At 49.8% G+C, this 139,910-nt stretch overlaps 2 protein-coding genes across 9 annotated transcripts; one reads left to right on the forward strand and one right to left on the reverse strand.

Moving 5' to 3' along the window:
- Positions 1 to 20,468: 20,468 nt before the first annotated feature.
- VDR (vitamin D receptor) lies at positions 20,469 to 77,222 on the reverse strand. Of its 3 annotated transcripts, none has more exons than XM_007072940.3 (9): positions 77,165 to 77,222; positions 53,151 to 53,298; positions 42,397 to 42,527; positions 34,334 to 34,518; positions 33,943 to 34,063; positions 30,981 to 31,152; positions 24,912 to 25,063; positions 24,578 to 24,694; positions 20,469 to 23,267 (listed from the first exon to the last, which is right to left on the reverse strand). In XM_007072940.3, exons 2-9 carry the CDS (start codon positions 53,285 to 53,287, stop codon positions 23,008 to 23,010), a joined length of 1,275 nt encoding a protein of 424 aa, XP_007073002.1. In that variant the 5' UTR covers positions 53,288 to 53,298; positions 77,165 to 77,222; the 3' UTR covers positions 20,469 to 23,007. The 3 variants fall into 3 exon arrangements, with proteins under 3 accessions (XP_007073002.1, XP_015394826.1, XP_042848101.1); XM_015539340.2 differs by having other exon boundaries at positions 77,154 to 77,215; XM_042992167.1 differs by lacking the exon at positions 77,165 to 77,222 and adding an exon at positions 56,331 to 56,544.
- Positions 77,223 to 124,292: 47,070 nt separating this feature from the next.
- Positions 124,293 to 129,666, forward strand: TMEM106C (transmembrane protein 106C). 6 transcript variants are annotated; one of them, XM_042992169.1, is made up of 8 exons: positions 124,293 to 124,359; positions 124,938 to 125,156; positions 126,039 to 126,102; positions 126,593 to 126,752; positions 126,844 to 126,984; positions 127,438 to 127,487; positions 127,946 to 127,999; positions 128,933 to 129,666. In XM_042992169.1, exons 2-8 carry the CDS (start codon positions 124,973 to 124,975, stop codon positions 129,027 to 129,029), a joined length of 750 nt encoding a protein of 249 aa, XP_042848103.1. In that variant the 5' UTR covers positions 124,293 to 124,359; positions 124,938 to 124,972; the 3' UTR covers positions 129,030 to 129,666. The 6 variants fall into 6 exon arrangements, with proteins under 6 accessions (XP_042848103.1, XP_042848107.1, XP_042848104.1 ...); XM_042992173.1 differs by having other exon boundaries at positions 124,299 to 124,359; positions 124,945 to 125,156; XM_042992170.1 differs by having other exon boundaries at positions 124,348 to 124,433.
- Positions 129,667 to 139,910: the final 10,244 nt, after the last annotated feature.

Genomic DNA, 139,910 nt, shown 5'->3' on the forward strand with positions numbered 1-139,910 from the left:
CACAGAGACAGTGGGACGCTCGTGGACTCCCAAGTCCCGGGCAAGGAATCCCAGACGGACACCCCCCCCCCCCCGTCCCCCATACCCCTCCCCAACACGACTTGCCTGAGGAAAGTTCCAGGATCTGATTTGAATCACTGCCCAGCCCTCCCCCTCGCGCCCCCCCGCCCCCCACGCCTGCTGAGGGGAACAGAAGGGTCCAGCCTGTTCCTATTAAAAGAAAAAGGGGTTGGGGGTGGTGCTGATTTTGAAAGTTTTCTTTTTTTAAAGAAATTTCTCAAGGGATTTCCTTCCCTCCTCTCCTCTTCCTCTCTTCCTCCCATTCCTCTCCCCCCACAACCCTCCCCCCTTCTTTCCCCCTCCCGGTCCCTATGAGTCAAACTTCAGCAATGTGCCCAGTGTCTCCCAGTGCATTACAGCGGATCACAGAAATGTTCCAGTCTGTGAGTCGGAATGCAGCCGCCTCCAGCCCTCCCTCAGCTAATAAACTCAGCTCGGGGCCAGCTTTGCGCAGCAAGTCTCTGCGCCCCCCCCTTCCCCCCCCCCCCAACTCTTAACAGGACCAGAAGGTCAGACTCGGGGGTCAGGGGCTGAGGACCTCTCCATTGTGCTTCCTGGCCTAGCCTATCCACCCTGTGGCCTCTGGCAATCTGCTGGGTGGGAGACAGAGCCAATGGCTCTGGGACAGGGAGAGGTCCACCACCCACAACACTAGACTCTCCTGTAGTGTGAGGCTTCACCTCTGGAAGGCAGGATGCAGCTTCCCTCTGACTTCCTACCCATCCTACCTCCCTCTATCCGAGGAACCCCAAGAGTCTCATGACTCTACAGAAGGAGAAACGTCTGTAGAAGAGGCGGCACCATGCCACATAGGAAGCAAGACTCCACAGTGGCCTAGGAGGGCCTGGTCATGGCCCGGTCCAACTTCTGACCACAGACCCCTGTTTGCGTGAGCCCAGCTCCAGCCTCAGCACTTGTTGCTACCTGGAGTTTTTAGCAGCTGCCTTCCTGCTTCGGTTGCTTTCCTTGTCTCACGGCTCACTCGGCAGCAGATCCAACCTCTCGGCTCATGTTAACTTACCCTCACATACTCCTTGCCTGACATCCAAGCCCTCCTACAGCATGGCAACACGCTGTGCACATTCTGTCTCTCTCTGTCTCTCTCACCCTGCCTCCCTCTCTTCACTTCTGTAAAGAAGTAAAATGAACTTTTTTAAAGTTCATTTGAGAGAGAACACGTGCCTGTGTGTGCATGCGAGGTGGGGTGGAGGGGACAGAGGAAGAGGGAGAAAGAGAATTCCAAGTAGGACCCTAGCTGTCAGCGCAGAGCCCAACTTGAACTCACGGACCGGGAGATAATGACCTGAGCCGGAATCGAGCAAGGGTCAGGTGCTTAAGCGACTGAGCCACCCAGGTGCCCCATCCCTTTCTTCATTTTTTTTCTCGCTATTTTGCCCAGTGCCTCCTGGTACTTAGTAGTCAGTAATGTTAGTTGTTATTTCTCTTATTATTTCAGCTAAACTGGGCTGCTGCCTGCTCCCCATCATGCCCTCGTGCCTTCCTACTCCCTTACTTTGGCCCATCATGTTTCCTCTAAAAGTGATGCTCTCCCAGTCCCTTGCTGCTCCTGTTGAAATCTTTCCCATCCTCAAGGTCTATACCACCATCTCTAGAAGGCTTTCCCGGATTCACGTAGCCAGAGGAATTCTTCTCCTCCTTTAAAGGACCCCACCCCCACACCACCAACAGTCTTGCTCTGTACACTGACCTTCATCCACGTGTCTCAACTCTCTTCCTTCCCAAGAATGTTCAAGAGTGGACATTCCCTGAGCCCAGCTACTGCCTTTAGTCATGGGTGCATTTCTTTTAGTATCTTGCTAAGCGCCTTGCTCGGAATTCAAGCTCCCTATGAGTTATTTGTTGAATTGAGACAGATGTTCATGACCTTCAAGGACCATCCCCCTAGCCGGACACCTTTTTTTCCCATGACTGCCATGCTGACTCTGCAAGACACATGTTCTACCTCAGGTGCATTCTTCCCAGCTTTCACCTCTAACCAGATGACTCTCCTTCCAGATCTTTCCTCTGTGCCCACGGCTTCCAGAAAAATTGCTCGGTTACTTCAGACTCCCAGCCTCTCCCCCCCACCTCACCAACTCTCTCTTTTAGCCCCACAATGCCCCCCACCTTAATGCCCCTGCCAGGACTCCTGTAGTTATTTCTGGACTGAAATCGGGCCCTTGTTTGCTCATTTCTACCATGTGCATCATTCATGTATTTGTTCGTGAGCCTCCTTTTTCTTTTTGACCTAATCACTGAGTTCTCAGAGAGTTGAGCAAAAAGGGTATCTCCCCCTGCCTCTGTCTGTCCCCCAAGTGTCCAGCACCTTCCTACACACACCAGGACTCTCTGTCCCCAAAGTAGGGCCAGGAAGACAGCATGTGAGACCTGCCTCAGGGAAGCTGGACTGTGTCCCTCCTTCACCGGCCAGCTTACTTCTCACTCCATCGCCACCCTCCCACCCAAGGCAGGATCTTAAGCCAGTTTCTAAGTCACATGCCCCTTGCTAGGATATGTTAGGGAGCCTCCAGGGGTCCTGAGAGGCACGAGGCAGAAAAGCGTAAGTTACCACTCTCTCTCTACCGTGGTTGCCATGGGAAGTTTCTCTGCTACGCTCTTGAGTCAGGCCTCTCCCAGGCTGCTCAGCCAAACACCTAGCAGAAGAGATTAGCCCCATAGGACCTGCCTTAGTTCCCCTGAGTCTTCCCAGAGTCTCTGGCCAGTACAAAGCCTGAGGACACACCCCTTCTGCTTCTCTTCGGGCTTCTGGGCCTACTTGACCTTCTCTTTCTCCTCTCCTTCCCTTACTTGGCTACCTTTGACTGACTATATTCCATGTAGCAGCCCTATGCTTCCCTCTTTGGCAAACATTAGATCATTTATCCTTAATAATCCTTGTTATGCTCATGATTAAGTATGGCCCACAAAGGTTAAGAAATCTGACCAAAGTTACCCAACTGGTAAGTGATGGGGCCATTCATTCATTCAACAAATATCATTGGGTGCCCCTGTTGTGCCAGGATTCAAAGCTCCAGTCATCTGGTCTAAACCTCAGGGCTCTGAGACCACTCCTGTCCCAGCCTTCTAGATGCGGTAGCCAAAGCCACGATCCCTCCCTAACCCAGACTTCCCACACACTCCCCACAAAGCCAATCAGAAAGTGCTCATTCCCCAAGGCCTTGGTGAAATCTCAGAGGACAGCCATTTCATTGGACTGGGTTGGGCCTTGCATTCCAGTTTCCGAACCTGGGATCAAATGTCAATTCACGGGGTTTGGGATTTGCAGATTGATGGGGGAGGTAGGTCTCCAACTCCAAAGAAAGGGTTTCAGGGGACCAGATATAACAAGTGGAAGGCAAGAAGGCAGGAAGGACGGAGGGAAGATAATTAGGATTTGAGCGTCTCCTTTAGCAGAGTGTGCTATTCAAGGCCCTTTCACTCATATCTCATTATTGCCCACATTGTTGGACTGAGCAAACTTAAGCTCAGAAAGACAAAATGATTTGCCTAAGTCCACAAAGCCAGTAAGTGACTTAATCCTGAATGTCTGATTCAGAGCCTATGCAGTCTCTGTGGCAGGTCAGAACAATGGAGGAGCTACTGCCAGATCTCCTGCCCCAGTGTAAACCTGGTTACCTGAGGACTCAGCTGACCTACGGGGGACATTCTAGATGCTAAACGTACCTCCTCCTGGCCCCAGCCAAGCGGTCCCATGCCTGGTTCCCACTGTCTCTGTTGGCATCGCACAGGCAGGATTAGAGGGGCTACGTAAGTATTCGAGGTAGGATTGGGGGTATGTGGGGCTTTAGGGTGCAGCCAGCCAGACCCCCACGTGGGATTTCCGGATGCGAGAGAAGAGGTGATACATCCTCCTGGGCCAGAATGAGGTGGATAGATAAGTCAAGAAGAGGCTGGGGCATGGTTACAAGCCCAGATGGCTCAGATGATGCTGGGTACTAAGGCAGGTGGAGAGAACTAAGCAAGTCCCTTACCCTGGCCCCTGCCTCCCTCCAGTGTCAACAAAGGTGATGTGGTTTCCCCTGTGGTCTGTTGCCCTAGACACCTGCAGTTCTTAGTATACGTATATGTGTCTATGTGCCAACAGCGACATGGGGGGACATAAGGAGAAAGCGGTGGGACAGGATGGGGAGGGGCAGGAAGCCAAAGACTGGGTCTCCTTAACACCAAGATAAAGAAAGCGGAATGAATGCAGAAGATGGCAGAGGTCCCCCCTTGACTACTCTGGGTCCCCAACCGGGAATATCAGGAGAATCAGGGCTCTGGGCTGGAAGTCAGGGGACTTGAGTTCTAGACCCCGTTCTGCCATTCACTTCCTGGGTCACACCTTTCTCAGTGCCAGATTTCTGCTGTGTAAAATAGCAGTATCTCCGCAGGGCTGATTCTGAGAGCAAGTGAAGTACTTATTCAAACATTTGTACCACTGTGAGTTTTAGAATTATTGTCCTGATAGCATAAGAAATATTACAGTTGCCCCTGGGTACACAACACACACACACACACACACACACACACACACACACACACCACAGTGGAGATAAAGAACGTTAAAGGCAAAAACAAAAACTCAGCCTCTGTCCTCATATTGATCACAATGTGTCGAGGAAACAAAACAAACCTAAAATCCTTGAAAGCTTCTTGTGAAGCCAACTATTTTTAAAATCTCACTGTCTGTGTGATCTTGGCCAAGTCACAACCTCTCTGGGCTTCAGTTTTCTCATCTATCCAATGAGGGGAGCCGGTTTAGGTCACATCTATTTATTTTTCTGAGTCGAAAGCAGTTTTCTAATCCTGTTACTCCAAGCGTCAGTGAGTACGCAGCAAAGAGGAAAGACCCGAGCAGATCACGGCCCGAATGAAGTAGGGAATTTTGAGCTGGGTTTTGGAGGAGCCCAGAGATGTGAATCAGTGTGGGGTTAGGGGGGTGACATTCCAGGTAGGGTGAATGGCGTGCGCAGGGCGAGGCGAGGAAGCAGGGGGGTGGCAAACAGATTAGCGAGGCTCAGGAATGAGGTTGGTAAGGACTGAAGGAATCTGGAGAGGAAGTCAGGACCTGAGGAGGAGAAGGGGCAGTCACCGGGCTGAGGCAGCTGAGATGAGAAAGTGGGGGAGGAATATGGGTGGGAAGACACTCTCTCAGCCCCAGAGGTGGGTGCCAAAGCCCATCCAGCCAAACTCCACCCAGGAGAGAAGGAAAGAGAGGTTCCCTTGCCAAGAGGCCCCACCCACCCTTCCCTCCTCTCCCAGCCCCACTCCCAGCCTTGAGGTAAGCCAGGGCCCCCTGAAGCCAGAACCTCCATTAGTGATGGGAACAAGCAGATGGGGGCACTGCCTCGTCCCCCCATGGCAATAATACCAGCAACAAAATAGCAATTATAGCAATGAGGATCCTGATGAGACCCACTCCCCACCACCTGCCCTCTGACAAACCCCTCAAACCTCTTGGTATGACTCTTCCGTTGACTAGGATCTTTGCTCCTTATAAGATTTATAAGATTATCTGGTCTATAGGATGCCCCCCAAAGCTGACATTATAACAAAATCACTTAGAAGAATCTGTGAAAAGCAGATCTCTGGGCCCCCTCACGGACTCAATCAGACTCTTTGGGGCGGGGGTGCTCAGTAATCTATGGCTCCCCAAGTAGTTCTAAGATATGGTCAGGTTTAGGATGCTCTATCGAATCCACACCACTCCTTTTACAGATAAGGGAACTGAGGACCCAAGGGGGAAATAATTTGCCAGAGATGACACGGTTAATCAGTGACGGGAACAGGCAGAGAATTCAGGTGTCCCAGCTTCTAGATCAGTGCTTCTTCTAACAGCCCACATTGCCCAGGCCCGGAGATGCCTGTGCCAACAGAGATTATGGTCAGGGAGGCAGCCACTGGGCCATACTCTAATCATGAGCAAGAAGAAATTCGTCTGAGTTGCATAATGCCTTTCTGCAGCCAGCTCACAATTACTCGCTCCAGTGGGCCCCCGCAGGGATGCTGTGGTCCACCCACTGGTGAGCTTGGGGCTTTGGCCTTGCCACATGCCCCCAGCTGGACCTTCTGTAGCCCCAGTGGCTGTGCTGGCTGGAGGGCAGGGTCGACTTTTACAAGTCTTAATGGTTCTTTTTTGGAAGCACTTATCGCTGGCACCGGAATCTCTAGGAAGACCTTAAGGACGTCCTGGCCTAGGGACATATACCAATCTTCCCTAGAGGTGTCTTTCAGGATTTAGACTGCGTCCCTGTGGGCCAGGGGTGTAGAGGCAGGAAAGGAGCGAGGAGCTGGGGTGAGGCTAGCTAGTCAGGATGTGAATGGAGTGTCCTTGCTAGGACCTTGAAGTACCCCACTGACATATGACCACCACTACCCTCTTTTTCACCCAGCATAATTTCATATATATTGAGCATCTTCTCTGTGCCAGGTTATTGGGCACAGAGGCCAAAGGAGCCACAATCGCCATCACTGAGGAATTCTGCGTCTCCTGGAGAGCAGAATATGGCTGGTGAAAAGAGCCCGGAGTGGAGAAAACTGGCTGACCATCAAGGGTCTCTGACACCCATGTGGTCAAGGACGTGCTGGGGTCTGAGTCCCAGAAGTTCCATGTTAGAAGGGTGCTGATGGATCACGGGGTCCCGGTGGGCTAGGGCAGTGGCCTTGCTCTGACCTGCTGCCCTCTGTGCCTAAAGCAGTGATTCTAGAAGTCTCTGTCTCCCTCACATCCCTTACTCTAGCTCTTCCAGAGTGGCTAGGGGTGGGAGGGCACAGGAGGCAGAGAAGACACCCCTCTCCACTTGGGCAGATCCTGAGGCTGGGCTCCACGCTCCTCTACACTGAACTTTCAAGGAAACATTTAAAAACCTGTAAAGGAACAGCTAAAGAGAGGGCATGTTGTGTTGTGGTTCAAGAAGCAAGAGTTTGGGGTCAGGCTGCTTGGGCGGGAGTTCGTTGCTGGCCCACTGCACGACCTTAGAGATGTTATTTGACCCCTGGGATGCTTATGTCCTCATCCTCAGACAGGGGTCCAAAGTGCCTGCCCCATTAGGGTTGCCATGAGGACCGACTGGATGGCCGGTGAAGAGCTTCATTAAGAGTCTGCCCACATGGGGCTCTGTTCGGGTAGAGCTCAACGCGGACCTTAGTAATAAAGGACAGGGTCCTGTCCCTCCGGCCCTCTCAGTCACAGTTTTCCCCTACAAACTCAGTCTTAAAATAAATACTGCCCTAATTTATGCAAAGAAATCCAGATAGTCTAGCCCAAGCTGACCCTTCTGGAATGTACGGAGTAGCTTGGCAGGGCTGTGGGAATGGGGAGAATATGTGGAACCTTTCCTGACCCTCCCGAGATACAGGTGTTGGCTCCGCGGCGGCTCACTTGGGGGAAGTCTGGACTGTGCTGCGGAGAATGCCCGAACGCACTGCAGAAAGGGCCTTGCCGCCTCTCTCGATTCCTGGCACTGTGCATCTGGAGCAATCTGCACATCTGGCTGCATCCCTGGGGCAATGTTCACAGCTGCTGACATTTGAGGGAGGAGAGATGCAGCTCCTCAGCCAGGGCCTAGGGGGCTATAAATAACTAGCTAAGAAGACCAGGGGGATGAGGTTGACCTTGGGGGGGGGGGTTGCGGGAGCGGCTGGCGACTTCCCCCACCCCTTTGGGTCCAGAGCCAGGCTTTTAGCAAAACAGGAAGAGGCAGCAGCAGCTGCTGGGAAAGTAGGAGTGGCTTCCCTTCCCCCACTTGCCTGGGGCCTTCGGATCCCAGCCAGGACCTGGGAGAGGTGGAGCCATCCAGGAGGGGGGAGGGAAGGGCATACCCACGCAGACTGAGGCCCCGCTCCCAGTGCCCTCCTATGGCTCAGCTGGGGCACAGGCAAGGGAGACTGAGACAGACAAGAGCAGCCCAGGGGGCAATGTCCACCACCCCGGCCCCCTCCTGTTCCCTTTCTGTTCCCCTATCAGTGGGACAACAGGAAGGACAGGCATTAGGAACTGAGCTTAAAATATGTATGCGGGGCAGGCAGTGTATCTAGAGGCCCAGTGTTATGTCAAGCCCACCTTCCTCTCTCATCCCCTCCCAGACCACATTTGGGCTGAGCCTAAGCCCAAGTGGGTGGGAAAGAAGACTCTAAACTGGAGGAAGGATGCCTCTGGGCTGCTAGAGGGGTCCGGGGCCTGGCCCCAGTGGAATGATGGAGAACTTCTCCATGAACTGTTGGGGTGAGGTGATCCAAAGTGCAGGGGTGGCTCTGGGTGACTGTTTTCCTGGAGTAACGGGGCATCCAAAAGGGTGTACTCTAGAGAGCCAAGGCCTAGGTCAGAGGGCCTCATGAAGTCCAGGATTAAAGAAGTTATCCCAGAAATGTTGCTTTGCTTTGCCTTGCCTGAGGGAGACTGGCCACTGAGAGTCTGTCCTTGGGCGCTTGACCGGTTGATGACATCTGTTTGGAACTTTGGCTGGCCCACATCTCCAGTGGGGTCCGTGTCAGAATCTGTCATGACCTACCATTGCCTCTCAGCCTGGAGCCCCTTGCTTTTCCTGCTGGAACAGTCTAGACCAGCATCATCCAATAGACACAGAATGTGAGCCACGTGTGTAACTTTAAATTTTCTAACCACCACCACCACCAAGTAAAAATAAATAGATGAAGTCAATTTTAATACTATATTTATTTAACCTTATATATGTGAAATATATATATATCATTTCAGCATGTAATTGAAACAAGAAATTGTTAATGAGCTATTTTGCATCCTTTCTGCATACTAAGTCTTTGGAATCCAATGTGTATTTTACACGTGCAAGTAGTACATTTCAGTTCTGACGGGCCACGTTTCAAGTGCTCCATGGCCCATGTGGCTGGCAGCGGCTGCTATAGTGCACAGAAGAGGTCTAGATGGCTGGTAGCTGAGTTTCTTCTTCAGCCCTTCTAGTCCCTTGCTGGGGAAAGGGCCCCAGAAGTGGAGGAGGGGGCCAGTGAGGTCCATGTAAAGGGTTAATTTGTCCTATGAGGGAGGCCCCCCACTTTGATTTTCAAGCATCCACCGCTAGACCTGGAACCAAGTCCTAACATTTAGGCAAGCAGGGAAACTGAGTCACAGAGGAGCCTCTTTCTAGACAGCCAATCTTCTCCTCCTCTTCCTAGACCTCTTGCTCTAAGCCGCAGGTTGGTAGAAACCTATTTCCTCTTCAGGTGTGCTAGCCTCCTACCCTCCTCTCTCCCCTTCCGAACACAACCCCAAACCCAAAGCAATTCAGTCGGCAAAGTTAGGGAACATGGAAGGGGACGTGAATCTGGAGGAAATACAGAGTCAAGCTGTGGATGTGTGGTGTGTAGAGGCCGGTGGGACACTCAGGGATGTTGGATGGACAGTTGTTGTCTGAGAGGGGAGGGCAAAATAAAGATCTGGGATCACCAGTGAGAGCTGGAGTTGTAGGTAGGAGTGGATGAGATCATCAGAGCAGAGAAAAGAGGGGGGAAAGGGGACGGGAACCGGAAAGATGGCTAAATACAGAAACTTGAGAGAACAAAGGTTTTGGGTGGGCAGGGGGGTGGCAGCCAGGGGAGGAGGCTGAGAGGGAGCAGTCAGAGATTTAAATGAAGCAAGAGGAAGTGCCATGTCAGAATCCAGAGTGGAAGAGAAGGTTGAGGAGAGATCAGCACTCAATTGCAACTGATGATGCTTTAAAGCTGTTCTTACACAAAGAGCTCACACAAATTGCTAATGAACACGAAAACAGTGGTAGACTCAAGTTCAAAGCAAAGCAAAGGCTCTTCAGGGAAAGAGGAAATACAGCTAGTAGGCGAGGTAGGGGAATGTTCAGCTTAATTGTCATCAAAGTAATGCCAATTAAAATAAGATGAAGGCTGGGGCGCCTGGGTGGCTCAGTCGGTTGAGCATCTGACTCTTGGTTTCAGCTCAGGTTTTGATCCCATGGTCATGGGATTGAGCCCCCGCATCGGGCTCTGTGCTGAGCGTGAAGCCTGCTTAAGATCCTCTCTCTCTGCCCTCCTCCCCCCCACTCTCTCTCTCTCTCTTTATTTTTTTTTAACTTTTAATGTTTATTTATTTTTGAGAGAGAGAGACAGAGAATTAGTGTAAGCAGGGGAGGGGCAGAGAGAGAGGAAGACACAGAATCCAAAGCAGGCTCCAGGCTCTGAGCTGTCAGCAAAGAGCCCGACGCGGGGCTCGAACTCATGGACCGCAAGATCACGACCTGAGCTGAAGTCAGACGCTTAACCGACTGAGCCACCCAGGCGCCCCTCTCGCTCTCTCTTTAAAACAAACAAAAAATAAAATAAGATGAAGGTAGACACTGTTTTCAAACATTAGTGAGAGTGTGGTGACATTGACATGTTTTGAAATCATGACTTTCACCCTTTTGAAATCAATTTGGCAATATATAGTAAGAGCTATATACCTTTGCTCAATTATGCCACCCAATGTACCCTAAACTAGATTTCCACAGCCAGAATTCAGGAGGGGGTGTGGAATAATGATGCTCACCACCGCACTCTGTAGAAGATGGAAAGTTCAAAACAACTTGAACACCTACAACTGGAAAGTTGTGAGGCAAATTATATTTCCACTTAATAGAAAATTATGAAGCTGTTAAAAAGATGTTTATGAACGCAATAGAGCAGCACAGGAGAATAGCGATTTGTTTATGCACTGTGGTGGCAACTGTATTAAAAAACAAAACAACCCACCAGGGACATAAAGACAAAGATCAAGAGGAAATACCCAGTAGGCGCTGATTATGTAGGGGAGTGAGTACACATGTTTTTCCGGTCATTTACTGATCGTCAACACGGTGGGGACGGAGAGTGGGGATGAAGGTTGATCCTAAGCCTGGACTGGGCGACCAGGAGGGCCGTGGCAAGGAGGTCACGGATCCGTTCAGGCAGCGGGGTTATTTATGGCGCTCTGTGCACGTGCCAGGTGCTGTCCGCTACGTTCGCACAGCACTCTTCCCATGGGCGAAGCTCGGATCCCCTGTCTGGGTTCCAAGCTCCCGGAGCTTCACCGGCCCCTGGGCTGCTGAAGGGGCCTCGTCCTGGGCGTGGAGGGGCAGACCCCGGAGGACAGGACCCAGAGAAGTCCAGCGAGGGCCCTGGGGAAAGGGAGCAGAGTGTGGGGGTAGCGGTGGCCCCGGGGAGGTTAGGGGAGGGTTGGGGGATCACCAAGTTGCTTAGGGGATGGGAGGACCGCTCTGCTCTGGGGGAGGAGTTGGTGGGCTGTGGTTGCCACCTACCCGCTTCATGTCTCCTCGAAGGTGACAGGAGATGGGAGTGGGCCACCACCTTCACAGCCCCCACAGGAACTCTACCTGGGCCCCACCTACAGGCACCATCCGGCCCGGGCAGCCCGCTGTTCCTCCCCCTCGGCTATCTTAATACATCGGCACACTGGGGCCTTGAAATAACACATCTTTATTTATGCCCTCATTTCCACATAATTTGCCTATGATTCACTTGTTGTCGAGAGGCATTAAAACCTCTGTCCCCAGCTCCCAGGCACCTACCAGTCCCTGCCCCACTGCCCCGGTGCCCCACTGCTCCCTCCCACTATGACTTACCTGCTCTCCCCAAGCCCCCACCCCAGCTGCTCCCTACTTGGCCTTTGTTGGGGGGGGTATGTGGGAGGCAGGGGCTGGGGCTGAGAATGGCCCAGATGGAACCTGCCCCGTGTCCCCAGCCCAGAACCTGGCCCCAGGGAAGCCCTGCTGGGAAGGCCCCGTGGTGTTAGGACGGACGAGAGGTGACCTCTCACAAACAGGAAGGCCTGGAAAAGGGAAGAAGTTTCTCTGGCTTAAAAGCTGTAGAACCCCCAGCCCCAGAGGCAGCCCCTTTCTGCGACCCCCCCACTCCACCCCCTCACTTCCTCAGGCTGGATTTTCCTCATACCTCAAGGCTGAGTCCCTGCCCCCCACTCTGTTTCCTTCAGGGCACAGGGGTATAGAGTTTCCACCGTGTGTGTGTGTGTGTGTGTGTGTGTGTGTGTGATTGAGAGAGAGAGAGAGAGAGAGAAGGAGGGAGACAGAGGGAGAGAGAGAATGTGGAGAGTGTATTAGGGGATAGAAAGAGTTGTCTTCTTCTCACACCCTCATTACCCAGTAGGGCCATAAAGCTTTGATGCCCCCACCCCAGAATCTAGGTGAGTCAGGAGCTACGATGTGGGGGAGGCAGGGGAGGAAGAGGTGGAGGAAGAGAGCAAGGGGCAAGGAGGGGGCTACTGGAAGCCGAGTAGGGGTGAGGGGAGCTGCTGTGGTTGGGTTATCTGATGTGAGGAGCCAGGTGTGCTCTGGGGGTGGGGGAAGAGCAGCCGAGAGAGGCAGAAACTGCCAACGCAGCCTGGAGACACAGAGAGGCAGGGACAAGAAAGACAGAGCAGCCCTGAATCAAGAGGAGGACCCGAGGGAGACTTTAGATCTTTCCCCATGTGGGGGGGGCAGGGGCAGTCCCTGGGACATCTGCCCCCCCCCCCGCTCCCTAGCTCCCAGAGAACATGCAGCCTCCTGTCAACACCGCGTGATAGAGGTGGGGGTTGCCAGGGAGTGTGTGGAGTGGGGACAAGTGTCCAGCCCTTATCCCGGAATCAGAGCAGTTGGAGACAGTTGAGGGTCTATAATCTCGGTTGGGGGTTGATGGGTGGAGGAGGCTTTGCAGGAGGAGATAATGGGGTGGAGCAGAGCCCTGGTCTGGAACAGGGTGCCCTCGAGCCAGGCATGGTCAACCGGCTCTCGTGCATCAGCTCCTCCTGCCTTGGGGGAAGGGGGGGGCTCCGCTCAAGCAAAAGCTGCCCTGCCAGCAGGTGCTACAGCCAGGGGGGGAGAGCAGGGCGGGAGCACCGCTGGAGTGCCAGCCCGGTCCTTGGCAGGCCCACCTGTGAGTTCCAACTTCGGCCTCCTACAGCCATGACTTGGCCACGGATGCGCGGTGAGGGGAGGGTGCTCCTTCCAAGGAAGAGGATAGCACCAGGCACTATTCTAAATGCTATGTATTCATTCACTCGGGCTTCATAGCACCTACGCGGTTAGTATCACTATTATCTTTGCTTACAGAAGAGGGTGCTCTGCTTCACTAGCTTGGCTGCTTCCCTGCAGCCAGGAAGGCAGGAGAGGGGCCGGGAAAGCCCCCTGAGCTCCCTGTATCTATGCTGCCCCCTTAGCCTAATACTGTGCTGGTTTGGGGTAGGAGGACCTGGGTATGCATTTGCTCAAAGAATGAACCAACAGGCCAGCACGGGTCCCCTCCAAAGGCCACAGGTATCCTGCCTTTCCTCCCGTCCACTCCCCTGCCACCTGGAGGCCTGCCTGTACACAGGGCAGAAGGCAGGGAGCCCCTGGGGTGGGTCCTATCAGAGAGGAAGTGGGGCTGGCTTCTCTCCTATCCCCTTTATCACTTCTCCCCATCCCCACTCTACCCACGGCTGGCTGTTCCACATTCCCCTCCCTGCAGCCCTCGCCCCAAGGCTCCAGGGTGGGAGAGGGGAAGAAATTTAAATCCGAGGGACTGGGGGTGGGGCTGGGGGTAGCTGGAGGAAACTGAGGCGACACTCTCGGAAGGGGTTTCCCTGGCACTCTGAACCTGGTGCTCACGGTCCTCCGCACCCAGGCCGGGCTGACCTGGGCTGCCAAACCTTTCCTGATGGGCTACTTGAGCTGCCCGGCCCATCCTGCCCGTCGAATGGGCGAAGGGAGCCGGGCACAGACACAGAAGGGCAGCCCTCTCCTGACCCTCCTGCTGCCGCAGGTGTCCACAGGCATGGGCAGGATTTTCAATTAGGTGGGGTTGGAGCAGAGTGGCCCGGGCCTTTCTAGGTGTCCTGTAGGATTCTGTGTGCAGGTGAAAAGGGCAGTGGGGTGGCCTCATGAAGCCAAATGAGGAATGTGGGACGGGGCTACTCGTGACTTCTCCACTCTCCACTGAGGTGTGGGTGCCGAAGGAGAATTCTGCCCACTGCCTCCAGCCTCCCTCTCCTCAGAAGCAGCACCTGGGAGATGAGGCCTTTCTGCCTTGAGCCCAGCTCAGACGGAATTTGCAGAACAGACCAGCTGGGAATTTGATATGTGATCCACCTCTGCATTCTCGATATCAGATACCCCGGGATCTCCGATCCAGGGCTCAGATCAGGTATGTTCAGGCTTGGGTGATAACGTTGGGTCCCAAAGAGGGGTGGACTGTGGAAGCACTGACGAGTTCCCCCAATTCCTGCGGGTGCCTGAGCCTTTCCAACCACTCCCGTCTCCCGAGACACAATCTCTCCTTGTCTGCCCCCTCCCCTCGCTCCCGTGAGCAACTGAACCGAAGTGTTCCTGGTCAGCGAGCTAACGTTCACCGCAGCAGGGCGGAGTCTTTGGCCCTGCCTTGGTCAATTCGGCACACTTAGGTCCGCCGACCTAAGTTTTGGAAGCTATAAGGCCAGGGGAGATGGTCGGAATATTGAATGACAAAATGAGGATTCAAAGGACTTGAGCAGGCTAAGATGTGGGATAAATCAAGTCACATACCTATGGATAGAGGCAAGTATGAAGTTCTGCATTTTGGTTCAAAAACAAACTGTCCACACACAGAATGAGGGGGACGTGGCAGAGGCTTTAGGGAGAGGTGGTTAGTGAGCGTATGGGTTCTGAAGCCACAGGGACTTAACTTCTCAGTTTCCAAAGTTCAAGGGAAGGTGTTTAAATTTGCATAAGTCTGTTTGCATTTCATTTTCCAGCAGGGACCCGAGCAGAATTTTTTTCACTTGACGTCTGTTGTGAAGATCAGATCTTTTAGATGCTAACAGAAGGTGGGCAGCACCTTGCCTCGGATGCATTCGTTCATGTGTCCATTTATTTGGCTGCATTTTTGGAATCCCTCCCTTATTCTAGCCTGGTAGGGAGCCCCAAAGGCAAAACAGAAATTTAAAACCCACTACAAGAAACACTTCATTCTACAAAGCGGGGGTGGGAGGAGGTGCACCCTTCTACCCTCTGGGAAAAGAGGGTAAAACAGCATGGTGAAGTTCCAGGAAGAACGTGTGAAAGACGTGAAGCCTGAGCTGGCAACGGAAGAAGTGGTAGGAATTTGCTCAGATGAGAAAACTGGGGGGATAAACAATGAGAGGAGGGCATGGAGGGCATAGAAGAATGTACAGTGAGGGTCTCAAAGTATAGTTTGGGGATCCCTGTGTGCCGCTGAGCCCCATTTAGGGGCTTTGCGAGGTCAAAACTGCTTTCATAATAATACTAAGGCATTGTCTGCCTTGTTACTCTCATTCTTTCACTGGGTACACAGGAATTTTCTAGAGGTTCCATGATGTGTGATATCCTAACAGATGGAATGCAGAACCAGGTATGAGAATCTAGCTGCCTCCTATTGAGCCAGACATTAAAGAGATTTGCAAACCTGTAAAACAATACCTTCTCGCCACTAAATTTGTTTTCCTTTGGAAAAAGTTTATTATTTCATTTCATTTCATTTCATTTCATTTCATTTCATTTCATTTCATTTCATTTTTTAAGTAGGCTTCACGCCCAGCGCGGGGGAGCCCGACACGGAGCTTGAACTCACGACCCTGAGATCAAGACCTGAGCTGAGATGAAGAGTCGGACACTTAACCAGCCGAGCCACCCAGGCATCCATGGAAAAAGTTTATTTTTAATAAAAAAATGTATTGTTTATGTTAACTTACATTCATTATTGTTATTTAACATTTTTAAAAATTTAATACATAGTTTAAAATTTTCTCAGTTTAAATTTCCAACATGGCAAATATTGATAGGTATAACCCACATAAACAGAAGTTCCCTGGGGGTCCTCTTTTTTTTTTTTAATATTTACTAATTTTGGGAGAGCACAAGCCGGGAAGGGGCAGAGAGAGGGGGACATAGGATTCGAAGCAGGTTCTGTGCTGTGCTGAGAGGCTGACAGCAGCGAACCTTATGTGGGGCTCAAACTCATGAACCACGAGATCGTGTCCTGAGCCGAAGTCAGACACTCAACCGATTGAGCCACCCAGGTGCCCCAGGGTCTTTATTTTTAATAGGGTAAGGGGGTCCTAAGACCAAGACGTTGAGAGCCACTGGCGGGGAGGCAGACCACCGAGGCACATGGTCAGAGAGCTGCAAGTGGTCGGACCCAGTAGGAGCTTGAGTTTCAACATCTGGCCGGTGACACATGGGAGGCAGACAGGCTGGATCACCGTGGGCTTTGGACCTTGCCAAAGGAGCAAGTGTCTAGCGGATACTGGTAAAGAAAGACCATAATGGAAAGAAGTTGGGGACAGTATAACTAGAGTTCCATGAGTTTCAGATTTACGTGCCTATCTTCCCGTCTCTTCCCCACACTTTTCTCTCCAACACGACTGTGTAGGTAGGGGCTAGCTTTGGCTTATTAAGTTGCACACCCGCCCTCTGGTGGCCAGATGGTGGTGATGCCTTCCCCTGGCTCTAACAGCTATTTGAGGAGCAGGTGTCCACAAGTCCAGAGGCTGAGATATGGAGGAGAGGTCAGAGAGTCCCTCTGGATGAGTGGCCAGAGGGTGGGAGCAATGTCAGCTCCTAATGAAAACTTATCTGACCATCCCTCCGCTCTGCAAAGTAGTAATGATGCTGCCCGGCATTTCTGAGTCACGGCTGCATCCAGGTAGTGTGATAAGCTTTTTACCCAGATCATATCGCAACAACAAACCTAGAAGTAGACACCGTTTTGTTGCCCTTCTATAGAGGAAGATTCTGAAGCTCAAAACCATTAAGGAACTTGCCCAAGTTCCCACAGGTAGCAGGTGGCAGAGCCGGGACAGGGACCCAGCAGTTCATGACATCGAATGTTCTGCTTGACATCTCCTTGGTGGCTTCTGCTTGTGCCGCTGGGGGATGGTCTGTTTGTAGGTCTGTCTTCTCTGATTGGACTGTACCTCTCGTGGGGGCAATGACTGTCATTCGTCTCTGTATCCCCAGCATTGAGCTCAGTGCTTGTGCTTGAAAGCACTAAAGGGGACTGCACAACCAGGCTGGATCTCAGAGGGAACCTGGAGCCAGCATCGAGCGTGTCCAGAGGACATAAGAGCTCAACCTTGGGGGGGCTCTTGGCTAAGGTGTGTCAGATTCTCCCCTGGCTGTGACTCCAGAGGCAGTCTGGGAAGCCAGACAGCAGGTCCCTGGTCCGTCCTGCTTAGTTCCTGGCATGAGGAGATGTAAACAGCACCAGGTGCCTCCAGCAGCAGGGAGCCAGAGCCTTGCTGGATCTCAGCCACCTTCACAGAGATAAAGGCCAGAGCAGGAGATAGAGGGAGGAGCAGTGGGGGGGGGGGGGGGGCGGGTTGTGGAGGAGAAGCCAAGCAAGTGGCTCAAACCTGTCCCTGTAGGGCAGTAGCGCCACCTAGTGGTGAAGATCAAGATGATTTGGGAGAAAGCACTAGATTGTTTCTAGCTGGGGAGAGGCTGGGGACACCCTCCTCCCGGAGGGACCTCAGGGACTATCAGAGAGCCAAAAGGCAGGGCCTTTAAGCCTTCTGCCCCCCTCCTCCCACCCCCCACTCCGAGGCAGAGCAGCCCGCTCTAAAAGGCCCTGCCTGGTTGTACAAAACGTGAAGAACCCCCCCCCCCCCCCCCCCCCCCCCCGTCCTACCTGCCCTTGGCTGAAAAAAGCCACCTAGCTCAAGGTCCCGTTAAGGTCACGCTCCCTTCCTGGAGACCGCCTGCATCCAATGACTACCTAATGCAAGAATACGAGAGCCGGCTTCCTCACCCCAACTTGGGGCAACGTGAAGGGTCGTCCCAGTTTCAGAACTCCCCATAAGGGTCAGTTGAGGCCGTGACTGAGACCGCGGGAGCCGGACTTCTCCCTCTCCCCGATCCTGTGGGCTTCCCTGCCGCCAAAGCCGGCGACCCTGAGGCCGCTCTTCAGGAAAGTCCCTGTACTTCGCCCCGCATTGCAGGGTCCGCTTCCCCTGGAACCTGACCAGTCGCACTCTCACATATCCTGTAAGATGTGTCTGAATACGGAGATTCAAAGCAGTTGTCTAGAGCAGTGACCCCCCACCGGCCACTGCCCCACATTCCCCCCCGGGGTTCTCGGTCACTTGGAGCACAGGCTCCTCCGGGAGCCTCCCAGGCTCCTTGCCTGTACCCGGCACCAATCCCCGAGAGGGCATCGGCAGAATGAGGCATCCCCTTGGCCACGCTGGGAGGTGGGCCCCAAGCTGCAGAGAAACTCCAAGGCACCCTGGCACATGAAGCAGGAGCCACCGACTGGTAGGTTCTGTCTGCCAGTCCAGAGGGGCCCCGTTTGCTTGCACCCCCCGGGGCCGAAGGAATCAATATTTCCCGGCACACCCGGCCTATTTATGCCACGTAAAGCTCTGAGCTCTCGACCCCGTGGCCTGTGAGTGTTTTCCCTTTGTGTCTTTTTTAAGGGGCAGACCTGTTCACAGCAGTCCGGTTACAGCCTTGCTCGATGTCAAGGGAAGCTTCTGTATAATGCTGTGATTTAGAAGCCTATCACCCACGGCTGGTACCAGACGGGAATGCCCTGCACAGACGAGCACTTGTGCAATGGGTTTTTGTGCCACGAGGGAAGCGTCCTGAATCTGCACTGTCCATTCCCGCAGCCCTGGGGCTATGGAGCGCTGGAAACGCGGCCAGCGCAACGGAAGAGCTAAACGTCTGCTTTTATTTTACTTTTTCATGAATTGTAATTTAAACAGTCACCTCTGGTGACGTTACTGAAGAGCACAGGTATAGAACCAAAGCTTGCACTGTGAGAACTTAAAATCGCTCTATCGTAACCGTAAGGTCTGAGGGAGGCACAGACTCCGAAGCAGGCTCCAGGCTCCGAGCTGTCAGCACGGACCCCGACGTGGGGCTCGATCCCACAAACTGTGAGATCATGACCTGAGCTGAAGTCAGACGCGTAACGGACTGAGCCACCCAGGCGCCCCTTCTCTTCACACTTCTCCAGCCAGAGGACGCCCTCGTATGTAGCTGGCAATTTCCTTCTCTAAGCCCGTTCGTCTTTCATGACAAAACAGCCTTCAAGCTCGATCCCTAATTCTTCTCCTACTATCCCATCTCATGGCGACACACTTTAGCCTTTCACTTGACGTCTTGTCAGATACTTCTGAAAAATTAAAGTGAATCACATCTACAGGTCCCCAGACTAGCAGACTTATCCTGAAATAAACACACGGATTGAGCACAATTTCCCCACTCACAGATCACAGCGCTGTGTCTTTGGTCGGTTATTTTTGCTTGCTGTGTTTGGGGGGTGCTGCCTGTATCATAAACCTCACTTCCTTGGGGAGTGGAGCGGGGTGCATGGGCTCCTCCAGGTCTCCTGGAAGTCCTGTGTAGGCACAGGACTCATTTGCAATTCCCCAAGTCACCGGCACCGCATGTCGAACGCGAGGCACATTTTTGTCAACAGTGGTTTTCACTCTTGAGGCTCTCAGGTTAGTGCCACACTTGTTCGGACCCAACGCACGTGACCACGTGCTCTCTGCGAGCGGAGCGCTGTTTGACCCACCGCCGCCCATTTCCCCTTGTCAGGACCTACTTGGGGAGTGGGAACCTCCCTTACATCCTCTCTAGTAGAGAGCTGGCAAGACTGTCTGTCATTTGTCGGGCTCCTCGACTCAGTGGGAAGCAGAATAGGGCAGCAGTTAGTTAATGGCTTCTGGAGCCAGCTGCCAAGGGTTCAGATCCCATCTCTGTCACTTACATCAGTGTGGATTTGGGCAGTTACCCCCTCTGTCAGATGGGGGTCGCAGTAACCCACCTCCTCCAGGGTCTGTGGAAGGATAAAGCAAGTTGGTTTGCATAAGGCATTTATTTACAGTGGTTCTTGCCATAAAGTAAGTGGTATGTGAAGTATAAGCCAATTGCGTTCCCATAAGCAAAGCGCTCTTCATTGGTTTATTTGACAAATTTCTGGCAAATTGTTACTGTCTTGGAAATCACTCAAGAGACACTCGTTAAAGTCTTCTTTTGCTCCTTTATTCCTTGCACCAGATCTGTCTTACATTCCAAGCTTCTCTGTTGGCCTCCCCTGGATTCTCCAACTTGCTTCTCGTTAGCCAGCAGGACTTTCCCATGTCCCAGGATCTTGTCTTTGGCATTCTGGTGCACACTTACCAGCATTTCCAATAATATACGTTAAAGGTTTTAGACTTAGAAATGTCTGCCTTCATTCTCATATTCTAAAACAATAGGTGATAATATTTTCTCCCAGTTCAGTCCTGTGAAACCTCACTTTTCCTCCAGTCTTTTCCTCCCCTACTCCTAGACTTCCCTTTGGTAGTGAGCTGGTGCTGTGGGCCCCAGAGCTGAGCAGCTGGTGTTCCCAGGGTGGCCGGTCGGGTGCCCTGGAGAAGGCAGGGGGAGAGGGGGAACTGGGAAAGTAGAGACATTACAAACACAAATGCATTTTATTGATAAGGCAACAGCATGATACAGAGCTGAGGCAGAGACCCCGTTCCGCCAGGGCCAAGTTAGGGGTGGGGGGGGGGTCTGATTCACATTGAGACACAGGCTGAGGTGTCCCTCCTCCTCTTCCTCCTGATGGGTCAGGAGGGTGACAACTCAAGGAAGGAAGGCAGGGGTCCAGGATCTAGGTTTGCTGTCTAAAATCCAGACCTTCCCCTAAGGGACCAGGTTAGCCTTCAGGGGCCCGAGCTTGAGCGTGGTTTGTGAATAGAGCACTGGTCTGGGGGTTCACAGTCCAGGCCAGCTCTGGACCCCTCCTAACTAACTGTCTGAGCTTGGCCAGCCACACTTCCTTCTAAACGTCCATTTTCCTTAGCAAGGGAGTTGAACTAGTGTAGCGATTTTTAAACCTTTTTTCCCACCGACTAGCCAGTGAGACCAAAGTCTTCTGCAGAATCCAACCAGGCTCTCGCCCTAATTTGTAAAAGAACAGCAAGGACAATACCAATAACTGGCGTATGGAATTTTTACAGAGTAAGTGTTTCTCCCAGAAATATCTCCTCATCAGTGGTGTCTATTACCTGCTACATTCGAATGTAGTACAAAACGGAGTCTGATTCTGGAAACGACTCACGGCTGATGAATGTCAGACTTGGCCATGCAGATGGTATTGTGCGGTAAGAAACGTGGCTCTCAGATGCTTCCCCACTGGAAGAAACACTGGGCCCGGTGGACACGGATGGTGCTCACAGTGTGAGTCTGATTGCTCCCGGGGCTTTGGGAGAACAGAGGAGGGTGGAGGCAGCATCGACTGACAGGGACTACCCACCCCCCCACCATTGAGATCTTGAATGCGGCTGTGCTCCCCAAACTCAAGCAGCGATCCGAGGGACCCTCTCTGACTCCCGGAAGAGCCCCGTCTGCAGTGGTCCCACACACCTATGACTCACGTACCCGGGGACCCCACCCCAGAGTAAACAGAACAAGAGCTCCCACCTCCTGGGCTGGGCTAGCTCTGGAAGGGAAAATGGAGTCGGAAGTTAGGTCCCCCCCCCACCCCTTCCAGATTTGGGGGTGGTGGTGGAGTGAGAATAAGAAGGGAACCAGCCCCACGTGACTCCACCCCTAGGTCCTCCCTCTGCCTAGTCCCCAGCAGCCAGCCCGCTCTCCCTCCTCCCACAACGAGGTGTTGGAGCACTAGCTCCTGGGTCTCTGGGGGATGGCAGTCTGGGAACTACGCCCAGATGGGCGGGGGGAGAGCATGGCCTGGGCTGTCAAGGTCTGTCTGAGGGTTCTTCTCTTCCATCCTACCCTACCAAGTGGAAAAGAGGTAGCCTGCTGGCACGCAGAGGGGCACTGCTTCTCCAGACCATGAAGTGTTTGGGAAGGTGCTCCCATCTCTGCATCACACTTGACCATCCTCGGGTGAGGCTCCTCCAGCACCCATGGCCACCAGTTCTCTCTCTCCTGGGTGGGAGGTAAGGCACTGGCAGGGCGAGGGTGAGGACGCTGCTAGGCACTTCTCTGCAACCTGGGGGCAACTCAGTCTTGCCACGTGGATCGTTGGAAGGAAAGCTCTCAGCTCAACCAACCTGTTAGATCCAGGTCAAGGAGCCGTGGGCTTGGAGACCAGACAGCTGTGGCCACCACCCACCACCCTCCTGTGAGGCTGGGTTTGCCTGTCCCCTACCTCCTAGGCCCTGCCCTGCTCTCTTCTCTCCTTGGGCCTCTCAGCAGGTGGGCTCTGGGCTAGCGGCCCCTGCCAGGAGGAGAAAGCCCATCTTACCATAGCGACTTCCAGGGAGACTGTTACCATAGCAATGAGATGAAGGTGGGCATTGAAGTGTCGGGCAAGTGCCCTTTGGCCAACAGAGAGGGGTGGGGGTTGTGACCTCTGTCACCTTGTTTTTGGTCATCCTTGGCAGTGAGTCTCCTGGACAGGCCAGGGTGGGAAGGCAAAGGGAGGAGCCCCGCCGGTGGCACACTGCCTGGGACAAGACAGCACAGACCGGCAGTAGGCTGAGATGGGGGTGGGGGTGGTGGCTAGTCATGTACCATGGGCGGGGCAGGGGGAAGGAGATCCCCACTAGGCTCTGGACATGGGGGCCTGGAGTGGGGGGAGGTACAGGTATCTCTGTCCCTGAGGAATGGGTGCGTTGCTCCTGCCCGACTGTCCCCTCGGCATCGGCCAAGCAGTCACTTTTGGAGCGGTAGGGGCATCCCTGGGCAAGGTCCCACCTTCGGCCTCTGCCCTCTGCCCCCATTTGAGTTTCTTTGTCAAATAAACAGCAACTCCTCACGACTGAGGTCCCAAGGGCTTGGGGGCAGCCTGTGGTCGGCAGGAAAGGGAGACCTGGTGTTAGGTTGGGCAGGAGATGGGAGCGGCTAGGGAGAGAGGGGCAGTAGGGGAGGAGGGGCTGAACTCCAGATGGGGTGGGAAGGGCTGCCGGGCAGCAGCCTGCCCCAGGCCAGGGCACAGGGCCCCAGAGGAGCAGCACCACCCGGGTGCCCCTGCCAGCCGCCCTGGTCAGGAAATCTCGTTGCCAAACACCTCCAGCACCAGCGGTGTGAGCTTCATGCTGCACTCAGGCTGGAAGGAGAGGCAGCGGTACTGCTTGGAGTGCTCCTCATTGAGGCTACGCAGGTCGGCTAGCTTCTGGATCATCTTGGCGTAGAGCAGGTGGCTGCCAGGGGGTGGGTGGCGGCAGTGGATGTAGGTCTGCAATGTGTTGGACAGGCGGTCCTGGATGGCCTCAACCAGCGCAGCATCCTGCACGCCGGGACGGTCTGTGAGTACAGGGAGACAGGGGGAGAAGGCATGGGAGCTCTGAGCCAGGTCCTGTAATATTCAGTCTCTCCAGTACCCCTATGTCCAGACCAACGCCCAAGCTTAGCATCCTCCTAGGTCACCCCTGTATGGCTGCTGACCTGTGGCACCATCATCCTCCCTAAAGCCTCTCAACCACTTCCTGTTGCATTTAGGATCAAGTCCTAGGTCCCACCTGGCCCTGTCTTCAGCTCAACTCTCTCCCTCCATCTCTATGCTCCATCTTTCCATCAGTACCCTGATGTGTCAAGCTCTCTGGCCTCCAGACCTCACATTTGTGTTCCCTCTGCATGGAACTTAGCTCTTGTATCTTTGACTCTTACTGATTTTTCAGGTCTTCCTCAAGAAGGCCATTCCTGATGACCCCCTACCTCCATGGCCCAGACTAAATCAAGTTCTCTCCTTCTATTATACCCTGCTATAGTATCACTTCTTTATTTTTAAAACTTTCATCACATTAAAATTAGTCATTGAATAGTAATTGCTTGATGTCTCCTCCTACACTTTGTGGAAAAGAAGTCTGTGTCCTGTTGGCTGCTGAATCCCTATGCCCAGCACAATGCCTGGTACTTAGCAGGTGCTCAATAAATCATTGCTGAGTGTATGAATGAATGAATGAATGAACAAGTGAATGAATGCTCCATGGGCAGGGGGAGGGTAACCCATGTCCATGGGTCCCCAGCCCATCCCTGATCAGAGGCCACTTTCTTGTTCCCTCAGCATAGTCCAGACTGAGGCAGCCTGGCCTCATCACCAATATAACATCCCCAGGACCATGACTCCCTCTTCCTCAACCTCTCTCTCTCCACCAAACCCAATAGACAGAAGAGCTCAAGGGCCACAGCACACTGCCTCCAAAATCAGTCAGGCAAGCTTTCTGGGCAGAATCACCTATAGGTCCCAAGTTTTTGTACCCAACCCCACAGGGGACCTCAGGTAGGTCTGCAAAGTTCAGTCCAATTCACACAAGAGCAGAACCTGCATATTGAGAATATCCAGACCTGTCTGTGACCTGAGAAAACCCATTTATCTCGTTCCTCAGAGTTCCACCTATGAATCACCTATGGTCTCAGGGTCCAGGGCAGTGAAGGACCCCTCAATATACACACATCATATGGGCTGTGCAAACCCAGCAAAGTGGGCGCTTCCTCGTCTGTCTCTCCTTCTGCTCACTCCTCCCTCCAGACTGCCCTGCTGGCCGTCAGGAGGGCTCAGTGCCTTCTATTCCCCCTTCCCAGGTCACCAAGTTCCCCACTGTTGGGCCCCATACCTGGGGAGACAATGCAGATGGCCATGAGCAGGACATGCTCCTCCTCATGCAAGTTCAGCTTCTTCAGCCCCACCTGGAACTTGACGAGGGGCTCAATCAGCTCCAGGCTGTGTCCGGCTAGGAGAGAGATGGCCAGATGCTGTGAGCAGAGCTGAGGAGCCACACACCCAAACCACCCCACCCCGCCCCCAACCTAGACGGGGCCTGTGTCTCACCCTTGTCTCCCCATTGCTGTCTAGCGCCCTCCCATGTGCCTGATCAGGGCTCATGACCCCAGGAAGGGTGGAGCCAGAGTCTGGGCGCTGGAGAGGGTGGAGGTGGAGCCCGAATGTACCTTTGGTCACATCACTGATGCGGTACTTATAGTCCTGGCTGCCACAGGTCCAGGACATGTCGTCCATGAGGAAGGATTGGTTAGAGCGCAACATGATGACCTCAATGGCACTTGACTTCAGCAGCACAATCTGGTCCTCAGAAGTGAGATCTCTGCCAGGGAGGGCAGGGAGGAGTCAGGTTACTGGTCAAGGACTTCAAGTCAGGCAAATCAGTGTATGTTTTGACAGGTGCCTGCCAGGTGACCCGCATGTGCCCTGGGTCCTCCATTGAGGAGCTGGTGGCCTGACTGGAAAGGATAAAACTGTCTCTTGAGGGAGAACAACTCAAGCCTGTGTTTGTGCACCAATGCTGAAGGTAAATTAGCTCAGCATCTAAGGCAGGAGAACCCAGGGGCGTGCCAGTGCCTCCCAGGCCTAAGCAGCCAGAGCTATTAGGGAAGACGAGCCTGAGGAAGCTGTGAGGGTTAGAGCGTGAATGCGGACGTCTGCAGGAGGTGTGGCCATGGTCATCTTCAACGCCCCTCATGTCCTCTGGTCCTTCTCAAAAGTACAGCTCAGCCAACTCTGTCTCCAGGACATCTCTTGAGCCTTTGACCTCCTTCCCACTACCATCAGGACTGCTCTGGTTCAGAGCTCCCTCATCTTTTTCAGTTGCCTCTTATTAGAACTCTGGAATCAAGTCTCTCTCTTCCGTGTTTCTTATTGCTGCTTCAGAGAGACGTCGCCTGTGTGCGGAGGAACCTTACTGCTTCTCGACCCCCTCAGGATCAAGCCCATACGCCATCACTTGGCTCCAACCCGTCTTTCCAGTACCCCTCCCTTCACAAACTCCAACCCTCCACTCTAGCAACTTCAGACTATTCCACGTTCAATGTTGTGTGTTCTCACACCACCTTGCCTTTGGGCGTGGGACAGCTCCAGCCAAGAACGCATTTCTTTTACTGCTCCACCTTACCGTCCTGATTCTGAACCCAGTGAGGTCTCCCTCAGTGCCCTCCACCCCCTGGTTACCTTCAGAAGTATTAGTGCCATTTCTTCACAGCCTGTGGCTTATGCTCCTACTTTGCTCTTTCCACCTCACCCCTTCTCTTCATATGCTTGTGTGTGGCTCTCACCGCAAGCTACTTAAGGGCCAGCACCACTTCCCAATCACCTTAGAGTTGCCCACACAATGATTATTGAACTCTGAGCACAACGAGAAGGTCACATCTTTACGTGCTGATGAGTCAAGAGGCCAATGACTGGTTCCACTATTCTGAGTCACGAGCTGGGCTTGCCTGAACAATGACAAGGAAAAAGCAGCACCCGCAAACCAACTTGCTTCCAGTTTTCCCTCCTTTTCTCTTCCTGACTGTGTATTTCCACCCAGCTATCTTGTGGGAGGGCAGTCATCCTCTCCATGGCCACACTTTGGTATGTGGAAAGGTGGGAAGCAGATGTCAACATGTGACAGATGGTGGTGAGGATGGCCGCAAAGGGTCTGCATTGAAAAAGAAGTCTCAAAGTGCTAGAGTTGGAAGGCACTTCATGGAGGCTACGCGCTCCAATTCCTTCTTCCGCATTCCTAACAGATGCAGGATCCTTCCAGGGTCAGGAAGCTCACGGTCTCTGGATACAGCCATAGGGTTGTTAGCTCCTGGGTTAATGGCTTCTTCTTCTATGGGCTACACCCACAGGAGGACACCCTCATCCATCGCTTGTACTTCTGTCCTCTCAAGGAACACAGCACCAGACTTCTCCATTGGGCGTGGGGCATCCTTTAACTATTGAAAGTTACCCTGGGCCCCTGTGTCTTCTCCAGGACAGACAGCCACAATGACATGGGGTCTAGGCATCTCACCATCCTTGTCACTTTTCCCTCGATGCTCAACTCACATTTTGAAAATATAAACTAATGTCCCATTTTGGTTTTAACTCATTAGACAATAAAAGATGCTCATTATTAAATCTTTGGAAAATACAGGAAAAATATCAAAGTGAGTAAAAATTGCTATATAACCACAATGACCCTTTTGGTGTATTTCCTTCCTATCTTTTTTTTTTAATGCAGATACGTCTTTTTATTTTTATTTTTAAAATTTTTATTTACATATTTTAAGAGAGAAATAAATAGCATGCACAAGCTGGGGAGGGGCAGAGAGAGAGTGAGAGAGAATCCCAAGCAGGCACAGATCCCGACTCAGGGCTCAATCCCACCAACTGTGAGATCATGACCCGAGTGGAAATCAAGAGTCAGACGCTTAACTGACTGAGCCACCCACGTGCCCCTGAAATCTCTTTTTAAAACATGCTTGAGTTCATAGTAGTTCTGTGTCCCACTTCCTACACCATGAGCATTTCTGTAGCCCGGTTCATAATGAGTTGCATAAGATTGTATTTTATCAACATACTGCGGTTTATGTAATCAGTCTCCTATCCACCTATTTTTTGGACATTTTTGTTGCTTCTAATTTTTGCTATTTTTAGTAATTCCATGAGGCATATTTTTTGTACATAACCTTTAGTTCAATGGCCCACTTGAAATGGATGGCCGGAAGTGAACAAACATCCCACGTGAGCCTTGCCAGAGAGAGTTCAGTGGCACCCTGCCAATTGTGATCCAGGCACGCTGCTTCTATGAAAGCAAACCTAGAACGACCTCAAATTACAGCCCAGAAATCCAGGGACTTTTTAAGTGCAATTCACGGCCAGAAGTGGGGATGGTGGTGGGCAGGGTACAGGTGGAAATAAAGGGGATATCAGCAAGAGATCTCGTTCCTGCTGACAGGCACCAGCTCAGGCTCTGTGTCTCCTCTCTCTGACCTGTGTCATATTTATACCCGGGTCAGTTTTCACACCAGTAACTGGCTGCTTCTGGGCATCTGCAAGGTGCTCTGGAGACCCACTGTCTCGTCCCCCCACCCCAGCAGAGCCCGGCCCCTCCCCGCTTGCATTCCCACAGTATCTCCAGCAGGCCTCTCTTGGTTCTTATCTCTTTATAGCAGTTGTCTCAGTGTATATCTCTTCCATCAGACACTGAACCCTGGAGGCCAGGAACTATGTCCTAGTCAACTTGTAGCCTTCACAGGAAGAAAGCTATTTGTTACAGAAATGAACAAGGAATACAGAACAGAAGGCATAGGAAGAGGGATGCACTATGACCCCAGGCCTTTGACCCAGGAAGGATCCCCTTGGGAATAGAAATGGCAGTGAGGTCAAAGGCCTCACTTTTGCCCAGAAGGCTGGGCCCCAGTTGGTTTGGCCTAGTCCCTCTTATACCTCTTGGCAATGAAACCTGGGGGTCCTCGGTTCTCAGATCCAAGATGGCTCCCGGCCATTTGGATGCCACTCCTGATGCCACTTCCTCCATGCCTTACTTTTGAAGTGCTGAGGGGGGGAGATTTGTGGGGTGCAGACTGAGAGGTTGAGGGAGGGGAGGTGGGAAGCAGGAGCAGGCCCAAGGCCATATCACCGTGCAGTTCACACCCTACACACTCATTTAGTCCCGCCCCACTCTGGTCCCAAGTATGCGCTGGAGTCTCAGCCTCTCCCCTCCATCCCCCTGCACTCACCCACACAGAAGTCTCATTCTGCCCTCCCCACACCCTCCACCCCTGACTACAGGCAACAGGATCAAAGCCAGGATGCAGCCACTGTTCTCTCACTTCTCGGGAAGCCAGCAGAGCTGGAGACCCACCTGGGTCCCACCAAAGCCTGGGAGTATCCACATCAGTGTCCTTTCCCCTCACCCTCAGAGCTCTTGCCAAGGCCGGCTCCGTTTTTACTGGAACACCTTCCATTCTGAGATTTCTTTTTATTTTTTTAACTTCATTTATTTTGAGAGGGGGAGGGAGAGCCAGACAGAGACAGAGAGCGAGAGAATCCCAAACGGGCTCCATGATCTCAGCACACAGCCCAACTCGGGGCTTGAACTCAGATGCCATGAGATCATGACCTGAGCGGAAATCAAGAATCGGACGCTCAACCACCTGGGCCACCCAGGTGCTCCTCATGCTGAGATTTCTTAAGTCAGGCTGAAGAGAGAAGCCAACCCAAGCATGTGCAGGATCAATGTAACTGATTTTGGATCAATAGCTGGATTGATTCAGTGTCTGCTCCTCTATACCTTACTGTGGCCATGAATGCAGGGCTAGACTAGGGAACTCTGGAAATGAGCCTGGATATGGAAGGACGGGGAAGACTTCAACTCATTCTTGGAGAGAGACACCAAGGGGCGGCGGGTCATGCTATTTGTGTCAGGGTGTATGTGGCAAGGGTAAGGGATGGGGGCCAAGGGCATGGGAGAAAAATGGGGGCTTGGGTTGCTTACTTCAGGGGGCTGCCTTGGGGTCACCTGGTTCAACAGATGGCTTTTTTTTAGGACAGTTTCCGCATGTGTGCAATCCCAGCCACCACTCAGAATCAGCAAACGTGAGCATCTGGACAGAGCTTCAGGGGCGCTCTCCCCCAGCTCCCCACCAGCCCAGGAAAGAGGAGCACTGCACACACAGCTCCCTGGAACTAGGGTGGAAGCCGGGTGCTACCGTGTATCCATCGGCACCTTGAAGTGTTTTTGTCTCTAGCTGTTTACACAAAACAAGACTCTGGAACCGAGAGAGTTTGCAAACACTATCTTGAAGAGTGTAGGAGGGAGCTGGAACTCGCGGGAAGTGGAATGTGTTGTCAGTTCCAAGGAAAGGCTCTGGAGGGTAGATCCCAGGCCCAGTGCACCACTCAGCTCACAGGTGACACTCCGCAGCTCATTCCTGCCGGATGCCACGGTGACCCTGGATTCTTTGGCAACCGAAACGTGCAACGCAGTAAGAGCGTCTCAAGGGTGTCTCATTGCAGTAAGGGCGTTTCATGCTTTTCTCTTCTTTACAATTGTCACGTTCATTCCCAGGGGAAGAGCATAGGAGGGCCCCTGGTATCTGAGTTGCTGACAGGCATAAAATAACATAGAGCTAGCCGTCTCAGGGCAGGTACACACTGGGCAGAACTGCGTTTGGCTCTGTGAGTTGTCACCATCTAGCTGGCGATGCAGTCATTTAGACAGTAGCCGATGGCACCCTTGCATGGCAGAGAGATTCCCAAAACAATAAATAGCATGTCACATTAATTTCCATCCAGAGCTGGCCAATGTCAGGTCTTTCTAGGCTCCCAGAATTCCAGCAACGAATCTGAGCATCGGCCTCTAGAAAGCATCCGAGGCCCCTTCTGCTGCAATTGCAATTATTGTTCCCGAAATTGATGGTTTATAGTGCACGTTAGTGATTTCTTTCTTTCTCTCCACTACACTGTGTACGTATTGCATGGCAATGCTCCAAATGATATAAATCATATGTCAGTATAGATATAACTAGCTCCCCACATTCTACTGAAAGTGTCAATGCTCTATTATTTTAAGAATATTTAACACTGCACGGCCATTTAAATATATGTGCCATCATTACCAAAACAATAAAACAGGTGAGTGAATGAAATTTGTAGCAGTGAATCCATAACAGAGGATCTTTACTCCAGTAGAACTCCTCATACCTATCTGTTTTGGCAAAAGGTCTCAGTACGGTTAGGAAAAGGGCTTTTCATGGAAATTGGGGTGAAGGAGGCCCCGGTTACGTGTGCCAGGAAAACTGTCTCCCTCTGGGATTTGAAATTACTTCACAAGTCTCCTTGCCCAACCCTTTCTCCTCTCTATCACTTCATTTGGGTGTCAGCATTGGGTGTGAGAGATTAATGGAGGTTTAATTTAAAGGATTAACATGAGGGTTAGACCCAAGCCAGCTGGAGGGGACGTGGCAGTGAACTTGGAATTCTAGACCTTGGCTCTGACACATACTGACTCTAACACTAGAAAATGATCCTGGCTGGCCACTGACCCTCTCTGGGCTTTTGTTCTGTCATCCAGAAACTGTGGGAGTATGGATAGCTCTCCAGTGCTGGCCTGCTGAGTGATGCTGGATGGGCTGTACTTCCCAGAGATCCTGCTGTAGGAGGTCTGGGGTAGGGTCTGAGTCTCTATTCTGGGAAGCAGTGGATTGACCTCCAGGCCTTCTTCTAGCTCAGTCTAGGATTCTGACTCTTCTTACCTGAACCCGGGAATCATCTTGGCAAAGCCGATGACCTTTTGGATGCTGTAACTGACCAGGTCAGCCAGATGGGGCAGCATCGAGAGCTGGGACAGGTCCAGGGTCACAGAAGGGTCATCTGAATCTTCTTCCCTCGGATCCAGATTGGAGAAGCTGGTCGGCTCCATCACATCTGAGGAAGGATGAGGAAAGAGAAAGAACTTCTTGAGGATACGTGAGCCAGACACTCTCCTTCTTGGCTCCGTGAGGACCTCCTGTGCCCTAGCAGCAGGTCTGGTCAGGAATCCCATAGTGACTGCCTCTCTCCAAGGTCACTGGCCAGGAATCCCACAGCGACTGCCTCTCTCCAAGGTCACTCTTCAGTCCAGGCTTCCCTCTAGGATTCCCCAGGAATCCTAGAAACTTTGAAAAGAAACTTGAAAGAAAACTTTCAAGCAGAGCAAGGCAGTGAAATCAAAGATCAAAGATGCCCCAAGAAATGAGACTTCCTTGAGCCACGATGTTACAGACCATGTGTTTCTAATGACCAAATCAAACATGAATTTGGAACCAATGAACTTATGGAAAAGATCGTTCTAAGTTGTAGACCTCGCTAGTGATTCAAGATCTACAACTTAGAACGTCTACACTTTTCCTCAATAAACTAGAAACAAATATGTTTGGTGCCAGTGTTTGTAAAGGTGCAGGGAATTAGGCAACCCTTGTGACACGGGGTGCTAAAGGAAGCATAAATTCATGCAAGTAATCTAGAGCGCTATTGAAGACAGCAGGCGTCTGCAACCTACAATTATGTATGCCTTTTGACCAGTAATTTCACTTCCATAAATTCATCATAAGGAAAAAAGTCTGGAATAAATGCAAATCTTCAGCTACAAGCATATGATTATCTTAATGAAACACTGGGACACAATCTAGACCAGATATGTTATTGTATATTCATACCCCAGAATACTAATCAGCTTTAAACATAATATAAAGGTATATTGAATAACAGGAAAATATGATATACTGTTAAGAGAAAAAAGCAAGCTACGTATATTGTGTCCAGCATAATCCCACTGTGTAAATATACATATGCATTTAAATTTTTAAAAAGATGGGAAAGAGACATATTACAGTGTTAACGGTGACTACCCTTGGGTAGTAGGCTTAAAGATTTTACATATAAATATATATATATTTATTGTGTATATATATATATATATATATATATATATATACATATATATAATTTAGTTTATATTTTCTGAATGTCCCTAATGAACATGTATTACGTTTGCTTTAAAAATGTTAACTAGTTTGGGGCACCTGGGTGGCTCAGCTGGTTAAGCATCTGACTTCAACTCAGGTCATGATCTCGCGATTCGTGAGTTTGAGCCCCATGTAGGGCTCTGTGCTGACAGCTCAGAGCCTGGAGCCTGCTTCAGATTCTGTGTCTTTCTCTCTCTCTCTCTGCCCCTCCCCTGCTCATGCTCTGTCTGTCTCTCAAAAATGAAGTAAATATTTTAAAAAAGTTAAAAACGTTAACTAGTTTGAATTATTTATTTATTGATTTATTTATTTAATTTTTTTATTAAGTAATCTCTATGGCCAACATGGGGCTCAAACTCATGACCCCAAGATCAAGAGTCACACACTCCTCCAACTAAGCCAGCCAGGCAACCCTTTAAATAAACACATGCTATACTGAACATACCATTGGTGGGGGTGAGCACCGCAAATCAATTAACCTTTGAGGGGATCAAAACTCCTAAATAGTATGGAATTATTCAAAGCTGGATGTATAACATGCAGACTGATCCTCATTGGTGCAAAATACGCCATTAAGTGACAAGAGCAGCTAAGTGGGTAGAGAAAATTAACACACGGGAGGAACCCCTACAAGACAAGGGGTTCATAGGGTCAGTCAGTCCGTGAAATGGCCACTGCTTTTCTTTAGTCCCTCACCACCTCCCTCCTGTCACTCCTGGGTGGGTAGACACAATGGTCTGGCTCCATGGCTATCCTCGTCCAGCTGCACTGAGACCCCTCCCAATGCTTTTGGATCTGGGCACAGAAGCACCATATCTGAGGGTTCTAGTTCCCCAGAGGGAAGGGGCTTTCCCATCCCTGTCCTTTTGCAGGACTCACACAGAGGGCAGAAGGGTTGGGTGAGAGGCAGAGGGATGAAGGATGGGGAGGGGAGGGGCAGGACGATAAGGAAGAAGGTAGAAAAGGACCATAAGAGGAAAAGCAAGCAAGTGCTGGAGGTGACAGGTCCTCCAGCGCCTTGGTGGTTCCCACAGAGCTCCGGGGGGGGGGGGTGCGGGGGGGGGAGGGGAGGCTATGCTCGGACCCACATGTTCTTCCCCTGGAGTACCACCCTCCAGGGCTCTGAGGACTATACTGTCTCGTATATTTGGAAATTGCTAAGAGGGTCGATCTTGGAAGCTCTCGCCACAAGGGAAAGAAAACTTTGTAACTCTGTGAGGTGATGCAGAGGACCTAAACTTATTGCGGTAATCATTTTGCCACACCTCCAGGTATCCAATCATTACGTTGCATTCCTGAAACGAATATAACGGTACATGGCAATTATATCTCAACTAAACTGGAAAAAAACAAAAAACAAAAACAGAACCCCCGAGAGGCCCAGGCTCAAAATACCATTTAAAGGAACCAGGTTAGCCCCAGGGACGGAGGCAGGGGCAGAAGCCTTGTTTGGAGGAAAGAACAGGGACTCTGCAGACAGACCCCGGCTTGGCCTCCCCCCAGCACCGGCCCTCGGGCTAGTTAGCCTTCTTCTGTTTAAGAAAAAAAGAAAAAGAAAAACCCCAAAACGAAGCAGGGTGGGGGTTGTTCGGAGGACACTGGCACACAGCTACCCTGCCATCCGCAGCCAAGGGCAGATGGGCTGCGGGAGCTCTGGGCCCTCCTCCCACGCTGGGCTCCCTGGGCTCCCTGGGGGCGGCAGTGGGCTCACCGAGCGAGGCCGCGTAGTGATCTGAGCAGGTGGAAGACGAGTCCCCGGAGAGGCTGGGCGTGTGTCTGGAGGAGGGCCTTGAGGGACGGCCGCCTCCGCATGCATCCCCACGAACCGGAGGCTGGAAGGGAAGGACGGGGGATCAGAGACTCACATTTGGGGGCCACTTTCCCACCTTGCCCCTGATCTCTGGCAGGAGGGGCTCTGAGGAAGGCTGACGGGAGGGGGAGGCCTCCCCGGTGCCAGAGGGACGGAGCACCCCCCCCCCCCCCCCCGCTGCCCCGGTATGGATGCCCGTGGTCCTCCGCGCCCACTCCCCACGCCCCGGCTCCCCCTGTGGCTCTTCACCACCGCAGCTCATCCTTCCCGGCCAGCCGGCGAGCACGCGTACCCGGAACTGGGTAAAGTCGGCATAGGTGGGGTCGTAGGTCTTGTGATGGGCATCCAGCAGGATGGCGATGATGCGCTGCTGTTCCTCCGAGAGCTTGGGCCGCAGACTGTCCTTCAAGGCTTCCTCCTCCTTCCGTTTCAGGATCATCTCCCGCTTCCGCTGCACCTCTTCGTCCGTCAGGATGACTGGGGGGGGGGGGTCAGGAAGAGGGATGTGAAAGCTTCCTCCAGGTACTAACGGCACAAGAGGGGAGGGGCTGCTCCCCTCACCCTTGGAGCTCACAGGGCGGGCGTGCTTCCTGCCACAGGTCCACCCCATGGATGGAAAACTGGGTTTCCCATGGTGAAAAGGCAGGTGCATGAGAGAGGAGGAGAAAGGATTTGAGAGGTGGGATGCTCAGGCATTATTAGCGAGTCCGGGTTCTCAGGAACGAGTGATACGATTCTGGGCAAACCGTGTGAACTCTCTGGGCTTTCCTCTCATTAATCAAACCAAGAAGTTTGTTCCATCATAACTCTTCTAAGGTCCCTTTGTTGCTCCTGCCTCCGAAAAGTGTGTGTATGTGGGGTGGCAGAGTGGTGGCAGTGATAACTCCTGCCTTGAAGGATGGGCTGTTTTGAGAACTGAATGCATGCCTAGCACAGAGCGGCTGCTCATTCCGGTCTCTTCTCCCCCCACCTTCATTGCGCATGATCTCGAGGGAGACATTGGGGGAGGAAGGGTGAGAGGCACTGTGTGGCCAGTCCCAGTGTTGGAAGCTGGGAGATGCTGAAAGGCCCCTCTTTGGAGCCATTCCCACACCCAAGTTTCCAGGCATGGGACTCGGGATCTGATCTACTCTGACCAACTTAGAAAGACTTTGCTCTTCGGTTCCCGCAAAACAACCCCTCCTCCGGCCTGTCTAGTCTTGAAACTTCTGCCCAAGGAAGTTTTCCAGGCCTCTAGAAGTCCCAAAGATAACACCGTGAAGCTCTGATTTGCAGTTCTCTCCAGCTGCTAGTGAGGGTGTCTGACAAGGGGGAGACCCCACCATCAGGCTGTGCAGGGGCCCCAGGGCCGTGCCCACCTCGCCGCGCTGGGCAGCTGCCTGGGAGGGCAGGGCTGGGAGCAGGGACGCCTGGCACAGCAGCCGGGCAAACAGACCTCCCGGCCGGGGCTTGCAGAGTGCTGGCGGCGGGAGTGGGCACTGGGGCCCTCGGCCTGTAGCTACTTGCTCTGTGCTGGTGTCGCCAGCGCTTCTGCCCACAGACCTGGGGAGTTTCACAACAGCAGGGAAAGGAAGTAGAACCCCAGGGTGGGTGGGTTCTGGGCTTTAAGAAAGGCCCACTGGCCCGGCCCCCTCAGGTGGGGGGAGAATGCACGAAGCTGGTGGGAGGGGAGGGAGAGCCTGGGGGGGGGGGGTTGGGCACCCAGAGCCTCGGGCACGGCAGGAAAGGAAGCCTGTGGCAAAGGATGTTGAGTTCCCTCCACAGCTGAGGTAAGCCATACTAAGAGGACCGCAGGAGGCCACGCCCAGGTTATTGACTCACCTGCCCAAAGAGCTGCCAGGCCTCCTCCCACAGAGGGTGTCTGCTCAGACTCCAAGAGGTCAAGTGGGGTGAAAGGGGAAGGAGCAGGGAGCATTCCATTCAAGACAAGGTGCAAGGCCCTAGCCTCGGGAATCCAAGATTAGGTGTCTGGTCTTTCCTGCTCCCCTGAGGGTGGGTGCTCTGCCTGTCACACCAGACACCCCAGAACGTGTTTCTCAGCCTGACTAGGCTTTGATATCCCCTTGCGATTCTATGACATCCCTCTCCCGCTCAGAAACCTTTTCTGGGTCCTTCCTGCTTACCACGGTCCAAATTAAAGTCAAGATTCTCCATGCTTTTACGTCTTCCTAACTTTGCAGTGTCACTTCCCAGGGCCTCTGGACACACAGCTTGTGCTCTGGTCACGTCAAGATTGCTGACCTGTGAACATGACCCGCTCGCTCTTGCCACCTCATTTCCACTTACGCTGGATGCCTGTCCAGCTGGGTCTTCTCTCCCCTGTAGCGGTGCAAGCTCTGTCTATTCTTCAGCCCCCAGTTTACAGTCCTCTTTTACCACGAAGCCTTTCTGGATTGCCCTGATCTGCACTGTGCATTCATTGCTCATTTCTGGGGCGTGTCTACTGTCTCCCACACACACTGGCACCAAAGTATCTTCCACTCTGTAATATTTATGATTAGTACAGGCTCCAGTAAATGCCTGCGCAGATAGAACCTAAGATGTTCAAGATCTCTTTCACTAGGGGCACCTGGGTGGCTCAGCCAGTTGGATGTCTGACTCTTTTTTTATTTTTTAACTTTTTTTAACTTTTTTTTTTTTTTTGAGACAGAGAGAGACAGAGCATGAACGGGGGAGGGGCAGAGAGAGAGGGAGACACAGAATCGGAAGCAGGCTCCAGGCTCTGAGCCATCAGCCCAGAGCCCGACGCAGGGCTCGAACTCACGGACCGCGAGATCGTGACCTGAGCTGAAGTTGGACGCTTAACCGACTGAGCCCCCCAGGCACCCCTGATGTCTGACTCTTGATCTCACTCAGGTCATGGTCTCACGGTTCCCAAGTCAGGCTCCATGCCAATAGCTGGGGACCGCTTGGGATTCTCTCTCTCCTGCTCTCTCTGCACCACCTCTCTCTCTCTCTCTCTCTCAAAATAAATAAATAAACTTAAAACATAAAGATATCTTTCACTAGAACCATAGGATACCTAAGGGGGTGGCGAACATCTTACACTTCCTGTGGTTTCTGCATAAAGGCTAGCCCAGCGAGGCTTCCTGGCCATGGTGTTGACTCCATAGTCTGAAAGATTGCACACCCAACACATCTATGCTGATTGTACCTACTATGTGCTAGTCATTGTCCTTTGCTCAGGAAATGATAGTGAGACGTGCACCAGCACTGCATGTACCTTAAAATGGCAGGATGGCACACATTGAATGCCAGTCCACTAGATAACTGAGCCCAGCTTGCCTTTTTAATTTCAATAATTGTGACTGAAACATTTTCAAGACAGAATACCTTGTAACAGAACACCCGTAACATCATATTACCTTTTCTTGATGATTCAGAAGCATCATCATTCGGAACAATTACTGGACTTTGCAGGAACAAGGTTATAACCTCAGAATTGTATAGGGCTGTGTCCGTGCACTATATGACTTAGCCTGCTATGATTTGGAGTTCTTTTTCTTTTTTAATTGAAAAAAAAAAGTTTTTTTAATGTTTATTTATTTTTGAGAGAGAGACAGAGACAGAGTACGAGTCGGGGGAGGGGTGCAGAGAGAGAGGGAGACACAGAATCCAAAGCAGGCTCCAGGCTCTGAGTTGTCAACACAGAGCCCAACATGGGGCTTGAACCCACGGACCATGAGATCATGACCTGAGCTGAAGTTGGACACTTAGCCAACTGAGTCACTCAGGTGCACCAAGGAGCTCTTTTTTTTTTTAATGTTTATTTATTTGAGAGAGAGAGAGAGAGAGAGTGCGTAGGGGAGGGGCAGAGAGACGGGGGACAGAGGATCCAAAGTGGACTCTGAGCTGACAGCAGAGAACCCGATGCAGGGCTCGAACCCACAGACTGCAAGGTCATGACCTGAGCTGAAGTTGGATGCTTAACTGACTGAGCTACCCAGGCACCCCTGATGTGGCGTTCCTGTGCTACCTCACATAGCTTTCAGTCACCCCCTCTCTGGTAAGCTCTGTGTTGTCCCTTTGTATCAGTGCCTGCCTTTCTTCCCATAAACAGCTAACTTCTAGTCTGTTGGGGAGCTGGAAATCCTGGTAATCAAGTTTTATGAAGAAAAAAAAAACAGTGGTAATAAAAATGGATTAAAAATATAGAACTTTTTATGTGCTGGACACCGTTCTAAATGTTTCTTAAACATTAGCGCATATATTTAGTGCTCATAAAAACCTCTTAAGGCAGGTGCTATTATCCCCAGTTTGCAGATGAGGGAATGGAGGCCCAGAGGCTATGTACCTTGTTCAAAGTCATACAGCTAACACATGGTGAAGCCGGTATTCGGGCCTGGGCAATAAGGCTCTAGAATCCGTAACTGTAACCACTACTCCCTACCGCCTGTGATTACAATTGGCTCTGCTTGCTCAGTGGGACTCTTGTCCTCAGCTGTGGAACACACAGAGTGTTCCAATCCATCTGAAGAGCATGGAAAAGTAAATAAAGTAGCAAAGTTTGTAAATGATTTACTTTCAAAGGACAAAGTTAAGAAGATCCAAGGTTAACCTTATGCCATTGTTCTTCTCAATCACTGTATCAAATAGCTACTGCCTTCCTGTGTGCAGTGCTAACGAAGGAAATGCTGAGACCTGCCATTTTCTAACGGGGGCTGCCAATCCCCGAGCCTCCCTCCAGGCAAAACTGTCTGGAGACCGGGTAAGTCACAAGTGTCTCACATGTGCAGAGGCGCATTGTGATTTATCAAATAGGTCATTGTTTAAAGGGGTTGCTAATTTCACAGGGAATGGTGCGTTTTTTAAAAATCACTTTCTCAAGAAATTGCTACCGAAAATGCCGTGACCATGATGTAGGAGGACCCACGTTTTGGAGTTGAAAGCCTTTGACCTAGAATAAGAGCGAACAGGTTCTGAAAGAACATTTGATGGGCTCTCCAGTGAATAAAGCACATGAGCTGTGTTTATAGATTTTGTGAAACCCATATGGCTCCTCTGTAGCTTTTCTGCCTTCCGTCTAGGTTGCCTGCTGAGTCCTAAAATGGTTTTGCGCACGGTGCTCCCATGCAGGACGTTCCCTGTTTCATGAAGTCTAGAACTGCATTTGGAAGTCAAGCTCTGGAAGCGTGATCAAGTGAATGACACGGACAATAGCAGATTTGGGAGATCTTTCTGATCTATAGACCCGTGGGAGATACAGAGGTACAAATGAGCATAATGGGGAGCTAATGTATTCAACACGTATTTATTGAGTACCTATGCTGTGCCAGGAGCTGTGCTAACTCTGGGTAGAAGAGACATACATCTGTAAAAACATGGAACAAACTAACATATAGGTGTTTCCACGCAGGATAGGTCAACCAGAAGTAAGAATTCAACCATGGAATTTCTTGGGCTCCAAGGAATAAAGTCAACTAGGACTTGAAGAAAGAGAAAGGGAGCCTTCGGTGGGAACAGTCTCTTATGCCCATCCCTTTGGGCACCTGGAAGGTGCCTGGAAATGCACAGTGGGGGAGCTCTGGCCCACTGGGGGTACCTGACGGGCTACGCCAGGGTGGAGCCCACTCACCTGGCCCTTGGAAGCAAACAGACCTAGGTCAGAATGCCCATACCACACCATCTTATTAGCTTAAAAGCATGAAATTTTAATTCCTCTGCGCTTCCCCATCTATGAAAAAAACAACAGAAGTATGTACATCTTTAGGGATTCTTATGAGAATTTAACCAGAAACAGCATGTATCTTGCACTCAGTAGGACTTCCCACACCCAGCCCCTTCCCCTTCCTGAGCTGCCTTTAGGGAAGGGCCCCCTCTCTGCCCCTGCCAGAAGGGAGCCTGTGTTTGCAGCTCCCTTCGTAGCGAGCCCGCCCGGAGGTGTCCGGGGGTTTTACAAATGTTGATACAAAATTGTCTCTGGGAGGCTGAGCCTTAAGGCAATCACCAGCCCAGGTGATAAATGAGCGGCTCTCCTAGGTTTCTGAGTTGGGAGCTCTAGGCTCAGACACTCTGACAGACTTCTTTAAGCTGGGCTAGATTGACGCAGAGAACTACAGCTCTTCCTGAAGGACCCTCCCTTAGAGCAGCGGCAAGAACGTGCCTAGTGCTAGCTCAAACTTTCCATGTAACAGGAGCTCTGGGGCCCAGACTCCAAGAGCTCAGCTCTACCAGCCCACACCTCACTCACTAGAGCTCCCTGCACGGGCATCCTGAGATTGGGGGACACAGGGCTGCCCTGGGCATACAGCAAGGTAGGGGTGTGGGCCTACAGTGGATATACAGCAGCGTGAGGACCCAGGACTGTCCTGAGCATATAGCAAGATGGGAGCACAGGGTTGCACACAGTAGGGCAAGGACACAAGTGCCCTGGGCATAGAGCAGGGCAGGGGTGTGGGATTACTGTGGATATATAACAGGGTGGGGACAGGGCTCTGTTGGGGAAGACCGAGGTTGTGTTTGGGGTGGCTGAAGGGCAAAGCTGTTGGGAGTTGAGGGGTGGGCATCCATTTGTGGATTGCGGCCCCCCCCCACCACACGGTGTTCTTGGGGGGAGGCACTTGGACGCACCCAAGACCTGTTCATCACCATGGATGCAGAGCTCTCTTTGCGGACCAGGAGGGATCTAGAAGCAGACATGGAGACTCGCGTTCTGACTCCAGTCCTGGTAGTTTTACTTTTCTGGGTCTCAGATGATTTCCAAGTGTTCGCCCTATTCTAAGTGGATGCAACACCTCCTTCCTCCTGAGACCTAGGAGAGGGGCTTCTGGAACAGCAGTGAGGCTGGCACCGACCAGACGTTCTGGGGCAGAGCCTTACTGAATCCCAGACGTGTAACCATGGTGGTTCTTGGTTGGCAAAAGCCTGAGACCCAGGCTCCCTGCCCTGTGGAGGATGTGTGCTCCTTGGGGGCAGGAGCAGGGGCTCTAAGAACCGCATCTGGTTTGTGTCCACCCTCGTGCCTCGCACAGAGGAGGCCACACTAAGCCAGTGTGTGAGAAGCCCCATGAGGCACTCAGCCTTGGCCTGCTCTGCTCCAGGATAAACACGGGAGTCGGGTGGGGCAGGGGACTGGGCTAGGAGAGATCAGCATGTCCAGGCCTGCCCGCTCCCGTGGGGGCGAGGAGGAACAACAGCCTGGAAACTTCTTCCAGAACTGTCAGTGTTGACTGGGGAGCCGGGATCAGGAGTGGAGGGCTGTGATCCCCAGGCCCAAGGAGGAGGCTCCAGGTGAGGGCCTTCATGCTGTCTCTGTTCCCCAACAACAGAGAAGGGTTTTTTTCCCATCAAGGAAGAAACTTTCCATCCCCTAAGCCCTATCCCGTGACTCTTCCCTTGTTCCGGACACATCTTCCCTGTACCTGCCTCCCTCGCCCCCCAAAACGATAGCCCCATAGCCAGGAGGGCCTCCCGGGGTGCCTGCATCTGAGCACCCCTCCTTAGCCTCCCCAGGCCCACAGGTTAGCAGGGCATAAGCCTTGTCCCGGGGCCAAGGAGGGGATCAGCGTGCAGACTGCAGACAGGCAGGGCTGAATGTGCAGGGGGCACCCATGCCCAGGCTGGCCCAGTGCCCTGGTCTCCAGGCCGGGGAGGGCCAGGCTAGCCCCTCCCAGGGTCTGCTGAATTTAATGGCTACTCTGGTTACCAAATAACTGGTACCACAGCTCAGAAACAAAGTCCAGGGGCTGTTTTTAATCGAGGGTTAGAACAAACGAATTTGCTGTTGGTCCTCTCCTCCAACCCCAGAGCTGGACGAGAAGTCCTAGGACCGCTCCTCTCTCTCTATCTGGATCCAGAGGGTCATCCTAGAGTCCGGTGCTTCCCCTCACAGACTCTTTCCCCCTGGTCTCCTCTGGGCTCCAGCCAGCAGATCCGCCCAGGGACCAGAGTGGCAGGAAGGCTGCAGAGGCAGAGGGGGGACAGACCCCAGATGCCAACTGGGCTCTCAATATTCTCCCCACCACTCCTGTCCCTCCCCAAGCTCAGCAGCTCGCTCTCCCAAAGTCCAAAGAACCCTGGGTCATTGAGCAGGTTGGTGAGCATAATGATGTACTCTTGGAGGAGGACTGCTCTGGGCTCAGGAAGGCAGTGCCCTGCGCTGCCCTCCTCACAGGCCTCACTCTGGAGGGGCTGTCCCAGGCCTCTGAGACGCATATACAGACCCTAGAGAGGCTCGCAGTACCCTCTTGGTGCCTGGACCCTGTTGTTTTGGCCTCAGGGCCCCAGCTCCACATGCAGGGTGCCAGCAGCCCCAGGGGAAGGACCGCACACCTCTCGGGCCAAACCTGCGTGAACAGCAGCACGAAACCTTCCCCTTCTAGTGCTGACCCCCCGCCCTGGCCCCCGAGCACTCACACTCCTTCATCATGCCGATGTCCACACAGCGCTTGAGCCGGCACGCCTGGCAGTGGCGGCGATTGTCCTTGGTGATGCGGCAGTCGCCGTTAAAGGGGCAGGTGAACAGCGCCTTCCGCTTCATGCTTCGCCTGCCGAGGGAGAGAGCACCTGCCACCTCTGTGCCACCCACCTTCCAGCCTCGGCCCTGGCTGCCAGCAGGGACCGTGACCACCCAGACCTGCCAGCAAGACCCCTGGGATCTCCGCGTCTCCCACAGAGAGTTTGGGGCCCGGCCCCGGCCGCTCTCAGTGACCACCGCTCCCTCCCCCCACACTCCAGGCTCCTCCTCCTTCTGTCATTGCCTACTCTGCTCCCATCATCGCTTTCATTTATTTATTTACTATTTGAAAGGATTTATTTATTTATTTATTTATTATTACTATGATTGCTTTTTTTAAAAAGTAGGCTCTACCCCCAGGGCTTGAACTCATGATCCAGAAATCAAGATCTGCCCACTTTACCCACTGAGCCAGCATAGCGCCCCTGATTTACTTTGATGGCACTCTACTTCTCACTCTATTGTTATTATTATTATTATTATTATTTATTATTATTATCATTACTACACAGGAAATACATGAATGAATTAGCCTAGTGAAATTTTTAAAAATACTGGGGAATCTGGGTGGCTCAGTCAATTAAGCGTGGGACTTCAGCCCAGGTCACAATCTCCAAGTTCCTGAGTTCAAGCACCCCCAACAGCCCCTTGGGCTCTGTGCTGAGAGCCCAGAGCCTGGAGGCTGCTTTAGATTCTGTATCTCCATCTCTCTCTGCCCCTTCCCTGCTGGAGCTCTGTCTCTGTCTTTCTCAAAAATAAATAAAGAAACATTTTTTTTTACTAAAGAAACAAAAATCCTGAAATCTGTAGAGCAGCCCTCACTGCTTTTAGTGAGCCATTATGAGAGGTGAGGGCGCTCGTGGCCGCTTTAAGTCATCTAGAGCCTGGAGGTCTGTGATTAGAGCGTCCCTGGTCCAGGAACAGACATGCGCATGGGTGCGTGGAGAAGGGAGGAAGGGCCCGAACCATAGCTTTAGGCATCCAGGTAACATGTCCAGAGAGAAAAGGCCAGATGAGCGGGTGGGAGCCCTGAGGTCTGGCCTTGGCTTTCCAAAAGGCAGAGGAAGCAAGGATTCTTCAAGGACAGAAAACTACCAAAGGTTCTTAGCTAGGAAGCTGGTCTCCTCGGCCGCTGGTATTCTATGTAAAATTGTGTGTGTGTGTGTGTGTGTGTGTGCGCGCGCGCGCGCCTAAGCGTGCATGTGCAAGCTTGAGGGCTCATTTTCCTTAATCTGGCTTTCTCCCCTGCTGCCAGCCACACCACATGGGATTTGGGGAGGCTGCATCATCCGTGTCCTACAGGTTCCTCGTGCTCTTCCCAGCCCTAGCAGGGGCAGGCCCCACTTGTTTGCCCCAGGACGGGTGACAGGAGTTAGTTGGGGCGGGATGGTGGCAGAATCACTTTCTTTGTGAGCAGCAGCACCTTCCAAGGAGCTGTGGCGATAGATGCTCAAGCCTTGGAAGCAAAGGCCCGGGTCCAACCGTTTCTCTCTCTTAGAGAGGTGCTGGCCACACACTAGTTTTATTTCTTGGTGAAAAATGGCTCACTGTTCACATTCACTAGAAGACATACGGAGTTTAAGACAAACATACTCGTTGGCAGATAATGGACAGATGGTTAGGGGACCCAAGAGACTCCTGGTGGACCTCCTCATTTCATAGATGGGACCACCGAGGGGAAGAAACTTTTCAGTGAGGTGATTTAGCAAGAAGTGAAGGCTCCCTGGTTGGCTGTTAGAGATGTGAGGCTCAGCTTTAGCTTCGTGTACAACCCCTCTCATCTCTAGAAACAAGGTGCTCAGTGAGGTGGAGCCCACAGGCAAAGAGCTCCAGGCGGCTGGCTCTTGAGAACTCAAGGCCAACGATGACCCAATAGCCCACGAGGTAGCTGCTTTTGGTTTTGGACCTTGGCTGCCCGTACCCTCCTGTTATGCCTCTTCTGACCCAAGGGGACCCCAGTAGACAGGGCTACACAGGGAGGTGGAGAAACATGAGGCTATGGGGGTCAAGTCCAGACCACTAAAGGCCACATCCACCCCTGCAGTGACTACCCAGGCAGGGACTGTCCTTTAGGCTTTTGCCTGCCTTTAAGAAGGGCTTTAGAAAGCCCTTCTCCTTGAGCCTCCATCCATCTATTGTAGTTCTCCAGAGGGATAAGCAAATATGGAGGTACCCTGGCTACCCTGAAAAGAGATACTGCTGTCACCACCGGATGTGAGATGGATTCACTCCTTTACTCCTCCCCCTCTTTCCCACTCGTGGCTCCTGTGGCTCTGCCTATTACCACAAAGGCTCAGGCCCCAGAATGCCTGTAATTCTCTAAACTTATTCAAGGGCCAGAAGTTTCTAATTCAGAGTAAACTCTCATTTCCTTTTTTTTTTACAACCAGGCATTTTGCCCAGAAGTGGAGGGTCTGCTTTTTCCTTCCACCCACTGTCTTGTCTGGCTCAGAGCTCTTCCTGTTCATTCTCCAGGGTTTGGGGCACCAGGAGGAGCCTACATGTGGCACCTCCAGACACATAAGCCAAAGCCTCCCACCAGCCCTGTGCTGGGGGCTGAGAGCTCCCTGAGGCCCCCCACGAGAGGCAGCCTCACATCCCTCGGAGGCCTGTCCCTCCTTCCTCAGGCTCTAGTGCACCTGCCTCTGACTCTCACTGGTGGGCACCTCCCCCACCTGCAAGGTCGCTCAGAAAGAGATGTGGACCATGACCATCTTTCTTTTATCTTCCTCATTGTAAATCTGAAGCCCCCCCCTCCCCCCCGCCAGGCTTCCACACACAGAGGACTTGGAGATAGCCACTCAGCCCAGCATTGCCTGACAACAGGAGTGGACTCTAAACAAGGCTGGGTTGGAATCCAAAAAAAAAAAAAAAAAAAAAGCAGATCTGGCTTAAAAGAAAACACTGGGGAGGGAGGACCCAGTATCCTTGCTTCCAGCTTTGTCTCTGTAGTAGGAAGTACTCTCATGAGTACTGAGAAACAAAGCAGGAGGAGGAGGAGGGAGAAATGGAGAAGAAGGAGGAAAAGGAGGGGGAGGAGAGGAAGGCAGGAAGGCAGGAGGGAGGGAAGGAAGGAAGAAAATGTTAAAAGCCTTCTGGCCAGGCACATTATCTCCCAGTAAGGCTCAGATCTGGCGTAAGAATGTCACTTGTGGGAGCACCTGGGTGGCTCAGTCAGTGAAGCATATGACTTCGGCTCAGGTCATGATCTCACAGTTCGTGAGTTCGAGCCCCGCGTCAGGCTCTGTGTTGACAGCTCAGAGCCCGGAGCTTGCTTCAGATTCTGTGTCTCCCTCTCTCTCTGTTTCTCTCTCTGTCTCTCAAAAATAAACATAAAAAAATGAAAAGAATGCCACTTGTGCTTTTCACCCTTTGCCACACTTTGTCCCAAAGCCCACCAACTTTGCTGCGTGTCTGCACATTAGTTGAACAACGCAGAAAGGAGCCCATAAATTCATGCAGCTCTTAAATTATTAGTATGCAAAATTATAGTAAGCAGCTCTGCCCTGGCTTCTCTAAAGACAGAATCAGAGGCAGGACCCTGGAATTGTAGCCAGGAAGATGAAGGTTAGCCATCGCAGAGAACACAGTCACACTCTGGAGCGTGGGTCGGTGTTCAGGAGATGGAAACTCCCTCACCGCCTCCGACGGCCGGACCCAGGTCCTCTTCTGAAATGGCTTTCAGGTACGCCCAGTCCAGCCCAGTTGCCGGGCTGCAGGTCCTGCGAGCTTGAGACCCGGTTCTTCCCCGATCCCCTGCCTTCTAAGGGCACTTCCACACATGTGGCTGTCATCTAGCCTCTGCCCACAAGGAGTCAGAGCAGCCAGATTGGCCAGCCGTGGCTCTGTGCTTTGTCCTAAAGATCCACGCCCTGCCCTGTCTTCCTCCCAGTGCTAATTGCTTGTGAGCTGGTTCAGTTTTGAGAAACAAGAGCTTCGAGTTTCTGTGGGAGCCCATGGCCTTAGCTCCTCTCTAAGCCTGGACCCTGTCATCCTCTGGATGGTTGGCAATTATACCCCAGCTCAGGAAGGAGGGGTACGGGTGGTGCAGCCAGGCTAAATATAGACACAGTTTCTAGAAAGTCAGGGGTGAGAGAGGACATTGACCAATTCATCAAAACATGACAGGCAATTCACAGAAGCCTGAAGTGCCTGAGGCCAGCGTCTCGGGCTTGGGACAGTAGGGTCCTTCTCGGGTAGGTGGCCCTATCACCAGAGACACACCTTGTGAAACCCAAGCCCGGGGCCAAGTACCAGCTCTGGGCTCTGTCTCCACCGCAACGTTGAGTGCCACAGAAATCTCGGAGCCTGGAGCCTGTGTCTCCCTCTCTTTCTGCCCTCCCTTGCTTGTACTCTCTCTCTCTCTCTCAAAAATAAATAAAACATTAAAAAAATTTTTTTTAAAAAGAGAGAGAACTGGTCCAAGGGCGCCTGGGTGGCTGAGTCGGTCCAACACCTGACTCTTGATTTCGGCTCGGGTCACGATCTCGCGGTTCGTGAGTTCGAGCCCCGACTTGGGCTCCTTCCGCACTGACAGTGCACAGAGTCTGCCTGGGATTCTCTCTCTTCCTCACTCTCCCTGCCCCTCCCCCACTCATGCTCCATCTCTCTCCAATACATTTTTTAAAAAAAGAGAGAGAACTGGTCCATCACATCATAGTATATCCATGCAAGATGACGGGGCTGTGGAAAGGACAGAGGAAGAACGTGGAAACGGGAACCAGCTTGAAGAAATGCTCTGTGGTAGATAAAAGCAAGGTGCGGGAGGGTGAGTGTAGTATATACTCCTATCTCCCCGTGCACGTGCGTGCCTGTGCACACACACATAAACCCGCACACGTGCTTTCATATAAAGAGTCTGGCAGCGAACACAGCGAGCTGGTGACAGCGACAGCTTCTGGAGGAGGTAGGGGCACAGGAACTGGGTAGGGAAGGAGACTTGCTTTTCACTTATATGCCCTTCCGGACCATTTGCTCTGGAAATGGGAGCTGCTTCTTTTGAAACCATTTGCTGCTGCTTCTTTTGAGCCGCGCACAGGAGTTATTTACACACACATTCCAGGTTCTGTGAGAGAGGAGAGGAAAGGGCTGTCTGTTCTCAGAAGCAACACACTACAAAAGGACGATGATAATAGCCTCCGCTTCCCGAGAGCCTTCGATGCATATTATCTTTGCATATTATCTCCTTTGCATATTATCTCCAAGGCTATCAACGACCTTTCAGGATGGGCATTATCCCTATTTTACAGGTGATACGAAAAGGACTGGAGGGTTAAATCACTTGCTTCACATCACACGGCTAATAAGTGTGAAAGCAGGATCCGAATCAAGATCTGTTTGATTCCAAAGCTTCCAGTATTCTTACATAACATCGTCCTCCTTATGAATATACCGTACCTCAATGCAAGCCAGAGTAGCCATCAAAACGTGCCCCCTAGGGGCGCCTGGGTGGCTCGGTCGGTTGAGCGTCCGACTTCAGCTCAGGTCATGATCTCACGGTCCGTGAGTTCGAGCCCCACGTCGGGCTCTGTGCTGACCGCTCAGAGCCTGGAGCCTGTTTCAGATTCTGTGTCTCCCTCTCTCTCTGCCCCTCCCCTGTTCATGCTCTGTCTCTCTCTGTCTCAAAAATAAATAAATGTTAGAAAAAAAAAAAAAAAAAAAACGTGCCCCATAAAGTCCAGGAACGTGCAGCAGAGGCCCTTTGGGGGTCTCCTCTGGCACAAAGCCATTGGGAGAGACACAGTCCCTGAGAGGGGTGGTTTGGAAATGAGGGGTAACCACTGGTGGTCCTCTCCACTGGCCCTATACTGCCATAGCACAGGGACGACCCCCGCGTGTGCCGAGAGTGACTTCCTGCCAATGAGCCTTGATGAGAGAGCTGAGTTCCCCCCCAAAACGTAAGATCTTCTTCACATGCCTGCAGCTGCCTTTCTTGACAACTCCAGTGACATTCCCTCTGAAATAATCCGGCCTCCTCTACCCAAGCTTCCAAAACTACTCTTGACCCATCTGCGGACAACCTTCCTCGTTCTCTTTCAGTCACAGTCTCGAGCAGCCATGGAACAGCTTCCAGCTGCCAAGCTGAACTGGACAAAGTTTTCTCCGGCAGCCCCGACGTCGTGGGGACTCATTTACTGGCGCTCATAGAACGCCCTGCTCCTCTCTCCTCTCTGTTTACTCCAGTGCTCGTAAGCCCTTTGAGTTTTAAGTCGTTGGCCATCCACCTCGTTTCTCTGCTCCCCTTCACATCACAGCTCTTGCAGTATCAGCTGGGTGGACTTCCCGAAAGCCAGAACATTCCTCGTGTTCCCGGATCCTCACCGGCCTGCCTTTTGCCCCCTGCACTCCACAGGACTCATAATTAACAAGGTCCCTGAGCACCCTGAGGCCCGCAAACAAGAAGGCATTTCTCCACTCTGTGTTTGTTAGCTTGGCACTTGCAATGCACGCCTTCACAGTGTCTGGATTAAGGAGGCATCAACAAGGAGGAAGAAGACAAGAGGAAGAGGCAGTGATCTGTTTCTCAACCCTGCATTCCAAGACCACCTTTTTTATTCCACCTTTTTTATCTGTATTCTTTTTTCCCCTTATTTTATTTTATTGTGTTTTGAGACAGAGAAAGAGAAAGCGAGCATAAGCAAGGGAGGGGCAGAGAGACAGAATCTCAAGCAGGCTCCCCGCCCAGCACAAAACCTGACATGGGGCTCGATCTCACTGCTGCCAGATCATGACCTGAGCCGAAATCAAGAGTCGGAAGCTTAACTGACTGAGTCACCCAGGCACCCCCCAGGACCACCTCTTAAACTTCACCATACTCTTAATTCTCTTCTTCAAAGAGGTCCCTCTGATTTTCTTCTGTCCTTTATACCTTTTCCTTTATTTTATATTAGAGTCTGAACTAAGCCACTCATGACCAGAGATTCATTCACATCCACAGATCATCCAATATATATATATCCTTTGTAGTAGGACCTATGTATTTTTCCCCTCTGGCCCTTACTTATGCTCTGGCTGTTAACAGAGCCAAGACATATAGCCTTTTACAAGCCTACCCATGCCATTTTATTCACACTGGACATATCATTTTTCCCCCCAGGATGTCCATGTATTCCAGAGGAACATGAAGCAGAAACAGCATGAAATAACTTGTAGGACAAATTGGCCAACAGTGGTCTCTAATGGTCTCTATGGTCTGACCATAGATCAATAGAACTGTGGTCACTGTCCAACCTTCATAATCCCATTTTGGTTTGATTATGAATTTTGGACCTGCTGGGATGACCACAATGAGCTCCTATGGTAGGTTAGTTTGACTATCTTGGAAGTCAAACCAAAGACTGAATGGTCAGACTGGTCCCCAGGGCTTGGTAAATAGCCAGTGACTCAGCACGAAAGGGATCCTCTTTCCTTGAGAACACCATGAAAGGGTTGAGTGAACTCCCCGAGAGCAAGGACTTGGTTGCACTTATCTTTGTGCTCCTAAGGATGTGGAACCTGACACAGAGAAGGTACCCCCCCCTCCCCACCGCCAATGTAGACCTTTCTTCCTGGGATCAGGATTTCACAAACAGACATAAGTGGCAAGGGAGTTCTATCTGAAATAGACTAAAAATAGAAAAATACCAAATAGAATTTGGATGAAGTAAAGGAGAAGCAAGGGGAAGGGGGAGAAAAGAGGAGCAATTATGTATATTTAATTGATTTTTCTTTTTGGCAACAGTTATGTTCTGTGAGGGCACCATGAGCACTGAATTAACACATACTGAACCACTGTTCCCAGGGTTAGCTTCCTGGAAGCCTCTGGTCATAACATTTTCATCAATCAATCAATACATAACCTTGTTTCACATGTGCTATTTAAAGGGACCTTACTTAATATATATTGTTGATTCATTAAAACTGAACTCAGCCAACAGCACTATAGCTCATGTCTGAATGAAGCTTCTTGAACACTTGTTTTCTTTATAAGGCACATCGAAGCTTTCTTGTGCTTAGTTAGGACCACTTAATGGCACTTCAGCACTATGTTTGGGGCCATCCTAAACAGTGGAATCACCATCAAATAGCACAAAAATGCAAAAACTGTGGTACTAAGCAGCCCACAAAAAGGACACTTGTTTGTAGCATGAGAGCTGAAACAAGAAGGCAGGATGTCACCTTGTTCCACCTTGGCTGGGAATGTGTGCGTCGTGGGTCTTGATGTTTTCACCACTCTGACACCACCATGACCACAAAATTCTGCAAGTATTGATGTGGGGACTACAAGGAAGTTTTAACAAGTGGCCAAGTTTGTGAATACAGAATCTACAAATAATGAAGATTGACTGTGTGTGTGTGTGTGTGTGTGTGTGTGTGTGGTGGGTAGGTGGGGGGTGGGTGGGTGTGTATTTTTATCAAACAAAATCAAGACAAACAACAAGAGGTGTTGGCTCCTCAGAAAGTGCATCCTGGCCCAGTCATCACGGCAGGGACAGTAAAGACACAAGGCAGACAAGGACAGGGGAACAGGACAAAAGCAGAATGCTGCCCGTAATACCAGCACTTCCACACAGGGGTTGTTGGAAAGAGGGGCTCAGGGTGGGTGACATACAAATGTACCATCCCTGTCCATTTTGCCATTTCCCACACCTAGCCCTGGGCTCCCTCCACCCAGATGCCTACCTATCATGGTCCTGCCTCAAGGAGCAGTGGTGTGTCTGAGGGGAGGAAGCACAGGTGCATGGGAGTTGGAGCCACTCTGGCAAGGAATTGACCCCCAATAGGCAGCCACCTAAGAGTCCCATCTCCCAGAGCTGAATCCCAGGGATAGGTGACCTAGAAAGAGAGGGGGTTGGGGACAGGGATCTAGGAATTAACCAAACAGCCCCAAGAGCTGTTGGAGACCTTTGGGTTGCAGATGGGTGACGTATGACCTTTGGTCAGAGTCCCCATATTGCCAGCTCTTAGCCCAGTGCCTTGATAACAGATGCTCATTAAAATCCATTGAGTGAGTGTGTCAAAGAAAAAAAAACAAAAGGAAGGTGTGTGGCTGGAGAGACGTTTGTTTATTTCATGAGGGCAGCGTTCCATGAAGGATGTAAGTATTGACCCATCAGGTTCCAAAATAACATATCATACTTTATGTTTTTTAAAGTACTTTTGTATATGTCATCGAATCAATCCCCAGACTAACACTATATACAAGAGGAGTCAGATGACAAAGTCAGGTGCGTGGTTGAGGTAACTGAAACAGAGAAGTCAAAAGATCTGAGCAAGGACGGGCAACCGCATGGCCACCGCTATAGCTCACACACTTCTAGCTGCTTTTATGGTAGGAAGCAGCCCTGATGTGCGCACACACCCTCCTTCCCCATTATTACTTCAAAGGCCGTGGCAGGAAAGGGTCCAGGTGGGGCTCTGGAAGGCCCACCCTGCAGGAAGTGCAGAGGAATGAGCCGCATGGCAGCAGAGTCTGCAGCCAGCGATGCTGCTGGTCTGGTTCCCCAAGCTGGGGAGCAGCCTGCCAGGAAGCCAAGTGGGCAACCTGCGCCAGGCCAAACAGTCAATTAGCACCCACAGAAACCCCGCTGCCCAGCGACTGCTCAAGGCAGGGAAACTCCAGGCCAGCTGGTTCCCAGGACAGGGGGCAGGTGAGTTGGGAGCTGTGTTCACAGATGGCCCACGAGTCCTTGTCCTCGGTAGGGGGAGGAGGGGGCAGGGCAGGTATCTCACAATGTCCCAGGCTCTGATTCACTCTGCCCTCAGAAGCCAGTGGGTGGGCCCTTCAGTTCAGACAACCAGGCCGACCTCTGCCTTCTTGTTCTGGACCTGATTCACTCTTTCCTCTCTTGCTGGCCTTTTCTTTACTCACCTCCAATTAAGACTCTTATACAGAAGCTCTTTTTTTTCATGTTTTCTTCCAGGCTTCTCTCCTGCTTGCTCTCTCTCCAATATATGCCCAATGCTCATTCCTCATGTTTCTCAGTCCTATACTGCGATTCATCACCTTCCCATCCTTCCCTCCTGCCTTTGGATGGGAACACCCTTCATTCAGCCTTTCCAATACCTTCCCCATACTGTTTGCACTTGTGACACTGGGCTCGCTGGAGAAGAGGAGAGGCAGCGGGTAGAGAAACTGGCCCTGACTGAACAGGACGGCTGGCACCTTGCTGACATCGCCTGAGCTTTCCATCCTGGGACAGCCAGCCATGGGTGAAGATATGGGCACAGATCAAGCACAGAGGTCCAACCAGGGTGCTATTTTCCTTGTTCCAAGGAATGGTTTCATGTGGATGGGAGGACAAGCTCTGAGGCCAAGTTCTAGGACTCCCCCAAGGGCACGCTTGTGGTCATCCATCTGTTAGGAGGCCCTGTCACTCCAGGACAGACATGTGGGTTAATAAGAGGGGACTATGGGTCAAGGGGTAATGGGAAAGTGGGGACCTAGACAGAAACCTCAGGAAAACCATTTCTGAGAAGGTCAGAGGACGTAGCTGGAACTGAAAGGAGGGGAGGAAGAAGATAGTGTCACCCAGACCCTGTTACTCCCGGTGGCTGTAAGAGCTCGCATGTTCCATGGGCACGGGAAGGACAGAGACAGAGAAGATGCAGGGGTTCTCTTCATGCAGGGAAATCTTGCTTCCTCTCCTTCTGCTGGCCCCTGGGGAGGACTCACCTGAAGAAGCCTTTGCAGCCTTCACAGGTCATAGCATTGAAGTGAAAGCCGGTGGCTCGGTCTCCGCATACCCCACAGATTCGGGGCACATTCCGGTCAAAGTCGCCAGGGTCAGGCAGGGAAGTGCTGGCTGCCATCGCTTCCGTCCCTGCAAGAAGAGCAGGCAGGCCAAGGCCAGAGCCGGAGTCAGTGCCAGGGCTGGCTGGCATCCTTTGCACCCCTACCCCCATCTGCCAGGAACTCGGCGAGGTCGGGCAGCTCCCCAGGTTGCAGGCCTGAGCAGGATTTCTTTGGCGCCCTCGTCTCGTGACGCGCCACACCACAGCTTACCCTCCGGACTCTCTGTGGAGCAGAAGACGGGCTCCCTCACCCAAGTCCGGAGCGATCTGCGGGGGGCGCTGTGGTGAGGCCGCTCAGAGCGTGGTTTGCGTTCAAAGGCTGGATCTGCGGCCTACTAGCCAAGCTGCTGTGGGTGAGGTGTTTAGCCTCTCTGTACCCTGCGACCCTCACCCGAAGAGTGGCGTTTTCCTTTACAGGCTGTGAGGCATCGACTCACCTCAGGAGCAGCCCTGAAGCAGGCCAGAGGCCTCTATTCTACCCAGCACGACCCCCCCAAGAGAAAAGGGGCCCCTCCCCCCCCCTCAAGTGCAGATAGAAGCCCCCAGCCCCTCTGTCTGGGGAACGGACTAGCTCACATGCCCGAATCAGATCTTGATATTCCAACCCCCGCTCCGCACAGCCACGTGGCTCAGAACTGACAGCCCCGTGTCCCTGCACCGAGGTAATCAAAATCTTGTTCCCTCTTCTTTTCTCTTTTCTTTTTCTCCAGCAAAAACGTAACACATTGATTTGACCGAATCGTCCTTCCGAATACCGCGAGTCATATACAGTGAACTAAACTTGTTTTCAGAGATGGCTTTGATAAATAAGCATTATCATCTAGAGATGGATTTCACACTTGAGGAGCGGGGAGGACCGAGGGAACACAACCTACTAGCTTTCGGAAATCCTTCTCGGGAAGCGGTTGACTTAACTCTTCCATTAGGCAGATGGGGCCCTTGGCTCCACGCGGTCAGACTCAGAGCTCCTCAGGCCTCCCTAAGATGCTTCAGACCTTGCTGCCTCCTATCTGAGTCTATCTGAGTCTGAGACTATCTGAGTCGTCACAAGGGCCATCGCATGGCCGCTTGGCCCCAGGGCAGGAGGGTCTCTCGGGGCAGAAGAAATAGAAGAGAGAAAGCCAGTTATGAACCAGTACCATGTTCTCCCACCCCGAAGTGAGAGAGGTAGCTTCCGGAGGACCCTTGGGAGTTTCTGAGCTTCTTTCCAATGGAATCCCGGGGCTACGACTTGGCATTTCAAAGCCCCTTTGAGTCTTACCCCATTTGCTCTTCAAATCACCCCACGGGAGGTAAGTGCTTTAATGTCACTCTTTACAAATGAGGCCCAGAGAAGCCCAAATCTTACTTAAGTTTTTTTTTTTTTTAATACTTAAGGTGTTTTTTTTTTTAATTTTCTAAAAACGAAGGAAGGAAGTAGGATGGATAAGGATCAGGGTGGAGGGGACCCTGATCACAGATGGATGTAGATCCCGTCTCTCTTAGCTTTTCTTTTCCTGGGAACTTTGATGTACTTATAGTGACACTATTGCCTGTCCCCATCACAGCTAGATTGACACTTGTTAAACTGCGATGTTTAGACACACACACACACACACACACACACATATGCACATGCACAGAAATAAAGACTCTAAAAAAAAAGAACAAGGGAATGATTAATAGAAACCTTTGAGGGACTGAGATCGGGGACAGGCATGCAGAGGCCTTACATAGGCACTATATCCTATTTCTTTGAGTGGTAGGTATAGGCGTCTTATATTTTTATTGTTATGAATGGGGTTCCTGGGTGGTTCATTTGGTTGAGTGTCCGACTCTTGATTTCAGCTCAGGTCATGATCTCACGGCTCGTGAGTTCAAGCCCTCATTCGGGCTCCGTGCTGACAGTGCAGAGCCGGCTTGGGATTCTCTCCCTCTCTCTCTCTGCCCCTCCCTTGCTTGCTCTCTCTGTCACTCTCAAAAAAAATAAACTACAAAAATTATTAAAATAGGATTTTACGTTTAATATGCCCATCTGCGTATATAAAACATTTCGCAATTTTCAAAGAATTAAAAAGCGAGGATAAAGCACCCGTGGGTTTGTCAACATCGTCCCTGTAGCCCATCCCAAGGCCAAGCCAACTCCCCAGGGCTTCTAGAGTGCCGCACACATCCAAGCTGTGGGCAGGGATCCCAGAGGCCCAATACCATTGTGGGGCAATAGGAGAAACTGTTTAGGATGCTTGTGGCTTAACCCCAGGTCAGCTGAGATGGTGCAACTCTCAGTCATCATGATGTTGCTACAGGGTCTGTGTCACCCAGGCGACTAAACATCTGGTGGCTTTGGTGGAAAAAGGAGAAATCAAATGTGGGCGTGGGGGGAATGCCAGACGAATCAGCCCAACGAGGGCTCATCATCACCCGGGCTCGCTGGTGACGTCATGATGCAAGGGCATCAGGACAACAGTCTACCCCGGCATGGCAACTGTGCTTTCCTGAAATGGGCTGAGCTACTACCTTGACATCAGGAAGGCTCCTGGCCAGGGGTTGGGGGGCCTGGGGCCCCAGTCCAGCCGGACAGAAGGCTGGACCCATCAGCTGGAGGCCCACAGAAAACGGGACCATTTCAGGTGAGCTGAGAGAAAACTCAGCCGGCTTGGGGTTATTTGCTGCTACCGAGGAGGCAGGGCCCGGGACCGGAGTCCAGAGGTGCAAAAGAGAACCCAGGCATACATGGCCAGAGAGCTGGCAGGAAGAGACTGTGGAGGCAGGAGAGGCAAAGAGCAGACTGGAGCTGAGTAGGAAATGTCACCAGGAAATGACAGCTGCCTGGTGTCCTGGCCTGAGAGGCAGCAGGCCTCTCCCTTCTGAGCCCCTCTCTGAGCCCCTCCCCTGCCTCCGGCTGGCTCTGGGTCTGGGCTGCGGGCTGCTGCCGGTTCTGCTGACACAGGATCCGACCCGCATTTGTGAAGCCCGGGGTAGTATCCTCTTCCTTCCCTTGTCCCCCCTCCTTCCCATGGCCCGCACCTGCTCCTGGAAAACAGCCAGCCACAGAGGTTGTGGCTAATGAGGAAACACCCACCTGAAGGGGCAAGGGGGAGGGGATGCCCGTCTGTGACCACACAGACACGTCCAACCAAAAGGACTCTGAAACGAAAAAGGGGAAACACTTCGTCTACAGCTTGGCCCTGACCTCATAGCCAGTCCTCTGGCGAGTCCAATAAATGGTACAGGAGGTTCTCTCAAGAGACTTTAGTCCCGAGATTAGGGATTGAAAACTTGACAGAGTGATTTGTTGGGCACAGGCGTGCCATGTCATCGCTGGCAGGGGTGAGGGAGTGGAGCCTGGCAGCAGCCAGGACCAGCCCTCCCTCCAGGCTGGGAGTAGCAAGAAGCAGTGGGGAGGGATGGGGGGGGGGGGCAGCGACCAGCATGTAGGCAGATGGAAAGAGCCTCCCTATTTCTTCCACTGCAGAGGGTGTTGAGAGGGAGGGAGGGCTTTTATCTAGGGGAGCTCTGCTGCTCCTGCTGCTCCCACGGACCCCCCACCCGCCCCAGATTTGAAGGATCCTCGGGGAGGGGGGAGCAGAGCCAGAGGATGGCCTAGCATACTGCTGATGGCAGGAAAGAGATCCCACCCCAGCTAGGACTGCCGAGACCCCTCAGGCGCGCTGGGAAGGGTGCAGGCTGGGATTGCGGCACAGGGCCTGGCCTCTTGGGACGGCTTCACAGACAGGTGTTCGAGATCCTCGTCTGTGCAGACGGTGTAGGCGGAGCGAGCGCTGCAGGGGTTAAATACAGCAACTCGCTGCTTTCAAACAGGATGTTTTCTGCCACTTTTAGCTCTTCCTGAGACATGCTCCACACCCCCGACCTCAGTAAGGGCTGAAGGGGGGCTGACTCTGGTGCCCAGAGTCTGTGTGCTACTGGCATATGCTGGGTCACCAAGGTGGGGCTGGCAGAATTTCACCCGTCCCACTTCTACCCACATCCAGCCCTGCTTGTCTACCCATAGAGACAGACAGACAGACAGACCACACACACACACACACACACACACACACACACACACTTCCTCCCTTCCCTGATGCCAACAGAAGGTGCCTGACCCTGAAACCTGGCAAAAGCCTTCAAGCTAATCCCCAGATGGGGAAGGTCCAGACCCCTAGCTTTTGTTCCTCTGCCTCCTAGAGGCCCAACTAGGCAGGGAAGGGAAGAGCCCATGGGAATTACAAACTGTGGGCCCTGGGGCTGTCAGCTCCCCCAGCCTATTGACCATCCCCTTGGGCACTGCCAGCCCCCAGCAAACACCCAAGGAAAATGCCGGTGGATGGGGGAGCCTGGGTGACTCAGTCGGTTAAGTGCGTGACTTCGGCTCAGGTCATGATCTCACGGTTCGTGGGTTCGAGCCCCGTGTCAGGCTCTGTGCTGACAGTTCGGAGCCTGGAGCCTGCTTCGGATTCTGTGTCTCCCTCTCCCTCTGTCCCTCCCCCGCTCACGTTCTGTCTCTCTCTCTCTCTCTCTCTCTCTCTCTCTCTCTCTCTCTCAAAAATAAATAAACATTAAAAAGAGAAAAGAAAGAAAAGAAAATGTCGGTGGGTGATGCACTGAAATAACCTGAGCCAGGTCGGCCGGCTCCCAAGGGCCGTGGGTGGGACGAGGCACCGCTGCTGGGGACAGACATGCTGTCACTTACCCCCCAAGCCAGGCTCTCCTTTGCTCCCCGTACTTGTGTCGTCCATCGCCTCCGGCTGACCACCCTCTTCTGGATTCTACCCCATGGCCTTATCGATTTCCCAGAATCCCCGCTTGCTCCTCAGAGGCTGAGGTGAGGGCCAAGTCGGCACAGAAAGGACCACCGCTTCCTGTCCTCAACCCCTAAGGTTTTCAAAAGCCAGACTTGAGACCCAGGTAGACTACCACCCTTGAGCTTAAAAAAAAAAAAGAAAAAGAAAAAGAAAAAAGAGTGTATGGAGTATCTACTATGTGCCAACCTGCCAGGCTCTAGCCGCATAACCTACATAAGCCTCATAACAGTCCCGTGAGGTGAGGAGCAGTCCCATTTTACAGATGGCAAAACCAAAGTCCAGGACGACTTGCCCAGGGCGCCATGGCCAGGCAAGTGGGGGGCCAGGGGCCACACAAGGCAAACTTAGTGCCATGCCCACGTGCTTCTGCTGTCTCCTGCTGACCCCTCCCATATCCCAGTGATAATCATCAGCGGGGACACGGCGGTCCGCTCTGAGCCCCGCTCCGGGTTCTCCAGTATGCTCTCTCATTCAGTCCTCATAACACCCTCATCAGGCGGGTCCCGTTATCATCCCTCTTCTGGCCATGGGAAAACTAAGGCTCAGGGAAGTTGTTTGTCTTTGGAGTCCAGATTTGAACTTAGACCCTTTTGCCTCGAGTCCCCCCTCTGCTTGCCTTTCCTAAGGGAGATATCTCAGTCATCTCATCAGCCCTAAGTCCTGGAGGCCCTTCGCTTCCACCAAGTCCGGGGGCAAAGAAGAGAACAATCCCCACAGGTCATGATGGAAGAATGCCATGGCGCTTTTCCTTCCAAAGCTCCCAAAGTCTCAGGGTGGCAGGCATTAGCCGGGATCCCCTTTCTGCCAGCCATCCCCTCTTACCGGGAAAACCTCGTTCAACACGCTGGCCGCTCCTCCCCATGCAACTGCGCACTACTGGATGGTCCTTTTAGGAGAGGTTAACCTAGATTTAGCCTAAAGTTCCAAGTGCGAGGAAAGTGGGTCAAGGATACAGGGTAGCAAAGGAGAAGTGGAAAAATAAGCGCTTAATACCACCCTCCTTTGCCACATCATACAGCTCCCCACCCCTGCCTGCAATTCATGTTCTGAGTACACAGGACATCCCATTGCTTCTACTGGGGCTGTCCCCAGAGCAACCCCCTCCTGCTCTTGGTATTAGAAATACCCAAGTCCCTGACACTGAGCCTCAGAGAAACATGGTGGGAGCTCAAGTCTGCAGAAAGCCCCTGGCTTCCATTCCTCCGGGGACTGCATCCCACATCAAAACCCCTGCCTGAGCCTGACCCAGTCCTGACCTTGCCTTAGCAAGAAGTGAAGAGATAACATGTTTCATTCCAGTCATCGAAGCCATAACCACTGCCTCTCCTATATGTCTGCCTGTCGGTGCACACAACACACACCCCGTCTTCCGGGGCTTCTGCTAAATGGGCATCACCGGGGCAGGCTGGCCTAGAACAGTCTCGTAATATGGTGGCTACAGGGTGTCCTGGGAAGAGCCTGGGAAGACAAAGATCAAAGTGCTGCTAGACTCACTTTAACCCCACCACACTCACTGAACCCTCTTCAGAGTCCTGAGGGCCGTAAAGCTATGGCCTGGAGGATAAGTGGTAGACAAGAGATCTGACTGCTAAGGTCTTTTCCACCTCTGAAAGTGTGCAACTCCAAGGCCAGATTTCCCATCATGATGAGGCCTTAAGACCACTCAGAAAGTGAGATTCCCTCACTGAGCTTTCTCTCGGACCCCTCAGTTGAGCCCCAACACCATGCTAGTGCAAGGGGGGTTCACTCATCCTCAGATGCCAAGGACCAGGAAGGACATGAGCAGTGTGGCCCCTAATGGGCCCCATGGAGAACGGCAGCCCAGGACAGGGGGCCACGCTCAGCTGGGCTGCGATTGGAATGACCGAAACTGAGCTTTCTAATTGTTGACATTGGCTCAGAGTTCCCCCTCCTTCTAGAAAGAAGCGGAAAGCTAAGTGATTTCCCAGAAAAGGGAGAGAAAAATTCTTCTGCCTGAAATTGGCACACACAGAATGAACCACGTGGGGGGCTCTCTCTGGAGTGTGTAGGCCAGCCATGCTGCACGTGAGCTTATGTGCACACAGCCATTTCTCGTTGATTTTCACTTCATCATCCTTTCAACTCTGTCCACAGAGTGCTGAGCACTGTAGGATCTAACTTAGTGTTGGTCATCTCTTTATTCTAGTGTAACTCAGGCACAGCAATGTCACAGCCAGCTAAGGTGATGTCTTTTCTTCCTTCCCACCATCCCCAACATATATACACATTCTTTTTCCAGAACAGTCTCAGCATTGCCTCCCAGAAGCAGCTGAGGAGGAACAGAGTGAAAAAGAGGGAAGGGGGAGAGGAAAGCATATTATATAAATAGAACTTGTCTAAATATTCCTTGCCTCATTGTCTCCCCAGCCCCTCCACACACACACATATTTTAAATATGGATGAGAATGGTTGGATTATTTTCTGCAGACCGTAATGTCCAAAGTAAAACCCACTAGCTAGTCAGTCGTCTCAGACATCTCAGGATTGGAAGGAAACTCTACCTAGTCCAACCATCTTAAATCCCCTCTATAATATTCTAACCTGTACGTGAATATTTTTCCTAATGGAGCACTATCTCCCATGGCAATCTACTTTCCTTGGATGACTGTATGCTTAGAAAGTTCTTCACTATGCAAGATGAAAGAGCCCCTGTAGCTTTCAATCACAGGTCCTAGACAAACTCTTTACAGCCATCTAAGATGGCTGGACATCTAAGATGGACATAGAATGAAGCTACTAAGCGATTCCCACAGCGTCTCTGGAGGAAGGTTTGGCCAGACCACCACATGGCGCCATCGTGCAAATTAGAAAAGGGCCCATTCCTCATCTGCTAGAAAACTGTTGTAGAAAGTAGAAAAATCTATGATGTTTATGATGTGAGTGAGACTGCAAGGGAAAAGCAGAAAAGATAACGGGGGCTGCATTTAATTTTGGCTCAGACTTCATAAACTTCCCGGGTGTGATCGTGATTCCCACAAGGGCAGTAAATAAGGGGATGAGTGCAGCGTCTGCCTCCATGGCCTTCACCTGGAGAGAAGAGTTTCCAGTCCAAGAAAAGGGCTCTGTGGGAGAGTGTGAGTAGCTGAATACACTCCCCCAAGCCTGCCTGCCCTCTTCTGTCTTTGGCTCAGCCATCTCCAGGGGAGCCTGGCCCCCAGCACTACAGCACTAAGAACACAGGCAATGTGTCCCTAACTATCTAACTATCTAAGTGACTGATGACTCAACAGTCGCAGGAAGGAGTTTATCCTGAAAGTGCTTCTAAATCAAACCTTTGGGGAATATATATATCACCTTTGAGAACCTGATAAAGGTCATGGACAGACATCCCACGCAATGCCAAGGGTTAGTGAGTCACTCCTTAGAAACCATGCTATCAGCTCCCATTCTATCAGCCATCCACTAAGACTCTTTCTTGGCTGACTGTCCTGTTATTCTTGGGAGTGCTGGCAGCTTCTAGGAGCTGAGCAGAACCCAGAGGCAGGAACACACAGGGCCCCAGCCCCAGACAGTGGGGCTGGAGATACATAGCTTGCTGAGATATAGTTCCACTTCTTATCGACAACAATTATTCCTGCTAGCTGCTTTTTTTCCAATGGAAACTCTGCCCTTAGCTTTGTCAACAAGATTTCTGGGTTGATTACGGTTCTCCAGGTAACAAGCAGGCCAGGCCCTGTCACTGCTGGAAAGTGTGGGCAGTGACAGTGTCTGCTGAAGCGTAGGGAGCTGCCCATTCATAATCTGCAGTCCAATCTCTCTGGTTTTAGAGCAAAGAAACTGGGGCCATCAGAGGGGGAGCGGCTCGTCCCAAGAGTACAAAGGAAAGAGAGTGTTTTTCCACCTCCACCCTGGGCAAGTCCCAAGACCTCTCATCACCAGCCCGAGCAGCTTCCAGGGGTCAGAGTGGTGTGGGAGAGAAATGGGCCATGGGAGGAGGCATGAATGTCATCTTTGGAGGAGGGGAGTTGTGGGAAGCCATGGGGGAGGCCCTGAAGCGCACTGCAGTGGGACCACCCAGCACCGATGCCATCCCAGACAAGCAACACAGAGGAACAGAGTGAGGGTAACCCACTTGCTCTTGCCCAACCAGCTCTAGCTCCTGGCTCTGGCCTCCATGGCCTGAAGAAATGGACCCAGACCCAGAGAGGTAAGGGGAGATCTTAGACGGAAGTGGGATGTGCCTGGTGTGCTCTCTCACTATTCTGGGAGCCTCTCCTGGACACTAGGATGGGGGTTCTTCCCTGGGATATGTGTTCCAGATCAAGGTTGATGGGACAAGGAGGCTTTTGGTCCAGTTACTTGGAGACCAAAGAATAGAAATTGGAGCAGCCCAAATGGAGAACACCAAGAATACAGGGGAAGTGGTTCTAGCCCTCCTCTGGGGAGACTTCAACTCCTACTATTGCTAATGTAGGCGATGGCTAAATGGGATTTAAAACAACAACAATGGCCTCAGGACATCAGAAGAAAGCTGCTTCGTTCTCCCAAGAGATTCCCAAGCCCAGTTCTAGCGTCTCTGTGGCCCTCTACCCAGACTAAGCATCTTTCTTACTGCTGGGTCCCCGGCCCAGGTCCACATAGACCTGAGTCTGCCCCTGCCCAGACAGATAGCTTTGAGCCCACCGCCCGCCCCCAAACTCGTCCATCCCGGCCAGCCTTCTTCTCTTCATTTTCCTCTGGGACCAATGCAGTCTTTGTGTCACTCACACTCTTTCTGCACTGTGTCAGTACCCAAAGGGCCAGGTCCTGCCGGCACTGAGATACTCAGAATCCTGGGCGTCAGATCCCTCGCTTACCTCCACAACCGCCCTGGCCAGCCTGATGCGCTTGGCAATGTGACTACCGTCCAGCGTCCCCCAAAGCCCATTCCTGCATCCTCCTCTGCCAATGCGGACATGAGAGAGCGCCTGGGTCACAGGGCTGTTACAGGACCAACATCTCTGTCTAGCGCTCACCACAGTCTCTGGCACAGTGTGGTTGGATGTCAGCTGGAGCTCACTACTAAAGCTGTAACTGCTGTCAGTACAAGACCAGAGCCTGGAAAATCAGGAAACTTTCAGGCCCCATAGAGGTGCCATGGAGGGCAGCAGGCCTGCTCTCAGCCCCAAACATGCTACTCCAAACAAACGTTGCCCAGAAAGCCACATTTCCACTGAACTGGGAAAAAACTGACCACCCCACCCATTGGCTGTGGCTTCCAAAAATCTGGCTTCTCAGGGTGGGGAAATTTTCCCCAGCCAGATTTTTGGAAGCCACAGCCAATGGCTAATCTCTCCCCTATATGCAGAGAAGCTGAGCTACACATCTGGACTTTTCCTCTGCAAGAAGGATAAGACCCGTGGCTCCCGAGGTGCCACTGAGTACCAAGCCCTTGGGCCCATTGCCTTTCCCTTCCTTTCCCTCTGTCCCCCAATGCCATCTCTCTCCTACTTCTTCTGTCACCCGGGGCTTGTCATGCATCCGTCACATATCTGTTCTCCCCTAGTGGGACCTGAGGCTCAGCGGTCCCATGAGGCTGCCTGTGTGTCATCAGGGCAGTGGTACTTCCTCAGCTGCTCTTGCCTACCACCGAAAGTGCAGAAGGCAGGGGAGACTGAGGTGGAGAGCCAAAGGCTGGAGCCCAGAGGCAGCAGTGAGGGCTGCAGCCTCCCTGGCAATAGGGAGGCCCACTGTGGCCCCTAACCCAGACACTGGGCTGGCTCTGGCTCAGGAGGCCTGGACTCTTATTTGCCTCTGGCCCTCGGGGGGCCCTGGAACACCTTTCACTTACACTATTAGGCCTGTGTCAGAACCAGTGAAGGATCCTGGGTCTTCTGAGATACATAGGACGGCTCCAGTTCCAAAGGTACTGATCTACCCAAAGGCATCCTCTCTATCTTCTAGATTACTAGCAAGGGGGTGGACACTCCTCATGTATTCATGAAGCTTTTCCGGGCCTAGACCAAATAGGTTCCCATTCACTTTAGAGGGGCAGTGCAGTCACCCCAAGGGGACACCAGCTGCTCCTCAGTTTCTGATTAGAATGGTTTCCCCCTAACGGTCTTTTCCAGAGCTTCTGTTTCGTCAGAGTTCCAGCTATCCTGCTGTGTAGATTTCTTCCTGGGGACCCCATCGGATGGCCAGGGAGCTGTAACATTCTTTCTTGGCCTCACACCGTGGTGGGCATTGGTTCTGGCCTTCGATGCCTTACTTTTGATGGTGACCCCTGGTTGGTTTTAAGCACTGAGACCATGGCAAGCCCTGTCCTGGAAGTCAGAGATACAATGGAGAGCCACACACAGACCCTGCCCTCTTGAAACTCCCAGTCCACTGAGGGGGACAGACAGGTAGGATCCATCCTACGATATAGGTAAGCACACGTGACCAGAGTGTGCAGGAGAGCTCCTGGCTTTGTGCCCATAGGGTAAAGAAGGCTCTTCAGAGGAGGTCACTTCTTAGCCCGCTAACAGAGACAGAGAGGATCACAGTTCAACACGGCAGTGGTAAGAAGGGTAATGAGGGTTTCGGGCAGACAGCGAGTGTGCAAAGGCCAAGAGACAAAAGGGAAAGAGAGGGCTGGAGGCAGAAAAACTGGTTCTGCATGGCTGGAAAGAGAGAGAGCACCAGGAAGAGATGAACCAATTGACCACACTCATTGTAATAGAAAGTGGATTCCATTCTTTCCTCCACTGAGTCCTTCTACCCGTTGAGACTTGAATACCAGGAATTTTTAATTATTGTAATGATATTTGAACTGAAGACTTTCAGAGTCCAATCGGATTCCCATTCTGACCTAAACTGAGCTCCAGCCTTATACGGAAAGTAAAAGTAGGGCTCTCTCCCCTTGATTTATTGAGAAAGTGCCCCAAGGTCAGCAAAGCAGTGGGCTTCTTCTTTAGACAGTCGAGGTCCCAGCTGGTGCACACCCAGGGCCACCACCCTGCAGGGGAGCTCCTTTACCCCGGGGGGCGGGGGGCAAGTAGGACCAGCATAACTGAGCTGAAAGGCAGAGACAAAGGAGACAGCTCTGGAAAACTCAACCCGGCCGGACGGGAAAATAAGTGTTCTGAGAGAAAACCAAAGAGAGAACAAAAGGCTCAACAAGGGCAGACGGAAGTTGGTGACCCACTCAGCTGCATGTCACCAGCTCAATCCTTCTTTAACGCATCAGTCTGTCCAGGGTGGCTGGATACGGTTGCTCGGCAAGGGGACTGCTGAGTTACACACAGCCGCTCAATCCCTGAACGTGCCTCCACTGTTCCACGTGGCTCACTGCTCTCTCCCGGTCAACGAGGTCACTTCCTTGTTGCCAGGAATCGCTGTAAGGAAGGGCATCAGCCACAGACACACAATGTTCACAAACAGCTTGCACCACGGACACCTGTGGAAAGTCCCCGACCTGTGTGGGCACACACCAGCCCGTACCCTGAGTCGGAATGTCCATGCTCACTGCTGGCAACAACACATGCCGGGCCTTCCCCTCAGAGCTATAACTGAAGATGACCTTGTTTCAAGGTTTCAGGCCCAAACGTCCGAATCTGTCAGGAGGCTTCTTCCCCAGAGCCACCAAGTGGTAGGAAATAGCTGCCTTTGTCCTAACCCGTGAACCCTCTCCAAACTATAGTCCCCTCCCCCAGCCCTATCCACTGGCCATCTTCCTCTTCCTTGTTTTCCTCTGATACCCAGGGGCAAAGATGGAGCAGATTTGCCATACAGAGCCCCTTTCGGTGGTGTCGCAGGGCACGCAGGGGCCACCCCGGGGTCTCAAGAGAAACCACCTCTTTCCCTCCTCAACAGTCAGCCGTGTGCGGCCCCCCCGCTGCCCTGGGGCAGGGCCTGCTGCCCACCTGGGCCTCTGCTCGGGGTAACAGAGTCACAGCTCCTTCACTCAGCGCTCTTTCCCTCGGCAGCAAACATCCCTGGAGAAGGCACTTGAGGGACCAGCTCAAAGGAGGTGGGAAGGAGACCTCACTCCAGCTGGCTGGGCAGGCTCCACTCTGTCAGGCAGCCCGTGGGCAGCACGGAAGGGCAAGAGTCCAGGGGCCTGTGGCCCATGATGGCCCCCTCCTCCCACCGCCTCCCTTTACCCACCCCCTACACCTTACTTTTGCCAGAGCTCCCCCTGACCTCAAAAACAACTCTGCAGCCAGGCTCTGCAGGAGCTCAGGATTGAAGTTTAACAGAGACAAAAATAATTCCCTGGAGTGAGCTATTTTCTGCCCAGCTTTGGGAACAATGGCTTGAGGTGGCAGGCAGGGGAGGCAGGCGTGGGGAGGAAGCTGGCCACGGGCCATCCACGGGTTTGGGGTCATCCCCATGCCCGCTCCATACTCCCCCTGGTGTGGGGTTTTCAGAGAAGGGGGACCTTCATCAGGGGCTGAGGCACCTTCCCCCACCTGTCAACCCCGGGTGAGGAGTGAGGACAGCGGGGATGAGGAGGCCTGTGGGGACCTTGTGCTGCCTGCACCCTGGGCCGCAGTGCTCCATGGCTACTCCTCTCTTGTGGAACGGAAGGAAGAAGGGAGAGAAAACAGCACCACTTTACCAAGCCTCAGAAGGGGGATTCTACACCCATTTGTCTATCTCACAGCATAAACACCTCACAATATTTATCTGAGACAAAATATTTAAAGTGTTTTATAAAATCGTGATACTCCATAAAGCTGTTACTGGTTGACCATTATTCCCCCAGGTTTTAAGAGGAGGAGGAAATTCAGGCAGGAAAGTAGAAGGCGGTGAACACACACTTTGCAATAGTACAGGGAGCACGACCCTCACGGCACCATGAGGCCCTCACAGTCTGGGAGACCCCGAAGTGCAGCGTAGGCGGGCTCGTCATTCATTGCCTACCAACCCCAATCCCCACATTTCACTATTCTTTCTTTTTTAAAAAAATTTTTTTAATGTTTATTTTTGAGAGAGAGATAGAGCACAAGCGGGGGAGGGCAGAGAGAAAGAGGGAGACACAGAATCCGAAGCAGCCTCCAGGCTCTGACACAGGGCTCGAACTCACAAGCCGTGAGATCATGACCTGAGCCACCCAGGCTCCCCATCCACTATTCTTTCTATTTTTTGTTTCCCTAGAGACCCTTTGCTTAACCGTTAGTTTCTTTTTTATTTCTCTACACAGAACTTTCCTGCTAACACCTCTGGAAAAACACCTAACTGGGAATATAGAGTTGGGGGGGGGGCGGGCAGGGGAGTGGGGGAGGGAGGGGACTCACTCATGGAATATCTTTAGGCTGATTTCATTATAAGTCTCCAGAAAGAGACGGTCTGCATGATACAGTATTATCACGTGCTAGGAAGGGGACCCATGGAGGGTGGGTGATCATGCCTTTCGTGAGAAATTCTACATCAGCAAGGGCCTTACCGGTCCCACTCTGTCTAACGGTCCCGTGTTCAAAGAAAGAAACTACCCAAAGACATCCGGGGCCGGTGGGGGGCGGGGGGCAGGGCTGCAGGCTAAACCTAGCCATGACTGTGTTCACTCTGCCACCGCCCACCATCGCCACCGGGTCGTCGTAAATTTTTTAGTTAGTGGTCAGTGTTTTTGAAAACTGGAGAGATTTCACTTTTGGAAAAACTCTGGATGTCCAGCTTCCTCGTAAAAAAAAAAAAAAGGGGGGGCTAACGTGGCCACACCGGGCTGCAGTTCCCGGGGCAACCCTGTGGGCCTCAGGTGGAGCTAACCCTCCAGACCAGGCTGTGCCACTCTCCCCTCCCCCTGCCCTTGCACCCCACCAGGGTCTGCAGCCCTCCAGCCTCACTCATCACCTGGCCCTACCCCCCCACCCGGCAACCAGCCCTCAGCGACAGCGGAGCTCTGAGTGCAGGGAGACACAGGTAAGAGAAGAGGGTCTGGAGGCAGCCTGAGCAACAGCAAACCCTGCCTCCCCACACACCTCCTGCCCGCTGTGTCCGCAGCTCTCTAAGCTTCCGTTCCCTTGCCTGCAAAATGAGAAAAAAGCGGCAAAACCTACCTCATTTGTCTGTGAGGGTCAAATGAGATAATGCAGGTCAAGGGCTCAGCACCGCGCCCGGCACAGGGTACCTGCTCAGGCAATGTTAGTGCTTGTTATTCTGCAGGATTGGCTTCAGTAATGGGAGAGAAGTCCTCTGAGTTGCAGCCCAGTTTTTTATAACGTTTTAGTCACACAAAGCTCCTGCCCTTCAACTCTCTTCAAAAGAGAATTTTTTTTAGCGTTTGTTTATTTTTGAGGAGAGAGAGACAGAGACAGAGAGAGACAGTGCGAGTGGGGGAGGGGCGGAGAGAGAGGGAAATACAAGAATCCCAAGCAGGCTCCAGGCTCCGAGCGGTCAGCACAGAGCCCGACGCGGGGCTCGAACTCACGAACCGTGAGATCACGACCTGAGCCGAAGTCAGATGCTTAACCGACTGAGCCACCCAGGCACCTCAACTCTCTTTACATAGCTCAGGGGTCCCGGTCTACCTACAAACACATTTCCATTCAATCAACAGCCATTGAGCATATCTGTGATGAGTTAAGTATTGCGTGGAGTAAGGACACTTCAGGTATAAGACCCAGCCCTGTTCTCAGGGCCTCTCAACCCAGCGGGTACATGGACAATCGAACAGACAGGCACAGCCCTGTCAGTTAGAGTCAAACACAAAGCTCTCCCCTCTGGGCCCTGCCCCAACCACCCGGGAGCTTGGCACTGAAGGAGGAACCAGGGGTGATTCTGACTCTCCTTCTCCTCCTAGGTTCCAAAACGTTCCAGAGCTTTACTAAAAGACACTTACTGGTAAATTAGCCCCACTTCCCCCTCTAGTTTCTCAGGTTCCACACCTGAGTTCCTCCACTGCACACTGGTTAACATAATTTCATCTCAACAAAGCCATTCGGATCTCAGATGGAGTTCATTACAGTGGAATTTTACCTGAGGCTGCCACCCCCCACTTCTTCACATCATGGAACCCAAGATGTCGGTGTGCTTGCCAAATAGGCTGGGCAGAGGTACCTTCCCACCCCTGGCAGAAGGCCGGAAATTGAGAGCTGTTTGGAACAAAGAACTCTGCCCCGAAGGTGTTTTCCAGCATCATCCTGGCCAGCCTGGAACTGTCCCATTCACCCTCGGCTGGCATCACCTACTGCCTCTTTTCCAGCCCTCCTCAGACAGGAAGAGGAGGGCAGAGAACAGAGCCGAACAACTGTGCAGGACAGGTCGTGGGCAGGTGAGGCAGGGGCAGACGGCCCAGGCTACAACAGATCCGAATTTAAGTTCTGGTTCTGACTTAGGAGCTCAATGACTTTGGGCAAGAAGTTGAACCTCTTAACTTCTTTCAACATCAATTTCCTCTTCTGTGAAACGGGGATAACAGTATTGCCTACCTCATAGCATTATTGAGGGGCCTGGGTGAGAAAATGCATGAAAAAAATTAACACGGTGCCTGGAACGTATAAGTTAGAATAGCCATTGGTTTATTACGATTGTCAGCTTTTATATGATATATGATTATGTCAGCCTCACAAAGGTCAAAGGTTGGTGTACAGAGAGACACTGGGGCAGAGTTGGGGTGGGAGATGATTGAAGAATGGGTGGGGCCCTACCACCGAGCCCAGCATGGGTCTAGTGACCAAGATGAGGCCCAGGGCAGAGGCACTCACCTGCCCCTGGAGCTGACACGCACAGACTGGCTGGGTAATTGCAGGATTGCGGCCTCGGGTGTCCCATGCAACTGCCCAGCAAGCCACATTCTTTTGTGGGCGGCTGGGTGAGTGGGCAGCTGGCTGTTTATGTGGCCACCAGGACACTGGGTCTACCGAACACCTACTCAACCCAGCACCCTCAGGCAGAGTGTTCAACCTTGGAAGAGGAAGGGATTCTCTGTGGGCATTCTGCTCCTTTCCCCAAGGTGCCTCCTCTGTTCTCTCCACCACGACCCTCTAGCACCCTCTGCTTCTCAGATTGGACAAGTCAGTGGGTCAGAGATCAAGGCCAGACTCTGAACAATTAGTCTTCAGTTTACTTCACCTGGAGCTTTCAGATGACCAAAAAGCCCTGGACAGATGTAAATCCCATCACTGCCCCCAGCACCCTGAATTCTGATTAGCTAACAAACACAAAGTTCTGATACTTCCACGTCCTGTTCTCAAAATCGATACCCAAGGAAAAGATACCGTCTCAATACCCTTAGCAAAAATGCAATCCAGTGGATACTAACTGGTCACCTAGTATGTGCTCAGCACTGACACTAGGCTCTTGGTTGAACTGAACAGGACGCTAAGTACTGGGATGGGCTTGGAGCCACGGGATCCCTCCCTCACTGTTGCTGGAAGGTTACAAGGAAGGGCTTCAGCCGCACCCGGAGACCCTGGGCAGAGCTCACAGAGTCAGGCTGACACCTGTACAGGACCACCTGTGCGTGTACCACACGTCAGACAGGGGTACACATATAACCGGCCGAGAATGATTCAATTATGAGAGCTGAAAGGGACTTTAGAAACTCGTCTAGTCGGACAACCGTTTCATTTTAGAAATCAAGGCTATGTCAGGTATTGAAAAGGATGGGGAACAATGGGAACTTTTAGCCACTGCCGAAAGGAATGCTTTTCAGTACAACCACTGTGGAAAAGAGTTGGGCGCTGTGGAGCAATGCCAAACACAGAATCCCAGGTGCCCTGGCCCCAGGTATGTGCCCTGGAGAACCGCCTACGCGCACATCAGGAGACCAGCACAGTTACTGCCAGCAGTATGACCGTGATAACTCCAAACTGGAAACCACCCAAACGTCCATCACCAAGAGGGAGGACATACAAATTGTGGCACATCCTTACAGTGGACGTCACCCTGAGTGAAAACTAACGAACTACCTCTGGGTGTGTCAACACAGTGGGGGAGTCTCAGAGGCATGACACAAGGTGGAGGACGCACATCACAGGGAACATGCATATAGGTAAGCTCCATGGACACGTGAAGGTAAACAATATATTGTGTTGTAAAACGCACGTAGACGATAACTTACGACGAAAAGGAAGGAAATAACTAACTAACATTCAAAATATGGGTGGGGTGGAGAACAAGGAAGGAGATGCAAATGGGAAGAGGAACGGGAGCTTTGAAGGCGCTGCAGACGTTCCATTCTGCACTTGGGTGATGTGTACAGAATATACTATATTATTCTTTAATCTATACATAAGCATATGGTATACCCGTGTGCGTATGATATATTTCACAGTCAAAAAAATAAGTAAATAAATAAAAAGAATTGAAGAACCTGAGTCTCAGAGAAGCTAACCAACTTTTCCAAGCTCATCAGCTAACAAATGGCTGGAAGAGAAATGTACCAAATCCGAGTTCAGCCAGGTGTGAAGACAGCCATTCTTGGATTCTAAAGGGATCTCTCACAACGATGAAGTTTCTGGTCTAGCAAATTTGGGAACAATTGCAAGAGTCTTTACTTTTCACTGTGAAGCTGCCAGCGTCTTGAATAATGCCTGTCACACCGTAGGTCCTCAATGCATATCTACTGAACGGCCCACGCTTTTCGAAGGCTTACTGCCCGCCAGACACTTGACTTGGGTCATCTGGAATCCTCACACGGCTCTACAAGGGAGTTATTCTTATCCCACGTAACAGATAAGGACACTGAGATTCAGAGAGATTAAGAAACCTGCCCAAGGTCACAAACTAGAAAGTGACAAAGCTGGGATTTGAATCCAGGCGTGTCTAACTCCAACCCCTCATTCTTCCTGTTCTTCGAGGCTGTTGGCAAAGCTTCCAACAGCACTACCTAACATTTCAGAGATATGCCAAGGAACCTGGGGGGGGGGGCACAGCTGAGGGGTAGGCTGAGCACTTTCTCTTCCTTCTAACCCCGTCTCCAGGCTCTGGCACGGAGAGTGGTTCGCGTGGCCAAGCCCAGCACTAACAGCAGTGTAGCTCAGTGGTCATGGGTTAATTCTACAGCATGGCAGGTTACGACATCTCTTTAAACCTTGGTTTCCCATATCCATGCTGGGGAGAGTAATAGTAGCTTCCTCCAAGGAGAAGCTGTCAAGATGAAAGGAGAGAAGGGAATCACACTGGCTGGCAGAGGCTGTCAGATGTGGCCAGAGTCCATCTCCCCTTCCAGGCAGGCTAGGCTCACGAGTGCTCCTTAAGGGGTAGCTAGGAGGGGAAAGGGCAAACAGGATGAGATTAGCTCCAGTTGGCCAAAGGGACAATGGTCTTTCCTTGGTGCCCTTAGTCCAAAGTAGGTTATCAATGAAGTGGCTTGTTTGACATTGAAAGAGTATTTGTCATTTGCCTTCTAGACCATTCAAATCTTATCTGATCCCATGCAATCTCTCGGCACAGAACTCTCTCTCTCTCTCTCTCTCTCTCTCTCTCTCTCTCTCTCTCTCTCTCAGGTTCTTGTCTGCTGTTTTTACCCAAGTTAGGTACCCAGTAGTGCTGGAGAGGCACTGAGGCCTGAGGGTACTGGCAGAGGGAGCCTCCTTCTGAGAGGCCACTGTCCCCACAGTAACCTCTGGGCAAACCAAGCTTGCTTCCAGGTCAACTTGTTCAAACCAGTTAGTAAATCTAACCCTGCCACTCACAAACATTTACTGCAGGCCTATTATGTCCAAGGCATGGTGCTAAATGCCCTGTGGGCTCCCATGAATGCAGAAGTGGTAGGGTTCTATGGAAGTTAAGACAGACCCAAGTGTGAGTCCTGACTGTCCCATTCATCAGCTGTGGCACCTTGGCACATCAACCTCCAGGAGCTGCAACTCCAGTGCCAGCAGGTGGCACACACTGGATGTGTCGCCAGCAAAGCCTAGGGGCTCACGGGTGCCTCATAGTGCCTGGAATGTCACACCTTGCGCCCCACAGTGCCTGGAATGTCACACCTTGCGTAACACCTCAAAGCTTCAACCTGTGGTCAGAAGGCCAGTGAGAGGCAGCAGCTTCCCAGGAACCGGCTTCTGGGTCCTTCCCAAACTCCACTTGCCCACTGGTGTAGCTGCCCACACCCTCCTCAGGACCAGGACTCTCCCCTGTGCAGAATGGGGACTTTGTGTGGCACCTGGTTCTGGAAACACTGCTTGGTCTATTCCTTGGCACAGGACTTGCAGGGCAGGTTTGCAAACGTATGACACACACTCAGACTCCCCTAGTGCCTGCTGCTTCTGCCTCTCACTTTTGCCATCTACTGACAGGCCACCCCCGCTCCTCCCCCTGCCAGCCCAAGGAGTCTCTCCCCTTCCCTCTCCCCACAAGTCACTTCAAAGGGTGGGACTTCCCAAGAGGTCTTCACCTGCCCTTTTCATTTGTTGGCGATGAGAACAACTTCCTTCCTGCCAGAGTAAGACAGTCACTACACCATCATTAAGGAGGCTCCACCCCCACACCAGGCGCCCCGATCACTCTCATGCTGGACCTCTGCGGACTCTCCAGGGAGCCCGCCCTGAGCATCTGGACCACGAGGACCGCGGATGCAGAAGGGAGGGCAGTTTCTTTTCTACGTGTTACAGCGTCACGATGCAGTCGCTGCCACCAACGCCTATAGCTTGGGTTGAGCAAGAACAGCCTGTCCCCGCCCTGGACCATTTCCCCAATATTCAGACCTGATGAGACAGTCAAACTCCAGTGTCCGGGGGAACCGACTCCCTCTCCTGCTAAGCAGTTTTTCTCTGGCTCTGCCCTCCACCCTGCTCACCATTTCCCCGGAACCTGACTGCAAGTGACCTGCGCCCTTTATCCACATGAGCAAGGTTTGACTACCCTTCCCTTCTTGTTGTTTACCCACTGGAGAGCTGGACTTCCCTGTGGTATGGTGTGTCCCCCAGAGATCTGGGAAGCTGGAGAGACAAAATGAAGAGGCTGCAGATACGGGGGAAGAGGGAAGAGGAAGCATGAGGCTAAGTCTTGGCTCCATTATAAATCCCAATTCCCCCAGGGGCAGCGGAAGGGGAGTTGGCAGGCCTTCCTGTCCCCATCGGAGGTAGGGGTGGGGCAGGAAAGCCGAAGGTGAGGCCAGTCATAAGTCAAGGGTGAAGGGAAGTCACAAGAGCGAGCGAGTGTGGTAGGTTGGGTTCTAGGAGAAGGTGGCTGGGAGTGGAGCTGCCCTCAGGGAAAACACTGGAATTGGGTGATAATATCAGGGAGCAAGCCAGGGTGTTGGGGCTGCCCTGAGAATTAAGCTACTTCCATCCTCCCCTCGTCATTAGGCACCTTCCCCACCTTGTCTTCCTCATTAAACCCACTCCCACCCATCTTCCCCTCGTCAGTGTAACCTCAGATGGGTTCAGAGTGCTGTTCACCATAATGACTAAATGTTTCAGTTGGCCCGAGACAGTTGTGGTTTATGTCAATTGTCCCGACAGAACTTACTAACAGCACCCCTTTGCACTCTCAAAGCTTCCCAGTTTCGACAGGGAATTATACGCTCCCCCTCTCTGGCCCACCAAGAGGGCACGGACACAGGAGAGGGTGAAGAGGGAATTAGAGAAAAGCATGACTGGAAGTGAGGCCCTGAGGTCCAGAGCAATAGCCAGGCTAGCTTCTGCCCACCTGGATCCTTTCAGAACTGGACCGACAGCAGCTGCCCGTCCTGGGGCTCAGACCGTCTCAAGGAAGAGGGCTGATTTGGTGGGTTCTGTTCCTGTCATCCCTCAGAGGGTCTAGCACCAAGCTGGGTGCACAAAAGGCATTTAATCAAAACTTGTCATTTCCTTACTTCCCTCTACCTGCATCCAAAGCAGACCTGCAGCCGTGGCCAAACGGAAAGCTGGACCACTACAACTCCTCCTGTCCAGCAACGGACTGGAACATCATCCTGGCTCAGACTTCCAGGTGCTCCTGACTCTGGCCCTCCAGCCACCAGCACCCAACTGCTAGACAAAGACAACAGGGGGTTTCTAGCAGGGGTTCCAGAAGCAGATCTCGGCCGGGATGGCTGTCGCCTCCTGGGGATGCAGGGTGAAGAACTGAACAGTGGCGCTCCCTCTCCTGCTCAGATGACCACCTGATCTGGCCCCCAAGCCCCAAGTCAAGCATGGAAGACACTGGCTTTAGACACTGGCTATTTGGTCTGAGAGTGGAGGGTGAGGGTCCGGGAGGGCCTCTTGGTACTTCCTCTGGGACTTAGTCCCAAAAAAGATCAGTTCTGAGGGGGGATGGGAGAGAAGACGGAGAAACCATAAATACAAATAACCAGGGCACCCCAAACTATACCAGGCCTTCCACGATGTTTATACAAATGAAGTGTGATGGCCTTGACTGAGGAGCTGTGAGGGGTCAGGAAAGCTTCCTAACTCTCTTTCCCTCCTTCCTTATCTCACTCTCCTCTTTTCTTACCCTTTCTCTCTTCCCTCCTTTCTTATTCTTTACCCTGGAAAGGGTCCAAGTCGTGGCTAATGAGGGACCAGCCAAACTGAAGCCATGGGGCCCAGCTGGAGTACAGTCTGTGAATCCCCAGCATTTTGCAGTTTGAGTCAGCCCCGCACCACAGCCTGGTTGTGGGCTTGTCTCATATGGCTCCAGAGAGGCCACTGAGTGGGGGGCAATGGACTCTGGGGCTCCCATTTCTGCTCAAGGGTCTGAAGCACCCAAAAGAAAAGCCAGAGAGAAATGTACAGTCTCACTACCTCCGGGTCTGTCTGTATACCATTCCAGAAGGACCCTCAGTCCTCTCCAGCACTTCGACAAGGACGGGATGGGGAAGCCCTCCTCCCCCCCAATACACAATGCCCACAGTTCACTGAGTTGAGGTTCCAGTGTCCAGACAATCCATTTCCACCTCAACAAACCCCACTTCTTACCCTGGCTTAAAACTTTCTTTGACAACACCATGCCTTCCCTAGTCCCAGAACCTTCCTGACTTCTTGTGCACACCAACCTGGCTAACAGAGCCGGGCTACTAACAAGATCACTAGGCAGAAATGGAATGGGAAGCTGGAAGTGTACCGTGTTGGATGTACCTCCTGATCCTAGGAGAAGGATAAGAGATGCGGATTTACCGCAAATCCACAAGCTCTTCACCGTCAACCCTTCTGGAATCATACCACAACGATCCCATAATCATCCCTGTGTTGGGTGTTCCCTTCAGAGGAGTGGCCACCACTGGCCACGAGGAAGAGAGCCTTCCAGCAGGGAGCTAGAGTGGAGCTGACTCTGCCTAGGAGAGCTTCTGCAATGCTCAGAAAATGCCTGCCCAATTGCTTGCCTGGGCTCTGGCCCCTCTGGCTGCAACTGAGCCCAGACAGGAGGCTGACTCACTCACCGCAGGGAGGAGGAGGAAGAGGAGGAGGAGAAGGAGGAGGAGGAGATGCGGGAAGGGCCTGGGCTGGGAGACCTAGTGCCCTCCCAGACCGGGTAGCCTGGGTCTCAGCTTCAGTGGTCTGGGGATGTGTGAGGGGAGAGGGGGTCAGGATCCACTGCTCCCTGCAGACCACATGCTGTTCCCTCCTAGATACTTCCCCTAAACTCTCCCCCACCACCCACAGACGAGGGACCCTTCACTCCCCAAACAGAAACTACTTCCTGAGCTCCCTCCCGGATTAGATGCTTGCCCCTGAGTTCCTCTGAACATCTATGGACAGGCTTTCCTGAAAAAATAAATACAGTGCATTAGGGCCAACTAGGTCTAAAATCATTGATGGTTTAAAAAGAAAAAAAACTCTACTTAAAAGATCCAACTCCACCATGGCAGGTGACCGTACACAGGTACTAGAAGATGATAAAGCTTCACACACTCCGCCTCCAGCGGACCTTAGTACCATCGACAGTCGATCTCCCTTTCTTATTCCTTCACTCCGTGCCAAGGCTCCCCAACAGAGGAAGGAAACAAATGTTTCTCGTTGCCCAAGTGCTGAGCACTGTGTAGCAGAGCATTTGTGTGATAAACCGCCTGAGCACCGAGGTCGTTGCCCCTCTCGCCAACCTGGCACGAACTTTAGCTCTTTCTCAGACCTCAGTGTACCGTCAGTGCCTCAGCCTCATGGCACGACAGCCCGGATCTCAGCAGCCAAGTTTGCCCCTGCGATTTACCCTCTAGTGTTTGCACCCGGGCACTCAGGCCCGGTACCCCCCCGGAGCCCTACCCCGGGCCCAATCCCGATTCTGGGACCCCCCTTCCCGGCTCCTACCGGTTCCGCACCTGGTCAGGCGGCTGGGCACGCAGCTCCGCGCTCCCGGCGCCTCCCGCTCGGCTGCTGCCTTTTGACAAGCAGAGACAACCCAGCACCTGGCCCCGCCCCTCCCGAGGCCCCGCCCCGGGCCCGCCCCTTCCCCTTGGCCCCGCCCAGCGGACCTGCCTCGCTCCCCGAGAAGGCTGGCGGCTTCGCAACCATCTTGACTTGGAATCAACCACTGGGAGACTCTGCCCGGGGTAGTCCTCCACGGCTGCGGTCCACAGAGGAAGGCATGCTGCTTCTCTGTGCCTGAGAGTTTTCGAGGGTGATGTGTGTGCAGATCCACGCTCTGCCCGCGTTAATCTGTGATGCGTTCGCCCACCTCCCGCCTCCGGGGTTCCACCTAGCTGCTGCGCACGCCTCTTCCAGGTGCGTCACCCCCACCTGGGTTGACCCGACCCGGACTTCACGGTCTGCCGGGCTCTGGGGGCGTCTGCCGCGGGCACCGTCGGGCCTCTGCGCTCGTGGGAAATCCCGGGCGCCGCTCGCCGTCGCGTTGCTTCTGCAGAGCGCCTGGGAGCTCAGCCCGACCCCACTCGATAGGATAAAAGCGCAAACGGAAAACGCGGCCAAAGTGGCTGGAGCTGCGTCATCGTCCCCCCTCGCCCGCGGCAGATCACGTTCTCGGCCTGTCGCGAACCTCATCCGAGCGAGCGAGCTTAGTGTCAGCTTCCCGGGACTAATCCCCAGTCTCCCGCCACCCGTTCTATACGACACTGGTGTGAAGAGAAGAGAGGAGTGAAAAAAAGTCTATCATGAGACCTGGAATTGTAGTAGATGGGGGGAAATACGCCATAGAAAATTTTGGCTAGAAATTATTCCGCCTCCTTGGCTATGTGCTAGGCACCGCATCTGGAGGAGAGATAAAAAAAAGATGGGGTTCCCTCCTTCGAGTTCACTGTCCGGTGGGAGAATGTATAAGTAAATAGTAATTACAATATAATATTCTATAATAGAGATGCCCACGAAGCCATCCAGCAGTTGGTGAGCTCCTTTAGGCAGGGGAGGAAACCGTGGCTCAGAGGGACAAGCTGAACAGGTGGAAAGTCGAGGCACAGAGAGGTTAAGTGACTTGCCCAACATTACACAGCTGTTCAGTGAGGGACAGTAGTACAGCCCAGCAAATCTGCTGGTACAAGAGCCTCTGAACCATTTATGAGACAGTTTTGCTAGACTGTAGGATAACCAACCCCTCTCAAACTCTCAATAAAGGGATCAGGAGAAATGAACTGAGGCTAAACAGAAAGAAGAATCTTCAAACAGCAAAATTTGTTAGGCACTCAAACAGTTGATTAAGAGAATATTATGGAAACTTTCTCTCTGGAAAGGTTTAAAAAAAAATAGAAGAGACACAGACTGGTGAATTGAGAAATGGCCCATCTATCCTGAGAAACAGATGAAAGGAAGTGCCCCTTTGGGGGCCCTGCCAGTCTGATGGATAGATTCCCCACTTGTAATGAAAATAAAAGAAAGAAGCCCCTTGCCCAAAGCATCGTGGGAAAGCCAGCAGTGATTCTCATGGGAAGAAAAATAGAACAGGAAATCTCAAATAACCAACACCTTGGGACATTCTCAGGGAGTTCCATGAGCCTCTGGAAGAAGTCACTTTTGTGGTGCTTACTTGGCCAGATGAGTGAACCTAACATCTTGAAAATAAACCTTATCGCAAAGGGATAAAAGATGACTGCTGAGTATTCCTTAGCCATTGACCGTTAGTCTCTTCACAGCTCTCTGTCTGACATTCATCGCCGCCTTTTGAGTCAGGCAGAGTAGAAAATACTCCAGACCCTGTTCTCGTGAAGAGGTGACAGTCAGCATTCCTGTGCTACAGAATAGCTTTGAACTCTTCTAGCTTGACTGCTATTTGACACGTGCTAGAACCTCTGCAGAAAACACGAATTTTCTCTTTCTTTTCCGTGACGTTAACATTTCTTGTGTTCTCATGGTGCCTGGGAGGGGTGGTGGTCCATACAGGACGCTCATATTGTGTTTTTGTCAGTATTCATCTCTGAAAAGTTACATCAGGGAATATCAAGTAGGCACTTGCTGTGTGCACCTTGCCATGCTATAGTGCTGTAGACCCAAGGGGCTGTAGAGAAACAAAAGAGCCCTTCCAGGTGTGATTTGCCTTGGAGGAAAGATTCCAGAGGTGCCAGGCTGAGGCCACCCCTGTGTACTTCATTTTACAAAATCTGGGAAAGGCACAGCCTGGCTTCTCAACCTCCCTACCAGGCTTCCGGTGTCTGTGGTGGTCTAGGCAGGCCTGTAGCCAATCCTCAGCTGATGGGCTCCCCTTTTCTGTTGGGCTCCCCTGTTCACTGTCCTTGAGGCTGCCTGGCCCTCTCTGAACCTCTCGTCATGGTACCAGAGCTGGAGTGGATCATGCAGTCCCCACAAGTTTCTGCAGACCCTGTCCCTATAGACAGTTTATAAGCTGTCCAGAGGCAGCAGTCCAGGTAAAAATGTGCCCTTTGAGCTCTCTGGAGCATTCCCATCTGTTTGCTTTTCCACTTTTTTTTTTAGGGCTCTTTTCCCTCAAATATTTTATAGTTATGAGCCTAGTGGGAACGAAGGGAAGACTCTCAGCAAACTCCCAAAGAACATTCAGAGAGACACAAAGTCATGGGTTCCAAAGACAGAAGCCACCAGGCTTCCTTGCAGTTTCCTTGTTTTAGAGATTAAAAAACATTAGGTCCAGAAAGGTTAACTCATTTGTCTTCTAACCCATGATAGGAGTGTTCACTCTGTTTATGTTCCAGATGGTAAAAATGGAATGAATAAATGCAAGAAGCTGTAAGCAGTGAAAGCAACCCAAACAAAAGAGTCTCCCCAGGACAGTGTTTTTCATATTTTTAACTGCAACCCATAATAAGAAATAGGTATTAATTATGACCTAGTGTCCCCATGCATACATATAAGTTTTATGAAACAAGAGATGCCCTGCAATATTTTCTATTCTTTTTTCCACCCTTCCTTCCTATCCTCCCTCCCTTCCTGCCTGCCTGCCTTCCTTCTGGGAAGGAGACCCATCAAATTGATCTTATGACTGACAGTCAGTTAACCTGAAGTTTAAAAAGTCCCTCTCGCCATGGGATCCCCTCATTTAGAACCTGCATCATGAGATTCCCAGAAAGGCCTTTGAGAAACCAGGTTGGCTTATACACCACACCCTCAGAATCCATGGTGGCTCCAAGGCTTTGGAGGATTCCTTCTCCAAGGCCACATGGTCAGGGTTAGGTCACTGAGACAGTATGTATCCCCTCAATTTTTGTGGCCTTAACTCAGCTATTTTACCATTCTTACCATCTTTCCCAGCTTTGAGGGGGTTCTTTTAGGCTTAGGAAGTTTCATGGCATCTCAGAAATCCTGATTTCTCCCAAACAGGACAGCTCTGGAGGAGTTGTGTACCCTGGCATAGTGAGTGTCCGTGGAGAGTCTGCTCAGAAAGAGTAGGGCACTGATCATTATTCAGTCCAAATCCATCTGGCTCCAGGGCTCCATTCCCAGTAGCCCAGCTCATGTCTCCATCCCTGGGGCTTTTGGCACTTGTTTTTCTCACCTGCTCCCACATCCTTGAGCCCTAGGCTGCCAGCCTGTTGGCCCACACACAGCGTCTGCTGGCATGGTAAAGCAGAGCTTAGGGGCCGGATGAATGAAGGTATAGACTCCCACCTGCACCTCCAAATAGAGGCAGCTCCAGAGCTCTCCCAAGCTCCCAGGTATTTGCTGGGCTCCCATCCAAACCCCAGCAGACAGTGATGACTCTTCGAGCCCCAACTCCAACCATAGAGACCAGCAGAATAAACTAGAAGCTCGGGATCCTTTCCCCTCTACAACTGCTTGTGGCTGTAAGTTTTGCAACAACTACAATCACTCTCGTAGGAGATGAAGAGACCCCTAGCCCCTAGTCTTTGGATAACTCTTATTTTGCTCTTCTACGGAAGAGCGTCTTATGGGAAAACCTAGTAGGGGATGTAAATGGAGGGCCCAATGGCATAGAGAAGGTGTCTTGGGAGCAGGTGAAAGCATGGGCACTGTCCTATCACTGCTGCAAAGGTCCACAGGGGAAAGCTGACTGTTCTCAAAAGAAGCCCCCTTCCGCAGAGGGGAGTGTCTAAAGGCAATTAGGCAATGAGCTCCTTTCCTTCATACCAATGAGCAGAAGCCCCACAAGCCTCATCCTGGGCAAGCCTGCTTCTTTCTCCAGAACAGGAAGGACATTCCATAAGCAGTCCAGGAATGCATTAAACAACTCTCCCCTGGGGCCCCAACTCCAGATAGATGTGGCTGTTGACAGCTCCTCTCCTTTGCCTTTGGCCTCTGGCCTAGGACAAACACTGCATAGCATGGATGCCCCTTTGTTGTATGTGCCTCATTGTCCTTTGTCATTAAAAATGCCACCATCGTTGAAACTGTTGTTTCTGGTGTCCACCTCCACTTCCAATAGACTTTTGATAGTGGGCTCATGTTGGTTTGTATCATCCACATGTCCTACAACCAAAAAGTGGCCTCTAAACATTTTTATTATAAAAACCTACTGGCAAAAAATGTTGCCATCCCCATACATGAATATGGTTTTTAGAGTTCTATCATTACCTCATATCTCAAGCCACACTACACAGGGGGAGATTCTTTATCAACATTAACAAATGTAAGTATTTCAAATCATAATTTCATATTTCAATTGATGTTCTTGATACTTTTGAAACTTTTTACTCACTTCCCTGACACTCCTTCTTTGCATTCATATACCTCATCCAATATACCTGACATGTGGCCAAATGAAAGAAGGACCAAGTGAGGGTGCTGGTGTCAATCTGTATATTAAATGATTAAAGCTTAATTTTTAAAAGATAAAAAACAAAAAAGAAAGCCTCTAACACTGTCCCCCTGTATCCAGTAGATGATGTAGCACATCCTCCCCTGGAGACTTCTGCACTAGATAACAGAGAGGTAGGATATAGACCATGAGGGTTCAGCAAGTTTAGGTGACCCATCCAAGTTGACAACTGGTGAGTCGCAAAGCAGAACTAGAGGCCAAGTCTACTGCCTTGAAATCCAGGTCTTGCTCTCTGTATCACCCTGTGCCTCCTTTCTTCTCTACTTTGTGAAGAAATGGAGGCACACTGAGTATGAGAGAGAGGAGCTCTTGAAGGCTAAGAAGCTGAATTCTTTGATCCGCTTGGCTTATTGAAGCAAAGCCTGAGGCAAGATCCATGTAGGATCCACTGTGGACTGTGTCTGGGACCACAGCTGCCAAAAGTCAGATGCCACAGGCCCCCAAGAGATTAAACCAGAGAGGCAAACAGGACAAGTTCTCCCGAAACTGGCTACTAGCAGGGAAGGCTGTGGTGGCCTTTTGTGCATATTTAGTAGCACAAGAGTAGCCCTTACGTTCTTAGCTTGGCCACCACCAAAGACCTGACTTCAACCCACATTCTCAAGGAGAGTTGTCGCTCAGTTAGGTTTCATAGAATCTGGCTTTCCAGCTTGACTAACCTCTGAGTGGTAGTTGCCAAGCCCAGAAAGAACATGGTGAAGAGGCCTGAACCACCAAGGGGTTCAATCTTTTCTTCACACGCAAGCCTCACCTCGGTGGACTTTTTACCCCAAACCTTCTCCTCCCCACCCTTCTCTGTCCAGACAGGCCAAGTATGCCTTCTTAGAACTTTCATTCCTGACCTCCCTCTGCTCCCAGCTTACCTCATGTATCTTTGTGCCTTATTCATCACCAGGCTTCTCATCTGTCAACTGGTGAGGAGTTTAAAAGCTGATGGTCAGTGAGTCTATGACAAGGACCTGTTGAAATAGAATAATATTCCAGTTGCCAACACTTCCCCACATTCTCTGTGCCTTTCCCTCTAGTGAAGCCCAAAACATGGGGGAGGATTGGGTCAAAAGAAAACATTTAAGCAAGTAGTTCAGGGCTCAGTCATGAAAATGCCTGCTATTGGCTCCTCACTGGGTTGGAATAGAGGTTCTGAACAGGATGCTGGATCCAGAACAATGAATTACTACAACTGAGTTTGTGTTCTATGTCCTCAAAGTAATCTCAGTATCTCAGTTTTCTGTCCTCTTTTCCTCCTCCCAAGAACCTAATGCTTGGTCTTGACAGGAATTAGAAGTGAATCTCAAAGGCAAATGTCAAAATCTCCACTGTTGGTTCCTAGATATCATTAAAGTAATTCAACCCCTTCTGCCATATTGGGAGCTGGAACTCTAGAGAAACACATGCCGCTACATCACCTTCCCCTCCCCCAACTCTTCCCCCATTCCATAAGACTTAAACTTTGGACTGATATGGTATACCCTGTCAGTTGTGACAACGCAATCTGCCTGATAGAGAGGCTGATTTGGTGCCTGCAGCTGGTTTACTTCCTTTTCAAAGCCCTGAATGTGAGTAGACACAATCCCTGCTTTGTGATTAATAATAGTTTCTCCTCTTGTTATCTTACTGCATTAAACTATCCGTTGACATTTGATCTGCAGTCATTAAAGATTTATTGCCATGTTTCTTTCTCCCAAACAACGCACACCCTTCAAATAGAGGGCATTTGAGGACAAGTGGTGTTGGAACCAGAACAATCGACAAAGAATTGTATGTGTCAAGGTTGTGTTACGTTCATCTCAACCCCAGCCTTGAAAAAGATGTTTCATTTCATTTTCTTTTTTAAGTATTTAAAAAAAAGTGTTTATTTCTTTATTTTGAAAGAAAGAGAACACGTGCACACAGGGGAGGGGCAGAGAGGGAGAGAGAATCCCAAACAGGCTCTGCATGAGTAGGCTCCACACTGTCAGCACAGAGCCTGACTCAGGGCTCCATCTCATGAATGGTGAGATCATGACCTGAGCCGAAATCGAAAGTCGGACGCTTAACCGACTGAGCCACTCAGGTGCCCCAAAGAGGTTTCATTTCTACCAGTGCAATGAATCAGATACCCTCAATGACCCTCTCAGTTGAAATAACAATTTTAACGTTAATTAAATAACGTTAATTAAATAACGTTAAATAATCTTAATTAATTAAGATTAAATCTTAAATGTATCACCACACTGACAAAAAAAGAAAGAAATCCAAAGAACTCAAAATGAAGTGAAAGTAGGAGCAGAGATTGGTAAACAAGGACCAAAACTGGTCTTCAACCGGAAAGTGTCTTTGAATCTTGGAAACCTTGAGTTTTGGTGGTGGCTTCACAGCGTGTGGAGACAAGAGATACAGTCAAGGGATTATCTTGCATAAACTTGGGCTCTCAGAAGGTACACTCCAAAACTCTTTATGTAGGGAGAATGAGAAATAAACCTTCACATAGAAAGAGATAGTAAGGAAATTGGCCTAAGTTACTCCAGATGACAGGAAAAATCATAAATATTTCCTTAGAATTCACAACCACAAACCCAGGCTTGTAGTCCAAATTCATATCCTGGGTGATCCAAAACAAAAACAAAAACAACCCTCAAGGAGAAATTTTAAACTGATTCTAGGTTGGTGGTAATAACTCAGGTAACTGGCTGAATCAAATTTAATCCTCTCCATGTAAACTTGTCCTCATCCCAGTACTCAAGGATTTGCGACAGGTGAAATTTCAAGGAAAACTACAGTCCGTGGTCAAAGTCACAAAATGGGAACAAAGCACACTGAGTGGGAATCAGCAGAACTAACCCACAAAGTCCTCAGATGTTTAAATTTTTAATAACAAGGCATAAGATAGCTAAGTCTAATAGATTTAAAAAAATGAAAAAGAAGCTCAAAAACATTACCAGGGAATAAGAGACTAAATAACTAATCAGACTTGGAAAAAAATAATAATAATTTCTAGAAATAAAAAGCATTGAATCTTAAAACTCAGTGAGTAGATTGAATAGCAGATGAGACATGGCTGAAGGAAAACTTAGTAAGCTGGAAACTAGGACTGAAAAATTATCTAGAATGTAGCCCAGTAAGACAAAGACATGGACAATAATTAGGAGGCTAAAATAATTCCAAATGCAAATGCATTAATAACATAGCCTCAAAAATATGGAAGAAAATAACAGGATGAAAAGTAAATGATAAATCAACTACCATAATGGGAGATTTTAACATATCTCTCTCAGGAAGGGATAGATTAAAGACATAAAAAATCGGTGAGGATAGAGGAGACAGTTAACAAACTTGATCTAATGTTCATTAAAGGAATACTCACACAACACAACAATCAGAGAACAAATACTCTCTTCAAGCCTACATGGAATGTTTATGGAAATCTGCCACACGTTAGGTCGTAAGGCTAGTCTCAACAACTTTAAAGGATCTCTTTCAGACAGATTTGTATTCTTTGACCATAATTCAATTACAATAGAAATATCTGGGACACCTGGGTGGCTCAGTCTGTTAAGCATCGCGTTCTTGATTTTGGCGCAGGTCACGATCCCAGGGTCATGCCGGAGCCCCCCACTGGGCTCTACACTAAGAGTCTCTCTCTCCTACTGCCGCTTTTCCCTACTTGTGCTCTCACTATATAAAATAACATAAAAGAAAAGAAATGAAATTCGAAGAAAAGAAAAGAATAAAATAAAATAAAATAAAATCAGGTAGAATAGTATAGATCATGCTATAGAAACAGCATCAATGTGCTAACAACATCTCATATGTTTCCCCAATCCCTGGGGAACTGAGCTCAGAGAAAGGGAGAGAACACAGAGAATTGCAAGCTGCTTTCTTAAATGCTTCTACTCACATTTCACTGACCAAAGTAAGTCACTTGGCTGTGCCTAACGTCAGGGGTCAGTGAAGTGTAATCCTCCCACAGGTCCATGAAGACAGGCACACTGGAAATAATGATGAATATGGTAGTTAATACCAAAACGTTCAGGGGAAAAAACCTTTTACAACTGGAAATTTTGAAACGTACTTCTTAAGAGTAAATTCTAACATAAAGGAGAAAACACATAGAACTTAATAATTGTTAACAACACTGTATCCAAAATTACAGAAGCAGGTAAAATAGTACTTAGAAGCAATATACACTACTAGCATTTTCTTAGCATTTACTATGACAGGCATTGTTTTATGTGCTCGACATATTTTACTCATTCAATTCTCATAACAACACTTGAGGCAGGTGTCAGTGAGGAACTGAGGCACAGAGGAGCAACCTGAAGCCACACAGCAAGCAAGCAGCAAGAGCCAGGAATTGGACTCAGACAGTTAGGCTGCAGGGTCCATGTGTTATGATTGCAAATGCTTACATTAGAAAAAATTTTAAGGCTCAGAATTAATGCATTAAGAATCTTATTTAAGAAGTTAGGAGGGAATGGGCACCTGGGTGGCTCAGTCAGTTAAGCGTTCGACTTCGGCTCAGGTCAGGATCTCGTGGTTTGTGGGTTCGAGACCCGTGTTGGGCTCTGTGCTGACAGCTCGGGGCCTGGAACCTGCTTCGGATTCTGTGTCTTCCTCTCTCTGCCCCTCCTGGCTCATGCTCTGTCTCTGTCTCTCTCTCTCTCAAAAATAAATTAAAAAACATTAAAAAAAAAAAAAGAAAGAAACATAAAAGGGTTCCAGTTGCTCTAGATCTTCAACAACACTTAGGAATGAGTCTTCTTGGAGCACCCGGGTTGACTCAGTAGGTTGAGCATCTGACTTCGGCTCAGGTCACAATCTTGTAGTTCATGAGTTTGAGCCCCGCATCGGGCTCTGTGCTGACAGCTCAGAGCCTGGAGTCTCCTTTGGATTCTGTGTCTCCCTCCCTCTCTGCCCCTCCCCCGCTCATGCTCTGTCTCCTCTCTCAAAAATAAATAAACATTAAAAAAAAAAAGTTCAGAGGGAAAAAGCAAAACAACCCAAAAAGCAGTATATAAGAAAAGAAAAAATAAAAAGAGTAAAAACTAAGTTGAAAAAGATATAAAAGAGAAAAATCAATCAAATCATAAACTGGGTCTTAAAAACAACTAAAAATATAGACAAATAATATAGATAAGATGCAAGAGAAAAATATAAGGGACTAAAGCGGCAACTAGAGATGCTGTGAAAATGAAACAGTTGAGAAAATACTACAAATAGTTTTATGCCAATAAATTTGAAGTTGTGGAAGTGAATAAAGCCTAGAAAAATACAGTTTGCAAAAACTGACTTCAGAAGACATAGAAACCTGGATAGCTATATAAGTATTGGTTATAATCCAATACTGCATCGTTTATTTTGTTGCTCCAATTGTTCTAGCTTTGGCCATGGAGAGCTCTGAAGGTTTCTGTGTCCCTTTGACATACCCCCCAATTAAGGGGGGGGGCGGCGTTTGAGCACATCCTTATGTTTTTGGCATTGTAAGACACTCCAGGCTCATCTTGCATATTTCCTGCCCAATCCTAGAATCAGTCATTTCTCCAAAGATTCTTGGATCTGAGCACTGGATGTGCCCATTGCTGTTGGGGTATTGTAGAGCCTCTCAACAGACAGAGTTAGGAAAGACATATATGTATGCTATATATGTATATACAGTCATCTATAAGCATTTCTATTTCTATCCACCAGTATTTATGCTAAGCGAGACATGAGTTCATGTTAACCTCTCCAGCTCTCATCCAGAGCCACATTGCCTTGCTTGTCCTTAACCTCCCTCTCCAATAGTGAGAAATTTGTCTCCCACAATCCATGTTCTGTAAGCAAATATCTATAATAAATATTAATTAGTGCTTGAATAAGTAAATAACTGAGGGAGAATAGACAACTATCCTCTACAGAAAAATTCCAAATACCTTATAGATACTCCTTCCTCAAGGAGGTAGAGCATAACTCCCTACTCACTAAGTATGGTACACACACTATGCATTCTTTTTAGAGTACAGGATGGGAAGGGGTGAGAAATGTAACTTTGCAGTGGAGAAACCTGACGAACACTACCTCAGCTAGGTGATCAAGGTTGCCATTATGAGTGATAAATAACGCTAATAGCATACATTTTTTTTTCAATATATGAAATTTATTGTCAAATTGGTTTCCATACAACACCCAGTGCTCATCCCAAAAGGTGCCCTCCTCAATACCCATCACCCATAGCATACACTTTTAACGTCATGTGATGAAAATGGCATTTTACCTCTGTGGTCCTCTTCCTGAAAACCCATAACTCCTGTCTAACATGAGACAAACAAACAAACAAACATTAGACAAACGCAGTCGAAGGACATATTACAAAATACTTGACCAGTACTCCTTAAAACTGTCAATGTCATCAAACACAAGGAACGTCTGAGGAACTGTTATGGTCTAGAGGAGCCCAAGGAGATTTGATGGCGAAGCATAATGTTGTATCCTGGATGGGATCTCAGAACATAAAAACTAAGGCAAACTGAATAAAATACGGACTTTAGATAGTAACAATGTACTGATATTAGTTTATCAGTTGTGACAAATGTCCTGTAGTAATGTAAAATGTTTCTAGGAGAAACTGGGCATGGGATATATAAGAACTGTTTCTGATACTCTTACAACGTTTCTATGAATCTAAAACTACTCAAAAATAAAAGCTTCATTGGGGTGCCGGGATAGCTCAGTCAGTTAAGTGTCCGACTTTGACTCAGGTCATGATCTCGTGGTTCGTGGGTTCAAGCCCTGCATTGGGTTCTGTGCTGACAGCTCAGAGCCTGGAGCCTGCTTTGGATTCTGTGTCTCCCTCTCTCTCTGCCCCTCCCCTGCTCACAATCTGTGTCTCTCTCTCTCTAAAAATAAATAAACTTAATTGGGGCGCCTGGGTGGCTCAGTCGGTTAAACGTCCGACTTCGGCTCAGGTCACGATCTTGCGGTCCGTGAGTTCGAGCCCCGCGTCGGGCTCTGGGCTGATGGCTCAGAGCCTGGAGCCTGCTTCCGATTCTGTGTCTCCCTCTCTCTCTGCCCCTCCCCCGTTCATGCTCTGTCTCTCTCTGTCTCAAAAATAAATAAAACGTTAAATAAATAAATAAATAAATAAATAAACTTAAAAAAATGTTAAGTTCATTGAATGTTTAAAACGGGGTATTTCTTTAAAAAAGAGTAAAAGAAAAAACTAAAAAAGAAAAAACTACTAATTTTGACTGTATTAGAACAGAGAACTTCTTTTTATAAAAAGACACCATCAGAAGAGTAAAAAGACAGGCCAAAGAGCGGAACAAGATATTTGCCACACGTAGACAACCAAAAAAGGATCATTATCAAGGATATATAAAGAACAACCACGAGTCAACGAGAAAAATACAAACAGCAGCATACAAAGACGATCAGAAGACTTGAATAGGCATTTTACAGTAAACACAAATGGTCCATAAACATATGGGGAGAAAAAGTCCAACTTCCTCAGTAATCAGGGAAATGCAAATTAAAACCGGAATAGAACACCACTTCGTATCTCCCAAATTAAAAAGTCTGTCAACTCAAGTTTGAGTATAACCGTGGGGTAATCAGAACTCTTATTCACTGCTGAAGGCAGGGTCAATTGGAACTACCATAAGGAAGAGTTTACTTCTACCTAGTGAGGCTTAACATGCTCAAGCTTTATAAGCCAGCAAAGGCACCCCTAGCTAGGTAGTTTCCAGAGAAACTCTTGTTCGTGTGCACCAGGATAAAGGTACAAAAACGTTCACTTAAAAAAATTATTTACAATAGCAAAAAGCAAACAAACAAAAAATCACTGGAGGAAAACAGATCTCCATCAATGGCATAGTGAATAGGTAAATTGTGGTATGTCCAAAAAAATGGAACACCATACGGCAGTAAAAAATGAAGACACCCCAACAGCACATATACACATGGCTGAATTTCAAAAATAGGATATTGAGCAAAAGAGGCAAGTGACAGAAGAATATGTACAGAACGGTTTCATTTATTTAATGTCCCCCAACATGCAAAATTATATCATCTAATAGTCAGAGTTAAAAACACAGGTGGCAAGGGGCGCCTGGGTGGCTCAGTCGGTTGAGCGTCCGACTTTGGCTCAGGTCACGAGCTCGCAGTTCGTGAGTTCGAGCCCTGCGTCGGGCTCTGTGACAGCTCTGTGACAGCTCAGAGCCCAGCATCGGGCTCTGTGACAGCTCTGTGACAGCTCAGAGCCTGGAGCCTGCTTCGGATTCTGTGTCTCCCTCTCTCTGCCCCTTCCCCACTCATGCTCCATCTCTCTCTGTCTCTCAAAAATGAATAAACGTTAAAAAAATTTAAAAAAACACACAGATGGCAAAACTATAAAGACAAAGAAATTATTAAAACAAAGTTTAGAATGATGGTGACCTGTCAGGGGAGGAGTATTCAGGGGGCTTTTGATGTACTTATACTATCCTCTTCCTTCTTTGTTTTTTTTAATTTTTTTTAAACTTTTAGTTTGTTTATTTTTGAGGGAGAGCAAGCAGGGGAGGGGCAGAGAGACAAGAAGAGAGAGAGAATCCCAAGCAGGCTCCTCACTGTCAGCACAGAGCCTAATGTGGGGCTCGAACCCTGGAACCGTGAGATCGTGACCTGAGCGGAAACCAAGAGTTGGACGCTTAACTGACTGAGCCCCCCCAGGTGTCCCCTGTCCTCCTTCTTAATCTCGGTATAGGGGTATTCGTTGTAATGGCAGTACTGGTATTTAACTGTGCATACAATAATACATTCTTGCACCCATTATACGTGTAACCATTAGTCAATAACAACTAACTAGCTTCATGAAAGACGTGCTGATGAGCAAGCTATGTAGACGCATTGCTGGCGGTGGGAGTGAGCTGGGAGCATTTAGTCGGTAGAATCTCCGCATTCTCTCACTAGGACTGACTCCATTATCCAATATACCCAATTTCTCATTTAAAAAACTGTTTTTAACGTTTATTTATTTTTGAGAGAGAGAGAGACAGAGCGCGAGAGGGGCAGAGAGAGAGAGAGACACAGAATCTGAAACAGGCTCCAGGCTCTGAGCTGTCAGCACAGAGCCCGACGCGGGGCTCGAACTCAGGAACAGCGAGATCATGACCTGAGCCAAAGTCGGACGCTTAACCGACTGAACCACTCAGGCGCCCCCTCAATTTCTCATTTTACATGTGTGTTTAAAAGTCTTCATTTTCCATCTGGTCATTCCAGGTGAGTGTCAGTGTCACCTTCCCCAACGTTTCTGGGCACATGCTGCCTCCTGAGGCTGCACGATCAGATCTGCTCTACACCATTCCCATCAGGACTGGGCTTGTTGATGCCTGGACCTGTCTCCGCATTCCCAGGCTGCAGGCTCTGCTTTCCAGATCTGTCCTGTTACCCAAGGCTGAAGGCCTCCTTGTTTCACGTGAACTTCTAGTCACCTTCATCTGTAGGAATCTTGCCCGCTCACGACATCCCAGCCTTCTTTTTGTTCTGCTGTTTGTATTCTTTCCCTCTCAAGACAAGAAAAAAGTTTGGTTTAGTTTAGTTAAGTTTAGTTTAGTTTAGTTTAGTTTAGTGTATCCTAACCTGAGATTCCTTTTCCCCACCTTAACTTCAAATTCAAAAGTTAATGATCAATGTTTTGCCTCCCTGTTTTGCAGGTATAGCATCGTGATTAAGTATTATGATTCTGGACTCAAAGTGATCTAAGTTTGAATCTTAGACCTGCCATTTAACAATTGCCACCTTGAGCTGTTAATTTGACCACTTGCTTGCCCAGCTTCTTCATTTATATAATAGGGATAATGGGTTTTTCCCACTTCAAACTGTGCCATGAACGTTAAATTAAAAATGCACACTGGGGTGCCCTGCTGGCTCAGTCAGTTAAGCATCCGACTCTTGGTTTCAGCTCAGGCCATGATCTCACAATTCGTGGGTTCAAGCCCTGTGTTGGAATCCCTGCTTGGCATTCTCTCTCTCCCTCTCTCTCTCTCTCTGCCCCTCCCCCACTCACACTGTCTCTGTCTCTCTCAAAATAAATAAACTTTTAAAAATGTACACAAAGCACTTAGCAGGTTGTCTGAAATGTAGCAAGCACTCAATAAGCGTCAGATATTATCCCTTTGTTTTTATCTTAATATCACTGATCTGTTTTGAAAGCTGTCTTCTTCATGGTAAAATTATTTTTTGTTTGCCTTTCTGGACTCTGAAACAGTCTTTTCCCCTAAATTTCTTACCTTCCTGCAGTCACTTCCACTACCTTGGCATCACAATGAGATTCCAGGAAGTTAAACTGAAATCTACCCAGATAGATGGGAAGCCTGCCCAGGTCCTAACAGGCCCTTGAGTGCCCAGAACATTCTATACTACTTTTCAATAATTCCCTGCAGTGCCACATCCTTCTGCTAGTTTTCTTTCTTTCTTTCTTTCTTTTTTTTAACGTTTATTTTTTTTTTTGAGAGACAGAGAGGGATAGAGCATGAGCAGCGGTGGGGGGGGGGGCAGAGGGGGAGGGCAGAGAGACAGAGGGAGACACAGAATCCAAAGCAGGCTCCAGGCTCCGAGCTGTCAGCACAGAGCCAGACAGGGGGCTCGAACTCACCTACTGTGAGATCATGACCTGAGCCGAAGTCTGAGGCTTAACCGACTGAGTCCCCCCAGGCGTCCCCCTTCTGCTAGTCTTGAGCTCGTTTCTGATCTCTGACTTCAATCCCTTTTACTGGGGTCATGGCCATTCGCTTATTCTTTCCTCAGTGGCCTTAATCTTTACCTCTCTGGGACTAGCTGAAAATTCTCCATCCGCCTTGCTCTTCTCTCATCCATACAGACGAATCATAATTGGTTTGTCTCTCCCTTCCCTTTTTCTGTCATCCATTGACATGGATTTCAAAACCTTTTTAGGATGTAATAAAAAAGAGCCAACATGCAAGAAGCTTTGGCACTAACATATTTAAAACTTACAAAAATAAGAATCACACGCATTAATACATTACATAAATAACCTTTCATAAACTTAAAATAACCTCTGACAACCAGGACTTGTTTTATCATTAAAATAAACATCAAAAGAGGAAAGACGAGAACGTACTCTCCTGTGTGCTAGAGGAAGTCTGCGGTTTCACTTTTGAGCTTTATTCTGTTGGAATAAATCCCTGTTCGAATGCAAATTCCTCCAAGAGGATGCAAATATCCTGAGAGAGATCATGCTTCAGGCTGGGTTTTCAGACTATGATCCCCAGCTTTCTAGTTCTATGGGAAGTTAATACATGTTTTTAGACTGGAAAAGTCTTCTACGGTCAAATAAGGTGGGAAACGCTGCGCAAATACCTAGCTGTAGACGACAAGGTCCTGAATGATGTGGCCCCTCCCTACCTCAGATCTCACCTTGTACTGGTCCTGGATCTCTCTATTCCAGGTGCACCTGCCCCTCATCTTTCAGACCCCCAACACGGAAAGGCTCACTCCAACCTGAGAATTGTTGCATTTGCTAACCCCCCTGCCAGGGACACTCTCCCCAGATCTTCGCAGAGCTGCTTTCTTCTGGTCAATTCGGGTCTCAGTTCAAATGTCGCGTCCGCAGAGGGGGTCTTTCCTGACCATACCATTTAAAGTAGATACCCCACCACCACCACGTCACTCTTCACAGCAGTCTTTAACTGTTTTACTTGTGTGTTATCTGCTCCCCCAATTAAAACAGAAAACCATACGTGTTCTATTTATTGCCAGAGCTCTGGTGACTAGAATAACATCTAGTACACTGTAGACACTCAACAAATATTTGAATGAATGAATGAATGAATGAATGAATCAGTCAATCAATCAGGATTACATAGATTTCTTCAATACAGGACTTCTCAGGGCCTTTCATATGTGAATCCACGTTAGAACTCTTCACGCAGAAGATGTAGTATGCAGAGTTTTCCAAACCTGAGTGCTCCCCAGAGCATCTAATGGAAAACTTTTTCATTGTTTGTGATTTGGAGACACTGCCTCGTTTGTAAACGACTATATACCCCGATGGATTTTAATTTCTGTCTCTTTCTAATTTAGAGGATTAGAGAATCCAGACAATCCATGAGGCTGTAAACAGAGGGAAGCTGTATGGACAATGGCAGCGGGGGTGGAAGAGATCCCAGAAGTAGCAGGTAGAGACCTTTGCCCCACGTTGACCCCAACATCTAGATCATTAGATCTCTCTTAAGATGTATCTTTGAACTGAGGTCTTGCTCAGCCCAACCCTATCTAGTGTTGGACGCACTTGCTTCTGCTGAAGCTTTATTTATAAACAGGAAGGTTGCCACCCTCAATAAAAACAGAGTCACACACACCTAACATACACAACTTCAATAAATGCTCCAAATTACCTCCTGCCGGTGAATTAGAATATAACTAGCAAGGATGTTATTTTGTAACTAACGAGGATTCCTGCCTCACTGACATTATGGCTCTTCCTTATCTGAATGTCTCAGCAATTTCCTTCTTGCTGCATCCACCAAGGACTGAGATCAGGGCAGACTGGGATAATGCCAGGGAGATAGTTTTCTCCACTTTCTATCTGCTGGAGAGAGAATACTGAAATGTTCTCGAAAATGTCTTCCCGAACTTCTTGACTGCTGCCAGAGGAACTGGGGAAGGAGAAGGGCATGGGGGTAGCTGAAGAGAGGACGCTGCTTGCTGGGGGGGGGGGGGTTTAAAATAACACCTCATTCTCCATCTTGGATGAACTGTAAACAGGTTCGATATTTTAATTTGCTTGAAAAATGCTTTTGCGAAACACTTCTAAATTGGCTTAACAGCTCAGAGGAGAGAAAGTGATTGTTACAGAAATCAAGCCCCAATTAAACCATGTACTAGCTGCAGAAGTACTATAATTGAACTTAAAATGCAGGTATTATGATTTTTTTCTGGAAGATGTTATCAAAAACTGTCAACAGTGGGTGAGGGATGTATAAAGAGAACTTTTTACTTTCTGGCTTTCTGTTCCACCTGAGTTTTACCATATACACATATTACATTTATTATTCTCTTATTTATTTTTTTTTTAATTTATTTTAATATTTATTTATTTTGAGAAAGAGAGAGTGGTGGAGGGGCAGAGAGAGAGGGGTACAGAGGATCTGAAGTGGGCTCCATGCCGAGAGCAGAGAACCCAACGTGGGGCTCAAACTCATGAGCCATGAGATCATGACCTGAAGTCGGACGCTCAACCGACTGAGCCACCCAGGTGCCCCTATTATTTTTTTTAATGTCGATGCATAAAAAGGATGACTTCTCTTACCTGGGTGGCCTCTCTCCATTTTGGTACTTAGATCTGGGGTAAGAAGAAGGAAGAAATGGGAACTCGTAGGAAGAACCAGAAAGGACCATCTTTCCCGCAGGAACTCCTGCGGGAGTTGGGACCTAGCTAAGCCCTGGGTTTGGTGTCACTTGCCTTATCTGAAGTGTGTGGCAATCCATACTTTATTACTGAAAAAGAGAAGGACTGTGTTAATGGGATCATTGCTAGCCCCCTCCCCCCTCCTCGCCTGGTAGAATACAAGCAAGAACTCATATACCCTGTTGTTGAAAAGGATGATTCTCCAGATAGAAAAGGATTGGATTTTTCTCATTTCCCTCAGAACCCTGATGCTAAACTCAGAGACCTTGCCTGGTTTACATTTATCTGAAAGGGAAAAATGCCCACACCTCCCAGACTGTGTCCTTTGTGGCTTGTCCTCCTGGTCCCTGCCCTGTAAGGGTGGGAATGACCACTGGGCTTACACAATTTGGGATCAACTTCTTGAATTGGTTCTTTTGATGAATAGACTGCACTTTGCTAGGAAACAAAGGTATAAAAACATTAGTCCTTGCCTCCTGGGGTAGTTAAGAGGTGTGGAATCTAAAACTTTTCCAAATCAAGTTTGAAAAGGAAGAAGGAGAAGGAGGAGGAGAAGGGGTTTAAGAAGGAAAAAAAAAAAACTTAAAAAAAAATGAAGCAGTCCTAGTATCCTTGATATCTTTATAGGAGTGTATCCTTTAAACCAGGTGACCTTTCACATGCTTGTCACTATGTCTTTATAGCGTCTACCTAGACCAACCTCCCTCTCTCCCTTCCTTCCTTTCTTTCTACAAATGTTTATTGAGCACCTACTAAGTGATACGCATTGGTGTAACAGAAGGTACAAAGATGAATAAGACAGGTTCCCATTCTCAAACTGCTCATTAAGACGATGTGGTAAGTCTAATGGAGTGCCAGTACAGTGCTAGGAGAGCAGTTAGGTCTGAGGAAGGCTTTACAGCTGTGATAACATTTGAACTCAGGAAAGAAGGTATGGTGAGCAGAATTTTAAGATGGTCCCCACGACCTTTAACCCCTGGTGTTACTCCCAAGATGATATGTGGCAAAAGGGAAATTATCCATGTGTGCCTAATCTAATCACAGGGGCCCTTGGAGAGCCGAGGCTTTTGTCCAGCTGGCAGAAGAATAAACCAGAGAGATCTGAAGCACGAGCAAGACTTGACATGCCACCGCCGTCTGGAATATGGAGGGACCCCCCCTGAGAAGGAATGCGGGTAGATTTAAGGAGCTGTGAGACACCCCGCTGACAGCCAGCAAGGAAACGGGAACCTCAGTCCTGCAGCCACAAGGATATGAATTCCAAAAGCCTGAAGGAGCCTGGAAACAGATTTTCGCCTAGAACATCCAGATAAGAGCCCACTGTGGCCAAAGCCTTGATTTTGGCCTTGTGAGGCTCTAACTAGAGAATCCAATGAAGCCCACCTGGACTTCAGACCTAAAGAACAGGGAGATCACAAGTGGGTGTTGTTTTAAGCCGTAACATACATGATACTTACTACACAGCAAAAAGAGTCTCTATTCAGAGGGAACAGCAGGAGCAGGATGATATGTGAGTGCTCTGAGCCTTTGGGGGAGAGCAAGTAGCTCTGAAACTCAGGGTGGAAGGATGCATAGAGAGGGGCATGGGAGGTCTACCAAGTTGAGTTTGAGCCAGATTGGCAAAGTCATTGAATTTCATGCATGTCAAGGAGTGTGGGCTTTATTATTTTTTTTTAGTTTATTTATTTATTTTGAGAGAGAAAGAGAGAGCATGGAGGAGGGGCAGACAAAGAAAGAGAATCGCAAGCAGGCTCCACACTCAGCATGGAGCCTGACGCAGGGGCTCAATCTCACAATGGTGAGATCATGACCTGAGCCGAAATCAAGAGTCAGACGCTTAACCGCCTGAGCCACCCAGGCGCCCCTGGACTTTATTCTTGAGCACTGCTTCTTCCTCCCCTTTCCACCCCAGCTCCTTCATCTCCTGCCCAGCATGGAAATACTCCTCTTATTTGACTAATGTCTGGGATGTCCATAGAGTTTTTTTATGCTTCTCTCTTTCTTTTCTGCTTAATACCCACCTGCTCATCATTTCTGGTGTTATTCCTTTTCAGGTGGGTGATGCCCAGTCCTGCCTGATGATGTGATGGGAAAAAAGATATAACTATGTGGCCAGAGCCTTGGCGATGTCCTTCTGCCCAACTCCACCAATGTCCACCACCAGGTCCTTTTGAAGGGGACTGGTTGATGGTGACAGGGAGTGAAATCAGCTTCCCTAAATGGAAGGAACAGCGTGGACCAGAACCTGGAGCCTCATTTGGGCAGTATCAGAAAACGTACGGGCTGCAAGGCTCTGACCAGTGACTCAAGGGTCCTATTAGAGAAGTGCTATCTGTTCAGAAAATGGGGGAGGTGAGATGCATTAGCCAGGGCCCTAACAGGAAAGTAATTCACCCCCACAGGGTCAAATGAAGAGACTTTGAAGAAAGGTCAGTTAACAGATGTGTGGGCAAGGTTAAGGGAACAAAAATGGCATGTGGAAATGGCAGGAAATCATTACCACCTCGACTTCTGGGGCCCAAGGGATAAGGGAAGAAATAGTAATCAGAGCCCAACGAGAGCTGGAATCTCAAAGAGTGGGCTACCTGGTGGGAACTGAAAACCACAAAGGCATGGAACTATTGCCAGAGAATTACTTTGAAGTAGGAAGAAGTAGGGGGAAATACCCAGCCTCTTTCTCCTCCCCCTGATCCTTTGAAAGTGCCTCTCCTGGCTGGACCCAATCAGAAGCCAGTAGGCGAGGGGGCCCAGGGAGATGTGGTCCAGAGGGGTCAGCCTCCTGGGGCATATAAGATAGCAAAGAAAGATGGATAATGGATCTGAGGGACAGTAAGAGTGAGGAACAGAGAATGATCAGCGTATAGGGGGACCAAGAAGCTCATTGGCCTTGCCACAACATTGACTTTGCCATGACCTGGGCCATGTATGGGCTCAATCATGACCACTTTGAACCCTTGAATCCTTTCTATGGCTACCCTGTTGCTGGTGGGGCCCAGAGGAGAGACAATATGAAAGGGGGAAAGATCCCATGACAACAAACCTCACATCTTGGCCCTCCAGTCCAGAGACCCTCTGTGAGTACAATCACCTCCCATAATAGGAGAGGGTTTGGGAGAACAAACACAGGGGTATCATATGTCATTGTGGAAGCTTCTAACCCAAGGACATTAGGGGCTTCCCAGAGATGGCAGCCTGAACTATTTAGGGTTTACATACTCAGAGTGGTGGGAAACCATGTGTAGAGCTGTGGACTGTACTGACAGTTTCTGCCGGGGCTGTAAAGCTGCGTTTTGGAAGGAGAGGGGCAGCAAAGAGATCACATAGGGGAAGGATGTGGTTAAGTCCTTCTTTCGGGGCACGGCTTATTATCTTTTGGGTCGAGAAAATTACAGGGCATTGATAAATTTACTAGGACAGCAAGAATCACACTATTTTTTTTTCCAGCTTTACATAAGGACATTCTTTTCCCAAAATATTCTCGTTGGGCTTAGAATGAGCCTAGGAAAGTTTCTAACCAATTAGAGACTTAAAACTTAATTCTGATGAAGAGCCACGGTCACTACTATTAGGACGGAGTCTTTGGGCAACCCAAATCCCACTACACATACCACCAGGCTTCCTTGCCCAGTTTAGGCAACCCCCTGCTCCCTCGCAACATTGGGCTCAAGAAGGTTAAGTATTCTGTCTCCCATCTGGCCTAACCTTACAGCTGGCCCAGTGCCCTGGGCTCACTGAGGCAAGCTTCTCTGGCCCAGTGGGGATGTTAAGGACCAGGTTAGCGACCGTGAGCAAAGACAAGCCCAGATGAAGGGCCAGGGAAGGTGTCAGGCACAAGAGAGGACTCACCCTCTGGCTGAGTGCAGTCTTCCCTCCCTCCAGATGATGCTGAGTGGCCTGGCCCACCGGCCCTGGGTCTGGACAATGGGCTCTCTCCCTCAACCTCAAGCAACTGGCCAGGGCTGTCCTTCCCAGGAACGCAGACTGTTTACTCTACCCCCATGGCCCAAATTCCCTCTTGAGCCCAAAGAAAGCCCCGACAGCAAGGTCTGGCCCCAAACTTACACAATCAGGCCCTCTTCTCTGGGTCCCCAGACACAGGGGAGACCAGGCCAAGACAGGCGTGGGAGGCCCGGGTCAGCGTGGCCAGTGGGGAGGGTGAAAGATGACCCCCCAGACCACGCTGCCCTGTGGTATCTGCAGCCTGCCTGAGACTGCAGGCGAGACACACACAGAGGCGTCACGGCCCCTGCCATCCGGCCCTCCATGGCTCCCCAGGGACTCCTGGAGCCAATGGACTTGGCGTGAAGCCTTCAGCCAGACTCTGTATTCATTAAATGCAGGCTGGGAAGATGGGTGGGGGGTCAGAGGCTGGGCAGGGATGACAGCCATCATCAGACCTTCGCTGCTTTGATGCTGAAAGATAAACTAAGGGCCAGATGCGGCTTAGAGTTTAATAGCTTCACTCTAAGTGAGAGAAACCCCCCCCCACCCCGTGAACAAAGTTGGAGATCTCTGGGTACCATCAGTGCCTCCATCCTTGCCCTAACCCCCAACTCCAGCTCCTAAGTTTCCCGAAGAACAGATGCTTTCTCCTGGAGGCACCAGGTGCTGGGGTGCTCTCCTTGCCAACAAGCCAGCTTTCAATTTCCTAACCTCACTTTGTTAAGTTCAGGCCCCCCCACCACGCACACCTCCGCCCGATTACACACGTCACCTGCCGTGGCGGGAATCAGTAATCGGGCAATTACTCTAACTGCCGGGTGCCGGGTTGAAGGGACCCACCCACACACCCGCTGCTGAGATACTTTCTTCCAGAGCTCTGAGTGGGACTGATGCCTGGGTGCTTTGGGGGAACTTGGTGTGCCCTCTGCCCCCAGTGACTTCCCTCCCCACCCCACAGGAGAAGATAGGGCTCAAGGCAAGTCAAGGGAAGCAGAGGGCACTTCCCTGTGTCCAAGATGCTATAGACAAACTTTGAGTCTGTCTCAGCGAGCAAGTGGGCAGCACAGGGGTGATGTCTTCACAGAGTTCACCCAAAGATCTGGGTTTGTGCTGAGCTGCCTGAGACACATATCACTGTATGCTGTGGGCTGCTGCCCCCAGCCCGGGGTTCTTGCTGCCCTGTTCCCAGGGCCAAGAATGCTATCCATATCTAACTGTGTCCATCCAGGTCAGTCTGGACCAACTGATGCTCAGTAGCTTGATTATATCTGCACGTGCCTGGGGATGAACAGAAGTAGAGGAGGAAGTTACCAAGTGAGTATATGCCCCCCCCTCCTGTTGTAGATAAGAGCCAAAAAGCTCACTTAGGATTAGCACATGTGGAAGCTTTGATCTCTTAGCTCAATTAGTGGAAGGTGTTGTATGGATGGGTCCGCCCACATAGTTACTGCCTTTTATCGCATCCTGGAGTACTGAAAAATTGGTTTATTGGCCATAAGTCATTGTTTAGAAATTGTTTCGGTGTACCCAAAGGTCACTGATTTATGTGCACGTATATTTTTAATGGGGTTGTTTGGTTCCTAAGCATAGATTATAGTTTCTGAGAACCCTCTTGTTACCAAGAAAACCTGGCCCCTTTAATTGTTTCCTCCCACACCCAGCAGGAAGGCTTTCAAGCAATGACGACCATCCCCTGCCCTACCCCCCAAGCAGGGTCTCTGCCGAGCTGGTCTTCAGATCCTGCAAGTTCAATACCGATTGGATAGTGGCCATGGCCCTGATGATACTCATATGTAAAGTCCCCTTTATGACTCCTACCCCAGAGTCTGTCACTCTGTTGTCCCCGTACTTCACCTGGCACCTGATCAGGCTCTAAGAGAGGCCCCTTTTGCCTAGCCAGGGGGTAGTGTGCCACGGTGGAAAGGTTAGGTGCTCTTTTGCTCACCAGGTCTCCTGGGCCCCCTTTGACTTGCCCACACTGCACCACCACCACCTGCAGGCTCCTGACCTGCTGCATGCACACCAGGGCCCCTGCCTGGGCTTTTCCCAGACCACGGACATGGCCTCCAGTTTCCAACCCCTAAGCCACTAGGGTGGGACTTTCAGAAATGATACCACCTCCCGACTCAAGCTCAGCTCAGTCTTATGAGGTCGAACCTCAGGTTGGATGGGGAGAGAGCCTGGACACCTCAAGCCCAACCCCTGGCAGGCGGGAAATATAGGACTCACAAAGAAGCAAATGTGGCTTCATGAATCTCCCACACGGACACCATTTGGACACTGGATCAGTATTGCTACCTGCCCTTCGCCTCTCCTCACCCTCACCCCAAACATCAGAGCAAAATTCTCTGCCATCAGTTTATGCTGGAGCCAGCATAGAAACTTGTGGGCGTGTGTGTGTGTGTGTGTGTGTGTGTGAGCATCTGTGCGTGCAAGAAGGGGGGTTGTGGAGGCAAATATCATATAGGAAAAGCCACAGTGACACAGGACAGGAGGACAGAGGAAAGTCCAGGTGGACAAAGCCTGGGAGAACAGAGGGTTTGGTTCAGACTTGAAGGTGTCAGTGCTGAAACAGGTCCACACACTTGCGGGTCCCTCCTATGTGCTGAAGGAAATGGATGCACGAGTACAGTGCCCTTCTGTGGATTGTGGGAGCCAAGCAGTGGGGGATGGAGCCACACAGGACAGATCCAGGGTCAACAGATGCAGGTGGCAGTGAGGATGACTGCATCTTACACAGCAGATAAAGAGAACATAAGTGCAGGTAAAGTAACTTCCGGGGCCAGGACTCGGGAAAATTGTGAGAGAGTAATTCGTGTTGGCTTTCCTGGGACTGGCAATGTCATTCCCAGTTCCTCTGGGCACCTCTGCCAGGCACGCTAGAAAAGTGAATGTGGACAATGCTGACAGACACATCGTATCTGCTAAAGGACGGAGACTGTCAGAGTTTCAAAAGTCAATCTATAGTTTGTTCATAATTCACGGTAACACAAACATGTTGTAAGTGAAGTGATATAAAAAGAAAGTTGGGATAGCAATATTAATGTCAGCGATAATAATAGTAATTAATAATTAATATCAAATGGATTTTAAAGCAAGAAAAAATACAAGCACTACAGGGATCAAGAGAATCATTACTTAAAGAAGCTATACCTGGGAAGATACACTAGGAACTAAATCTTCATGCATTGAGCAAGATGGTCTTGACATACATGAAGCAAAAATTGACAGAATTATAAGGAGAAGTTAAAATATCCAAAATGAAGAGCACCTGGCTGGCTCAGTCGGTAGAGCATGCAACTCTTGATCTCAGGGTTGTGAGTTCAAGCCCCACGTTGGGTATAGAGACTATTTAAAGATAAATTTTTTTTATCAAAAAATATTTTGGGGACACCTGGGTGGCTCAGTCGGTTGAACATCCGACTTCGGCTCAGGTCATGATCTCACAGCTCATGGGTTTGAGCCATGTGTTGGGCTCTGGGCTGATGGTTCAGAGCCTGGAGCCGCCTTCAGATTCTGTATCTCCCTCTCTCTCTGCCCCTCCTCTGCTTGCACTCTGTCTCTGTCTCAAAAATGAATAAACATTAAAAAAAATTTTTTTTAATTTTTAAGTGTATTTATTTTGAGAGAGGGCATGGTGGGGGGTGGGGGGTAGACGGGCAGAGAGAGAGAGGGGGAGAGAGAATCTCAAGCAGGTCCCACACTGTCAACACAGAGCCTGATGCAGGGCTTGATCTCACGACTTGAGATCATGACCTGAGCTGAAATCAAGAGTCAGATGCTTAACTGACTGAGCCACCCAGGCACTCCAAAAATAAAATCTTAAAAAAAAAAAACCACCTTAAAACATCCAAAATGAGAATGGGAGATTTCCATTTATCTTTTCCAGAAACTCAAAGCTCAAAAAGTCAAAACTTGAATAACAACATAGATCAGAAATCATAAAAATAGAAATTTAAATCTTGATCTGAAGGACATATTTAAAGCCTTGCATCCCCAAACTGGAGAATACATGTTCTTTTCAAGAACATATGACAAAATATTTACAAAAATGGACCATAAAGCAACTCTCAAAAAAAAGACCCCCAATTTTTTTTCTATATTCTGTGACTACAATGATGTAAAATACAAACTCAATCTCAAAAGGATAAATAAAATCTTATTTGGCGAACTTCAAGTACTCTCCTAAATAATTTATAGGTCAAAGAAAAATAATTACAGTTATGAAAATTATGACCAAATAATAACAAAAACAATACACATCAAACTTTGTGGGTGCAGCGAAAATAGTCTTTACTGGCAAACGTACAGTTTAAGATACATTGATAATAGCATAAGATTGAATGTTAATGAACTACATATTCAATTAAAGACTCAAGAGGACATTCAGAGAAAGCAGAAACAGAAACAAAAGCAAAGATAAATGAACCAGGAGACAAACTCATAAGCTGGTGTCTGAGATTACTGAAACTGACAAACTTAATATGAAAAATAAAATGGCAAGATTCATCAGGACAGAAAAAAGAAAGAGGTGGCGGAAACAGCCTTCAGGTCACCTAGAGATGGTGCAGATAGATATAAGCTGAGGGACTCTGATGGCCTTGGAAGAAACACATCTCCCGCTCCCCTCCCATCTGGCCACGTGTTGCCCATGTTTTTATTTATCTTTGTATCTTCGTTGGCTAGCTGTCTCATACATGATAGATATTCAGTGGGTCTGTTGTCTGAAATCAAATTCCCTTCTTGAGCAGACAGTGCCTGGCCCCAGTGTTGGACCAAACAGTCCGTGGACAGAGCCGTCAAGAGATCACATGTCACTGGTTGTTCGTCACGTTAAATAAAGCACCTAAGTTTTGGAACACCATACTTTAAAAATAAAAATTAAAAAATATATATATAAACAAATCAAGGTTATCATTATAGTAATATTCTTCTCCCTTACTTGGATGAGCCTGGCCTGAATAAGGGAGAGAAGTATAGAGTCTAGCTGGGGCAGAGGCAGGGGAGAGAATGATCTTCGTTGCCCAGGACGCTCAGAGACTGTGTTCTACATGTGAGCCCCAACTGCCAAGCTGTTGAGGGGTCAAGGAGGTCGAGAACCCCTGGTTGATAATGACGGCTGTGCCCAAGCTCTATATGGCCAGGCAACCCGGATGTGCCAGATTTTCACATCAGTCTTTGAAATCAGAGGGTTGGTCTCAGACTTCACAAACATCCAGCATGGGTCAGGAGCAAGAGCCAGAAGGCCCACGGCAAGGAAGGAATATTTCTGGCTGGAAATGGAAAATGGCAAGGCATACAGAGGCAGGACACTGATGTCTAGGACTTCAGAGGTAGTAGAGAGGCCTCCTGACCCCTTCCAAAAACACCACCCTCTCCAGGCCCTGAGGCTTAAACCACTCCTCTGTGGTTCTACCCCCCCACCTTGGCTTTGTCCCCTGAAGAGAGGTCACCCCTAAGCCTTATCAGCCATTGCTAACTCTGTGAATTCGAGGGTCAGATGCTTTCCCCACTTGAGGTTTGACGGGGGTGGGTTGGGTGGAGTGAGTTGAGGGCAGCAGGGCGTGAGGACACTGGCTGCCTGAGGGAAAAACAGGGAGTCAAAACCGCCTAGTGCAGAGTTCTGCCTAGGGCCAGCCCTGAGTTTGTGGTGAACTAAAGGGAGAGCCCACAGGCTGGGAGCCAGATGCCTTCCGGATGCCCCAGCGCAGCTGGAAGCCATGTGGCCTCTGTGGGTCAAGGGCCAGGAGCGCAAGCAAAACAGCAATCAAAGGGCGGAGGGAGACACACACAGAACATCTGGCTCTGCAAATAACAGCTTCCCGGGAAGCGGCTTCACGTGAGTGCGCAGTGGACCTGGGGTGAGGATGCGCACAGCTATCACTCCATCATCTACCTGCCAGGTCAGCAGCAGCGGGGAGTCTTTGAAGGCAAAACCCGGCAACCCCAAAACAGTAATAACACACGTTTGTAAGGCACTTTACAACACGGACAGGGCTTTCAGATGTGTTATCTTCTATAGCTTCACAACATCCTCTGGGAGTATGTATTTAAGACTGTTTTTATTTTGCAAAAGAGGAAACTGAGGCTCAGCAAAGATAAGAAACTACGACAGAGCCGGGACTTCTCGCTCAGCCCCATATAGTTTATGCCTTTGCTTCTCAAAGTGTGGTCCACAGACCAGCAGGATCAGCCTACCCTGGGAGCTTGCTAGAACTAAGGAAACTCAAACCCAGACCTTAGTGAATTGGAATCTGTATTTTAACAAGATTCCCGGATAGTCACATTTAATATGCACATGAAAATGTGAACAATAGCATTTCCACCACATCAGACCATTCCTCATCAACACCCGATGATCTGCTCGAGTTATACACTCTTGGGAAGTCTCAGTAGTTTTGAACTGGAAGGAGCTTCTCTTTTAATTTTTTAAATTATTTTGGAAGGAGCTTCTCAAAAGCACTTGCACCTACTCCGTCATGGTAAATCTGATGACACTGACAAATTTTCAAAAACCAGTTTCTAGCGAAACTGAGGTGAAAACCCAAATCTCCTCTCTTTTGGCTCAAAAGGCTTCCATTACACCTGCTACCCTTTCCTATTTATTTATCTTTTAAATTTTCATATTTGGTAGTTTCCATTTGGGGTTCTGTTTTATTCATTCATTCACTCATTTATAAGTGGGGTCCACACCCAGTGCAGAGCTTGAAATCATGACCGTGAGATCAAGACCCTAGGACCAAGACCTGGGCTGAGATCAAGAGTCAGATGCTTAACCAACTGAGCAAACCAGATACCCCTGGGGGTCTGTTTTAAAGGCAGGCTTTCTTTGCCAATTACATGCAATTTAGGCTAATAGTAAACTTCATTGCATTTTCTTTCTTTTTCCTTTTCTTAAAGTTTATCCATTTACTTTTAAGAGAGACAGCACGAGTGGGGGAGAAGCAGAAAGAGAGAGAGAGAACCCCAAGAGAATCTGTCAGCACAGAGCCCAATGTGGGGCTCGAACTCAAGAACAGGGAGATCATGACCTGAGCCGAAACCAAGAGTCAGACGCTTAACTGACTGAGCCACTCAGGCACCCCACCATTGCATTTTCTGAGCACACATTCTTAGAGAATAAAAACAAGAACAAGAAGAGAAGCAATGGTGGCATTGTTTTTGTTTAGTATGTGCTACTTTTATCAGTTTTTATACCTATGGTTCCATCACATGATAGGCAGCCGTAGAAAACCAGCCTGGTGTGAAAGATTGATCCTGGGTAATCTGGGACAATCACTGGGTTGGTTGCAAACAAACATTAGATGTAATAACATGCCGAGAGAGATACTTAATAATAATATGTGAAGAGATATCTATGGATCTGCAAGGATGCAGGCCACCCTAAAACTCGTGCCTGTCCAGCACAAGTACAGGACTTCGGCAATTTTCTGGTTAATTTGCTAAGTCTAGATGGCCAAACCAGATAATTCAGGCCAGTGGTAGATTTTTGAACCTAAATATTCTGGTTTGGCTGTCTTCATTTATAAAGTTAACCTGATACTTGCCAAATCACTGAGTGTGATCTCTATCAGGGGGAAAGAAATGCTCATGTGAGTGTGGACGCACATTGGGTTTTCACGTGTACATTTACATGTAATTCCACTTGGGCCATTTTGCTCTTTGAGAGGATATAATGTCGACTTCAAAAGTCATCCCACAGGTGGTGGGAAATCCAGAGTCCCTCTCAGTATTGCCAGGAATGTTTGGGGTGGGATTAGGGTTGGCTGTATTCTCCCCCTCCCCACCCAGTCACTTCTGGCTCCTGGTACCTGCTTCCATAAGTTACTCTCCTTCTTATGTCTTGTCTCCTACGCACATTTTCATGGCCCACTTGCATTGAATCAAACATCTAATTCAATCCATTTACCATGATTTCTCCAAAACATCACTCATCGAGACCAGTGGATACAGGAGACTTTCCCTGTAGACCTGGAAGCAAGTGAGGGGCTGTTCTTTGCTGCACAATAGAATGGAGCATAATGTTGATTACTAGAATCTTTGTCCTTAAAAGTCTTTCAGCTATTCCCTTTCTCCACATTGCCACCGTGGGGAATTGTCTTCTCGGGCTCAAGCCTCCTTCCATGTTGTGCTTCATTCTTCATCCAAGTTCCCTCTAAGCTAAACAGCTCCCTCCCACACATCTCTATTTGGGCATCTCTTTGTCTCGGTCCAAGCCACCCCATTCAGCGACTGCCTCCACAACCCAAGTGGCCTGTCATGACGTTTGTTCAGCAAATGGCCCAAGGATGAATTCTCCCACAGATGGTCAGTGACAGTGGGCCCCTTCCTGACACACCAATGCCCTTCTGTTACATGACAGATAGATGGATGGCATCCAGGTGCTGATGTGTGTGTGAATGTATGTGCAAATGTGGGTGAGAGAAGGTTTACGTGCATGTGTGCATATGTGTGATTGTGTGTGCACGCACACATAAGAAGCAGCCCTGGGAATTAGACCACATGTGGTTAGAAAAATGTGTAAAGTGTATGTCTAGATCCATTCATGAGGTGTTGGATCCAGTTCTGGGGAATCCCACGTGTCAGTCCCATAAAGGACTCAAGGATGGGATCCCCCACTCCCAAGCTACATTTCCTTGGAACAACATAGACACGAAGGAAAATAAAGAGGTAGAGCCATGGGGAACTGGAAAGACAAAAAGAATTAGGTGAACAGCAAGTTCCAAGGTCATGTTGGTTCTCAGAGACCTGAGCTCAAGCCTCCTACTATGTACCACGCACCGACCATGTACCATGTCAACCTGCCACAAGCACCGGTGGGAAGGAAAAAGCTGGATAGAAGTTTCTACTCCTTAGGCATTGAAGGCCCTGGGGAGGGTGAGCAAGATAGGCTGTGAAGCCTCTCCTTCCCAGGAACCTCTGATGCCCCAGGAGCCCACTTGTCAAAGCAGGGGAAGGGCCCGGCCTCCCCAGAGGGAGGAAGGCAAGAACGCCCTGGGGGAACCCAACCTGACCCAAGAGTCTATGACACATGGGTTTCAAGGAAAGGAATGTGAGCCCAGCTATGGCCCAAGTTAGAAGGGACAAGTGCCCTTGGAGTGGGAGGGGGGCAGAGTGGGGTTAGCGTTTCACCAGCCCCTTCTCCCACACTGCTTCTACTCCTCAGGGCTTAGTTACCTCCCGAGGGCTGAGGTCACGAGACGGTATGTTTAATGTCACTGGGAGAGGCTGTGAGACCAGGATGCCAGTGGCCGTGTGTGGATGGCCTGCCCCATCATGTGTCCAGGCAGCTCTATTGGGCCTGGCTGTAAAGAAGCTGTTAGGAAGTCTGTGCCCTAACCCCTGCTGCAGGGCAGCATTGTCTGGGGGAGTCCTCTCTCTCGATTGCTTCCTCCTTCCCCACAAGCCTTTGACCTGGTCCTGACAGCTGAGATCCTCCAAGAGGAATGAGTTCTTCTCCAAGGGATTAAAAAAACCAAGTTTGCATCCAGCCCCATCACTTACTTCCTCTGTGACCTTTGCTACGTTACAGAATTGCTTGAACATGTACTTCCTTCTTTATGAAATGGCAACAAGAATGCTTTACTTTGTGGGGGTGTCTGGAGGATTAAATGAGATAAAGCAAGGAAGGCTTCCAGCCCTGTTTCTGGGAACAGTGGATTCTGGTGATGGCTTTCCTCCCAGGGCCAGATCATGTTGTCCGGTGCTCAGGGACAAGTCTTACTCATCTTTTATGCCCTCAATACCTGGCGCCATGCCCAGCAATCCCTAGGGTATCCAGTAAGCATGTGTTGAAATTAACAAAATTTGAGGACAAGTCAGAAGGTCATGGAAAAGGAAGGTTCTGCCTGTGACTTTAGAAAGGCGAGGACCTGAATCCCCATGGCCACCCCAGGGCCGAGCTCCCCCAGGTCTCAGCCAATGTCTCCAGATCTTCCTCTTTACCAATCCCCCACCCCCCGCAGGGTGCTGCACACCCAGCTTCAGCTGACCAGAGGCTCTGCATACCGTCCCTCAGCCCCATGATATGATCAGGCTCCGAACCTTCTCCCATCCCGCCCTCCTCCCTCACCGGGCTGCGAGGTAAAATGCAGAATGGCCAATTAAATTTTAACTTCAGACATACTTATACTGAAAAATGATTTGGTGTATATCTGAAATGCAAATCTAACTGGGTGTCTCGTATTTTTATTTGCTAAATCTGGCAACCCTGCACAGGAAGTATCATTCTACCAACGATAGGCTTCCTTTCCTCCATACCTTCCTTCCAGCCCCACCAGAACCTAACTGACCGTAGCTGCCGAGACCACTCATTCATTTATTCATTCACTCATTCAACACACTTTACTGTCTGTCTACCAAGCCCCAAGCCCTCTGCCAAGTGCTGGAGGTACAGCGGTGACAACGTCATAGCTCCTGCCTTCATGGAGCTTATATTCTAGATTAAACAAAGAAATAACATGATGACGAGTGTAGTAAGGCAAGGATTATGAAAATAAACTGAATAGAGGGCTGAAGGTGAAATGAAAGGAGAAGGGCTGGTTTGGACAGGATGACAGGAAAATCTCTCTCGGGAGACACTCCAGCTAACCTGAAGGATGAGAATCAGGTTGGCTGTGTGGGGGTGTGGGGGTGGGGAGGGATTCTAGGGCCCGAGGCAGGAAAAGAACTTGACCATCAGGGACTAAAAGAAGACCCAGATGCCAGCAAGAGGGGAGGGCATAAGACAAAGCGAAGCAGGAAATGAGAACAAAACAAAACAAAACAAAACACTTAAGGCTATGGTCATGTTCTGAACACACACACACACACACACACACACACACACACATGAATATTGAAAGGCTCGTGGGGAAAGGGTTTATGGCCAGAACGATCATTCTTTTTTTTTTTTTAATTTTTTTAATGTTTATTTTTGAGACAGAGAGAGACAGAGCATGAACGAGGGAAGGTCAGAGAGAGAGGGAGACACAGAATCTGAAGCAGGCTCCAGGCTCTGAGCTATCAGCACAGAGCCCGACGCGGGGCTCGAACCCATGGACTGTGAGATCATGACCTGAGCTGAAGTCAGTCGCCTAACCGACTGAGCCACCCAGGCGCCCCGATCATTCTTTTTTTAACAAAAGTTTATTTATTCTGAGAGATAGAATGAGTGGGGCAGGGACAGAGAGAGAGGAGATGCAGGGCTCAAACCCATGAGCTGGAGATCGTGACCTAAGCCAAAGTTGTCTGCTTAGCTGACTGAGCCACCTGAATGATGATTCTTAATGCTTCATTGAGACTGAAATGGAGGAGGCTCAGTTGGAAGCAGGTAAGAGTCCAGGTAAGAGAGGAAGGTGGTTTAAAAGAAAACAGGGTGGTGGTGGCAATCAAGAGAAATGTTGGGACTAGACGTGGTGGAATCTACTTTGGAGGTAGGGTTTCCTGGACCTGATGGTAAATTGGATGTAAAAGGTGAGGAGGAATCGAGGACCACAGTCGTTAGTGACTAGGAAGCCGGAGGTGATACAGGCAAGACCGGGGTGAGAATCAAGCATTCTCGCTGGGACAGGTCACGTTGAAACATCTGGGAGACTTCAAGTGGAAATGTCAAGTCTGCTTGTAGGAGTCAGAGCTCAAAGAGGAGGCATGGGCTGGTCAGAAGTGTGGACTTGCCACCACATGGTGGTGCCTGCAGCAACAGACACATGGAGAGAGGAGCTCAGGACAAAGTCCAAGGGCACTGGCGTTAGAGCCACTTTTGAGAGGAACCTGCAGGAAGAACCCCAGGAGACCACTGTGCAGGGAAACCCAGAGAGCGGAGCACATCAGGGCAGGGGCCAGCTGAGTTCAGGCTGCAGAGAGAGGGGGTGAGTGAGGCCAACAAGTGGGCACTGGGTTTGATGAGCTTCATATGAGTGGTTGTGGTGGGGTGGGTGGTGGGACAGAAGCCAGAGGTCGGGGTGGGGGTGAAAAGGGAATGGCAGCGGGGGAGATAGAAGCAGCCAGTGGCACCCATTCCCGTAAGGAGTGGGGCCGTGAAAGCAGCAGGGCAATGGGTCTTGGATGAGGGATACAGCATGTTCACAGGCTGATGGAACATTCTGGCAGGAAATGGGAGAGTAAAGACGTGAAGTAGAGAGGGGTTAACCCACCCTCAGATGGCCCTGGCTTCCCCAACAGAGATGAGGGTGACCTTGCCCCAGGCACCTGGCCCCTCCCTGGGCTGGATGGAGGGGAAATGCCCACAGCCTGGGGTACAGGCGGCCAGGAGGAGAGGGCCCGCCTTGCCCTGGAAATGGAAAACCGACACCGGTAACTGAGTAACTCCTGGAGAGGGGGCAAAGGCACTGGCCGACTCTGAAGGAGCAAAAATAATCTGTCCCGCTTGGGCAGTGAGGCGGATCCAATGTGGGGTGGAGAGGCCTGGCCCCCAGCATCCCTCCTTGGCCCACCGGGGCAAGTACTGTTCTCGGTCTTGCTCTGGCTTCCAGGGAGCTATGGTGCCCAGGAGGCAGAGCATCAAGTAAAGGTTATGCACTCAGCGACCAGGCAGCCAGCTCGGTTCCCTCTGCCCCACAGCCACCGCCTACTCCGCACTTCAGGCAAGCGCACCACCCAGACAGACAGACAGACAGATGGGGCAGAGCGCCACCGAGCCCCAGCCAGGCAGAAGAGCCTGAGCACAGGGTTCCGGAGAGGCTGCCCACATCCTCAACCCCACCGGGCACTCCCTCTCCAACCCGAGCTGGTCAAGTCTTAATTTGCCATCCACCGCCCCCCTTCCCCTTCTGAAGCCTCAAAGCTTGTGCCACACACCTCCTCCCACAGCTAGATTGCAGGGTCCTGGGGCGGGGGGGGGGGGGGGGGGGCGCGCTGCTGATCGTCTCACAGCATCTGTGAGTGGACTGAGTGATGGGCTGGTTTGGGATGCAGAAGCTACTGACGGGATCTGGGCCTTCTCCCTGTTTGTTTCGGCACCTCTGTCCTCACCTTGAGGCGAAGGCTGCCCAGGCACGTCTAAGATCACAGGAAGCCAGAGCGCATCTCCTGGGCCCACAGCGCCGGGAGATGAGCGAGCCCGAGGCAGAACTTCTGCCCTGGGTTCAGCTCTCAGGCCTGCCCCTCCTCCTCCACAGCGCATCTCGTCTGCCTTGTCCAAGGAGAGCAGGGCTTTGAGGGAAAGAAGGTGCCAGGTTCCAGAGAAGGGGGTGGGGCCCCTCTCTGCTGAGGAGGAAAGGAAGGTGAGAATCACTGACCTGAGAAGTTTTCCACGAACCTTGGCTAAGGGGGAGAAGGGAAGGGAGAGGGCAGCAGGAGCCCGGCCAGGCGCTGGGGGAGGGAGGTAACCTCGCAAAGTGGTTTCCTTACCATAAACTTCTAATTGGATCCCGTGGTAAACAGACACGCTGTACCTGCCCTGAGGAATAAGGGCTGGGCACGGCTTGTCACTGAGACACAGGAAGAGTTAGAGGTGTTTGGAGCAGGGGGAATCATGGACCTGGACAACTGGGGCGGGGGGGGGGGTCCATCCTGGGGGAGGGGGAACAGCTGGCCCAGGACAGGCACGAAGGCCGCGCCCACCATCCCTGCACCCTCTGCCTCCGAGCTGGGAAGTGTGGTCTGTTTATCAGTGAACTACGGGCGTGAGTGAGAGAGAAGGGCTTGTGGCTGGTCCTTGCAAGCACCGAGTTCTATACCCCCAGCCGCTGACTCAGCCACTTCCCCCCACCTCCCCCCACCTCTCTCCCAAGCGGATGGGAACAAAGTGGCTGCAACTTTCCAGTTGTAAAAATCGGGGAGGAGCAATCAAGAACAAAGATCAAGGCTTTGGATTTTCCATGACACTTGGGCACAGTTCCCATCGCCCATGCCCTCTGGGAAGCAGGAAACTGCCATGTGGGCACGGGGCAGTGCCCCACCATCTGCATGGCACCCTCTCCTGGGGCGGCCTTGGCAGGAGGTGAGCTTACTACCTTGCACGTTGTCTACACAGAGTCTTCTGAACTCTGGGTTCCCCTGGCCCCAATTCCTCCCAGCTCTCTGAGATCAGACAGCCTCAGAGGCCAGGAGCTCACCCAGCAGCCCCCAAACCTGCAGCACTAGGCAGAGGTCAAGGGTCAGAAGGGAGAAGGGGAAGGGGGCCAAGGACAGAGGACAGGAGAAGGAAGTGTGGACATTGGGGTGGGTGGGGTTGTCAGTTGCTTAGGAGGTCAGAAGGCAGCCGGGCCTGGGCTGCCTCCCAGGGTAAGGACAGTCCCCTTGTCCTAACCCTCCCCTCGCAACGTACTCTCTCCACTTCAGGAAGACTGGGGGAGCTGGGACACAGAGGGACCCACCCCGCCAGACACATGATGGTACGTCTATTTAATGGAGTTCTCTTCAGCTCTTATGAAGAAGTGAAATAAATCCATACATACTGACAGGGAAGATGACCAAGGTATACAGTAAGTGAAAAAAAGTTGACAAACAGTATGTAGATTCGGAAACTATCTTGTAATGGAACTTACAACTATTGCCTTTAGATATGTATATCTAAACTACTTGAATGTGCTTGGAAAGAAGTACAGAAGGATACATGCCAAATTGTTCAAAGAAATTATGTCTGGGATCAGTCGGATTAGAATTAGAGAAAAGGAGACTTTGTACTTGAAATTTTGAGAAGCATGTATAATTTTATAACGAAAACCAAGAAGATGAGGGTGGGGGGAATGGTTCCAAGCAGTCCAAGTGTGTAGATAGAGCTGGGCCAACGGACATGCCAGCTGCATGCACACTCACACACGCATGCTCACACCGACCACACCTGGCCCACCAAGGACGGCACACCTGGAAAGTCTGGCAAAATCTTGGGTATATACCCAGCTCAGGCATATCCTCACGGTCACGGGGTCCCCTGGCATGGGTCAGGCAGAGCCCTTTCTAGGTGTCCACCCCTCCCAGATCAGCTTGTAGCTCCTTCTAGCTTCCTTAACCTCCAGCTGCTCTCCCCTGGGCCTCTATCCCTTCTTACCAGGTACTCATACAGCAGGAGCCTGGGGAGTCCGGAGAGTCAGCACATCCGGGAGGGGAGCACCTGGCTGGCTTCGAAAATGGCCTCCCCCTTCTCCGAGCACTGGGAGCACTGAGACCCAGCCATTCTCCAACTCCGGGAAAGCCCCAGGCTTTCCTGGGGATTCTGATTTGACTAAGAAACCCCCCGGGGGCGTCAGCTGGTCCAAAGATGCTCTTGGTTCTCTGCTTACTTGTTAGGTGGCCTTGGCCTTGTTATCTAACCTTTCTGAACCTCAGTATCCTCATCTGTAAAGTGGGAATAATGAGGTTGCTGTGAAACTCAAAGATGATAATATCTAAGAGACTAAATGCTTTGGAATATAAACAAGGAAATGATGATCACAAAACGCAGGATGCAGTTCCCTCCAGGGCAGAGGGGTGGGGCTGACTAGGGAGCCCCGAAGCAGGACTTCTGGGGTGCTGACGGTATTCTGTTTCTTGACCTGGGCTGTGGAAACATGGGTGAATGATCTGAATTATTTATTAAACTGTACGTAGATATTTAACATAACTATATTATGTTTCATAATAAGAAAAAAAATGCTTTGCAAAGCTTTAGGTTCGGGGCGCCGGGGTGGCTCAGTCGGTTAAGCGGCTGACTTCACCTCAGGTCACGATCTCGCGGTCCATGAGTTCGAGCCCCGCGTCGGGCTCTGTGTTGACAGCTCAGAGCCTGGAGCCTGTTTCGGATTCTGTGTCTCCCTCTCTCTGACCCTCCCCAGTTCATGCTCTGTCTCTCTCTGTCTCAAAAATAAATAAATGTTAAAAAAAAAATTAAAAAAAAAAAAAAGCTTTAGGTTCAGCATACATGTATTAGGAAGTACAAATTCCCATTCTCATACCCCCTGAAATCCTCCCGGACTCTAACTGTTGCTGGGGTCCGAGTTAGCCAGTGGCAAAAGGACCACCGCTATTAATAAGGAGCGATTTCAGTTATAAAATTAGACTCGCACTGTCTGCCTTGCCGGGGGAGACCTAGGAGGGCAGGTGTGCCTAGGGGGGTGTGCGACCTTACGAGGGAGGCCTTGAAGACCGCTGTCAGTCCACTCACCATCCTGAGTCTGCTCTATCCCCTTCCCCTGTGGCCCCTCCCCACTGCAGACTGCTGAGGTTCGCAGACGGACCCTCCCACCCAGACTTCCCGGCCGGAGTAATCTTCACCCAGCAAAGAGCAAAGCACTCTGAAACCCCAATCGCCTCCTTTCCACCCGCACCCACCACTCCTGATTCTTTAATAGCACTTCCTTGGTCCTCTGGCCCAGTGATTTCCTGCTTGGCTGGCACCCCATCTCGTGCCCCAAAGGTCAACCTCTCAATTCCCAGACTTTCCTACCCCTGCTACCGGCCCTCCGAGACTGCCAGGCACTCTGACCCCCACAGGTCCTCAAGGCCCCAGAGCTCAGTCTGCGCGGGGGCATCACCCCCTCTTACTGGCTCTGACTCCAGTGGAGGGAGGCCTCAGGAGAGCCTGGCATGGAGGGCAGGAGTTCCCTCTCCACCCAGGCCTGAGACCCCATGCCGTCCCCCCCTGGCCACCCCCCCCCCCCCCACCGCTCACCCAATGGCACCAGGCAGCCCTCAGGGCTGAGCCCACCCTGCCATCAGAGGCCACAGGAATTTCCATGTGGGCCTGGCCAGGGGCACTGCCTAGTGACTGTCCCTACCCCCACATCTGACTTGCTCCCTGTTTTCTGACTCGGCTTCTGTTCAACTCTATGATTTACTTTCTCTCCCATCCCTGAATTTCTGTGGGTCTCTGTCTCAGCCTTCCTCTGGGGCCGGCACAGGGGCAGTGTGAACCTTCCATCTGCGTGTGGGCCGGCCGGCCGGTGGCCCTGCTCCTGGCCCTTGGCCTGGGCCTCTGCCAGCTTGGGTGGTCTCCCTGGCTGAGGCCCCACCCCAGTGGGGAGGTGACTAAGGTGACAGTTTTGGAAAAGAGCCTACAGGCCTCAAAGGCAGAGCAGAGCTGAGGGAAGAGGGCGCTGATGAAGCCAGGGTTGCGGGAGGATGGCACACTGCTCTTTCAAGTTCAGGAGCAGGGGTTGCTGTTGGGGGACATGAAGAGCGACTGGGGTGCACGGAGGGGGTGCTCTCTGAGCTATTATATAATAAAGGCTGAGAAGGAAGTCAAGTTCTGGAGGAAAACAGGTCTTGGGTGAAATAAAGGTGGGTTTCAGGGATAGGTTGTGATAGAAAGTTCTTTTCAGTGTCTAACCTCAATCCCACCTGCTGCAGACCCAACTCTTTCCATCTGTTTATTTCTTGCCTCTTCAGAATTCATGCGAGGCCTAAAGTGAAAGCGAGTGCAAGAGGTGCTTGTGAGGGGCAGAGAGGCTCTCTCCTCAGCCGGTGAGGCCACCAGAGTGTCCCCCCGCCACCCCAATCACCTGATAGCTCCCCAGTCCTTGGCAAGTCCCAGAGACCAAGCTGCCGGCAGTGGCAGCTTCAGGCCATTTAGACAATCTTCCTTTCACAGGTTTATTTATTATTCTTTTCCCACCTCTCCACCCCTTCCCCACCAGCTGCTTAAAATATTTTTTCAAACAGAAAAATGCAACCACAGCTGGAAACCAACCCTAAAGTTAGTGGAGAACGTGGGAGCTGCCAGGGAAAATTGCCGGAGTTCAGGCGGGGCTGTGAGAGGAAGGGCCCCAGCCACGGAGACGGCCAGCTCTGCCGGGGCCCCAGCGGTGGGGCTGCGGACGAGGGGAGAGGGCACTCGGGTCCCATCATCGTTCCACAGCCTGCGAGAACCCGCTGTGGGGGGGACCCTCCCCTCAAGGAGTTGTGGGAGGAGGTTCGCCCAGACACAAACCTGTCAGTGACGACAACAGCATCCGCTGAGTGTTTCCTACACAAGGTCCCAGCCTAAGCACTTCACGTGCATCACCTCGTTCAAAGCCCTATCAGCCCCGCAGGGAAGGTATTACTGTGGCCTCCAGCTTGCAGAGGAGGAAACTGAGGCACACAGAAGTTAAGAAACTTGCATACCGCCATACGACTGGTAAACGGTGGAGTTGGGCTCTGTGCCCAGGCAGTCCAGAATCCAAGCTCTCAGCCACCGCGCTAGGCCGCCTCCATAGGATCACGCAAGGGGTGAGGCAACCCCCCCCCCCCCCCCACCAAACCCGGAGAGAAGTATAAACAAATTAACATGAGAATTCACAGAAGAGAGAGAGGGTCCCTGGCAGAGGGTCAGGAGAGAAATGCTTCGTGGAGGAAGTAAAATTAACGCTGCTTCTGGAAGGAGAGCGGGAATTGAGGGCCTGTGCTCTGTGGCCGGGACAGAACCATAATAGAGAAAACTGAGGCACGAGCAGAGGCGGAAATAGGACCCAAGAGGCCCCGCTCCCAACGTCTGGCCCCCACCACTTGAGAGACTGTCTTCACAGCCGCCCAGTGCTCAGAGGGAGGGATGCACAGGCAGGCCAGGCAGCCATTGTGGACGGTGACTCAGATCCATGCTCCATTTCTCCAGCACCTTCTGCTGCTTCTCACCTCCTCTGACACCTCCCTTGCCTTCCCAGTTCTCTCACTCCTACTGTTTGTACTGCCCCCTACAAACCTGCCCATAAGGAGGAGTGAAAGACCAAACAACAACACTCTAAAAACCCTTTATAATATAAACCTTTGGTGCCGTTTAATTTGGATAAAAATCACAAAGCTGTCTTGGTTGGGATGGACGGCCCACTAGAGTGGCCACACAGCCATGTGGCCCAAAGACCCCAAGAGACAGGGTGGCGGGTCACTGGACTGGCCCCTGCTCCATGCCCCGCCTCTATTTGTCACTGTGACCTTTACCAGGTCACTTGGCATCTCCGGGCCTCAGTTCTCTCTCTGGATCCGTCTAGTGTGCTGCCTTTCAGATCCGAAAGCCCCATGAGCTCAGAGTACTGGGTACTCTCCTCTACGCCTAAGGAATCTCCATGGAATGACCAGCTGGGTGGAGGCTCAAAGCCAACCCAGAGATGGCGACAGTGCTGCCAGGACACAGGTCCGGCTATTCTCCTATATGCCTTCAACCACAAGCTTCTAAGGACCAGTTGATAGAGAATCATCATCACGGTGATAGCTGTGATTTGTCGAATGCTTACTACCTGACAGGCACTCTTCCAAAAGGCTTTCGTGGAGTAACTTATTCTATTATTTTAACAGCATTACGTGTGAGGAAACTGAGGGACAGAAGTGGTTGAGGTCAGTGCCCAAGGTCACACAGCTAATGAGGGCCTGAGCCAGGATTCCCATGCAGACGGTCTGGCTCCAGAAGCCACGGGAAGGATGCCGGTGCAGGGCTTCCGTGGAGGAGAGGGGAGCACCTGGAGGGCAGGGACTATGTCCTGTTCGTCACTGTCTCCCAGGGCCCTGACTCTCTGAAAGATTGGGTTGGATTTGGCTGGCCTGGGGTAGAGCAGGAAGGCAGAGGTGTGAGTTCTAACGAGTTGCTGATGTCCAGGAGTTTGTGCCAACTATCTCGCCCCACGCCTGTGGTATGAAGGGCTCTGAGCCCATTCCCAGCTCTGAACCAATTGGATCCCATCCATAGCTGCCTGCTGCAAGCACCAAAGTGGGCCTTTAAGGCTGAGCTTCAGGGAGAAGAGAACTTCCAGTGTGGAAGCCCCGCGTCCTGGGCCTCCCACGCCCCCTGGCGGAAGGAACAGAGCTGGGCACAGGCCTGGGCTGCCACCTAAGTCCAGCCTTCCCTCCTCTCTACTCCCCTTCTGTCCTCTCTCCTCTTGCCTCTAGTCATTCATCCTGACTGCATGTCTAGTGGGCACCGCGCACATGACATGAGATGGGGGCACAGAATGTATCCTGTGGCTGTGACACTATCCCTGCCCTGAGGTGCCCCCCCCATTCATTCAGTCAACTCACTCGACAAAATATTTATGGAGCTCCTACTCCCTGCCAGGCTTTCTTCTAGGCTCCAGGGACACCAACCCCGCCCTCAGGGAAAGCACAGGTGCTAGAGAAGAGTCCACCAGACAGATGTGGCGACAGCTGTCCTGACACTGGGCAGTGTGTGTACGGGAATGGCAGGAGATAGGTTTTCAGGGAAGATCTCAGAGTGACATCTGGGCTGGGCTTGGAGGGTTGTGTACGATCTCTCTGGCTGCAGGAAATGGGGTGTGGAGTGGGGTGGGGCAGGGAGAAAGGAATATCCTATACAGAGAGGGCAGAACGAGCAAGCATGTAAAGCACCAGCATGTTTAGGAAGCTGCAAATAGTCTTCTGCGGTCAGAGTGTGTGGTTAGTGGCAAGAGAGCAGCAGGACAGGAGAAAGGGCCTTGCGAGATGTGGAAGGGTTTGGGTCTTTTCCTGCAGCCTGGGAGGAGCCTCTGAAGCTTTTAAGAAACAGGAGGATATGACTCCATTTGCATTTGATTAAAGACCGCGAGGCTAGACCGCTGCCCCAACGGAGTGTGGACGAAGAGCTGGAAGGTCAAGCGGCCAGAGATGGTGTGGTGTTCATATGCCAGCTGTGTGACATGAGGCAAATCACTTCACTTCTCTGAGCCACAGATGCTCCATCCATCAAATGATGATGTTGAAACCCAGCCCGACACATAGCAGATACTCAATAAGTTACTTTTTTTAAGCCAGGAAACCTCCTAAGAAGGCCATCGCATTGCCTAGGCAAAGGGTGCAGAGGACCTGAATTCAACCACTGACTATCGATGGAGAGAAGACACCTATTTCAGACAGTTGACTTCTGGGATGGGATTGAGAATGGATTCGGCTTTTCTAACATTCTCTTGGAGTTTACCTCTGCCATCTGTCCCCGGGCTCGGCCCCGTGGCTCCCCCATTCCTATCATCCCCTGCCCGTGGTTTTCGCTGCCTGCTTTGTAAAGGGTGTCGGTTCATTCACTGCCTGTCCTTCTTCCATTCGTCTGGCTGGGTCTCAGACAGAGGCTGCTGAGGCCAGAGGCTCTGCTGGCTGAGGCCCCAGGCACGGTGCCCAGCACAGCAGCACACGCAGACAAGAGTTTAATGGCAGTTTCTGACAACAGTCAGGTGTGAATCTGTTTGGCCGCCAGGCTTGTCCCTGCGGCTGGCACAGGAGGTGGCAGTGCTAGGGGAGGTCGACCAGGAAGACTGGCTGACTGCTGCCGGGTTTCATCGAACACTCATTGAGGAGTCAAAATGCAGCAAGCCCACCCTTGGCCTACCCCTTAGGCAGACTTCCCGGCCTAGGCAACTTCTCCCATGGCCTTAGGGTGCCAGCTCCCGACACAGTTCCCATTCAGGGGCCCAGAACTTCTAGGCAAGAGTACCTAGGGGTGGCAATTCCTGGATGGGGTGGAGGCCATGTGGTTTACATTACATGTGCATTGCACGCACACTGACATGACCCAGAGTGTGTGTTCCTCTGAGGTTGCCAGCAGTAGAGGGGGACTTTTGGCATCTACTAAGGACCAAGGCCCTCACAGCCATCACATGGACCTTGGGGACAGTGGCTAACAGTGTTCAGGGGCCAGGTACTCATCTCCCCAATCTGTAAGTCCCACTACGAGAGAGTCTGGTTCTTGTGTTTAAGATGTTAGTTGGTGTTTTGGTTTGCCTTGTATTTCTATCCCGCATTCCAAGGAGATAACAGTCCTTTGGGTTCTTTGATTTCTGTGGGGTAGAAATATTCTTCAAAGATTGTTTTAAGGAAACTCCCTGAACTGTCTTCATTCAATGGCTCAGCTCCTCAGAGAGATAATCCCAGGTATTCCTGAAGTGCCATTGAGGAGAGAGGGGAAAACACGGGGACAGCAGGGAGAGATGCAGCCCACAGCAGGCAGGGAAGGGGCCTCCGACGGGCCAGCCTGCTGGCAGGTACAAGAGGATTTGAGACCTCTGCCCTGGCATCGCTGGGGGGAATGGCTGCGTTGTGTACTGGGCATGCCCGCCCCTGGGACCCAGCTCTGCCAGCCCAGGCAACGATTCCCAGGCCCCAGGAAAGCTGTCACATCACCCAAACCGGGGGCCTGTGGCTCTCTGCACAAGGAAGAGAGAACGTGACACGGTAGCCTGCTTCTGGGGCTCTAAGAAACAAGGGCCGATTCTTTCACTTACTGGGTGTCACTTAACCTCAAGCAAGTTCTCCCAAGCGTGGAATAGATAAAGGGAACAGAATCAAGACCTTGCAGAGCACTTCCAGCTCTAAACCCTCGGCCTCCACATCAGCGCAGAGGGAGGTTAACAGAGTCTTAAAACACTGCCCTGCACAGTCCTGTCCCCGCGTGTGAGGGGGAAGGTGTGCAGCCTAGCAGAGCCGGCTCAGGTCTCTACTGCCCTCGGCCTGTGAGGCCAGGGGTACCTAGTGCACATGGAGAAATTGAGGAGCCTGGGAGCGCAGGGATCCCCGGACGGCCCCACTCTGCCCCGGCCCACCCGGAGAGCCCCAGTGAGCTCATGTCTGCAGTAACCTCACTGCTCATAACCGGGATGGTGAGACAAACCTGGAATCCAGGCAAAGGTGAGAAGTGATGGGTGTCTCCTCAGGAATGTGCTGCCCAATTAAACCTGCCTCCCGGATGGTGCAGGCGGATGCTGGGACTACTCCCCCAGGCAGTGCTGGCCAGCCTTCAGGCTGAGCCATTCTGCAAGCATTTGTTGAGAGCCTACTATGCACCAGGTGTCGAGCTGGGTGCTGGGGAGACAAGGAGATGGAACAGCCATACTGGAGAGTGTAGGCTATCCGTCCCAAACACACTTTCGGAAGCAGACTGCCAGAAAGCCTCAGGGGTTCTGGTGGTTAAGTTCCCAGGCCCCCTTCACAGTCCCCACCGGTCCAAAACCCTTTTTTTCCTCACTACAGGCCCAAGCGCTTAGCCTGTTCCCTTTCCTTTTCAGAGCATCCACAGCCCTCCACCATCCTCTGGCCTCCACTTCTTCTTAAGCTGGCATGAACCAGGCCGCTGCCTCTTCACCTTCCTGGCGCCCGGACAAGCCTGGACCCTCTGAAACATCCATCTGTAGTGTGGACATTAGTCCTTGGCAGGGATCCAACAGAGGCCTCAAGGTGAGGCAACACCCATGTGACTAAAGGATGGGCTCATTCCCTAGATTCCCCAGGTGAATTCTCTGTCAGAAGTGGGTCCTCAGACAAGAAAGCTGAACTTGGAAAAGAGGCCTCAGACAGGAAAGAGTTCTCCCTCTAAGAGCAGACTTTAGAACTAGAGGCTAGAAACCTAAGTGTGGCCTACATAATGTGTGATTAAAGCAGTCAGACTGCTTGTGTTAAAATCCAGGCTTTGTCTGTCTGTTTCTTTATTTTTTAGGATTGTATCCCACTGTGAGAGGCACCCCCAAAAAACACAATTTTGGTGGGGAGTGGTTATTTTTCTCATGTAACAAGAAGTCAGAAGATAGGTAGTCCAGGGCCTGAATGTGGCTCCAAATGCCATAGGAACCCAGGTTCCTTTTATGCTTCTACCCAGCCTTCCGTAGCATGCATTTCTTGCCTCATGGTCACAAGATGGCTGCCCCATCTCCAACATCAAATCCAAATTGCAAACTGGAAGAAGAAGGTTAAAGGACCAGTTAAGTCTCTATCCCTTATCAGGAGCTTTCTAGCAAGTGCCACACAACTCTTGCCTATATCTCATTGGCTCAAGCTGTGTCATGTGGCAAGACAGGTGGGGAGATGTATGTTTTAATTGAGCATATTGTTGCCCCAAACAAAATCAGATTTGTATAAAGAATATAAATTGGTATAGAGATTGCAACGAGAGAGATGATGACCAGATTTCAGGAAGGAGAAGGTATGGGCTAGAGGTAGAAAAGAGTAACAATGCCTCCTTGCTGAGATTAAGGTTCTGATTAAGATTCTTTGCTTGACCAAACTTTAGTCAGGCTCCTAAAACTTCTCCTAGGCCCTTCTGTGTGCTTATCATAGAATCCAGTATGAGCAAGAACTCTGGACCCTGGACACCTGAGCATTCTCCACCATCCCCCGGGTGACAGCTGATCATCCTGGCCTGTCTTCAGCAAGAATCCTGTTAGGTCGGTTTAGCCAGAATTCTCCCTACCCCTGATGTTTCCTCTTAGTAATTTTCCATCTGCTGACCACCCACCCTGCTCCTTGCCTATGAATTCCTACTTGCCCATGTTGTATTCAGAGCTGCACCCAATCTCTTCCCCACCCCCTCAATGCAAGTCCCCATTGCAGCCGTCCCTACACCCATAGCCATGGCCCCCCTTTAGTAAAGTCTGCCTCACTGTCTTTAACAAGTGTCATTTACTATTTCCTTCTTTAGCACTTCTTACTCTAAAGGCTCAGTGGATCGGCTGTGACCAGCAGTTGAGCAGGTAGCTGGACAGCAGAAGGGGCACCAGCGTTCCCTAGAGCATAAAGGAAGAGTTACGGAGGTGGCAGAGACTTTGGAGGTCGCCAGCTTCACTCTCCATTGCCAAGCAGGCCCTTCATCTGTCGGGTTCACAATCTCTCCTCTCCCCCAGCAGCGTCGTAAGCAATGTCACTTAATGTCTGTCCTCACTTTCTTCTGCTGCAGGCTAAGAGTATGTGCAAAGAAACCCACTCGTTAAAAAGCGTTCTCTAACCCCTTCTGCGCATGCCTTTTTGCGTACTGATGACTAGGTAAGGGGAGGACTAAGCCGGAATGGGGGCAAGTTCCGTGTCTTCTGCATCTCTGCACCCTCTGCGTCCACACAGCCCTCGTACCCAAACGATAGTTGAGAATGGCTTTGGCCGCCGCCGGCTCCTTCCTCGTCCCTCGGCAGAGACACGCGGCTCCGGAAACTTGACTCATGCCCTTCCTGGCGTTTCTGGGAAACTCTGGAGTATCGCCTGTTCTCCCGGGCCACCTCGCGTCGGCCGAGCGGGGCACCGCTCTCTGGCGCCCTCTGCCGGCGCCACAGTTGGGTTGGGAAGAGCGCACGCGCGAGCGCACGCCAGCGTCCCTCTCCCCCCCGCGGCTTGCCCTTCGGCGCGTGCGCGGCGAGTGCTGGCAGTACGGAGGACCGAAGAGGCAGGTAAACCTGCTGGAGCGGGCAGGTGGCGGTGGGTGCGGCCCAGAGAGGAGCTGCCGGGAGTCGGAGCGCTGCAGGTCCGGGGACGCCGGCGTTCGCTCCCGTCTCGGCGACCCCGGTGGGCTCGCAGCGTCAGTCAGCCGGGGGGCGTGACCTGAGCCCGCCTCCCGGGGCTGGGAGTGGAGGGGGATGGGGATCTCTAAGGCCTGTTACTGATTTGGTGCCTGTTGTTTGTCCGGGAAGGTTTTCTCGAGGAGAGCGCAGAGTTTGCGAATAGCGGGCAGGAAGGGGCGAGGCTGGGACCAGGTGGGAGCTGGGGTGCCCCGAGTCCACAGGCAGTGAGGAGCTGGGCAGGTTGGTGGAGGGAGCTCTTGTTTCTCTGGCTTTATGGGGCGGGTGGCAGCGGTTGAGGAACATTGCTACAAAATGACGATCCTGGTAGAAATCGTGCAGGTGTTTGAAATCCCAGGACGGCAATTTGGTCTCTTTTTTTGTGTGTTTTCACTTTTCTGACAGAAAGAGGCAATTCCTTCTCTCCGGGCTCAGCGTGGCCACTAACATGCGCTCACTTGCCTCTTTAGGTCTCAGGACATGATACAAGTGGCACATCCGGGCCATGGGGTCCCAGCATTCCACCTCTGCTCGCCCCTCTTACTGCAAGCGAAAGAAAGATGACAGGGCGGATTTGCTGGCCGAAAGGGAGCAGGAAGAAGCCATTGCTCAGTTCCCATATGTGGAGTTCACAGGTCGAGATAGCATCACCTGTCTCACGTGCCAGGGGACAGGCTACATTCCAACAGGTGAGCATCTTTGGCAATCAGGGGGAGGATTCCCAAGGTACCCACAGGGCTGCTTCTGCCGCCCAGACAGAGCTTCTCTTCTGGGCAGTAATGCCATAGTCATAGTGCCCTGAACAGAAGCCAATTTGATAAATTTGGGTAGGTTGCACAACTTCTGTTGGTCTCCTTATATCTGAAAGCCTCTCTTGACTTCCACTCTTTTGTTCTTTGTGTCCTTGGTTTGGAACATGCAGTTGGCTCTACATTGTGGGATTTGTTGACAGGCACGTTTCTTTATTGCTCTCACTTGTGAGGCCTGGCACAGCTTTTTCAGGGGAGCCATCTTGGAAGCGTCTTTTCAAGGAAGTAGATAGTAAATCATTAACGGCCTAAGGTCTGGAAAGTATTTCAAGTGGGGAGAGAAAAACACATGCTCAGGAGTGGAGCCTTGATTAAGTGCAGGATCATCTGTCAGTAAATTGGTCCTCAGGAGGTCTTCGCAATTTAGATGGAGAGTCACGGATGTTTACAGCTGGTAAGAACCTTAGAAACCATCTACTCCAAAGCCTTCATGTGACACATGAGGAGACAGCAGCCTAGAGAGGAAATGACTTCCCCAGGGCCATTCGGCAGCTCAAGGCCATGCGGTAAAACTAGAACAAGATCTAGATGTCTCAACCTCCATGTCACTGCCCTGGTAGGATCGATAGATGTTTTGTAATTTGTGGCACAGTCTATGGATTTACTGGTTTCTTGTTCCTTAGACCCAAAATGTGGAACTAGTATAGAAATGTCTAATTCCAGGCAAACCTCTGTTGTGACAGGTTCGTTTGTGACGTAAAGGAGAGTATCACGAGCACATGGGATTTATTTTACCAAAATAATTGTTTCGTTCTTTCCTAGAACAAGTAAACGAGTTGGTGGCTTTGATCCCACACAGTGATCAGAGATTGCGCCCTCAGAGAACGTGAGTCACGTGTCTCTCCTATTACTACCTACTTCTGTCCTTCTGTCCCTAGTCCCATATATGTATGAGTGCCAGCTACTTTTTGAAAAATGTTATCTGTTCTTGTAAATTCCCCATTTCCTTTAATACTGTCTGCTCAAGCAAGATATCTCTGCCCCGTCACAATCTGGGGAAGGACCACTGCTAGAAACATTCTGAGGGCCAAGTGAAAGAGTTGACCTGGAAGGCTTTGGAGAACAGGGGTATCCTGGGAGGTGAGGAACTGTTTCTGTCCTCCGAGCTCCTCCCTTCAGCTTCTGTTTCCAGATGACGGATGGCATTCAAATGAGTTTTTAAAGGCTTCTCCCACTGCACTCATTCTTGCCTGGTTTGTTGTTCCTGGCTCTTTGTACTTTCCTTTTCCCCTCATCCCTGGTTTTGCATTTAATCTTGACTAATTGGACCTTGATATCTGACTGCCCGGGCCGATCATGTGCTGTGTCATTTGCAGTAAGCAGTACGTCCTCCTGTCTGTCCTGCTCTGTCTCCTGGCATCTGGTTTGGTGGTTTTCTTCCTGTTTCCGCATTCAGTCCTTGTCGATGATGACGGCATCAAAGTGGTGAAAGTCACCTTTAATAAGCAGGACTCCCTTGTAATCCTCGCCATCACGGTAAGACTTAGGGCCTTGCTTCCCAGACTGTGCACCTACAAGTCTTGGACCCAAGACACTCATACTTGTTTCCTCCCTCACCCTGATGCAGGCCACCCTGAAAATCAGGAATTCCAATTTCTACTCTGTGGCAGTGACCAGCCTGTCCAGCCAGGTTCAGTACATGAACACAGTGGTTGGCACATATGTGACCACTAACGTCTCCCTCATTCCACCTCGGAGCGAGCAACTGGTATGCTGTTCTTTTAGGACCCTTGCTTCACAGGCTTCAGGAAAGAGTAGGGGCCGTGGGGTGCTGTAGCCTCAGGACTTTGCTTTCCGTCTTCTCATTTCCACTGGCAGCGACTGGTTGATGAGGAAAATTTGATGTGCTCTGTAATTATGAGAAATAGGAAAAAAAAATCAGCTGGCATTTGAGTGTTAGGAGAACAAAAGAATTTCTAAGAGCAAGCAGTTCGCTACAAATCGAGAAGAGGCAGTCTTATAGTCTGAAGTCTGTTGGCCTCTCGCAAGGGAAGAGGTTGCAGGTGTTGTTAGAGGGTCATGGTCTATGTCAGGGACAATCTCGGGGAAGTATTTTGTATGTGACGGATGAATGCTCTCAAGTCTGTGGATTGCTGGTAACAGTGCTGTTCTGTGTTGAGCCTGCCTGGGCCACAGACTGACTCTGGTGTCTTATTTTCAGGTGAATTTTACTGCGAAGGCTGAGATGGGAGGACCGTTTTCCTATGTGTAGTAAGGACAGCGTTGTCTATATGTGTGCTCTCTGCTGGATGGAAGGGATTCAGAATGTACTCAGTTGATTGGGGCTGGTCCTACCTTAAGTCCCAGCCTTTGGCCTGTAGGTTCCCTAAGCTTTGGCCATCTTGGGGTTTGTTTGGAGGATGTGTGTTGGCCTTCGACCGAAGTGCTGGGATTTCTAAGAGATCATTTAGCCACTAGAAACATTTACAGGCTCCGGCATTTATATGGTGGGTTTGAAAAAACAAGTATCATGATGTGGGAGGATGTGTGGACTCTGTGGGGACTCAGAGCTAGTGAGCCCTGGAAGCACTTAGGTCAGAAGGGTGGGGGAGCAGAGGAGCCCCAAGCAGGGCTGACTGTGTCACTCAGCGCTCTTCTGTTCATTCTTTTTTTTTTTTTTTTTTTTTCTTCAAACCAATCTAACTATTTTCGTATTTGCTGTTTGGTAGCTTCTTCTGCACATTACCCGATATCGTGGTGCACAACATAGTGATCTTCATGCGGTACGTTGCTCTTCTCCCTGTCCCCGTGGCCTTTGCGTCTGCACCTGGACCATCAAGCTGTGTGACCTCACCACCTTTGCTCGGGAGATGCTGTGTGACCCACAAAGCAAAGGCACCTAACCAAAGAGGGGACACATGATGTCTTACAGGCACAAATACAGTGGACCCTTGGGTGTTCTCTAGATGCAGTGTCCAATTCCCTTCACAAATCACCAGATTCACAGTGATCAGGTAGACATAAAGTTTTCTCCATGAAGTAAGGTCTGGTTCTGTGATCCCTTTAGAATCCGAGTGAGACTAGTAAAGAACAGAAGAACTTCTCAAGGCGTAGTAAGTACTGGGCATTTGACCAGACTTACTTTCTGTCCACACAAATTACCATATGTCATGGGTCTTTATAGAGTTGGTCCTAGAACCCTGACTGTTCAGTTTGCGGATGACAAGCATCTTCTAGACATTTGAAATAGGAGGGTCTAGAGCAGAGCTTCTCAGCCTTGGCACCGTTGACATTTTGGACATTGGGACATTTTGGACACCGTTAACAGTTCTTTGTTGTGGGGGGCTGTCTGGTGCACTGCAAGTTGTTTAACAGCATCCCTAGCCTCTACCCGCTAAACGCTAGTTAAGTCACCACCTCCCCGCCCCTCAGTTGTAATACCCCGGAAGGTCTTCAGACATGGCGGAAAGTTTCCTATAGGGTAAAATTGTCCTGGGTTGAGAACCACTTATGTAGAACCACTGCTTCATGCCATAGCCTTTCTGTGAATGTAGAAAGATCCTCTGGCCTCCTGGTTATGTAATCGTGAAGATAGGCATCTGGGACCCATGGATGTTGTTGCTTGAGCTTGCTAGAAATTATTTAGGCAACTTATCTTCATCTCAAAAACAGAACTTACTCTTCTTTTTTTTTTTTTTTTTTTCTCCTCCCCCTAGAACTTCAGTGAAGATTTCATACATTGGCCACATGACACAGAGCTCCTTGGAGACACATCACTATGTGGACTGTGGAGTAAATTCCACAGCTGTTTAGAAACTGCTCTTGGTTCTTCCATGGCAGCACCTGCCAGAAGAGACACAGCACCTGTTCCCAGGGCCTGAGTTTCATACCATGTCGCAGGTGGTAGAAAGAGAGGAGAAATTGGTTCTCTTGATCGCCAGCAAACACCCTCCTGCCACTTGGTGGGGAGAGCTCCTCTTGGTAGCGCCATCTGTGTTTCTCAGAACCAGCAGACTCACTGCCCGGTGCCTACCCTGTGCCCAGCAAATAGTAGGCACTCGGAAAGTTTGGAGAATTGAATCCTGATCTTTTCGGCTGTTCTTGGGGCATTACAAATAGAAATTATACCGTGGTTCTAGGTTATCAATGCACAGAGTGACGTGGAGATTGGACTGTTAGTGCAGCTGCAGGACTGTCCTACTCGTCTGCACAGAAGAGGCAGAGGGTGGGAACATTTGAATACATAAGGAAGCACAGACCTTTTAATATGGGAAATTTTTTCATCTGTTCACAAATGCCTAGGAACTTAAAAACAAAAAACCTTTTTTTCCTGTAGAAAGCTCAATTGTTTTTAGCAAGAGTCTATGTGAGGCTTGCTTTACCCTTCATCCATTGGCTGGAACATGGATTGGGGATTTGGTAGAAAAATAAACCCTGCTTTTTTGATTCACCTACGTTTCCTCTGATTGCCTGGATGTCTTAGGAACCACCTCTGGGGGACTGTAGAATAGTTGCCTGCTAAGTGGGTCAGCACAGGATGGGGGAGGGGGGAGGAAAAGGAGTCCCCACTGTACTGCCCCGTGAGCTCCCATCACTGAAAGCAGCCTCCTGCCACGGCAGCCTGGCTCCTCCCCATCTGGCGCCCCCCTGTGGTGACAGGCTGCCCTACTGCTCTTGGAGAACAGACCACTTAGTGCCCCCTGGAGGTTGCTAGAGGTAGGGCAGATGCCTGAGGAGTGAGCAGCTGCTTTCCTAAGGAGGAATAACGTCCCCCACCAGTTGACTGTAGTACTGATTAAGAGGACCTGGTTTGAAGCTGAAAGTTTTGTCCACCCTCTTGGCGTCCAAAGAATGGGCTACATAACAGCCCCACGATGGCAGGGAATCTGGTTGGGTAACTTGAGTAGTTAGGTTTCAGGATTCGGCTGAGGTGACTCCAGTTCCTTCACTGGTGGCCTCAGGAAACCCTAACAGAGCAACAGGTGGTGGCAGGGAGTCAGTATTAGCTTTTGTCCCCACTCCTATAGGTTGATTATATTTGTTTAATGATTTTTGCACTCAGAGCCTTCAAACTAAGGTTAAATTTTATGAGTCTTTGGCTGCTGTTGACCATGATGGAGTAACCCAAAGCTCAGGGTTGAAAGCCGAGTTACAGTGTTCTACTGGATCCTTTAATGGTCTGTACTGTGTGTCGGTGAGGGAGCACCACCACTTGTGCAGGAGCAAATCCCCTTTTCTGAGAACACTATCCTAAACAGAACGTGCCCTGAACAAATGAAGATGTTCACAATTACACATTTTCTCTTTAGTTTTACCATGTTTCAACTAGTCTCTAGCACCTCTTTTCACGTTACTCATTAGTACTTCAGTTTGGAATCCCATTTTGTGGCCGTGTACCTCCACAGCATTTCTTATACATATTACCTTAGAACTCAGCTATGATCTTCAAGTGAGAGTACTTAAAATTTTTAAACAGGTCTGACTGCATAATGCTATGAATTCTCATACCTATTTATATCCTAGCATCCCAAGCTACACTGTGGGGTGTTCTGCATGGTTTAATCATGCTCTCCGTCAATTACTGATTCAATGCATACAATTTGCTGTCAGCAACACCAGAATAGAAAGGGCAAGTGGTTGGCTTGGGTGTCCTCGCTATCACTGTGGTTTTCCTAGTGCGTTGAGATTTGGAGAGTATGTTTCTTGGACACGGGGCTTCACTAGAGATCATTTCTCTGCAGGTTCTGGTGTGGCCTATGTTGGGACCTTTCTTGCTCTCACACTACTTTCACCGTGTCACCTGGTTGAAATCTCCATTTGTTCATTTACTCATGCCAGGAAAATGTTTATTGAGCACCTGCTGTATGCAAAGGATTGCATTTTCTGATGCATTTTGTTCAGAACCATAGCAGAAGTTCATCTACCACAAGCTTTTGATATTTGCCAGGCCCCATATAGGCCACAGTTTGCCTCCACTGTCTATTCTGCAACCTTAGTTTCCCCAAAGCAAGATCCCCAAGATCTCTGGATCGGCTGCTCTAGGAACTCTAGCCCCAGGTGTGAACTAAATTACTTAAAAGACTCTGCCTATTTGTGGGGGCCCTGGCTGGCTCAGCCAGTAGAGCATGCGACTCTTGATTTGGGTCGGGGTGGTGAGTTCAAGCCCCATGTTGGGTGTAGAGCCTACTTAAAAAAATAATACAATTAAAGACTCATCCTATTTATAAAAACTCTGAATGAATCTAAAGGGTCCCACATACTTCCTCGGAGCAAAGTAGTTCTTATTCTTTACAAGTAAGATTCTTTGTTTTATTTTAATCTCAGCGTAGTTAACATACAGTGTTATATTAGTTGTAAGTGTACAGTATAGTGATTCAGTAATTCTGTACATTTACTCAGTGCTTACCCTAATTGTACTCTTAACCCCTCTCACCTATGACATCCATCCCCCACCCACTTCCCCCTGGCAACCATCAGTTTGTTCTCTATAGTTAAGAGTCACTTTTTGGTTTGTCTCTTTTTCTTTGTTCGTTTATTTTTCTTCAGCTCCGCATATGAGTGAAGTCATATGGTATTTGTCTTTCTCTGACTTATTTTGCTTAACCTAATACACTCTAGCTCTAGACACGTCGGTGCAAATGGCAAGATTTCATTTTTTTTCACGGCTAATACTCCCATTTGTGTGTGTGTGTGTGTGTGTGTGTGTGTGTATACACACACACACACCCCACTTCTTTATCTGTTGATGAGTTGATGGACACTTGGGGTGCTTCCATAATTTGGCTTTTATAAATAATGCTGCAGTAAACCTAGGGGTGCCTGTTTCCCTTCGAATTAGTGTTTTTGTATTTTGGCGATAAGTATTCACTCATGAGTTTACTGGATCGTATAGGTAATTCCATTTTTAATTTTTGAGGAACATGAATGTTGTCTTCCACTGTGGCTGCCACGGTTTATGTTCCCACCAGTAGTGCAAGAGGGTTCCTTTTTCTCTATATTCTCGCCGACACTTGTTGTTTTTTCTCTTTTTGATTTTAGCCATTCTCACAGGTGTGAGGTGATGTCTCATTGTAATTTTGATTTGCATTTCTATGATGATGAGTGATGTTGAGCATCTTTCCATATGTCTGTTGGCCGTCTGTATGTCGTCTTGGGGGAAATGTCTGTTCATGTCTTCTGCCCATTTTTTAATTGGATTATTTGTTTTTTGGGTGTTGAGTTGTATCTGCTCTTTATTTTGGACACTAACCCTTTATTGGATATGTCATTTGCAAATATCTTCTTCCATTCAGTAAGTTGTATTTTAGTTTTGTTGATTGTTTCCTTCACTGTGTAGAAGCTTTTTATTTTTGTTTAGTCCCAATAGTTTATTTTTGCTTTTGTTTGTCTTGCCTCAGGAGACCTCTCTAGAAAAATGTTGTTATGACCAATGTCAGAGAAATTACTGCCTGTGCTCTCTTCAAGGATTATTATGGTTTCAGGTCTCACATTTAGGTCTTTAATCCATTTTGAGTTTATTTTTGTGTATGGTATAAGAAAGTGGTCCAGTTTTCATTCTTTTGCATGTGGCTGTGCAGTTTTCCCAAAACCATTTGTTGAAGAGACTGTCTTTTCCCCATTGTATGTTCCTTCCCCGTTTGTCAAAGATTAATTTGCCATATAATTGTGAGTTTATTTCTGGGTTTTCTATTCTCTTCCATTGATCTTTGTGTCTGTTTTTGGGCTAGTACCATACTGGTTCGATGATTACAAGCTTTATCATATAAGTTGAAATCTGAAATTGTGATGCCTCCAGTTTTGTTTTTCTTTTTCAGGATTACTTTGGCTATTCAGGGTCTTTGTTGGTTCCGTACAAATTTTAGGATTATTTGTTCTATCTCTGTGAAAGATGGTGTTGGTATTTTAATGGAGATTGCATTAAATCTATAGATTGCTTTGGGTAGTACAGAGGTTTTTTTAATATATGTATAGGTATATGTATATTTTTATTTTTAATTTTTTTTTTTCAACATTTTTTAATTTATTTTTGGGACAGAGAGAGACAGAGCATGAACGGGGGAGGGGCAGAGAGAGAGGGAGACACAGAATCGGAAACAGGCTCCAGGCTCCGAGCCATCAGCCCAGAGCCTGACGCGGGGCTTGAACTCACGGACCGCGAGATCGTGACCTGGCCGAAGTCGGACGCTTAACCGACTGCGCCACCCAGGCGCCCCTATGTATATTTTTAATTTACATCCATGTTAGTTAGCATATAGCGCAGTAGTGATTTCATGGGTAGTACAGACATTTTAACAATATTTATGCTTCCTTTCCGTGAGCATGGAATATCTTTCTCTATTTTTGTATCATCTTCAATTTCTTTCATCAGTGTTTTATACTTTTCAGAATACAGGTATTTCACATCTTTGGTTAAGTTTATTGCTAGATATTTATTTTTTCGGTGCAATTGTAAATGGGATTGTTAATTTCACTTTTTGCTACTTCATTATTAGTGTATGGAACTGCAACAGATTTCTGCACATTGATTTTGTGTCCTGTGATTTCCCTGAATTCATTTACCAGTTCTTGTAGTTTTTCAGTGGAATCTTTAAGGTTTTCTACATATAGCATCATGTCATCTGCAAATAGTGAGAATTTTACTTCTTCCTTGCCAATTTGGATGCCTCTTATTTCTTTATGTTGTCTAATTGCTATGGCCAGGACTTCCACTACTACTGTCGAATGAAAGTGACGAGAGTGGACATCCTTCTCTTATTTATGATGTTAGGGGAAGAGCTCTCAGTTTTTCACCATTGAGTATGATGTTGGCTGTGGGATTTGCATATAAGCCCTTTATTATGCTGAGGTATGTTCCCTCTAGCCCTATTTTGCAGAGGATTTTTTCTTTATAAAACTTTTTTTTAGTTTATTGTCAAATTGGCTAACATACAGTGTGTAAAGTGTGCTCTTGGTTTTTGGAGTAGATCCCCGTGGTTCATCGCTTTTACATACAACACCCAGTGCTCATCCCAACAAGTGCCTTCCTCAATGCACATCACTCACTTTCCCCTCTCCTCCACCCCCCATCAACTCTCAATTTGTTCTCTGTATTTAAGAGTCTCTTATGGTTTGCCTCCATCCCTCTCTGTTTGTAACTATTTTTCCCCCTTTCCCTTCCCCCTTGGTCTTCTGTTAAGTTTCTCAAGAGCCAAATATGAGTGAAAACATACGATAGCTGTCTTTCTCTGACTGACTTATTTCACTCAGCATTATACCTTCCCATTCCATCCACGTTGCTGCAAATGCCATGATTTCATTCTTTCTCATTGCCAAGTAGTATTTCATGGTATATATAAACCACATCTTCTTTATCAGTTGATAGACATTTAGTCTCTTTCCATAATTTGGCTATTGTTGAAAGCACTGCTATAAACATTGGGGTACATGTGCCCCTATGAATCAGTCCTCTTGTATCCTTTGGATAAATTCCTAGTAGCGCTATTGCTGGGTCATAAGGTAGTTCTATTTTTAATTTTTTAAGGAACCTCCACGCTTTTTTCCAGAGCGGCTGCACCAGTTTGCATTCCCACCAACAGTGTGAGAGGGTTCCCGTTTCTCCACATCTTTGCCAGCAGCTGTTGTTGCCTGAGTTGTTCATTTTAGCCACTCTGACAGTGTGAGGTGATATTGCAGTGTGGTTTTGATTTGTATTTCCTTGATAATGAGTGACGTTGAGCATCTTTTCATGTGTCTGGTGGCCATCTGGATGCCTTCTTTGGAGAAGTGTCTATTCATGTCTTCTGCCCATTTCTTTACTGGATTACTGGTTTTTCTGGTATGGAGTTTGGTAAGTTCTTTATAGATTTTGGATACTAACCCTTATCTGATATGTCATTTGCAAATATCTTTTCTCATTCTGTCAGTTGCCTTTTAGTTTTATTGATTGTTTCCTTTACAGTGCAGAAGCTTTTTATCTCGATTAGGTCCCAATAGTTCATTTTTGCTTTTAATTCCCTTGCCTTTGGAGATGTGTCTAGCAAGAAATTACTGCGGCTGAGGTCAAAGAGGTTGTTGCCTGCTTTCTCCTCTAGGGTTTTGATGGTTTCCTGTCTCATATTTAGGTTTTTCATCCATTTTGAGTTTATTTTTGTGTATGGTGTAAGAAAGTGGTCTAGTTTCATTCATTAGCATGTTGCTGTCTAGTTCTCCCAGCACCATTTGCTAGAGACTGTCTTTTTTCCAGTGGATACTCTTTGTCAAAGATTAGTTGGCCATACATTTGTGGGTCCAATTCGGGGTTCTCTATTCCATTGGTCTTTGTGTCTGTTTTTGTGCCAATACCATATGGTCTTGATGATTACAGCTTTGTACTAGAGGCCAAAGTCTGGGATTGTGATGCCTCTGCTTTGGTTTTCTTCTTCAATATTACTTTGTCTATTCGGGGTCTTCTGTGGTTCCATGCAAATTTTAGGATTGTTTGTTTTAGCTTTGGGAAGAATGTCAGTGCAATTTTGATTGAAATTGCATTGAATGTGTAGATTGATTTGGGTAGTATTGACATTTTAACAATATTCTTCCAATCCACGAGCATGGAATGTTTTTCCATTTTTTTGTGTCTTCTTCAATTTACTTCATAAGTTTTCTATAGTTTTCAGCTTACAGATCTTTTACATCTTTGGTTTGGTTTATTCCTAAGTATTTTATGGTTCTTGGTGCAGTTGTAAATGGGATCAGTTTCTTTATTTCTCTTTCTGTTGCTTCATTATTGGTGTATAGAAATACAACCGATTTCTATACATTGATTTTGTACCCTGCAACTTTGCTGAATTCATGTATCAGTTCTAGGAGTCTTTTGGTGGAGTCTTTTCAGGTTTTCCATGTAGAGTATCATGTCGTCTGCAAAAAGTGAAAGTTTGACTTCTTCATTGCCAGTTTTGATGCCTTTTATTTCATTTTGTTGTCTGATGGCTGATGCTAGGACTTCCAACACTGTGTTAACAGTGGTGAGAGTGGACATCTCTGTCTGTTCTCAATCTCAGGGGGAAGCTCTCAGTTTTTCCCCATTGAGGATAATATTAGCTGTGGACTTTTCATATATGGCTTTTATGATGTTTAAATATGTTCCTTCTATCCCGACTTTCTTGAGGGTTTTTATTAAGAAAGAATGCTGTATTTTGTCAAATGCTTTTTTTGCATCTATTGACAGGGTCATATGGTTCTTATCCTTTCTTTTGTTAATGTAATGTATCACATTGATTGATTTGTGGGTACTGAACCAGCCCTGCAGCCCAGGCATGAATCCCACTTGAACATGGTGAATAATTCTTTTTATATGCTGTTGAATTCAATTTGCTAGTATCTTGTTGAGAATTTTTGCATCCATGTTCATCAGGGATATTGGCCTCTAGTGCTCCTTTTTTGCGGGGTGTCTGTCTGGTTTGGGAATCAAGGTAATGCTGGCTTCATAGAATGAGTCTGGAAGTTTTCCTTCTGTTTCTGTTTTTTGGAACAGCTTGAGGATAGGTTTAACTCTGCTTTAAATGTCTGGTAGAATTCCCCTGGGAAGCCATCTGGCCCAGGACTCTTATTTGTTGGGAGATTTTTAATAACTGATTCAATTTCTTCATGGGTCTGTTCAAATTTTCTATTTCTTCCCATTTGAGTTTTGGTAATGTGTGGGTGTCTAGGAATTTGTCCATTTCTTCCAGGTTGTCCAGTTTGTTGGCATATAATTTTTCATAGTATTCTCTGATAACTGCTTGTATTTCTGAGGGATTGGTTGTGATAAATCCATTTTCATTTGTGATTTTATCTGTTTGGGTCCTCTCTCTTTTTGAGAAGTCTGGCTGGGGTTATTGATTTTGTTTATTTCTTCAAAAAACCAACTTTTAGTTTCTTTGATCTGCTGTACTGTTTTTTTTGGATTCTGTATTGCTTATTTCTGCTCTGATCTTTATTATTTCTCTTCTTCTGCTGGGTTTGGGGTTTCTTTGTTGTTCTGCTTCTAGTTCCTTTAGGTGTGCTGTTAGATTTTGTATTTGGGATTTTTCTTGTTTCTTGAGATAGGCCTGGATTGCAATGTATTTTCCTCTCAGGACTACCTTCGCTGCATCCCAAAGGGTTTGGACTGTTGTGTTTTCATTTTAATTTGTTTCCATATATTTTTAAATTTCTTCTTTAATTGCCTGGTTGACCCATTCATTCTTCAGTAGGATGTTTTTTAACTTCCATGCATTTGGAGGTTTTCCAAGCTTTTTCCTGTGGTTGATTTCAAGTTTCATAGCATTGTGATCTGAAAGTGTGTATGGTATAATCTCAATTCTTTTATATTTATGGAGAGTTGTTTTGTGACCCAGTATGTGATCTGTCTTGGAGAATGTTCCGTGTGCACTTGAGAAGAATGTGTTTTCTGCTTTAGGGTGAGAAGTTCTGAATATATCTGTCAGGTCCATCTGGCCCAGTGTATCATTCAGGGCCATTGTTTCTTTATTGAATTTCTTTCTGGATGATCTGTCCATTGTTGTAAGTGGAGTATTAAAGTCCCCTGCAATTACCACATTCTTTCCAATAAGATTGCTTATATTTGTGATTAATTGGTTTATATATTTGGGGGCCTCTGAATTTGGTGCATAAACATTTATAATTAGCTCTTCTTGATGGATAGACCTCATAATTATGATATAATGTCCTTCTTTGTCTCTTGTTACAGCTTTTAGTTTAAAATCTAGTTTGTCTGATATAAATATGGCTACTCCAGTTTTCTTTTGAGTTCCAGTAGCATGATAGATGGTTCTCCATCCCCTCACTTTCAATCTGAAGGTGTCCTCAGGTCTAAAATGGGTCTCTTGTAGACAGCAGATAGATGGGTATTGTGTTTTTATCCATTCTGATACCCTGTGTCTTTTGATTGGAGCATTTAGTCCATTTACATTCAGTGTTGTTATTGAAAGATGTAGATTTAGAGTCATTGTGTTATCTGTAGGTTTCATGCTTGTAGTGATGTCTCTGGTCCTTTGTGATCTTTGTAGCATTCCACTCACAGAGTCCCCCTTAGGATCTCTTGTAGGGCTGGTTTAGTGGTGATGAATTCCTTCAGTTTTTGTTTGCCTGAGAAAACCTTTATCTCTCCTTCTATTCTGAATGACAGGCTTGCTGGATAAAGGATTCTTGGCTGCATATTTTTCCTATTCAGAACATTGAAAATTTCCTGCGACTCCTTTCTGGCCTGCCACGTTTCAGTAGATAGGTCTGCTACTACCCTTATGTGTCTACCCTTGTAGGTTAAGGCCCATTTATCCCTAGCTGCTTTCAGAATTCTCTCTTATCTTTGTATTTTGCCAGTTTCACTATGATACGACATCAGAAGATTGATTCAAGTTATGTCTGAAGGGAGTTCTCTGTGCCTCCTGGATTTCAGTGTCTGTTTACTTCCCCAAATCGGGGAAGTTCTCAGCTATGATTTGTTCGAGTACACCTTCCACCCCTGTCTCTTCTCCTCCTCCTCCTCCTCCTCCTCCTCCTCCTCCTCCTCCTCCTCCTCCTCCTCCTCCTCCTCTTCTTCTTCTTCTTCTTCTTCTTCTTCTTCTTCTCCTTCCTCCCTCCTCCCTCCTCCCTCCTCCCTCCTCCCTCCTCCCTCCTCCCTCCTCCCTCCTCCCTCCTCCCTCCTCCCTCCTCCCTCTGGAACTCCTATGATATAGATATTATTCCGTTTCATTGAATCACTTAGTTATCTAATTCTCCCATTGTGGTCCAAAATATTTTTCTCTTTTTCTCAGCTTCATCTTTTTCCATCATTATCTTCTATTTCATTTAATCTCCTCTCTGCCTCTTCATTCCTCACTGTTGCCACCTCTAGTTTATTTTGCACCTCATTTACAGCATTTTTTAATTCATCGTGATTATTTTTTAGTTCCTTGATCTCTGCAGCAATAGATTCTCTGCTTTTATTGAAGCCCAGCGATTAATCTTATGACTATTACTCTAAATTCTTGTTCAGTTACATTGTTTATATCTGTTTTGATCAGTTCTTTAGCTGTCATGTCTTCCTGGAGTTTCTTTTGAGGAGAATTCTTCCATTTCATAATTTTGGCTAGTTTTCTGTCCCTTATGTGTTTTAAAAGCTTGTTATATGTCCTGTACCTGCGAGCACTACTATGTTAAAGAGGGTCATACACTGTCCAGGGCCTGGCCCTTCAGGAGGGAGGTGTTTTTTGGAGAGTATTACTTGCTCTCTCTTGTTGTGAGTTTGGTTACTTTATCTCCCTACTCATAGTGATATTTTGGACCCTCCACCAAGTGTGCTTTGATTTGTTCCTTGAAGTAGCCCTGGAAAGGAAAACAAACAAACAAACAAAAACAAAAAACAAAAAATACCAGCTACAAGTAAACAACAGGGTGGAGGTGGTGCTGATGGAAGAGACCTTATCCCATACTAGGAGAGAAATGACAGGGGTGGGGCGGAGGGGGGTGGGGTTGAAGAAAAGAAAATTGACCAGAGAAATTAAATGGCTTAATCCAGAGAGAGAGAGAAAGGAAAATAAGGAGGTATAGAACATGTATAGAGAGAATAAATTAAATATGTCTGTTTAAACAAACCAACAACCAGAGTAACCAGACTAGAGGCATGAGATGAGAAAAGGAAGAATGAATATATATGTGTGTGTATGTATGCATGTGTGTGTATATATATGTGTGTGTGTATATATATGAATGTGT

Source organism: Panthera tigris, chromosome B4 (assembly GCF_018350195.1).
Source record: "Panthera tigris isolate Pti1 chromosome B4, P.tigris_Pti1_mat1.1, whole genome shotgun sequence".
NCBI lineage: Eukaryota > Metazoa > Chordata > Mammalia > Carnivora > Felidae > Panthera > Panthera tigris.

Excerpts from the sequence above, each read along its gene's own strand:
- TMEM106C (XM_042992169.1), top strand. The coding sequence starts at position 124,973 with ATGGGGTCCCAGCATTCCACCTCTGCTCGCCCCTCTTACTGCAAGCGA. Across the intron at positions 125,157-126,038 it reads GACAGGCTACATTCCAACAG|AACAAGTAAACGAGTTGGTG; the intron begins GTGAGCATCTTT and ends GTTCTTTCCTAG. Across the intron at positions 126,985-127,437 it reads CACCTCGGAGCGAGCAACTG|GTGAATTTTACTGCGAAGGC; the intron begins GTATGCTGTTCT and ends TCTTATTTTCAG.
- VDR (XM_007072940.3), bottom strand. The coding sequence starts at position 53,287 with ATGGCAGCCAGCACTTCCCTGCCTGACCCTGGCGACTTTGACCGGAAT. Across the intron at positions 31,153-33,942 it reads TCACTACGCGGCCTCGCTCG|ATGTGATGGAGCCGACCAGC; the intron begins GTGAGCCCACTG and ends ATCCTTCCTCAG. Across the intron at positions 25,064-30,980 it reads AAGATGATTCCCGGGTTCAG|AGATCTCACTTCTGAGGACC; the intron begins GTAAGAAGAGTC and ends CCTCCCTGGCAG.